General features: G+C 43.6%; 2 protein-coding genes across 12 annotated transcripts in view; both read left to right on the top strand.

Moving 5' to 3' along the window:
• The first annotated feature begins 16924 nt into the window (after positions 1-16924).
• MYH9 (myosin heavy chain 9) lies at positions 16925-91622 on the top strand. 2 transcript variants are annotated; one of them, XM_074902414.1, is made up of 42 exons: positions 16925-17107; positions 32602-32954; positions 39173-39329; positions 49496-49523; positions 53117-53210; positions 58310-58402; positions 59085-59148; positions 59707-59805; positions 60695-60838; positions 63032-63127; positions 64181-64299; positions 65360-65512; positions 67347-67520; positions 68320-68493; positions 69052-69166; positions 69644-69706; positions 71516-71709; positions 72020-72141; positions 72519-72588; positions 73520-73680; positions 74380-74488; positions 75448-75579; positions 76211-76417; positions 76941-77078; positions 77576-77699; positions 78538-78709; positions 79284-79496; positions 79947-80091; positions 80614-80820; positions 81765-81869; positions 83072-83224; positions 83585-83833; positions 84398-84610; positions 85319-85531; positions 85886-86047; positions 86714-86842; positions 87184-87272; positions 87474-87597; positions 88665-88873; positions 89307-89415; positions 89738-89910; positions 90095-91622. In XM_074902414.1, exons 2-42 carry the CDS (start codon positions 32622-32624, stop codon positions 90210-90212), a joined length of 5946 nt encoding a protein of 1981 aa, XP_074758515.1. In that variant the 5' UTR covers positions 16925-17107; positions 32602-32621; the 3' UTR covers positions 90213-91622. The 2 variants fall into 2 exon arrangements, with proteins under 2 accessions (XP_074758515.1, XP_074758516.1); XM_074902415.1 differs by lacking the exon at positions 69644-69706 and having other exon boundaries at positions 16926-17107.
• Positions 91623-109144: 17522 nt separating this feature from the next.
• RBFOX2 (RNA binding fox-1 homolog 2) overlaps positions 109145-130430 on the top strand; it is a 172159-nt gene continuing 150873 nt past the window's right edge. For all 10 annotated transcript variants that reach the window (XR_012633394.1, XM_074902407.1, XM_074902412.1 and 7 more), the window contains exon 1: positions 109145-109610. Coding sequence is in view for 9 of the 10 variants with exons in the window: in XM_074902407.1 (XP_074758508.1) it covers positions 109404-109610 (207 nt within the window). In the remaining variant the exon portion in view is untranslated. The remainder of the gene's footprint in view (positions 109611-130430) is intronic.

The following is a 130430-nucleotide window of genomic DNA, read 5'->3' as shown; positions in this document are numbered from 1 at the left end:
TGTGACACTGTGCCCAGCCCGTGGTGGCCAGCAGCACATGGCTGACCTGAGAGCAGAGTTTCCAGCCTCATCTTCAGCCTGCGGCCAGGTGCACGGCAGCTGAGCTCTGCCAGTGTTAAATCCCAAGCCTTGCTCCCCTGCCTCCTTTTTCCTTCCCTCTGCGGGGTTTTATATCAAGGCCGGGAATGACAGTCACATCCCCTCTGAGAAATCAACAGGCTGTGGCATTTCCGGCGAGGGCAGCCGCGCGTTGGAGGCTGCCGGCAGCAAATCCCCCCGCGACGGGGCTGACGGGGCAGGCAGGTCGGTGTGTCACCGGCTCTGCCAGGGTTTGGCACGGAACGGATGCAGCCGGCGGTGTAATCTCACCTGGAGAACACCTGGCTGCGGTTCAGCCCCCGCCACACTGCCTGCGCCCGTGAGCTCATGGGGTTTTGCAAGCGATGGCTGGGCGCAGGCAGCCCACGGTGGCGGAGCTGCAGGGGCGGTGCAGAGCGCAGGCTGATTCAGCCAGGGAGCCTCTCTCCCAGCTGAGTCAGGCTTTATTCCGGCGTCTCTGTGCCCTGCTGCGGGGGGTGGGGCGATATGGCTACAAATTGCAGGAGCCCTCTCCAACTGGGTCTCCCAGCACTGCTGCCCCTCTGCCGCCCCAACCCAGCATCCCGGCCAAAGCTGGCTCCTGCCATGGCTGCCTCCTCTCCGCAGCGCTGCTGCGCACAGACAGCTGCCTCGTGGCAGCCCAGCGGGCTGCACTGCCCTGGGAAATGACCCAGTTCCCAAGAGCGGGGACAGAGCTGCAATGCACAGCTCCCCAGACTGAGGGGAGGGCAGCAGATGGCCCAGCCATGCTCTGGGGACCTCGCTGTGCATCTCATCTGTGTCTCCCACCAACAGCATGTCTCCGGTGCCTTCTCTTGCCACACATACAGCAGTATGGGTGGTGCCCAGGGTGCTTAAACCTGTAACCCCTGCTTTGCGGAAAGGGTGAATGGGCTCTCCCTGGGCAACAGGCTTGGGGGGTGACTGGAAGTGCCAGAAAGCCATGGCTGATTCCCTGGAAAAAAGAGTCTGCACACACATCTGCAAACGGTGCCCACACAGACAAAGGAGGGGCAGCCTCCAGTTGTTGCCCACGGGCACCTAGCAGCAGCCCCACGAGCTCCATCTGAGGGCACTAGGAAACAAAATGCCACCTAACAGGGTGTTCTCCTGCCCCATTTCTGCCCCAGCCTCTGCTGGTTCTGCCCTCTCCCACACCAGGACAGGGGGATGGGACAGGAAGGCCCTCATTATTCAGGGCTTGCTAATTAGACGGGAATGTTATCTCCAGCCCAGATGTCAGCTCTGACCTCCCTCTAACCTTCTGGAAGTCAAAACAGACGCAACTCTGTTTGTTTTAAAATAATAAAAATAAGCATTTGGGGTGAAGCAGGAAAACTTGCCCCTGGGGGTACAGCTGGGGAGGGAGGAGGGCACGCGACCAGATAAGCCTGGTGAGATATGCCAGGCTGCAGAGCTGGGAGGGACAGGCCACCCTGCTGTGGGCAGAGAACAAAGTCCCATGGTTTACGATGGCTGTGCACGTATTGTGGGGCCTCTAACCTATATCCAGCAATGGTGGTGGTGCAGACACAGCTTCCCATCCCATCCCACCTGGGATCAGTAAGTCCAGAGGTGGAACTGATGGGGAATGTAGCTGAGTTTGTATTTTACCTCCCTGCCTTGCTTTGGGATTTACCAAAGGGTCTCAAAAGGAGATGTTGATCCTTGGAACAAGCTCTACCTTTCAAACCTGACCTGATTGCCTTTTAATCATGCCACCTAAGGCAGTTGCCAAATTGTTTCAGATTAAAGGGAACCGGGTGATATGAACAGTTGGTGATTCTTGTCCTTGGCTTGTACTAAAAACTTGGTTTATTGCATTTCTGTAATAACCTTCTATAGCTGGGGACCAAACTTTGCCTAGCTCTGAACAGGGTCAGTCATTTGAGCACCTCACCCTATGTTAGCCCAGGTTTATATCTCTGTTCCCCATCCAAGACTACATTGCTTCGCTTCCTCTTCTTTGTTAAGCCCACAGCTCCAGACTGGAGCTTAACACCGAGGAAGTCTTTACCCAGCACCCCTTGTCCTTCTGTGTCAGACATCCAGGCACCCTGGGCTGCAGCACCAAAGCTTCTTACTACAGAGGCTTGATAGCAGTTCTTGCTGAAAAATGAGGAGCTGATGTGGCTGGCTGAGAACCAACACTTTTATGCTTTCTCATTCTGCAGCAGCCTCTGTAGCTCAGGGCAGCTGCTGGTCCAGCCTTGGTTCTACCCTGCCCAGTCCATCTACACCGCATGAACAAGAGTGTGGCCTGCACTGAACTGCCCCAAGCCCCCTCTCCAGGGACTACTCCTGATGGGGCTCTCAGCTGTGTAAGGTGGACTGGGGGGACCTGAGCTGCACAATGAGACAGCAGTGCAAAGATGCCCTCTCCCTGCCTCCCTCCCCACTCCCTGCCTGCAGATATGTCCATGACCTATTTGTCAGCCTTGTAGCTGACATCCCATACCCTTGTGGTGCATTTCACAGAATCACAGAATCATCTAGGTTGGAAAGGACCCTGGAGATCATCTAGTCCAACCGTTCGCCTAGCCCAGTTCCCACCTACAGCATATCCTTAAGCTCCAAATCGACCCGACTCTTGAACACCTCCAGGGATGAGGAACTCCACCACCTCCCTGGGCAGCCCATTCCAACGCCTAACAACCCGTTCTGTAAAGAAATACTTCCTAATATCTAGTCTGAACTTTCCCTGGTGCAATTTAAGGCCATTCCCTCTTGTCCTGTCGCTTTCTACTAGGCTAAAGAGGCTCAAACCCAGCTCTCTGCAGCTTCCTTTCAGGTAGCTGTAGAGGGCGATGAGGTCTCCCCTCAGCCTCCTCTTCTCCAGACTAAACAATCCCAGTTCCCTCAGCCACTCCTCAACAATTTCACCCAACCACAGCCTGGAACTCATCTCAGCTTTCCCCATTTCCCATCTTTTATGAACTTCAGAGGGATTGCTCATCATGCCACAATCCTGATATTGCAAAAGGCACGGCTGATTTATAGTTACACGTCATTTTGCCTACTATTATCCCTGAGACAGCAAGCAAGTAAAAGTATTGAGATCTTCCTTCTCTTCTTGCCTCCTTTGAAATCCCTTGCTGGCCCACTGAGTAATGGCTGTTCTTTTTTACGGTCTGAAGGTCGTTCCTCACAGTTATTACATCACAGCAGTGATGCACTGCCCTCCGGCAACACCACCAGAGCAGAACATGATTTCTGTTGTCTTCCAGCTCTAGCTACTGCCTGGTACACCCTGTCTCCCCAGGCTTCAGGGTTACTGAAGCAGAGTAATAGCTGAGAGGTGAGTAATTCAGAAGCTACCTGACCAGATTTAGACCTGACTGTAAACATCTTCTCCGATAACAATGGGAAGGAGGACCTGTGCCTGCTAAGCTGCAGAGCTGCTGAAGGAGAAGGATTGGTGCACAGATGTCCCTGGGTATGCATACAAACAGCATTCACACAGCATACCTGCAGGACAGCTCCTCTCACAGAAACCAGCACAGGTCCCTGGACTTGAGTGAATTTGCACCCATTTTTACGATCTAAACTTCTGAGCCAATATTTACATGATAGGTGGATGCATCGACTTCCTGTGTACACGCACTGACATATGCTGGTACCATGCATACACACCCCAACAAACACATGCTTTTACAAGTAGACAGAGACACCTGCTCTCCTCCAGGAGGTGAGACAGACAATTCCTCAGGCTGCTTCAGGATGGTCCTTTACATTTGCAAGAAGGACATTTGCAAACTGGAGCATGAAGCTGGCCAGGGGGCCGGACCTTTGGATACATAAGCAGGTGCTGAGGGGGCTGGGTAGATTTGCAAAGAGAGGAGAAGGCTTGTGGGGGAGGATATCTAACTGCTGCCTTCTACTACCCCAGTGAGGGTTATGCAGAAGGTAGAGCCAGATTGCCAGAGGTGCTCAGTGAAAGGACAAGAAGGCAAGAACAGAGACTGTGGATTTGCCATCCTCAGAGATTTTCAAAACACAGCTGGATATGGCCCTAAGCACCCTGACCTAACCCGAAGGCTGGTCCCACTCCAAGCAGGTGGTTGGACTGGACACCTCCAAAGTTACCTCTAAATGATACACACAACTAACTCAAAGTTACACTAAATGATACTGTGATTTTGGTAATCCTACATGTTTGGCAACAGACAGTCCTTAATTCAGGTACTGATTACAACCACTTGCATGTGGGATGCTGTAACAATCCCTGTAACCAGCCATGAAGCTGGAGTAAATTCATTCATAGTGTCACTGGAAAGGAGGTTCTCTGGCCTCTCCTGGGCTGCGATTCCCTCATAGTTTCTGACCAGCTCATGTCTGGCTGCCCATGACAGTGCATTTCCAGTGCCCCTCAAGCACCCGGGTAGTCAAATAAACCAAGGAAACGATCGAGCTGTAAACATCTCTCTTTTAGTTCGTTTCCAGCTGGATCAGCTGGCCGTGTCATCTGACACTGGGAGTGTGAAGATCAGAGGAGGGTGGGGAACAGCCTCCCTTTGGGGGGGTTGCTCAGACTTCAGTTGGCTTCCCACAATTGTCAAGCCCCAACCCTGACCCTTGTGAGGTTGAGGAGGAACATGATGTTCCACGCTTGCAGGTTAACTTAACTCATGTCATTCATCCCAGGGGGAAAGGGTGCAAGGTCTTGAGCCACAGCCAGCCTGCAATTAGTTAAGGGGTGGCTGTTTTCGGTAAACTCAGGAGAGGGGAGGATCACTTGAAACCACCCCAGCCTACGAACCACTCCCACAGCTCATGTCCCCCTTGGCTCTTAAAATATATGGCTTGAGAACTATAAAAACCCAGTAAGTGGGAGAGAAGGTCGTTACAGCTGGTAGCTCATGCACCTCTTGCAAGCCTGTCTGAGAGCTGGTAAACCCCTGTGGTAGCATCTAGCCCACTCAACCCTGCATTTCTGCAGCTTGAACACAGGTATGACCACAAGAAGTGTATTATAGAGGAAGCTCTCAGTGCCTGTTTCCTGCCTTATAAAACAGGGATAACTGCCTTCTGGAGTGCTAAATGTGATTGGTTTTGGTAAAGATTGCTGAGAGGTAGAGGTCAGCATGTGCTTTGTTTTCTGGAGCTTGCAAGCAGCATGGCTAATACCTGCCTCCTTCCTGAAACATGCCAATGCTCACAGAAGGAGGTGGGTGCTGTGACATTTTTATTTTTTTATTCTCCAGCGAGAGAAATTGAGTCACACTGTGGTGATGTCCTACAAGCTGGCAGTAGGCCCAAAACCAGAGTTACAGCCTGAATCCCTGCTCACCATACACCCCTCCCCATTTCAGCCACCATATGCATGTGGCTTAACATTTCATGTCCTTGATTTAATGAACTTGTGTCAGGAATGTTATGTGCATAGCAGCCTTATCTGATGACAGTGATATTTTTAGCATGTTTATGTTCAGTTTTATTTGTAACTGGTTGCCAGTGTAGTTCAGCTGGGTGGACTGGACAGGGTTGAAATGTCTAAGAACTCAACGTGCACACTAGCAGCTTAGCCAGAGACACTGGGGGGCTCTGAAGACATCCAGAGGCAAAATGATCTGCAATTGGAGTTTATGCATCAGATTTACCAGCTGCAGCCTTTCACACACTTGTGAGTGTTTGACAAGGAATGCTGGGGGGGGGGGGGGGGGGGCGAGGGGAGGATTGTTTATTTTTCCTTTCTTTTTTGTTTCCGGTTCTCAGTACTATCACAACCAGATGGGAATAGGTTTCCCACATCGGACACGGGGGTCCCTCCAACCCAGTGCTCCCATATACCCACAACGTTACAAATGCAGACATTTCTTCTTCACCACAGATCCAGCTAGTAGGAGGTATGGAGAAGCAGAGGAAGGGAGTCAGTCGTTTTGTAGTTTGAAATTTAAACAGCTGGATTCAGCGAGGGTTCCCAGGGTTTTTCCCGGGCAGGAGGTCAGCGGCTTGTGCAGGCAGCCTGGGAGCGAGCACCAGGAGCGCCCCTGGAGGCTCCACCTCCGCAGCCCGGCCTCCAGCCCAGCGCTCCTGCCCATATAAGGCTCTGGTTGTCCCAACGAAAAAGAGCAATAAATAGTTCCATGATTGTTACCTGCCTCGGCCTGTGGGAGACCGGGCACCTTCCCAAATCAGGCTCTTCCTGCCTATGGCTTCCAGGGCTCCCCACCCCTCCCCCAGATCCAGAAAGGCAGTGTTTCCCATGTCTCTGCTCATGGATGTGCAAGCCCAGGCCACGAGGTCCAATTTCAGAGGACTGTTCAAAGTGCAGAAAGGCTCCTGCCGGAGACTGTTCACTTGCTTTACAAAGCACCGCAGGAAGGGAACTGCAGTTCACATGTCTATCTGCCTTTCTTCAGCAGCTCACAGGCCAAAAGTTTCCTTAGTGTGAAGGGTGGCGCTTTCATTTTTCAATTGAGAGCGTAGGTACAGGGGAAGGCGTAGGAGGAGAAAGAAAAACGGTACAACAGGGCAAAACAAGACACTAGCAGAGACAGTAAGCAGCCCTATGCAAGACATTTCTGTTTGCTTCTCTTCCGGGGTGTGAGATCGCCCAGAAGAGGATGCACCCGAGCAGTGGACTGCATGACAGGGAAAGAGCTGTAGGCAGGGATTGCACCACCTTACTGAGCTTGGCCCTAACCCCATAGCGTGGCTGTGGCACTTCTCATGCAGGGGCCCCTGCATGGGCCCTGAGTCACATGGGGGCACACAGTGGGCCAGGCTGTGCTGTGCAGCCCCTGCTGTGGGTGTCGAGGGAGGAAGCTGTCCTCAGGGCATGTGAGCCTTCAAAATGGCCACCTTCCCCCATCTTTTCTCTCTAGGAAAATGATATTCCAAGGGCATATTGTCCTTTCAGAGATGCAATGCATTCCCCTGGGGAATATCTAAATGCAGAGGAGACCTTGCTGCCTATTAGGATGCTTATTAAGAAGCTTATTACAATGAGGAAGACACTGTGGGCTGAGCAGCAGTAAAGTCCTAGACCAGCAGTCAGGAGACCTGGTGTACATTTGCCAGTTTCCTGATGTGGCTGAGTTTTACTCCTTCCTCCCTTCTCAATTTTTCTTTAAGTAATGAAGCAATTCATTGTCAGTGCATATTTTAAACACTGACTCTCTTGGTTCCTGTTCTTAGACCCAGCACACACTTTGCAAAAGTTTCCTGTGGGCCCCAACTACAGCAATTTAAACATTTTCCATCGTACGTGAAGCAGCTCTGTGCTGCCATGGGGTCCTTGGTTCCCTGACTTGCCTGGTCAGTTAGAGGAGTAACCTGTACCCCACTCCTGCCTGGGACCTGCTGCAGGCACTGGTGCCAGCCTCAGCCTTTCTTTACTTCTGATCGTGCTCTCACACTGAGTTTGTCTGGTCTGTTTGAGCTTGAAAGGTCTTCAGGGAAAGCAACAGGAGCTGATCTTGGCTTGAGAATCACTGCAGGGCAGTGGGAAAGGAGGACTGTGGCTTGATGTGGAGCAATAAAGGGGGGAATGCCTAACTTCACTATATATGTCTTCACTAGAGTATCCTCTGTCTCTTCTAGAGAGGAGAGACAAGGTTGTTCCCAATGAGAACTGCTATGCTTAGGAAGCTGCCACTGAGAATTATGAGTTTTTCCCTAGGCAGTCTTTTCCAGGTCTACTGACAGGCCAGGAGACACAGACCCTGTTGGGACTGTAGCTTGAGCTTTCCCCAGTCTCACACAAACTCTGCTCCCTTGCTTTCTGGGCAGGTCCTTGGACACAAAGGCAACCCTCAGGAAATGCAGATGTAGCTCCTCATCTATGCTTGAATATCTATCTGTATGCCTTCTATGTTGTGTATAGGTCTTGAGCAAACAGCACTATCACAGGCAACAGGAGGAGTGTAACACTGACTGGAGACTGAATCATAATGTGCTCCTCCTGATACTGTGGGCTTAAGTGCCTCGCTTGAACCTTTCTCCAGAAATTCTGCAGAGAACAAGATTAGAGAGCAGCAGTGCAAAAGGTTTCATAACCAATTTAGGGTGTAAGATGTTCAGCATTAAGATGGTAGCTGTCCTTAGAGCACAGTTTTCCATCATTGGGATCGCCTCTTTTTGACGCAGAAGACCTGCCCCAAGCCCCTGGGTTTCTTCCTTGCCTTGCTGGGAGGCAGAGGGAGGAGGAGGGGTACCGGTGCCAGGGTGGCCGGTGCTCTCCTGCAGGACAGCTCGGTGCTAAGAGGTGAGGTCATTGCCAAGAGGACAAAGCCTAGCATCGGCAGGAGGGAGAACAAAGGCCTCTCCCGTCCCAGCTGTTGTGTGTCTCTGGGTCTCGGCACACCGGCAGGCAAAAAGGTGTCATGCAGACCAATCAGGTCCTCCATTTTAAAGCACACTTTGCTTTGCAAATGAAATGAATGTATGGAGAGGCTCTGGAGGAATTACAGCTCGCAGCCCCTTTCACTTTTCTCCTTCTGCGGGGGTGAAGGCAGCACTCATTTCAGGGCACACAAACCCAGAGCAGATTCTTTCCCATTCCCGGGCATTTACACGCAGCACTGCTTCTAGGGTACCATAATCTATATTTTCAGTTTTAAAGGAGGCTTTACAGTGATCTGAAAATACCTTAGGATCCTGCATCCTGAAGAAGCACAAAAAAAGCATCTTTACATGCTTCTAATTGTATCTTTTTTTTTCTTCCTGCTTTACATATTTTCCTGCTTTTTTTTCCTTTTCTTTGCTAATTATAAGACTCATTTTAGAAATTAGTCTTGTCCACTCTGGAAAATAGAAAATTAGTAAAAACATGGTAGCATGAAAATGAAAGTAAGCCTCGGGAAAGGTAATTGTTTATAACTGAGGGGTTTTGTTAACTCCTGTGCCTAATTAACACACTACAAAGGGGAGCCTTTATTGAAACTTCCACACCCTGCTTTCTCAATTAAGGTACAAGAGAGATCATAATAAAAAGGGCATGGAGACAACTGGTATGTCCTCTAGCAAAGCCAAACCTGATTTAGCATTCCTTAAATACATTAAAAAACCCTGAATATACACATACCTTCTCTTCCTGCATATGATTCTTTTTCCTCTATGCAATGCAAAGCTCTTTCTCATGGATTCCTCATAGGAACAAAAAACTTAAATTATGATCCTCATTGCTGATGTGTTTTTAGCCCACAGGAAAAAGGGGCTGGGATGATTATTTTCAGGGTTATGATGGCTGTTAGAAGAAACTTTGCAGGAAAGCTGAATCATCGGGTGAGCATCTTGTTTTCATCTTTTTGTGTTTTGCTATCCCACATCTAAGGGGTGGCTTATGAAAATTCAAAAGGCTTTTATACATGTACATTCCTCTATAAAGAGTCAAAGAATTATAGGCCTCTGTGCTGTCTTGCAATTAGCTGCAAACATATGTACAGGTGTGTGTTTCAAGTTCAGTGTTAGATGCAGCTGTAATCAGAATGGTAGAGTAGCGAGAGCTTTAAGGATGCTTTTACTCCATGTGTAAACAGAAGAGCCAAGGAGGGGGTAGATAGGATTTATGATAGATTGAATACATTGACCCACTAGGCAGAAAACAGCAGGGCTATCTTCTGATTTCATGCCTTAGACTTGTATTATGCTTGGGTCTGTAACTCAAAGTCCAAATATTCCCTTCCACAAAAATACCTTTTAACCTTTCCCCCCCCCCCCCCTTTTTTTTTTTTGTTTGGTTCGTTGGTTGTTTGTTGTTTTTTGGTTTTTTTTTTCCCCTGAGCCAGAGCAGAAGGCAGCAGTGCTTCCAGGATTCCTTACATCCTAGCCTAACACAAGCTGCTACCTCACATAAAGGAATTTCAGAAGAAGCCCCCAAGCACTTTTATCCTGTGTGTTTGACTCCTCTTAACACACTCCTGTCTCTTGGTAGCTGAGATGTATTGCAAAGCAGGTGCCAGCCTGCAGTTGTGCAGCTCAGTATTGCTACTCCTCAGTGAGGTATTGATTTTTGACAGGAGTTGTGTGTTATGCAAACATGCAGGATGCCCCGTGAGTTGCTTTCTTTGTTCCAGAATAACCCCAGGAAATGATGCTTTAGTAAGTGGGAAAGAAGGTGACTGTTAAATGGAGCTTGTCTGTACCTCAGCGAGAAGGTGGTTTCCCACAGTGATGGTACCCCATGTATCTGTTGGTATTTTCTCACATCCTACAAAGCGAATGCCTCAGTAAGTCCTGGCTAATTTTCTGCCTTCTATGCCAGTGCTGTCAGTTCAGTCTTCCGGTCCATCCACCTGACTCAAACACAGGCCTGAGAATCAATGCATGGATCTTCTTTGTGCCCAGCTTCCTGCACGGGCCCATATGTTTCCAAAGGCAGAGCAGATTGGCATAGCTGTACAGAACAGTCCACGTGGACAGTGGGAGGCTGAGGGAGCTGGGCTAATTGAGGAGGCTCTCAAGGGAGCAGGAAAAAAAGTCCCAAACGTGGGAGGGAATCTTGGCAGAAATGAAAAGGGGGGTTGTTGAGCAAAGCATGCGTTGGCTTCAGATGCACAGAGCTTGCAATATGTTACGCTGAGAATCTGTGGGTGTGTTTATAAGACCTGCTGCTGACATGCAAGCACAAAGGATGTAGCCTCCTCTTATCAGAAAAATGTGGGCTTCGGTCTTGCAGAAGAGGGAGAGCGAATGTTTGTGTAACTTCACATTGAGTCTTCTTTCTGGTTGTAGCCCAACATAATGGTCCCAAAGTTTGACTTTGACTGGACTGACCTTGGTTTCTGGCAGTCAAAAGTGATGTCCTTAATTGTGGCAGGCTATAAATGAGTTGGTTCCCCTGCAGTTCCCACAACAAAGCTACAGTGAGAATCTGGATTACTTTCTACAGCACTGGAAAAATCCCTTGTTCCTAGCATCTCTTGGGCATACTAGAATATTTCAAGCTAGTTTCACTTTGTCCTCAGCCAGCTCCCTGGAATGAGAACCACAGAGCCACTTAATTTGAGCAAATATTTGGCCTTGATTACTTTTGCAGGCTGAGCCCAAAAACAAACAGCAAACATGAGGTAAACTGAGAGGCACTATTAGCAGAGCAAAAGCTCACACAGTAACCTCGGGAAAGGCAGCAAGCTGAAAGTAGGGGTGATCTTATTTTTTTGTAAGGAGGGGGAGAAAACAAGGGAGACTAAATTCCTGTTGGGAGAGGAAGAGGGAAGTGAACCTCCAGTTGGATGCCTTTTGTTTAGAGGACCATTAAAGGTGACTGATGCTGAAAAGCAATTAAAACAATGACAAAATTGTGAAGTAGTTAAACACTATCACCTTTATGCATTCTCTGAACTTAGTCCTGTTTTCCAAATAGCACAGTCACCCTGCTACTGAATTCTTGGTTCTGTGAAAACATGGCCCAGCTTGAGACCTATGGAAGGAAAAGAGAAGCAGATGTGGTGTAAAGCTCTCCACAGCCCTACCTTACCTGGATGAATTAAACAACATTTAGATAGATTTGTCAATCTCTTTAAAGTATTTTTTCCTTATCAATATCTGACCCAAGCCTGGCAAATGTGTTTGCTACCTGAGCATCACAAGCATGACAGGTGCAGAGTGACAGAGGGACTGGGGAGGGATGTTATTCTCCTTTCAGCTTATCCTCTGATGAGTAAGAAGAATGCTCCCAAGCCCTTCTAAACTCAGGAATCTGAAGCATTTCTTACCCCCTCTGAGAAAGTGAGAAGGAAGAGGAGGTATTTGGGATGTTAATAAAGGATCCTTAGCAGCTTGTTGAACCAGGGAGCTGTGAGGCCAGGACAGACAAGCCTAAAATTATGTGCATGTACCACTGAAGGAGCTAAGCTGTAAGAGATTGTGTGAAAATGTTTCCTGCAGGAAAGAGCTGCTGTGCTTATTTAAGGCAGGTAGCAAGATGTGTTTTGCTGGCATTTTGGACAAGTCTGGGTCAGCCCAATGCAAAAAACTCAGATTCCAAATATCAGGTTTAGGGTGAAGATACTTTTGCTGGATGGCTTGTATTCCTGTTGGCCCTTTTATATAATGATGTTGGATGCCAGCTTCCTCTGAATTTAAAGCTGAATAGAAAACAGTGAGTGGCAAGAGAACAGGACTAGAGGAAACAAGGTTAGGAAGAGGATATACTGAACTAGAAAATGTCTGTTACTTAGCATTGTGATTGCATTTAGATGGTAGACATGGTAATATTAGAACTCCTTGAAATTCTGTGCCGTTATTCTTAGTATATCAGATCAGGAATGTGGTGTCTCTAACCATGCTGTAATCTCATCTCAGGGGTTGGGGGGACTCACAAGCTCCAAGAAGAGTTATCCTCTGCCCAAGACCAAAGTTTTCATTTAGGCATATTTCTGAGGATACTTCCATGACTTCAGTCAGAGCATAGCCATTTGATAACCTGCTTCCCCAACAAACATCCCTTCTACAAGATGGTGTCACTTCCACTTTATATATGAAAGAAGGGACTCTGGCACACGATAAATATACTTACTGTGCTGCATAACCAATGGGTAGAGATTTATGCCTCTGAATGGTATCCCAAACTAGCAGAGATGCTGTATGTAAATGCTTTATCAGCTGCAACTCTTGTCATTCATGTGTTAAGAAAGTAAAACCATGTTCTTCTTTTACTAAAGCTGAAGCAAGAACCGCAGTGAGGGAGTGGGAGTTCAACAGGCTGTTCACACAGGACTGTGTGGGTGGAGGGTTGGGGAGAGGTGAAAAGTAGAATAACTGTTTTAAATGCTAGAGTATGCCAGGTATGGCTCCTCCCCAGTCTTGGGGTGCAGGTATAGTTCCCTCTTAAATTTTCTCCATCAGTAAAGTCAATTTGAAAGACTTCTGTCACAGTGCCTCAGTTTAATCCCTTCAGTTGTGCTGATGCATCTCTCTGTGGTCCTATAAACTAGATCAGTGAACTGATCTTTCTTCTTAACCTTCTTTTTGAGCTTTATTTCAGTGATCCAGTTTACAATATGGCTTTTGAAACATCTGCATCAGCACCACTGGAGCAGCAGTAAGCTATGACAGCACTAGGTATGAACGGCTAGTGGAAAAATAGACATCTTCAACTAGCTTTGCTGATGAAGCGGGCATGATGGAATCACAACCTGACATACGAAAATAATCCATACCTTTTCCACAGCCATGACAGAAGTTGGGTAGTCATGCTAAGGGTAACATAATTCTGTAAGAAAAGGGCTATTCCCCTCCTAACATCTGCTACTGGCTGCTTCTGAGACAGGCTACCAGGCCACATTTCCCCTACTGTGGTCCAGTAAGGGACCTTTTATCAGCTCTAGTAAAGGCTCTTTTATGTCAGCTGCTTCTAGTAGAATTTGCATGAACAGAGCTAGAACTTGGGCTTAAATGGTTAGTCACTAAATTTGTGAGCTCTGACCCCTGCTGTGGAAACATCACTTGCTTTCACACCTTCCACATCTCAAGTTCATGGTTTTCCACCTTCTGCACTCTCAGTTTGGATTTGGCATTTGTTATGGGAGCAGAACAGTAAATAATTGGTATACAGGGAAGTTATGTGCTAATGGATGGCGCCTAAACTGCAGACAAATTTCAGGTTGTTCAGAGGACACAGGCGTGAAGTCATAAATTGCCTTCTTCTACAGACCCACCTCCAAAGAGCCATTTCCTTTTGTTACAGTATGTGAAAACCCGTCAAGTTTTCATCTGCATTTATAGTTGCTGCTTTGTATAGGTGTACATACTAAAGCCACTCCAGAGATGCGTTTTTTGGAGAAATTCTAATTATGAATCTTCACTGAAACTACTTATGTTTCAGGCTTTTGCAAAAGCAGAGCTCAGGCTTCTTAGCAATACCAGATTGTGACATTCTCCAGATCTGTACACGTGCGGTTTCTGTCTAAAGCCACTGTGGTGAGCATTTAGCAATGTGACTTCTCCGATGAAGCAAACACCTTTTCTCTGCCACTCTTCTTGTTTCATTCTCTCAAGCTTGTCATTCAGAAACTAATTTTGGAAGAGGTTTCTTCTGCCTCACAAAGCACTGGAAATTATTCACCAAAATTAATTTAGCTGCTTTACCTGTTTGTCAGATACAGAAATCAAATGTCCCTGCATTTATTGTTGATCGCAGGAGTGCAGGCTTCCCCAGGGATTGCTGTTTGCCAAGAAACTTAAGCCCAATTGTTTTGGATTAGACCAGTGTAGGGGAAAACACTGTAGTTCAGCAAAGTGGGCATTTGTTTGGTCTGCAGTTAAGGCTGGCAAATTGAAGAGGCATCTCTGGATGCTCAGTGCTTCGCGGATTTTTTTTTTTTTTTTTTCCTCTCTAGAAATACTACATTACCATTAATTTACACACCCCCACCCCCACCCCCCACCCCCCCACCCGGTAAATCTGTCTGCTGTTGAGATGATGTTTTTCCAAATTCAATGACCGTTACAGGTTTGTACTTCCAAAGGATGCTGTCTTGCAAAAACTGATGAAAAACATGAGTGAAGTTCATCAGAAGGATCCAGATAAACATCCTGTGAAATTGTAGAAAGTAACAGATGTATAGAATTCGTATGATAGCTTTTTTAGTCATACTTGTTTCTCTCTGAGGTGTGTCTCATTCCCTGGGTAACTTCCTGCCACCAGATCTATTTTCAAAGTAACCAAGCTACACAAAACATACATTTCAAATCTGACTTGCCTCAGCTACTGCAGATCTACAAATCTGACCATGAGGGAAATAGACAAAGTTTTCAAAAGAGGTGGGATACATATTTTAAGGCAAAGGATGGTGTAAACCTGCAGCAATATTTGTTCTGAACTCAGTTTTGATGCTTTACTGATGAAGTCATCAAGAATGTTTTGATGTTGATTAAACAGGAGTGGGACCAAGTTCTCAAATTAAAAAAAAAAAAGAAAAAAAAAGAAAAAAATGCCAAACCTTAAGAAGACAGTCCAGCCTGGCCTTAGCCTTAAATCTTAGCGTCAGGAAGAGCAGATTACATATGAAAGTTGCAAGAGTCAGAAAATAATAGAAGGATGTAGAATGGCCAGTGTCATATGTTCTTCAAAACCAACTTTGTTGCAACCTTTTTATATCTATATTTCATGCTTGCAGTTATTTTTATTTCCCACATTACTACTGCTGCCAGTTCATTCTGCCTTTTGTATTTACTTTCCCAGCTAAGATCTGCTATGTTTCTCCAGTAAAAACTTCATTTATACTTCATACTGATGACTTTCCTTCACTTACCTTTCCTTTCTCAGTCACTTGGCTGAAGGACCAGCCTCTTGTGTTCTTAAAAAGCTTTTGATATACGAAGTTGCCTCCACCATTTTCATTGTGCTTCATTTTTGTGGGAGAATTTAAAGCCTTGTTGTTCAACCAGTCCTTTGCAGGTGTTGGTATTTTTTTTTTTTTTTTTTTCATGGATACTGCAGCTTGTTTCACCATCTAAAGTATCTGGTTATGTGGGAGTCTGGTTGTCACAATTACAGCTTCCTTTCATTTTCTGCCTTGATGTACTAATGAAGACCTATGCAGTATGTTCCCTTCCCATTGCTGAATTAAATTCTCATCTCTATTTTGTACCTGTATTTACATTTCTCATCTCTGGTCTTAATAATGACATCCCTGTATCCCTGACACTCAGCTGTACAAACCTTTCAGTGATTTCTCCCACTGCCTTTTGTGTTTTAAGATACAAAGGTCTAGCATTGTTTTCAAACTGCTGCAGTGAATCTTTCTACGCCTGAAGTGTTTCACTTGGACAAGAGGTGCTTACTCGAGACACTCCTCTGCTAACCTCCCTCTTTATTCAAGCCTCTTTCAGATCATCTGCCTCTTACACGTGTAACTTTGATACTGCCCATTGGTTAACTCCACCTTCCATTTTTCGTCCTTGGCACCTACATCTGCACACATGCCCTCCTTTGCAGAAAGTAGGAAACCCCCAAGGGAGAGAACCTTGTATTTCTGCATGCTTGTAAAGTGTGCGGTACACCTCATCTGCATAGCTGGACCTGGCACACGGACTTCTGTATGCTGTAGTCTTTGCAGAAGGACTTCTGTCTTGCATCTTGGCTACTGCGTCTTCCTTCTACTTGTCCTGAACTTCAGCCTTAAAGAGCGCTGTAGTAAATGCGAAGAGGCAGAATTACACCGCCTCTATCTTTCCATACCTCTACTGCTCTGCATGCCTTTTTAAATACATTATGAGCCTCCTTTAACATACGCACTGGCGGCTCAATCACTTCAGCAGCATCAGGAGCTGCTCACACCAATGCTTCCGCTCGCCCCAGTGCTGTCCCTTTACTGGATGAAACAAATTCTGACTCACGCCTGCCTATGACGGTTAATCTGCACTATAAGGGCCACCCCTCCGATTTCCGAGGGCTTGTGGCATGACCTGCGGAGGACGGGGTCGCAGCCCGTGGCCCTGCTCGCGGAGGTTGCCCCGAGTTCCCTTCTCCCCGCCCCGGGGGCACGCTGGGGCCGGCAGACCCCTCAGGCCGCCAGCGGGGCCGCGTTCCCGGGGCAGGCGCTGGTACGGGGCATTGTGGGGCCGGCCTGGCGCGGGGGATTGTGGGAGCGGCCCAGAGCGGGCAAAGGAGGGGAGCAGTGGGACCGCGGCCCGGCCCCGCGGCGGGCGGGGGAGCTGGGGGCGGCTGCGCAGCGCGGCGCCGCCCGCCCCTCCCGAGCCCCTCCTCCGTCTGCCGGCCGCCCGCGCGGCCGCGGGGCTGGGTCGGCCGCCGAGGGGCGGGGCCCCCTTCCCGCTTCCTCAGCGGCTCGCCTCCGCTCTGCGGCCGGCTCCTATTAGCGGCGGCGGCCGTCAGCTGGCGGTGCCGCGCAGGGGGCGGGGCGGAGGGGCTGGGCTGGCGGCACTGCTGGGCCGCGGCGGCTCCACCCGGCCGGGCGCCTCGGAGTGCCGGCGAGCGGGAGGCGGCAGCGGTGGTGGTAGTGGTGCCTGCGGGAGGAGCTGGCAGCGTGCGGACGCCACTCTCGCCGCGAGGAGCGCAGCCGCTGTGGCGTTTCCCTTCCTCCGCTGTCTCTGGGCTCAGGTGAAGCTGGTCGGGGGGGGTGGTGGGCGCGGATGGCTCCGGTTTGCACCCCCTGGCACCGCGCTTCGCTCCCGCGCGGGTTTCGCGCCTCTTTGTCGGGCCGGGAGAGAGGGTACCGCGCTCTCCTGCTTTCCCCGCGGAGCCGGGCGGCGGGCAGCTGATCTGCTGTGTCTCGGGTGCCCCCCGCCCCGCCACCTCTCTTTCGGGGGCGTGTGTGCCGCCGCACGGTTACATTATTGCCCAGGGAGTTCCCTCTCCCCTCCCTCCACGCCCTGCTAACTGGGCTTCTCGGAGGTGGGCTTGCGTTATTCGCGCTCTTTCTCCCTGGACCGTGCTCTCTCCCCTTCCTCTGCTGCGTCTTCCCCCGTTCCCCCCCCTCGCGTTTAAGTGTCCGTCCTTTAGAAGTAACGGGCAGGGGGAAATAGGACCGTTTGGCAGCTGTCAGGGCTGCAGCCTGAGTCACAGGCTGACAATCCTCCTGCAGACATTGCAATGGGCTTGGCTTCCGCCCTCGGATCTCCACTTCCTCGTTCGGTTTGGTCTGTGCAGCGAAGCCAGAAGAGAGGGAGGAGGGAGCGACGGGGCAAGATGAAGCTTGCATTAAAAACTCTTGCAGATAGCTTGTGTTTCAGGCATCACCTCCAACCAAGTAGGAAAAGTTATCCGGCTTTTAGTGATATCGGTACCAACCTGTTTCCAGTGGGTGTGGAAAGGAACAAGTTTCATAGCCTGCGAGGGTGATGTGTACCCAGTGGGTTTAATAAGGATTGCTCCTAAATTTGCCTAACACAGGGCGAGATGAATTTTAAAACAGTAGGATGCTTCTGGTAATAAACTGGAATTTTTCAGAAGTAAACTGCATTGGTTGGGAAGCTCTTCATGCAGTGGCTGTTGAATTACTTTTTTTTTTCTTTTCTTTACGGTTCCTTTCCTTCCTCCTTTTTTTTTTTTTTTTTTCCTCTTGAAACACTGTGCTCTTCATCTTTTTTCTCCCATAGGCTGTTCTTCCATATCCTATGTCTGTCATGGTGTCCTGAGCTGCACTCTATCCGAGCAGACTAAGAAGCTAAGCTTTTTTCTAAGTGAGCAGGTCTGTCCTAAACAGAGTAATTTCTTAGGTAATGCATAAGAAATTTATGCTTCAAACTTGAGCTATTGTAGTAATTGGACTTTGGCCCTCAGACTATGATTTCTGTGCTTCTGCCCTACCTTATAAAGAAATATAAATTAATTTGCATGGAGGCTGTTGAACCATGGCTCGAAAGATTAAATTACACATCCTTAACTCTCGTATACATCTCCTGTCCGTAAGGCTAGATATGGTAAAGTTTTAACTCCAGAGTAACAGCGCTCTAATCAGTTACTGCTTGTGTAAAGATGCTTTTGAAATTAGTCACTAGGTAACAGTGTGACTTAAGTTCACTTATCCATGGCATTCCAGTAAAAATGGCAAATCGTGGTGCAGATATGTATTGACTCATAGATGCACTGTCTGCAACTGTAGTGCTCTCTCCCAAAGTTTAAATGAGATAAGCACTTATTTTTATTAACTAGAAAGTTGTAGTGAGGGGGAAGCAATTGATAAACCTAAGTGGAGTTGCCTTTAGCACAAAAGAGTTTTGAAGTGGTTAATCACAATTGCCGAAACGTATAAACACAAGATTGTGCTGCTGATCTGACCTTGTAAAAATAACTAGAGTGAGATCATGCAGCAGTTCTGTGAAGCTCCATGTCAGGTGGAAATGTTTAAATTGATGTGTTCTCCTTCTTGATAGTTTTGTTTGTTGCACTTAGTCATAGTGTTTGCACTGTCTTTCTGGAGGTAGACGGGCAAAATTTTCACTAAGGTAGCTGCAGAATCGCTAGTAGTGAATAGAAACAGGGGTCTGAACTTCTCATATTTACTGATGCAGAACCTCAAAGTGAGTATGACCAGCTCTTTTTGTAATAATGGTATCCTCTCTTGGATGCTTGACTTGTAGAGCCAAGATCTGATTTTCAGAGTTCTCTGGAGAAGAAACTTTGACTTCAAAGTTTGCTCTGCTGGGTAACATTTGGCTATTTCTTTGTAAACAGGAAGACTAATTAGGTTCTGTCTGTCCCAGAAGAATGGTTGTAGAAACTTTTATTGGACTTTGTTTGCATAGATTGTTAGAATATTTCTACCATGGTTCTGGGATTATTTTTTTTCTTTCATGTTGCCAAGGTGATATCTTCAGGTGAAGAGAAAATGAATAAGCTTTTTTTTCATTATTTCCTCTACTTGGATTTTGATATGCTTCAAAATGTTTTAAGACAAATAGGTTGTGAGAGATGCACCATAATATTTTAAGTGAATTGGTAGTGAATGAGAAATAATAATATTAATAAATTACTTGTCCAGTGAAGTTGTAGGAAGAATTTCTCCCTTAGGAGGCTGAAATAACCTGTGTTGTCCAGCACATTATTTTGGCATTATGAAAAATGTTGGAGAGTGTTCAAACTGTGTGGTGGGTGGTAGCTCTAATACTCATCTTTGAGCTGAAAACTGCAGTGGAGTCAGATGCCACAGGTGCTTAAGTCTCTTTGCAACAGTACTTGACACTGCAGATATTTCTACTACAAATGTGGAGACTACATTTACCACTGCAACAAACTATCTTGAAAATGTGAACCACTGATATCTTGGTAAGTCTTTAAAAATAATGCACTAAATGTTTATAATAACTAATAATTCACAGGCTAGCCCTCTGTCAGACTATTCACATGCAGGTACGAGGGAGTGTATGTATATCAGCATAGCTACTAACTACATGAAAATATACTTTGCTTGTACTGGGAGATTACAATAGTCCGTCTGTATCCAAAAAATCAGGTTTTGTTCTGTTAATCTCCAGGGTATTGTGATTTCTGGTCTCATTCTCCTGCATCTTCTGCATCTGCCCCCATCCGTAGGCACATGTCTTGTCCAGATTTATGTCACTTATGAATTTGTGTGACTGTAGTAGGGTGAGATGATAATTGGACCCCCTGGAGATACAGGAACCCATCTAGTTAATGCAAGGTTTACAGAAAGGGGAAGTCAAAAGTTAAGCTTGTCTTATCCCCCACCCGTGTGTAGTACATCTGTTTTCTTGTGTGGTAACTTCAGGTTATTGGGTAATGTGCTGAAGCTAACTGATGACTAAAGAGCATTTTAGAGGCTCAGAGTTAGTGTGCACACCTACTAAAAGGTGTCCCAAACTTTAATCCTGAGTGTTTAATTTAGTACATTGTTGTTTGTTTGACTCAATAATGTACTTGGTGCCCTCTAACATCCATTTTTGTCTTTGATTTCTCATATAAATATCTTATTAGTCTTTGTTTTCTTAATTTATAATTGAGGCACAGCTGTTTGCATGTTAAGTGGAGAAATTTTGTGCCTGACTTTGTCTTCTGTGGGTTGGAACAAAGCTATAATAGCGAAGGTTTGCCTACAGCAGCATTGTTTTTGCTGGCTATTGCTCTAGCTTAGTGGTGGCTTGGTGACCTTGTACCTTAAATTTCTTTTAAGTGTAAGCATATTGTGGTTCTAATTGAGTTTCCTAGTGTAGAAAGAGATGGAAACTAGCAACCTGATTTAAATAGAGTATGATGAGACAAAAGCACAAATGCAACTTCTGCCCTGGAAGCTAATGCAAATGGGTGTTGTCCAACTAAATTAAATGCATCAGTTTACAAGTTCATCTTAATTATGATTTATCCGCTTCACTTTTTTCTTTAGCTGCTGTGAGAACTTGTTCCGAGTACTTGAAGTAATAATCTCAACACTGATTCGTCTTGCAATCCTAGGCTGCTGTAGTGACTTAACATCTTCTGACCCCATTCCAACCCAGTCATGTTCAGCATAATGGACTAGTCCTTATTTTCAGTTAATGGCCCTTTGGCCATTCAGCACAATATGTTGCCTTTCTGAGCATCTTAAAAAGTCTAAAGACATTGTAGTGTCTATAATTTTCCAGGGATGGAACTGTGATTGATTTCATTGTACAGTACTTTTGGAGCTAGTACTGCTAAGTCATGTCCTTTTTAAACATAGCAAAGTGGAAACTGTAAAAATGATCTAGCATACTTGTCTACTGCAAGTTATTTGTTATAGAAGTATTACAAATGTATTGCTGTTGGATACAGAGAAGTATAATGAAATATAACTCAGCATACTATGGTTTGACTTCATGACCTCTATGAAATTTATGCCTATGTTTTGTACACAGAGTTTGGACTCCGCTTGTCTTCATGACTAGAAATTTAAATTTCTCCTAATGCATGTATGCTGACTCTACTGAGTGTAGTAAATAAAAACCACATGGATGAGTGATTTCAGTGAACTTGGGATAATAATTAATATATATCTCCTTAACTGATGAATACTTCTATTCATCAAGAACTACCATTTTAATGAGTCTTGGCAGGAGATCCATTGTGATATATGCCTCAGTGCAGAACCAGAGTTCTGATTTGAATGAAAGCAAAGTAGGTGCTTAGACTTGTAAGAAAAGAGGTTTAGAGAAATTTTACGGCTGGACTTTGACAGTCCTGTGCAGTCAGATTTTTTTTCCTGCTTAAAATCTGAGATTTAAAGCATGCTCTTGTAATAGTTTACTTACCTTTTTATTGTTTGTAGTGATGAGAGTACATTCATCTGAGTGTTTCTTTTAAGGTCAAGACTTCACTGGTTCACTTGAATTTAGGCTCTTTTAATCAACCTTGTAGGTGCAATAGATTTCAATTTGGTTGAAGTTGGTTGTGGCTAACAATCCAGCTAGTTTTACTGACATAGAGTTGATTTAAGTGTTTAGGGAACAAAAAATGGAAACCTACAGTGAAATTTCAGTAAAAAATTAATTGCAGTTACTTCTGTCTTTTTTTCTCTAAATGTGACTGACTTAAAACAGCTGTTGTATCAGTTTGTAGGTAAATTTGTAGTCAGTAAGCTCTTTTTGGCAGGAACATTGTAGATTTGCTTACCATTACTGCAAGAGATTCCCAGTCTTGCTGTGCTCAGAATTGATGAAATAAATGAATACAAATTAATTTTCATTGATAGTTTTTAAAAAAAATGGTAGATTATTTTCAGATTTAGGCATATTTTAACAAATGTAATATTCTTAAATGTAAGAACTTGGCAACAAATATTGAATGTAAATCTGAAGTTGAACCAATGAACTGGAGGAGAAGGTTCCTGACTAAGCACTTGGAACTAGTTGGTTGATGAAATTAATTGACTTTTGACATTTTTTTTGACGTAGGTGAAGAAAAATACTCCCTGGCTTCTGTTTTGGCCATGTCATAGTTTAAAATGTAGAGGAAAATATTGACATTATTCTTTGTTCTTTTTTCTTCCTTTTTTTTTGGGTGATTGGGGAGGTGGATAGCTCTAGGTTTTGTACTTAATGCAACAGATCTGAAGAGGTGGATTTGAGATGAAGGTATCCAGAAACAGGCAGTTTAATTAATATTAATTCAAATTGCTGATTGCAAGTAAGTATCTAGAACAACAATCTTAGTTACTTGTAAATGCATCTGAAATAGTTCAAGAAATAATTATTTTGTATTAATGGAATTTTATTTTTTTTTATCAGAATACCACTAAATATGTTTTATTCTTCATAGGTGTTGTTCAGATGTCTTTGTTTCTGCTGTTTAGAGATAGAAATGTTTTTAGCTCTTTTTCACGTTAAGTAAAATGTATTCAAACTTTACAGAATTGTTTAAAGAAATGGATATGGGAGTATGGATACAAGTATGTGGTAGACTATTTACAATAATTAAGTAACTGGATACTTGAAACTGTCTTGTTTCCAATGGACATGTCTGCTTACTGACAAAGGGTATTTTCTTTCTTAGAGGAGCATAAGTACATAATAAGGTTTCTCCACAGGCACAAAAACTCTAAACTGTGGTTTAAGATTTGTGACTTAAATCAGTTCACTTAGCTTTTATCATGTGTGTTGTACTGCAGTATGAATGTCTATAGCAGATACTAAATAAAGTCTTTGACCTTTTGTTATGCAGTAAATTATTCTGAGTTGTTTTGATGGCCTTTCCCAAGTCAAAGTTTTGTGTGGATGAACTTGAGCTTGCAGTTTAATACAGGATATGATGGGAGATGTAAAATGAGAACACACGAATGTGATGAGGAAGATATATTAGTCATAATTTTTCTTTAAAGAAGGAATTGACAGTTTATTAGACTAACTACTAAGAATTATCTGCATGTTGTATATGGCAGTGCTATGCAGCCACGTGCAGGGTCAGTTCATGTTCTTCCTCCACATAGTGGGAGTTAATCTTTTTGCACAGCAAGTTTTAAGAGTTTTTCTAAGGGGCAGAACTATATAGGTAGATTTTAGTTCTTTAATGCTCTAAAAACTTAATGTAGATTTCAGTGATAAATACTACTGTGCTGTATTATACCAATTCTGTTGGGATAAAGTGCAACTGCAGTAATGGCTCAGCTCTTGCTCATGTAGATAAGGAGAATAATATCATAGAATCACAGATCGGTTTGTGTTGGAACCTTAAAGTTCCAACCCCCTGCCATGGGCAGGGACACCTTCCACTAGACCAGGTTGCTCAAAGCCCTGTCCAACTTGGTCTTGAATCCTTCCAGGGAGGGGGCAGCCACAACTTCTCTGGGCAACCTGTGCCAGGGCCTCACCACCACAGCACTGTAGTGTATATGGTTGTGGAGAATGTTGAGAATGTTGTTAACTATGGTGGAAACATGTGCAATAGTTCTGCTACTCTGTGGTCAGTGTTTCCTTATGTTATTTTTTTTATCCTGTTATGCCAGAAAGAAACTCTGTTGGAAACTTCCAAATTGCCTTCTCTTATTGGGATTGTGGAATGTCATAGTATGTCACTCTCTTGTCAGAAGGGGATAATTTTCTTTTTTTCCAGAAAAATATTTTCCTGTAATGCCAGAATGGAGAAAATTTGATGTGCCATATAGCTATGATTAACAGTTCAGACTAGGCTCCTACTTCAAGTGCCCTTGCTTTTACTTGTTTCAGGTTGAAAGATGAGTCCTTTCTTTTCCTTTAATACAAAAATCAGGAGATCTGGACAGGAGGGCATGGTTGGGTGAATTCTAAAATAAGAGATGCCTGATGCTGTTCTTTCTCAAAGACTGATACATTTGACATTTTGGGGAGAAAGCACAGATCAGGAAAGGAACAAGCTAACCAGAAAGCTAGCATGAGGCTGAGATGTAGAGACCAGGTAAGTGTTCCCTGTGTGCTCTGATGCACCAGGGGCTTTCTCTAGAACATTGGTTATAATAGATAGCTAAGTAAGGAACCGTGAAGCTGTGCAAGACCTTGGATGCAATAGGAATGTTGCAATCGGAATGTTTCAAAGTTTTTCAAGCCATCCTGAACTTGATATTTATGCTCTGTGAGGTTGTTTTCAACCTGGCCTGCTTATACATCCTGGAGCTTAAGGCTATGTAGCTTTTCCTTCAGTGTAGGAGTTGCTGTTGTTCTCATGTCCAAAAAGAGTCACTCTCCTCCTGTCCCCACCTCTAAGATCACCTTCATGAACTGAGGTAGGTCCTCTTAATGAATCTGTATGTATACCTAGAAGAGTTGAGAATCAAACTTGGACCCTGTAAAGGTGGTAGACTTCTCTGCCAGGGTTTTTGCCTACCAGTCCCCATAGCTGCTGTTGATGGTGGAGCAGAACTATTTGAAACAAGAATAAAAATATGAGATATAGCAGAAAGCTGTTAGTACACGGTCATAGTTTGGCACAGTAGGTCGAGCCGTAAATGTCTAGGGAAGCTTGGTTCCATGCTGCAAGGTAAAAATAACCTTTTTTAAAAGGGTTTGCCATACGTATTTGCACTGATTCTTCATTCTTTCCAGTATGAGCTGGAAGAAAATTAGTATTATTGATGTTGAGATCAAAGCAATTTCTCAGTTAACGTAAGCAAGAATAATTGCTCCTGTAAGGTGAATTTATCTTAGCCACATACATGCTAAATATTTGTCTCTAAAAGAGTGAACCAGAACTGTACTTCCCTCTATTTAGGTGTAATTGTTTTATTCCTTGTTCCCTTTTGTGATGAAATAAAACCTGGAGTTGACAGAGATGATAGGGAGTGCTCATGGATACGGAACTGTGTATTGGGAGAGCTACCTTACACTTCAGTGCCCCAGAGAGTTCTTGACAGATATCTTTCTAGCCTTAAATCAGAATATTAGGAAAGGGATGAAGAATAACCCTGAGATAATAAGGACAGGCTGAAACTTTCCAAGCTGCTCTTCTCTCTCTCATGCAATGACTGTAGGGAATTTTGCATACTGGATCAGAACTTTTGCAGTTCATTATGCCTACTGAAAACAAGTCTTCCAGCAAAACAGCTTGAACAGCAGGGATGGGCTGCAGTTCTTTGAACTGCAGCTGTCTCCTTAAGTGGGATTACTTTGCTGAGTGGTCACGAAGAATGTGTTCTCCCCCTGGAATGTTTTCCTTGTGGGCACGCTGTCTCTGGAAGAGGAATTCTCTCCTCTGCTGAGAAGGCATGTACTGTACGAACACTAATGAGAAACAACAGTTGCAGAAAGTGTATTATGCAGGATTGTAAACTTCGAATATTTATTCAAAGTGAATGGGGTTGGGTGACAGCCAGCCTAGCTTTGTCATGCTAAAGACTGGACTTGAAATGAACAGAAGGCTAGTCTCCCCATCCCTAAACCAGTGTTTGGTGTGTTTAAACAATGTGCACAGGCTTTATAGACTGATTAATTTTATTGATGCCATGTACGTGGTAATGTGCCTTTGTGTCTTAATGAACTGAGAAGGTGCAATTAAAGTAGGGGCAAGCATACTTTCCCTAGCATTAACTTAGGGAAGCTATGCCTGGCCATATTTGCCCATAACCTGGTTAATTTCTTTACGGTATGCAGTGTGGTTGCCCAAAATAATTTCTGTGCTTCTATAGCCTGTGGTGAAGCCTGCACTATCCTGTTTTCACTCTTTGGTACCCAAAACTAGCCTCTTCAGGTTGGTGTTAATTTAAGTCTGCATGTGCTGTGCTTTTGTAGCTTCTGTTCTCCTAATCTTGCCATTCATTTGAACCCAGTGGAGAGAAGACTAGTAAGTGGCATGTAAGGACAGTGTCTTTCTTGTATGTGGCTTTGTGGCCTTTCTAATTTTCCATGGAAAATCCCAGCTTTACAGAGCAAACCTTCTGTGTCAGCTGTTACAGTAGAATATGCAAGTGCTGCTTCATACATACCAGGAAGGGGTGCTTGACAGCTGATAAAGAGAGCTGGACACATAGAAACTGAGAAACATTTCTTCCATGTTCATTGTTCTGAGGATGCATGCCAGGTACCTTTAGGCCACCTGATAGATACAGAATACCATTCAACTTTTTTTCTGCCTTGTAGTCTGGTCAGTAGATCACTTTTGTGTAATACAGGTATCATTTATACATTAGATAATTAAATTCCCCCTTGATTCTTGGAGCCCTGTGCATACAGAGAAGGCGCTTTAGTGTTCTACCTTGAGTTTAACTTACAGTAATAAACATGGTAGCTGGCAAGTCTGGGCAGCACTACAGTCAAACTGAATATGCAACAATAATTGCCAGCAATCTGCATTCCAGTTGTGAAATAAATCTTTCAACAATGCATTGTGTGCGTCAGACTGACTAGAGAGGAAAGCAGTGAACTACAGTAAGCCTAATAGCAATCACTGTGAATCCCAAATAAAGCTGAACTAGAAGAAATGAGTCTGTGGCAGCACAGCATTCTGAGCAAAAAGGGTAAGTGTAGCTGAATGCCTTCAGCTTGAGGGGCTATCTGAGAGGGAGTATTAATTGCAAACTCGTGTACTTGCCTGATGTTGTATTCTCTAGTGGGATAACTGAAATTCATGATTCTTGAGTTCAGTCTGAAGCATCAAGCACTGATGTGTCACAATATACTGAACTTGAGAAATGAGCAGATAGAACCAGTATGTCAGTTAAGCCTCCTGCCAGCTCTTCCCCTTCCCTTCCTCTCCTCTTTCCTACTGCGATGCATTTCTTACCCTTAGTGACTCAGACTTTAGTTTTTATATAGGTGTTACTTACAAATTGGAGCAGTTTGTGCTAACAAACTTTGAAGTTTTCTTTCCCATAAACATCCTGGCACATGGAGCTTGGACTGTCAGCCTAGTATGTACTAAACAGATGAGATCTGAACAGTTTATTAGTGAATACAAGGGAATTATAGGGAGGGGTTTTTGGTAGGTTAGTTTTTGTTTTTTAATGGTGTCAGTCTGTGTTGCCAGACTGTAGGCAATCTGGTCACTAAAGTCTGCTTTACTGTGCTTTCTAGCTACACTTAATGCAGCTGTTTCTGTTGATTTGATAAACTGTATTCAGCTGGCTGGGGAAAGTGAAATAGTGGAGTTTGCAAAAATAATGCAAGTATTAGCTGTTCAGTTTGTATGCTTAACAAGGTTCGCCGTTAAATGGATGTTACTGACCAAACTTAGTTTGAACCATTAGCTTCTCTCAAAGTCAGATTATTTTTTAAATCCTGTGTATTAACAATCAAGTTTCTTTACTGAGGACAATTTAGTTGTAAGTGAAAAGGGCCTGTAAGTGACCAGTAGTAGTGTAATTTTCTAGAGTAGAAGTCTTGTCTTGCCTGTAGAAATGCTATATATTACTTTTGCTATGTGAAAGGGCCTTTTGTCTTTTATGCCATTCTCTCACAACATGCTAAAGGTAAGCCAGTTTGGAAAATGACATGAGAATTGTGTTCCTGAAATACTTTTAAAATGTGAACTGTATAAAGAAAGGGAAATTAATTTGTTTTAGTCTAAATGTGTTTGCTATTTATTGTTCATGCTTTTTGTCACCCTGATCTTTAGGGTAGTTCTTCTTGTACTGGTAGTATAAAGGCCACTAGACAAACCATGTGGGGGGATCATTTCATGTGAAATCACAGAAACTTTTTATAGCAGTGCCTTGCTGGTGGATATGAAGCAGAAGAAAACTGGTAATTACCCACATATGTCCCTTTTCATGCAGGCTCAGTCATAGCAAATTTCTGAAACGGTAATCTGAATCAGCAAGTATACAGTACATGTAGCAGGCTATTTTATGTTCTCTATAGCCCAGTATTTCACAAACTCCTCTAATTAATTAAAGTAGGGAAATGGTTTGTGATTAAAGCACTCTATTCCAGTGTAGTAATGCATTTTTACTAATAATGATGCTGAAGCCTAAAATGAACAGTGCAAGGATCCCTACTTTAATGGCAGTTTTGATAACTCAAAACTAGAAGTGCTTTCCTTGCCTAGGTGGTACTCTAATACTTGTTGGTAAGCGTGATGTTTTAACTGTTGCCATTAATGCTCTTCTGAATATATTAATTTTATTTCTACTTCAGGATTACCTCAATAGTTTAGCATAGCCCAAGCTCATCTTATTGAGCAGTAGCTCATTCCCAGAAACAATTCTGTGGCTGATGACAGAATAAACATTGAGGGGTGGGGGGAAATACAAATAGTTCTGGAAAATTGCAAACAGATAATATTCTGTGCTTTTAGCAGTTGCAAAACACTGTAATGGAAAGAAAGGAACCTTATAGCAAAGGCATCTTTTAGACACTTCCAAGCCAGACAAGATGTTTGTTTCCAAGTTTTTGGGAAGCACTTGATGCTTTAAGTAGGGAAAGGAGTGTGTGAAGTGTCTCATCACTCAAGCCTTAAAGCTATGAAATTGTAGGAGGCTAAGACAAACTTATGTCCATATGACTGTATTCAAATGAGCGTTTTGGGTAATTCTGACTAGTTCAAAGGGAATGCATAGCATCTTAACTTAAAGCCAGTGCTTAATTTTTCATCTCAGAAGAATCTGCAGGGAAATATGTATGCAAAGAGTTCTTGAAAATTTTTTTTAAGGTTGGACTACATGTTGTTAATGTCTTGGTCCTATCCTATTCACGACTGTAGAGATCTCTTTGCCTTCATCTGTAACTGAATGGCATCTTTGTAACAATTATGTAGTTAATTAAAGGGCAAAAGAATGTCTTTTGGCACCTGAAATAATGGGCAACAAGCAACGTTTGACTAGCCTGTTCTTCAGACTGCTATGAACCGCAATAAAGGAACAGACTGGGTTAACAGGGAAATGACTGTAGTATTTCATTTTTGGAAACAATACTAGGAAGGAGGCATTTAAACTCAAACCAAGGATGGTCTGTCTGCCTTCCTTCTGTATTCTTTGGTCTTCTTACCTATAGACTGGTGTTCCATCAAAAAGAATACTGTTAATGGTATTCTCACCTGACAGTTGCGTGATAGCCATGTAAACGTAAATGTCCTTGCCCCACAATTATCTACACCCAAAATTCAAACAAATTGCTTCCTAATTTGCTCCTAAAATGGTAATAACTTGCATTTGTTGCGAGTTGCTGTAAGGTTGCAAGAGTTTACTGTGCTTACTTCCTTGACCACGTAAGGGGTTTTTAGAAATGCCCAGTGAAAATCAGCGTAAGCTAGGAATATAAGTTTCAGACCTCATAAGACAGAACTTGCTGAATCTGATTTCTTTAGTACTGTTCTTGTGGAGAAGGCAAATTAATGGTTGGTTTTGTGGTATTGCTAGTTTAGAGGCACTGTGGGTTAGAAGTCAGCCTTGAGAATAGCACTAATACCAAATACCATGTTATCTTAGCATGATCCTCCATTTTTTTTAGTTCTAGTACCTGATGATTCTGTTCTGGAGCATAGGAAAACTAGTTTGAAATGGTGATAGTAAGACTGTTTGCTGCTGCCATGCAATAGGATAATTTTCAAGTCTGTTTAAAGTTTGAGGTACAAACCATCTTGAATCTCCTCACTACTCGGCGTAAGTACTTACTGGCATAAGAAACTTAGTGTTTGGTGAGGTTTTAGAATACCCATGTTAGGCTATTTCTTTTCTTACTGTGAAAGCTGTGGTTTTCAGTCCTGACAATAAAAAGGGATAGATGCTATAGAATGATGCCTTACTGGCTGAAGAATGCAGTCTTGCTGTATGCAAGATAATTCAGGGGTTTCCTCCTGTGGGGAATTTGATGAACTTCTCTCTGTTTTCTTTCCTTCGTTCTCTTCAGAAGAACTAGAACTGGCTGGGGATACCCCTTGAAAGATTTCTTGTGGTCTTATGTATTTCTTATCCAAAAATAATTACCCTTTACCCCAGAATAAATCTCCAAAGTGTATTGAATATTGCATGCATGTACTGTAACAGTAAGGAAGTCAGGAATATGTTTCAGTGTAATGTAGGACAGTTCAGATGGCTGGTTACTTAGGATTCCTGAGGAAATGCTGAAACTGAAATTAGCTGAAGCATACTGCCTCTGTGTCCTGCCTGATTATAGCCAAAAAAGGCAACTGGTTAGATTCTGGGAGTTGCATCAGCAGGAAACTGTGTAATGGAGGGTAGAGCACAGCTGTTGCCTTGCCAAACCTGATACAACTCTGAACACAATTGAATTTTTTTTTTTTTTCCTTTTCCCCTCCTTCCCTCCACTCCCTTTTTTTAACCCTTTGACCACAACTTGCAGGTGATACTCTGCAATGTCATGGAACCTCAATATCTTTTGTTCAATTGTTAGTCTTCTCTATTTCCTGTATACTGTCAGGCTAGCTGTTATAGGATGGTCCTGGAGCTCTCTTGACAGCTCAGGTTTGTCATGGCAGTCTCCTGATTGCTACATCTTATCTCTGCAACAAATCCCTTCATCGTGTACCCACTAAAATACTGGATTTTCAATAAAAATATGGAAAACCGGGGAGGAGGAGTTGCTCTGAGAATTGGCATTAGGGTGATTGTGGTGGAAGTGTCAGTGACCTTGTGGGGAAGGAAGGATGAGGTAAGTGTAGAATAGCAGCTTGGCATATCCTGTAAGGCATAAGACAAACTTTTTAAACTCAAGCTAAAGGAAGCGATTATTTGTAGAGTACATCTATCCATACAGTCTCTGGCACAAAGTTGCATGCCACCTACAGGGATACATTTGTTGAAAGGAATTTCCTCCCTACATGCTTACAAATGACTGGTGTGGGCATCTGTGCCCATCATTATTATCGCTGATGTTTTTCTGGCTTTGTTCACTCCTTGCTAATGCTGGGACTCAACATCTATTGTTGCTCTCATGCAGATTTTGGGAGTTGAGCTGCTTCTGTCCTGTTCTATATACCTTTTTGTCTGCAGTATCTGTAGTCTAGACTTCACCTATTTGATTTGCACACTGGTTTGTAAATACAGGTATGTTCTGTAGAAAAGTTTTTCCTGTAGATATTGACAGCCTTTCATGACATGAAATATATTGGTATTTTCATTTCCTGTTCTTTTGGTGGTAAAGAGCTCTAGCTTCTATGCAAGTTATGAAAAACATATATTGAGGACACTGGTATCTTTGTGAGGAAGGATCCAAGAAGTAATATTCATGGGACTTTGTAAAGAGGCTGCTGTTACATGGTTAATGAGCCTTGACGCATGCAGTCCTTTCTTCTGATTGAAAAGACTTCTGAATGGCACCAATAAAATTGCTGCCTTATAAACTGGAAAAATCCCTGGTGATAGTGTTCTGGTTTTGATGAAACACTAAATCTAGGGTGCCGTTTTCTGAGCATGCTGCCTAAATCTCCCTCTTGTAGGGTTGGTACTCTCTTCTCTACCTGACCACAGCTTTATGGAAGGATCCCAGTAGAGGATTTTTGGCTCTAAAACTTCCTGACCACAGGTTTATTCTGTTACTGACTTGGAGGTATTTTGGTACTGAACATTATCTAGAAAAAAAGATAATAGTGTGCTGGGTGTTTCTACTAAGCTGGTGATGGAAAGTATCTAATGTTGGTCTCGGCTGGCGTCCTCAAATTACTGATGATGTCTTTTAGAAGCAAAGTGTGTCTTATGTATTGTCTAAACTGGTATGTGGCATTTCTAAGAAGTTGTGCTGTTTGACTTGTAGCTTATCAGAACAAGGAGGTAGGAAGTAAGTGTTGATTAAACACTTACGATTGTATTTCTGAGGTAATATCTTTACGAAGTAGAGCAGTGAAGGGCTGATCTTGACCTGAACGTTACTGACATAGTATCTGATGTTATGAGTATTGACATATCTTACGAAGTTTGATGCTTGCTGCTTTAATGTACTTTCTCTTTTCTCCTAAATAATGGCTTCCAAATGCTTAACAGTCAGTGTTTTGTTGTAGTGGGGTTTTTTAACTGCTTGCTAGTTTGGTTTTGTGTGGGGTTTTTTTTGGTTTGGTTTTTTTTTTTTTCATCTTCTTGGCAAGCAAACCTTGACCTTATTGGAAGTTTGACAATTTACCAGTGCTTGCTAACATGAAACTAAAGGAGGGGGAGATATGCTCTGATGACCAGGGCTTCAGAGTACTTAGCATGTGCTTGTCTGTCTCTAGGAATTGCAAGGCAACTTGAAGCTTTAAAAATATCTTCCCCCCCCTTCTTTTCACAGGTCCCCAATTCTAAAGCACAATGTCGCAAAGAGATGCAGATAAGTATCTTTATGTGGACAAAAACATCATTAATAACCCCTTGACTCAGGCTGACTGGGCAGCTAAGAAGCTGGTATGGGTTCCCTCAGAGAAGAATGGGTTTGAGGCAGCTAGCCTGAAGGAAGAAGTAGGAGATGAGGCCATTGTGGAACTGGCAGAGAATGGGAAGAAAGTGAAAGTAAATAAGGATGATATCCAGAAGATGAACCCCCCCAAATTCTCTAAAGTGGAAGATATGGCAGAGCTGACATGCCTGAATGAAGCTTCTGTACTTCACAATTTGAAGGAGAGATACTACTCGGGACTGATCTATGTAAGTAATCTTGTCTGTTGGGGTAAGGCTCCACAATAATTACTGAATTTACTATAACCACTTTGCTTCTAAAATGTGTATGTTAACCTTTCATTGCCCCTATACGCAACTGTCATGTGACAGCTTCTTCCCTCTACTTAAAATTTTTTCACTAAACTATGCCAATCCCCCTCTAGTTAATATTGAAGCTTTCAGGGTATGCTGTGGTAAATCTGTATTTAACATTTTAATGTCTTCATTTGCAGGATGTTTTGAATGCCATTTAATGTTCTTTTATCACTAAGTGAGAGCAATTGAAAACTGGTAAACAGGGAGTCTGATCTGAACTGAACCAAATAACAATAAAAACAGAGTCCTAATATACCTAATATCTGAATTGCACTTTCCCATGTCTGGAGCTTCAGTGGGAAGGAATGAATGTTAATGCCAAGCTTTTTGTATTCTAAAAATTCTGGATCTCAGAGTGTCCTAGAGAAGGCACATGTCTACCTGCATGTGCTTACAGATAGGAAATATTTCCTTTTCTTTCCACCACAAAATGGACAAGAGCAGAGAATCCTGCTTCTTATTGCTGTGGAAGTGACAAAGATAGCATTTATGGGATCAACAGTCATACCCAACAAAGCATGCAGCAATTACTTCACTGAATACCAAAAGCAATAAACAGGGAAAGGTGGGAAGGAGAATTTGGAACCTTGACCTGGTTCTCCAGTTCCTTTCTGATTTTCCTCTTCATGTGGCCTCTGTTTAGCTAGCAGATGTTGGTCATGATAGCCTCTACTTTATTAATACTCTTCAGGCATAGAAGGGATTATTCAACTGACTTGCGGAAAAACTAACTCCACAACTGTTAAGTTGTAAAGTAGGTATGTTTATTCAGCGCCGGGCGCATGGGGGATCGCTCCTCCACAAGCATGCGCACCCCTTGCAGCTCTCGTCCTGCTTATATATTACAAAATAATGCATATTCATAGAATGCTTATACATAAACATAATATTTCCCCGCCTCCCCTCGCTTCTCATGGTAATTAGGTCTCCTCCTCTTGCGTCTGCGCGTTGTGCTCCTTTGGTGGTCGCAAATTCCTGGGAGAGGGTCGTATAGATGAAGTATCTCCTCTTCCTCGCTGATGAACTTTTTACCTTATTCTTCTGCGCAGCCTCAGTTGTTCCCTAACTCCTAGCTAAGCCACAAGGCCAATTAGTGTTAGGATTTGAGGTGATCTATTGCTGTTCTGTACTACTTCAAGGACAATAGGAAGCTTCTGTTTGAGCCAGAAGATAATATCTTAGCAACAGTCAGCCCCTGGTATGTCTTCACGTATAGCCCCCTCATCTTGGCGCAAGCTCTGCACCATCAAACTCAAATTCTTTAAATTCCCTATCTCACAACTCAGCGGTAATGTAAAATTTGGGTGCTGTGACTGGTTAAAACAGGAACTAGTGTTTCTTGGTTTATTTATTCTCAGACTAGCCTCTTCTTACAGAATTAAAATGGGACTGCCTGAGATGGAATCCCAAGGGATGTAGAAATGCAGGATGTTAAATATTTTTAGGCACTATGAAATCATCTTCACAGTAGATTAGAAATCTATTAAATTTATTTAATACATTTTATTTTAAGACATAAACATATATTAATACAGTCCTTGAAGAAAGTCTGTCTAGATTTCCCCTCCCCACACTTTTTGTGCTCCCAAAAGTTGCCTCTCTTGACAAATGGAAAAGACAGTGTAAGTAAAAACTCTCTGCAGTATCTGTCTGTGTTTCAGGTTTTTTTGGAATGCTTACTACTTTGTCATACCCATAGGGATATAGTCTTTTATGTAGTCATCTTATGTGGCAAGCAATAGATGATCTCGTCTGCCCTAACAGGGGCTGGTGGTATCTAAACCACCACATAGCAGGAATTCACCCTAGCTATCCATCTTGAGTAGAAACCTTTGTGAACTGTTGCCTTCTAAGTTAAGCAGCACAACCTAGAAACTCTTGACTCTGTCTAGTGCTGTGACCACTGCTCTTCTGGAGTGGCATGAAAGCATATAGACTTCTGTTCCAGAGATTTATCAGGGAACATATGAAGGATGCAAAGCTGATATAAATTTAGTTTGACTCCCACTGTCTGATGTCAAAATTTTGAGAGCTCATGTGGTTAGAGGTTGATGCAGTTAATTACTCTGTGTAGTCAGTAACTTTACTGACTATTGATCAGAAAGTATTCTCAGAGGGAAGAATCTTGGTATTGAGATGAAATAGGATGTTCAAGATCATGTGTAGCATTTTTAGAACAGGAAGCATTACTAAGTTATGTAATAAGTTTTTGAAAATAATTCAACAGCATCTCAGAGTCTGTTGCACACTATGCATATGCACTGTATCCGCATATATCTTGCAAGATATCATCTGAAACTTCACACATAGTCTGTGGCTCTAATAAATTGAGTTGATGGGATTGTAAGAAGTGTTAAAAAATCCCCATGCCTTCACCCAAGTAAACCTGGCATAGTAATTCTCTGTTAAAGAATCTTAGTCTTGCCAAAACCGTCTTTCTGTGCACTTGTGAAATGGACTGATCTCACCTGTCAGCAGTTCTCAGCAAGTCAGGAGATTAATGGGAAGGCTTAAAATACTTTAATTGGAGTGGCTGTTAGTTGATCATTAATCCTCTTGAAGAAAGAGAATACACGCAATGTATGTCTAGCATAAATGTCTCTGGAAAGATCATAAGCATAATTTAGTTTTGCTTTTGTCGTTTCTCCTTTGCCAGCAGGACTGTGTGTTTTTGTGGCTTTTTTCTTCTTTTTTTTTTTAATTTAAACTTTATTTTTTTGTCTACCCATCCTAAAAAAGGAAGGGGGAAATCTTATGGCTCCTGCAGACAAATTTTAAGCAGGGAATGTCAAACATTTCAAGAACTAAGAGCTTGAGTCTGACACCAATTTGCTGTTTCCATGTGCTGATTGGTTTTGCACTGAGGTGACTAGCTGATAAACTGTCTTTCATATTAACACTTTCTATCCAGAATGCTTTATCAGAAGATAATTTTGCTTACCTGAACTGCATTGTTTTGTATCCAGTGTGAAACTCAAAACTCAACCTTATGTGTTCCAGTTATTTTGCTGAAGTTAACAGTTGCTGGAAAATAAACTTTCTGATGTTGTTGGCTTTGTGCCATGATGCAGACGGTCCTTTCAGCTCTTCATAGCTAGTTTAGTAGTTAGAAAAATAAAGCTAGTTCCAGTTTGGCCCATGTGTCACTTGAAATTGTTAGCGAAAGGTAATGCCAGAATTCTGAGATGGAAATCTGTACTTTGTTTCAGACATTACGAAGCCAGCTATGCTTATAATAGATTAGCCTTTCAATTGGAGCCTTGGGTTCAATTCAGGGATTTATGCATGTAAGTCTTTACTTGTACTTTAATAAGATGAAGATGACTCTTGTCTTCTCTGTGCTAGGGCTGGCAGCTTCTGCTCAGTATATTCAACTTGTTTCTTTTATAAAATTCTGTCAGTGTGCTTGACCAGCAGTTGTTATATAGTGGTTTCATGGGTGCCTATCCGAGCTATGATTAGTTGCCTCTCTTTATTAGACAAAAATATCACCTCACACATCTGTCTGAGATCATTATATTGCAAGGAAACTTCCTTAGGTATTTCTCCTGGCAGCCAGAATGCTGGGAGAAGGTGATAACTTGTTCCTGCATACCTCCTTCATGGCTTCATCACCCTAATTGAAATTAATGTCTTCCGTTTTCTAAACCACTGCTCTCATCTGTAAGACTGCTTTAGCCCAGCTTCAGACCTTTCCACTATTCTTACTTGAAAAGCCACAGTTCTAATTTGTCAGCAAACATGGCCATAAAAAGTCGCACAAATATAGACAAGAAAACTTTACGTTCCTTGTGGAATATTACCACAGTGCTTCCTGCCACTTTTGCTCTCACTTCTTATTCCCCAGAAGCAGCAAACAGGCATTTAGCTTTATTAACATCTTCAAAGGAGAGGTAGGTTTGGTCTGTGGCATGAGTTACAGTTTTGTTGTGAGGGTGAATAGGGACCATATAGGGCATCTTCTTTTGATTACTATGTGCATGTTCCTGCTGCCATGGGATTTTGGGGCAAGATGGTTGCTAATGCAGACAACTGGAACTGGCAGCCTGGAGAGTTTTTCTTTACTTGTTTTCCAGAACTATGATAAAATTAAGCTTTTCTCCTAACAGTTTAGTTGATTCCAATGTTAATTATATCAATGCCACTATAAGGAAAAGGTGTATTACATGTACTGTGGACATACCACTCTTGAGTCCACTCCTTTCTACCTCTTGGTTCTACTTCATCTTCCACTAGCGTAGTCAAAGGTCAGGAAAGCATGACCCAGTCTTTCAGCTGCTATTCTGTGCTAAACAAGTACTGTCTGGCATGATGGAGAGCTAAGGCTGAGGCAAAAGGAACTAGTATTGCCAGGTTGGTTTCTGCAGAGTCCTTAAACTGTTCCTTTCAAGCACTACATCAAACCTAACCTGACTAGAGTGTCTCACTGAAGGTTAGCTTCCTGGAACTTTAGGACTCTTAGTGACAGGGCTTTTATCCAACTTTCATCGTTTCCCACTTTGGAAAGAGATTTAGTATTGTCTGTAAGCTATTAAAATATTCCTCAAGTATTAAATGAAAAATAAAATTTAAAAAAAGTAGGTCTGGAAACATATCCTGACAGTTTATACTGGGGTATGGAAAAGAAACTTTAAATACCTATAAAAATTTTACTTTCTGGGGGACATAGGGTGAAGGTTGTATCTGAAGCTACTGCATATAAGAGTGGGCTAATTACTTAATGGTAATCTAGCATGTAGAAAATTTGGATATAAGACTGTAAATTGTGTAGTAGGTGCTACTTTCACCCTTCTCATCACTGTAGTCTAATTCTTACCTTTAGCTAAAGAGGCTAAATCTGATTAAGTACTCTCTGTCCTCATTGTGGAGAACTCTTTATCACTATGAAGCACTCTTCATTGAGCAAATAGTAGAAGAGATGGTAGCAATGGAAATAAAAAGTGCCAAATTTACTCTCTTCTGGTAGCACTGCAAGCTGCTGTAGAAAGCTACACCTCTCTAGATGTTTCAAACAGCTGCTTCTAAAAATTGATAGGCAATTGGGGTAGCTCTAAACCCCAGGAGAAAGGCTTGGAATGCTATTCTTAAAATATCTAGGAAATACTTAAGAAGTCTCTGTTCCTCCTGATCCCTTTGCAAGTAAAGTGTTTGTTAGGAGGGTTTTTTTTTTTTGTGTTCAGTTCTCAAAGATGAGGTTTTTTCTTTTAAGAAGATTAATATTTTCACTACAAGTATTTTGACAGTTGTATTCCATTAGAGCTGTAGAATTTCAGCCAGTGAAAACCAATTGAGAAATCAAGGTTTGCTGTCACAGATCAATGAATTAACCGTTTGAGATGAATTAGAAATAAACTTTGGCAAATGTTGCTGACTCTTTGAGCATGGAATACTTGAGAACTCCTTTCTATATTGACTAGTTCAGAACTATACTACATTAATGACCTTACAGTTTTGAATCTAGTTCTAGTTATACTTGTTACATTATAAACTATGAAAGTGTTCAGGCTGGAAGGGTCTTTAGGAGGCCATCTAATCCAACTTCCTATTCAGTGCAGGGTCAACACTGAATTCAGCCTAGTCCAGTGTTCTTGAAAACCTCTAGGGATACATTGGTCTTATTTTTCTTTTAGTAACTTGAAGTTTTATTATGTTGTAGTTGATCAGTTCAGCTGGATAAATCCATAGCAAATGTGAGCTAGAACATAATATAATGCATGTTTCTAAGAGCTGAGCACCTACCTTCTGTAATTAAATGAACTGTTAAGAATTCCTATAATGAATACAGGAACTTTGAAAGGAAGAAAAGCCAGTCCTAGTTGACTGTTATAAGCCAGGGAGCAGGCCAGTGTGTTAACAGTGTGACTAATGTGTCAGCTGATGCTCTGTGCATACTTGGAAAAGTTGAGTACTAGTCAAGCTATGATACGACTTTAGCTGTTGCCCAGATTCTAATATTGCTTAGTGGGGAGCATCCCACATGGCATCACTGGAAGATGCATTTTAAAAAATGTCTGCTTAGTTTGTTTTTCCAAGTAATATACTGTTAAAATGTGCAAGTATACAGTATTTTAAATTCCTGTCCTTTATTTCCTGGGGTGTTTTCTTTCCAGACCTACTCAGGCCTGTTCTGTGTGGTAATCAATCCTTACAAGAACCTGCCCATATACTCAGAAGAAATAGTGGAGATGTACAAAGGCAAAAAGAGACATGAGATGCCCCCTCATATCTATGCCATCACAGACACAGCCTACAGGAGTATGATGCAAGGTGAGTGCTGCCTGAGATAATGAATCCTGTTGAAATCACAAATCAAGGTTGCAGTCAAAACGCTGTATGAGACCAAGTCACTGCTGTCAAAAGGTATGGTTTCCTCCTCTGTCCTTGCTTACAGAGGACTGACGCCAATGTGGTACCAGCTTTTGTTGTTCAGGTGAATAGCTTTGTCCTGCTCTAGTGGATTGAAGAACTTTACAAAGAATCTGGTAAGAGCTAAACTTGATGTAAAGAGCAGACTTTGTGAATGCATGGGATTCAGAGAAGCAGGCAGGGACAACTGAGGTGGCAAACTTTCCCTTTCGGGAATGAGCCTATGGAACGACAGCTGTAGGTGGGCAAGTATGCGTATTCGTTGATAGAAGCTTTTAACAAAAGTGTTTAAAAGCCAGTCATACAGTCTGGTTGCGTGCGACAAATTTAGTATAACCTGCATTTTGAAGTGTGAGAGTCAGTGGTAGTTTTACTGATCAGTTGTTGTTGGTTACATTTCTATTCTGTTAAGAATAAAACTTTACTGTCAGGCAATACTGAATACATCTCTTGGCTTTTCCTAGAATAAAAGAAAGCAAGCAGATAGACCTATTTTTTTTTCCTTTATGTATACAAATGAGAAGTAAAGAACCATATATATTACCCGCTGCTTGTCTCTTGAAGACTTCTACATGTGGAGCTCTAGCCTGTGTATACCCCCTTTCTGAGAGGAGATTGTTCACAGAGTCAGGGCTTGTGTTTGGAATACTTGGAGGGTGTTCTGGTATGGAGATGTTTTGTGCTTTTCCTGTTTGTAGCTGGGTTATATGTAGAGGCATGCTTTGTAGGGTTTAAAGGATATAACAGACAGTTTGATTTGGTATGCCTTGTATGAATTGGATTACTCCTTTATTTTCTGATGAGTAGCAATGTTTATCTCTCATAGGTTTTGTCATTAACCTCTCTTTTTATTATATCTGGCCTCTGTTCAAAAAATCATACTTTAAAATCCTAATTGGACTCAGTTTTAGAGTTCTGCTTTTCCCCTGCCCTCACTACCACTTGCACCTCCAAGCATAGGAGGACTACAACAATATGGTTACCCACCAGAGTGGCAAGAGAGCAAGAACAATTCCTTCTGCTTACTTGCATTAGTGACTTTAAACAAATTTTACGTGTGGAGAATGCTGAGAGAGGTTGCTGAAGTGTGGTGCCTTGCAGAGCACAGCACATGGGAGAGCTAACATGATGAATCAATTAAGCTATATTTGTAAAAGCCTTGGGTGGGGAGGGGTGAACCATACAGACATGCTGCAGTGGACTGGTGGCAGCGTACTGAATGTGTTGAAGATGTGGCAGCTCTTGAAGAAATACAGCTATACTACTGATGTGTTACTCTGAAAGGGATGCTATATCCAGAGGAAAGAACCTGTGAACCTGGACCTATACAGGACCTCACTTCCTTCAGACAAAGACTAGATCTGCCATGAAGGACAAGGAGAGATGCACTGCCTACACTATATGTGCCAGCATGGTTGTCCATAAACTTCTTACCACTATTTCACTTCCTTTATTACTTCCTTCTTTCCCTTGCCCACTCATTGTCAGCTCAAATACCAATATATGTTTTTCTTAAACAAGCTATTGACTTAATCCTACCAGAGTTACTGTTACCTAAAAAGAAATCTTTCATATGTAGAATCAGAAACAGTTTCATTGTTATTGTCTTAAGGAGACTGAATAAGTCCTTTTCCTTCTATAGACAACAGTTAAACCATTTGGAACTGCACATGCATGCATCTTGTCCTTCATTCCTTCCAGATACATCAGTATGTGGCAGTGGATATCCAGACAGCTGCAGTGTTGCAATAAGGGACAGGTGACCTTCCCTGGTCTGATGGTGGTTCAGAGCTAGGGATTAATCTACATGAATATTTTCTTTCCTTTTGAAAAGAGAAGGTGTCTGTCAGACCACTGCTTGAGTGATGTGTAAAAATCAGAAATCCCAGACTTGAATTGCTTTGGTGTACAAAGCTGAAGAATGGCAGCCCCACCTCTCTTTTCCTAGCACAGGGAAGTTGCTATGAGTTCTGCTGGAGTGTTTACCTTTCCCACAGTAATTCTAGCTATGCAGTGCTCTCAGCAGTATTGACAGTCTAGGGGTTTATCTAGCTCTTCTTTGCCTGGTTTGAGATACCTTGTCACTGACTTTTTGGAATGCTTGTTGTATGTGAATATCATTCCCAGTTAACTTTTGAAATAGCCTGCTTTGACCTGCTTAACTAGGTGTGGAAAGCTTCTTGTGTGCATGTTGCTTCATGTGTGTGTGTGCTAGGAAGAACCCTTAGAGATCGTTTCAGGGTTATTTACTGCCTTATTTCCTTATTGCAAAGGGTAACAGTCACATTCTGATGTCTGCTACTGGGAGTGAAGGTGAGGACGATGTTGCACTTGTCTCTGGTCCTGGCTAGCCTCTAGGGCAATGGCAAGCAACATTCCTATTCCTCAGTTTTGCTTAGCCGTGGGGGAAGCCTGGTGCAGCAGCTAGTGGTATGGCAGGAATCTGTCCAGAGAATGGAAGATGAAAGGGTCTGGTGCTCCACATGAGCCCGAGGCACTTAGGCTGCCTTCCCTAGGTTGCTTTGAGCCCTGAAGACCCGGAATCCTTTATGGTCTGGAGAAGGATAGCAAGCTGTTGACTCTGACTTGTGTCAGCCTGGGGTGTAGTTATCTCTTAAGCCGCCAAAGTGGAAAAGCTTTGCGTGTTGATTTGGACTTTGATTTTGTTGTTGTTGTTGTTTTCAGTCAATTTACAGTATTCTAATAAACAGGCTATTTAAAGGGGCATTCATCAGGAAAGGAATTGGGAAGGGAGAGGAAGATGAGAGCTCTATTCCAACCTCTGCTAATCCAGAAACTATTTAACCCTTTTTCAGGCATCTGTGCTGATGCACTATGGGTGGACTTGGTCCTCTTTTTGTGTCTATCCTGGTTACTGCATTCACAAGTGTTGTGTGGCATTTGTATATTCCAGGAGGTTAAACTACTTTTTGTTAAATTTCACCCAAAGTACTTCTCTGAAGCAATAACATGAAGAAGAATGTGTTCAAAGTGACTTTTTTTTCACCGTCTTTCTCTGTCCCAGGACATTAAGACTCAGAAATGAGATAAAAATTTTATTTTGCTGTATGGTGCTTGGACAGACTTCCTGTGCTTCAAGAGCAGAACTCTGGAAAAAGTGTAATATTTTTGGTTTTGGAGAAAACAACCATTTGTCTTGATGTTCCTGGGTAATCTGGATGCCAGAAGCCTCAGGTCTGACTGCTTTCAGAAAAATTATTCATGTGGTGCTGATGATTGAAGGACAGTGGCTGCAAGTGGAGTGGTGTCTTGAGCAAACCAATCATTATTCAAATGTAACAGTTGTACACTGAAGAGATACATTCTTCACCTTCAGGGGATCTATTTAGAAAAACGTATTTTAAAGTTTTTAAAGAGCACCTGTTTGTCCATTTGGAACACGTATAGGGAATTTTCTATGTCAAATACTGATAGAAGTTAGAACTTCCATTGGTGTCTGGAGCATGGTGGCTCTTATAATGTTAGTGTCTGAATCTTGTGTAATAGGCTAGATCAGTATGGTTATTCTGGTTTCCAAAGTTCAAACCACTCAACTAAGAGAGCGGTAGGAGAGGGAATAGATGGCACATTGCTAATGAATGTTCTCCATCCCCTTTCTCATCCAGTTTCTCTGCATATTAGTGTAGGGCTCCGAACGGTTCGCTGAACAAAACTCTTAAAATCATCATGCAGTGATTAAACCCTTGTTGACCTTGATGGATTTGTCTGCAAAGAGCCTGTGCAGCCAGCATCTTGCTGGTATTCACCTGTGAGTAGGTAGTCTCTGGGTTTGGTGTGTAAAATAAAAAGTTCTGAAGCGTAATAGCTTTATTATTTTTATTGGCCTTGTTACATTAAGGGAGAAAACAGTGTTAGCTGTTGTAAGACAAATCAGTTGCTGTTGTAGATCTTCACATGCACCTCAGGCCCAGTTGTCATTTTTACAAGAAACAGTCCTCCAGATCTCCTTCTATAGAACATGACCTTGAAGTGGTTTATTTGTAGTTCTTGGATGTTTACATATTTCTTAAGTTTCAGAGCTAGCAGAAAACTTCTGGTTTAACTTCCTTGGTCTCAAATCTTCTTTCTCAGCTTGTTTCCTAGCATTGGTCTTCTATGCTGCAGTGTATATTGCACTGTCCCAAAGTGCATCTTTATTTCTGGCTTACCAATTCAGGGATATATGGTTGACAGCTGTTCAGTTATGTAGTGGCACAGATGTCTCTTTCAAATTGCATGTAAAGGTGAAATTCTGTTTCCACTAAACCCAAAAGAATATAGCCTGTGGATTCACTAGTTTGTTTCCAAGATTTTTCCAAATTTCTGATGCAAAGGACAATGTTACGTTTGGATACTAACTATGGAGGATGTTAATTTTGATCATGTGCATATACAAATGGCAAGAAAAGATGTATATAGGTTCTGATTTTTTTAAGAAATGTTTACATGCTTTGAATTACTTGAGATTTTTAAATGCAGCTCTCAAAATCTGTGTCTCGAAATGTGGTTTTCAATACAACAAGGAGCTAAAAAAAGTCTGTTGCCCACTTGTTTTTTAGTAGTTACCACACCCTTTTTGCTTCATTCCTGTAAACCAGAACAGGAGCTCTCTGGCAGTCACTTATGTAATGGCTCAACCCTTGCTGTCAGTCTTCCTGCAGCTCACTGTTTTAGTATCATGAGCTGCTTGAGCTTTTGCAGGCTGTATACCAGTTTTTCTTTCCTGTCAGAACTTCATAAACATTTGTGTAACCTAAAATTACAGTTTAACTTGTTTTCCTGTTTTGCTATCTTCAGATTCAGTTAAGGAATGTTAGAGAAAGGGGTATGGGTTCAAGTCCATAAACAGCTTGGGGAAATAAATGTTTGCATTTGACCCAGTAGGATAAATTTAATTTTTTTGAATGAAACTTACTTTTTTCCTCATGACCATCCTCAGACTTCAGATAATGCAAAACCAAATCTGAGCATTACAGTGTTCCTGCCAACTCAAGTGATTTTTCTCCTTTTTTACATCTTGAAGTTCTGTTGTTGAGAGCTGTCTTGGATACGCTATGTTTGTCCGTGTTTATATTTTTTTTTCTTGATGATCAGTTATTAGCACTTTGAAACTTCTGTATAATGCATTCCTTAAATGATAATGCAAAAACATGTTCTCAGGCTCTGTTCTGATGTTCCCCTGGAGTTTTTTTGATCCTGCTCAAACCAACATGTAGATTAAAGCACCACAGTGAACATATTTGATTAGATTTTATGCCAGTGGGGTTGTTCGGAGAAGCACAGTGTGTCAAGTGCTTGGGGCTCCTCCTGTGTTAGAGCCCTGAGGGAAGGACATTGGTTGTAAGATTATGTTGAGGTCGGTTCAAGGAGGGACTGAGGCACTGAAACTACTGCATGGTTGAAGCACTTAAATGCATTTAAGACTAATTCTTGCTATTAGATCAAATCTCTAACTTGATCAGCCAGCTAGTTGCTTAGGTCGGGCTCCAGGCATTCACTGCGATGCTAGGGGAGTTGTAGAGTAATGGGGGCCTGGAGGGCCAGGCTGCCAGACGCATGGTGGTTAGGAGGTGGGTGGTACCATCTAGCTATGGTTAAGCTTTTGGCCTTAATGAGTCAGCTATAGGCAGGGGACTGCAAGCCAAGCCTTTGCCTTTCAGCTACACTTCCTCTTAGCTGGAGAGATGATGTCACCATTGTGTGAATGCTATATTACTTCTCCTTTTATGGAGATGAACAGGCTTGAAACTGGAGTCACTCATGCAGAGGAAGTCGGTGATAAAGGCCTCCTAGGATGTTCTGTAACTGAGATGTGGTGCTTAAATTGCATATTCTCTTCTAGCCCTCCAGCTTTTTTCTTTTTCCATCCCAAAACACCTAAAAACAAAATTCAGGAGTTTGGAGCTCTATTAATTTGCCAATTAGGCCAATATATGTGACCACAGCAGTTCAATATTTATTCAGATTGGTTGTTTTGCAGTAGAATATTTGGCTGAGGACATTTTATGTACAAGATGTCTCTCTTGTGAAAAGAAATTCTGGTTTAATTAAGTTTTTAATGTATGTCCCAGGTCCTGGAAGCAGTCTAAAATGCAGTCTTATTTTTGGACTGAAGAAAGTTAAGAAGTTAGATATTATGTTTTCTAGATAGTAAAAGTAATCTACTAATCTTATAGTATACTGCTGCATAGCTTAAATTTGAAGGATGATTTACTTCCTGAATTTCTGGATGCTTGAGGCTGCTGCTTCTTATGATCACTTGAATACTGTGGTGATAAGAGCTAAAGATGAGCCTAGACAAAAAGCTTTCATTTGCCATCTGGTCTGAAATACAGAACTGTTGCTATCATTAACTAATGAGTTGTTATTCTGGATTGTTTTTAGTAAGTGACTCTGTTTAGGATTGAAAAGCAGCTGCAGATTTCTTTTAATCAGGCGTTCCTTGGTTGTGTTATTATAAGCAACTGAGTTTACGGTACCCAGCATGTTCTCTTTTGCTGAGTAGGTTGCTTGCACAACTGACAATGGAGTAAAGGCAAGTGCTGACTGAAGTTGTGAAGTACGCCCATGTTGAATGATTCTTTTATAAAAAAAAAAAAAAAAAATCAGTGGAGGTGGCCTATTGTCTGGGCAACTGAATTCTGATTCTTGATGGCACAGGTCAGTATTGTAAGGAGAATGAATATTGGCATTTAAAGCAATTCTTATTTAGAAGTGTATCTGAGAGTTATGCTTTTGTATGTGTTAGCTCTTTGGCCTTTTGGTCGGCTTCAGTTTCCTGTTGCTCAACACATTATTTGAGTTGTCTGTCTGTACACAATTAGAAGAATTCCAACTATCCCAATGGCTGCTGCTGTGAAGTCCTGGGAAAGAATTTCCCCCGGATTGCAAACAGGAATGTTGCCTTTTATGGCCCTGTCTGTGAGCTGCCCGTGACTTGCCTGCGCTTGCAGGTATGTTCCTGCTGGCTTAAAGCAGAGGTGACTAACGCAGCTGCAGCAGGCCACCAGGAAAGTATGTTGGGGGAGGAAAATGTAGTACCCGAGAGGATTTTGAACACTGCCTGTGACTTTTCCTGCCTGAGCACCTTTCAATACCTTGCTCTGTCTTAGGTGTGGAAAAATCCCTTTGGGACCTCCTTGGGTCACTCCAGGGTGTTGTTGCTACCTTGCCTCATTGGAATGAGGCTCAAATATTGCTTCTTAACTAAGTGTGACAAAACTTGTCACAATCAAGAATTGTTCAGTGCCAAAGAGCTTCTTAGTATTATCTGATGTTGATTGTCTCTTTTTCTATGGAGCAGCTGGTTTATCGGTCTCTTACCAATGTTTTTTTTCTGGGATAAGGATCTTCTGGAGGAGAGGGAATGGGAAGGCATTGCTATTCAGGTGCTTGGGGCTCCATGTTTAAGCTCCAGTTGAGGCTCCAGTTTGCGGAGCCCCAGTGCATAAGTCCAAGACCAGAACTGGCTACCAGGAATAAGGAAGCACCTTCCTTAGGGTTATCTTTTTTATTTTCTTCTTTCTCTCAAATTGGCCTCTTATGAGCCTATGTGATACCTGAATGTGAGCATAACCTTTTCTAGGACAAGTGGGCTGCTGGTTTATAGTCATGCTTTCCAAAGTCAGATGTTATTTGGAGGTACATAGCTGCTTTGTGATAGAGAATTGCACCCAATTGCATCCAGCTACGGAAGAATACATTTCCTTAGGCAGTCTGTAAATGAGTCATTAGTGATTCCCCTGATCCACCCTCAAAATGCCCAGTCATGAAAAGGGCTGGCTGTGCCTGCTGAGCCCTTGACCCACTGGGAACCTTGAATGGGTGGGACCTTCAGAGCTGTCTAACATCTGCTCTTAACCTGTCCCTCAGCAAAAGGGGTGCATATCTTAAAGGCAATCAATAAAACTCAGAATTTTTAAAAAATGAATATGCAATGCTCGTAAATCTGCAGTATCTGTTTTTGAGTGCTTAAGAATTTTCTGGGCCAAAAGCATTTGAGTGATATCCTTCAGTTTGCTTTTTTCCAAGGTTGCTTTCTTCCAGTCCTAGGGCTGATCAGCTCTTTCTGGCGACAGTATTAACAGGGATAAAGCAGATTATTTTCCTCTATTTTTTTGTGCTTATCTGCATACAATTAGTTTCCCATAAAAAAAGTTTAAGAGCAGGAGTTGCCTATCTGTGCACGTGAACCTAATGTTTCCATTATTGGTTTGAGAATAATTTAAGAAAAGGTAGAATCTCACATTTGGTAGGTCTACCTGCTTCACTTATTCCATGAAAACATGTCCAAAGGCTAGATATACTTCTCTGTTTATAAACTGAGTTTATAGTTTTTCTTGATGAATATGGCATTCATGATGTTAGGACTGCAATGCTAAATTCACTTGCAGCAACAGTGTTTAAGGGTATAGATAGTGGTTTCAGGTACTTGAACTCTATCTGACTATAAAGCCTTCCCTAACTACAGATCAGTCCATTTATTGTACACAAAACAACTTGAATGATGACTCAATTATATTGTCTAAGTACCCTCTGGTGGGGAGAATACTGAGTGCACTCGGGTACTGCTGGAGAAAAGAACAGAAAGAACCAGTAGCTAAAATATGGAGAGAGTCACATTCATAAATGTAGTGATGAAGGTTACTAATTGCTGAAATAAATTATTAGAGCAATCCAGTGAATTGTATACTCTCATGGATGTTTGTGGCTTGCTGTATCTCACTTTAGAGATCAGACTTTAGTGCAACACAAAGTTGGGGCTCAGCATGGAAAAAGGAAAGAATTACAATAACTGTATGAAATCTAAATGGTGTGTTACTGGAGTTCTTGGACTGGATGATCTGATAGTCCTCTCGTCTTGATCTTAATCAAAAAAAAAAACCCCAAACAGCTAAAATGAACCCTAGAAAACACATCCAAATAGGTAACATAAAAACTAATGGAGATTTTGAGTTTGGTGACACAGTCTGTTCTGTAAGTGCCACAATAGCTCTTGAGGACTGTCTGTGAATGACCTGTGCCCAAGTCTGTTCTGGGCCTGAACAGGTCTCACTGCCCCAGTGATTGCTACAAGCTACAAAGGCTGTTGTGGTGTAGGCACAGGCACTCTCCAGTCTGCCCAGTGCTCCCAGCTGGTTCCTGGTGGCATGGGGGAGGAATGGGATGCAGGCTGGGGGGCAGGCACAGCGTGGAGAAGTGGATGAAAGGTGAAACCAAGGCAGAATCAGAGGAATGTGCTCATACAGAAGTGGAGGAGGAATAGTGAGATGAAGGCATGGTGGAAGGACTAGTCAGGGCTGTGTATGAGGAAATGAAATCATAGGTGAAAGTTGAAAGGAGGTTAAAGATGTGGAAGAAGATAGTGGTGGATAGGCTGGGTGAAGAAAGTTCTGTACCTGGAAGGATACTATTATCCACAGCTGTGAACTGAATCCAGGAATTAGTGTGTCTGCTGGTATGTCGGCATGAAAAAGGCTTCTACTGTTACCAGCTGCTGTATTAATACAATAAGGGATGGTGCTACAACAAATTAGCTGTGTAGGACTTAGGCTGCTGCTCAGTGTTGTAGTTTTCAAGTCTATTCTGTACAAAACAAGTAACAATTTCTCACTGAGCTTCCAGTGTTTGTTTTGGGGATGGAAGTCTCTCTTTGATGTATTTGGCTCTCGTCCCCCTTCCATTTCCATTGCTCTGCTGGTAACTTTTGTAAGTCAGTATGATCCCAGTATAATAGGGGGGAGAGGGCTGAAGAACAAGTAGATGTACATCAAACTGTAGCTCTGTGATAGATATGTTCAGTGGGAGACTTCTGTATTGTTTGTAGAAAAAATTATAATGTAAACAATATTTTTTCTGGATGAAGAAAACTAAATTGCCATGGTGCTGTTATACTTTGGTATATGGTGGGAGGTTGGAGTCTGTTGCTGGGGAAGGTTTTCCTGACCATATTCCGGAAGATGCTTGTCAGAGTTTACTAGTTCCTGGTTTTGTCTTTGGTGTTGATTTCATTATGTCACAGAAATTTAGAGTCTTAGTCTGACTACTTTTTTAAAATTTTATTCTAGATCGAGAGGATCAGTCCATCCTTTGCACGTGAGTATTTACAGCTGTCAGCTTATCTGGTTGTCAAAGTCTGTGTGTTTAAATTCTTGATTGGAGGACTGTCTTAATTGTAAGTGCTGGGAGTAGACTCAGTAAATAATGAAGAGTCAAGGAAGATCACACTACAATTCCTCCAATATATATTTAATCATAGAATCACAGAATGGTTTGGGTTGGAAGGGACCTTAAAGATCATCTAGTTCTGCCCCTCCTGCTATGGACAGGGACACCTTCCACTAGACCAAGTTGCTCAAAGCCCCATCCAGCCTGGCCTTGAATGCTTTTAAGAACGCATCTACAACCTCTGTGGGCAACTTGTTCCAGTGTCTCACCACCCTCACAGTAAAGAATTTCTTCATAATATCTAATCTAAATCTACCTCTTTCAGTTTAAAATCATTACCTCTCATCCTATCACTACACTCCCTGAGCAAGTGTCCCTCCCCATCTTTCCTGTAGCCCCCTTTAAGTACTGAAAGGCCACTATAAGGTCTCCCTGGAGCCTTCTCTTCTCCAGGCTGAACAACCCCAACTCTCTCAACCTTTTCTCATAAGGGAGGTGCCTCAGCCCCCTCATCTTTGTGGCCTTCTCTGGACCCACTCAAGCAGGTCCATGTCCTTATGTTGGGGGCCCCAGAGCTGAACACAGTACTCCACCTGGGGTCTCATGAGAGCGGAGTAGAGGGGCAGACACCTCCCTTGGCCTGCAGGCCACAATTCTCTTGATGCAGCCCAGGATAGGATTGGCTTTCTGGACTGTGAGCGCATGTTGATGGCTCATTCAGTTTCCATGCACTGCTACCCCAAAGTCCTTGTCCACAGGGCCACTCTCAATCCACTCTTTGCCCGGCCTGTATTTGTGCTTGGGATTGCCTCAACCCATGTGCAGGACCTTGCACTTGACCTTATTGAACTTCATGAGGTTTGCACAGACCCACCTCTCAAGCATGTCCAGGTCCATCTGGGTGGCACATCCTTTCCCTACAGCGTGTCAACCACACCACACAGCTTTGTGTTGTCGACAGACTTGCTGAGAGTGCACTCAATCCCACTGTCCATGTCGTCAACAAAGATGTTAAACAGTGCCAGTCTCGATATTGATCCCTGAGGAGTGCCATGTGTCACTGGTTTCCACTTGGATATCAAGCTGACCGCAACTCTTTGAGTGTGACCATCCAGCCAGTTCCTTACCTGCTGAGTGGTCCATCTGTCAAACCCATGTGTCTCCAACTTAGAGACAGGGATGTTATGTGGGACATGCTTTGTACAAGTCCAGGTTGATGACATCAGTTGCTATTCCCTTATCCACCAACACTGTAACCCCATTGTAGAAGGCCACCAAATTTGTGAGGCATGATTTGTCCTTAGGAAACCATGTTGGTTGTCACTAATCACCTCCTTAATTTCCATGCACCCTTCATAGTTTCCAGGAGGATCTGCTCCATGATCTTGCCAGGTGCAGAAGTGAGACTGACTGGCCTGTAGTTCCATGGGTCTTCCTTTTTCCCTTTTTAAAAATGGGCATTATGTTTCCCCTTTTCCAGTCAGTGGGACTGACTACCATGACTTCTCAGATATGACGGATAGTGGTTTAGCCACTTAATCCCTCGGTTTCCTTGGGACCAGCAGATGCGTCTCATCAGGACCCATGGACTTGTGCACCTTCAAGTTCCTTGGATGGTCTCAAATCTGAGCTTCTCCTACAGTGGGTGGTTCTTCATTCTCCCAGTCCCTGCCTTTCCTTTCTGTGTCTTGGGCAGTGTGGCTGGACCACATGCCAGTGAAGACTTGGGCAAAAAATTTGTTGAGTACCTCAGCCTTCTCCATGCTGCAGGTAACCAGGTCCCCCATTTCCTTCTGGAGTGGGCCCACTTTTTCCCTAGTCTTTCATCACAGACATACCTGTAGAAGACTTTCTTATTGCCCTTGATGTCCCTGACCAGATTTAATTCTGTCAGAACTTTAGCCTTCCTAACCTGATCCCTGGCTGCTTGGACAATTTCTCTGTTTCTCACAGGGCTTCCTTTTTGTGTTTGAGCTTGTGTAGGAGCTCCTTGTTCATCCATGCAGGCCTCCTGTCATTCTTACGTGACTTTCTCTTTGTTGGGATGCATTGCTAATGAGCTTGGAGGAGGTGATCCTTGAATATTAACCAAGTTCCTTGGGCCCCTCTTCCCTCCAGGGCTTTGCCCCACACTACTCTGCCAAGAAGATCCCTGAAGAGGCCTAAGTCTGCTCTCATGAAGTCCAGGGTAGCAAGCTTGCTGTGTTTCCTTTTTGCTGCCCTAAGGATCTTGAACACCGTTTCATGGTCACTGCAGCCAAGGCTGCCCTTGAGCTCTACATTACCCACCAACCCATCCTTGTTGGTGAGAACAAGGTCTAGCATGGCACCTCTTCTTATTGGTTCCTCTGTTACTTGGAGAAGGAAGTTATCATCAGTGCATTCCAGGAACCTCCTGGATTGCTCATGCCCTGCTGTGTTGTCCCTCCAACAGATATCAGGATGGTTGAAGTCCCCCATGAGGTCTAGGGCTTGTGAACATGAGGCTGCTCCTATCTGTCTGTAGAGGGCCTCATCCACTTGCTCGTCCTAGTTGGGTGGCCTGTAGCAGACCCTCACTATAATGTCTTCTGTCCTGTCCTTCCCTTTAGTCCTGGCCCATAAGCTCTGGTTGGCTTGTCATCCATTCCCAGGCGGAGCTCCATGCACTCCAGCTGGTCACGGACATAGAGGGCAACACCCCCTCCTCACCTTCCCTGTTGTTCCCAAAGAGCCTGTATCCTTCCATTCCAACACTCCAGTCATAGGAGCCATTCCACCCCATCTCCATGATGCCAATAAGATCGTAGCCCTGCAGGTGTGTACACATCTCTAGCTCCTTTTGTTTATCCCCCATGTTATGTGTGTTTGCATAGAGACATTTAAGTTGGGCCCCTGATGAAGCTAAATAATCCTTTCTGCAGAATACTTTTCATAAGTGGAGAGGAAGAAGGAAGACTGTTTTGAAACAGTCCCTGTGCTCAAACTCAAAGAAATACAGCTTTGTCAATGCAAAAGGCTTGGAGGAGTCTTCAGATTTGATGCAGCTGTTATGTTTAAGTGCATTCATACTGTTGAGGCTGATACAGTAAGAGTACTCATGATACAGTAGCTTCTCTTCCAGACACAGCAAAATTGGTTGGCCCTCAGTTCTGCTTAAGGAATTGGTATGTTTCTTCTTGCAGTTGGGAAGCTTCCTCTTGAAAGATTCACTTCGTTACCTTTCACCCCTACCTCTACAGCAGCTTCTGAATTATTCCTCAGCCACTTGGCAATCTTTGTACCCAAGTGACTAGAAAGCATAGTTCTTTATTGCCTTCCCTTCTCCGTGCATGCATGTGGAACCTGCACCCAGCAGCAAACTGGCTGAGGGCTAGCCTGCAGTCCAACCACACTGCTACTGCTTGCCAGTGCAACTTATTTTTTCTTGGCTTTGAGGGAAGTGCTGCAGTGGCCAGGATGCAGTTAAAGGAACTGTAGCCCTTTTGGGGTTAGAAATATGCATGTCTAGTTTGGGAATGAATTGCAGATTTTCTTTACAGAGGTGAATCGGGAGCTGGTAAAACAGAGAACACCAAGAAGGTCATTCAGTATCTGGCTCATGTTGCTTCCTCACACAAGTCTAAAAAAGACCAGGTAAGACCGAGGTTTAATGATGCTTTATTGTTGTGCTGAATTTGGATAATAAATACATATTGGCTGATGTTGGTAAAAGCCATACTGCTCAATAAAAGCCTAGATCCTAACGTATGTTAGGAGACTGAGGACAACAGTAAACTATGAAGCAATAAAATTTTGTCAAAAATTGCAAGCCAGGCAACATTGTTCTAAGTCATAATTCCTTTGAATTCAGTGGAGCTACTGTGGGGTAAACTCATCCACAACCTCTTGGATTTGTGGGCAAGTACATAGGCAAAAGACACTATAAATGAAGCATTACTCTTACTGAACTTGTTACACAGATGCATTGTGTATAGCCAGTCTAGGCAGTTTAAAACTGGTCCTTCTGTGGAGGAATTTTCTCCTTTCTCCTGTACCTTTATAGATTAGGTCTGGCTATTATATATACTGTCTCAAAACTGGAGAATACAGTGACAGGCTAGTGGACATCAGCTGAAAACTTTGAAATTGTAGGAAGACATTACAAGGGTGGAAAACAGCCAAGCGTTAACAGCACATGAAAGGAGGGTGGTGGTGATGGTGGGAGGACTTTAAAGATGTCTGACTTATATTTTTTTCCCCCTCCCTCTCCCCCGATGGACTATTGCCGAATTCGTCAGTTGTATCCTCGTAGGTGAGCTGCACGTTTACTGCACGTTCTGCACCAGGAATGCATTTTCTGTCCCATTGTGTGATTTTTTTGAGCAGCTTTTCACTCCACACCAATATCACTTTCTGCAGCTAAACAAATCCATAGACAATTCACAATTTATTTTTTTTTGTGTGTGGTGCACAGTAATCCTTTTGTGAGGATGTTCAATGGGAGACTAAAGTAATATCAACAATACTTGTGTTCTGTACTCAATACTGGTTTGTATTTAAGGTTTTTCTTGCAAGATCTTCCCAGATATACCATTTGAGAAGTATTCCTCCAGGGCAATAGGACTTCCCTAGAACCAAAAGTGTCTTGTGTGTGTGGTGTTCCTAGTAAGATAAATATAGTTAGGTGTTTAGCTTTCTATTCTCTGCAATGAGATGTGGCTGCAGGTTGCAAAGAAAGGTTGGGGGAAAGGCTGCCCTGTGGACAGGGTGTTCCAGGACTGTGAGCTTGTTAGCCAGAGCTGAACACGTTGGAAATGGTGAGCTGTGAAATGAAAGCCAGATGCCAAGTGTTGGCTGTATCTGTACAGAAGAGTTTTCCCATAGTAGCTTAATGTGTAGGTATGTCTTATGTGAGTAGAGGATATGAATAAGAAGGCATCTAGGCATGCAGGCATGCTATGTGTGTGTGCACACATAGTAATAAGTAACTTCTGGAATCCAGTCAAAAAAGAGTATTCTATGTGCCAGAGTTTGACATATGAAGGCTTTTTCCATGGTCTGTCAATAGCTGTATTTAGAAACATTCTCCTTTTTTTTTCTTTTTTTTTTCTTTTTTCTTTTTTCTTTTCTTTTAACATGTGGAAAATAGAATCATGGGGTTGAGTAAGTATTCTTCCACTGCTTATCCATAAGCAAAATTTCAACCACTGAAGAGGACAGACTGTCTGCTTGGGAGTGTAAAACAGTCCTAAATTGGACTGGTTGGTGATTTGCCCAAGTTTGGTATTTACTACCACCCTGCCACCCCCCCCCCAAGTTTTGATTCTTCCCAGAAGTTCTGCAGCTCATATTTTGCTCCAGTTTTGTAACTAAACAGTAGCATTGGGCTTACCAGAGAAGGTTTAGAACTGGAGTCTTTGAATGTTAATTAGTAATGAGTGCTCTGTCCACAATTCTTTATAAACCTTCATCTTGGAACCAGATTATAAGGATTTGTAAAGATGAATACATGAAACTTTTTGAGGATCTTGGGTATACTGGTTATGGCAGGTTTTTTTTTTTTCAAGCTGAATATGATAGCCTGGAACCTTTATGCTGCAAGATTAGGCACAGAACTTAATATAGAAAGCAGTGGTGCTTTATCTACGAGGAAGGTTTCTTGGCTGTCACCTATTAGAAGTTTTGGCTGTAAATCCCCATTTTTCAAAGTATTGGAGCAAAATCAGATTTACAAAGCATATTCTCCAATTCTAGCTCCCTGGTTTTCGAGGTAGTGGCACCTTCCACGAATCCCAGTGCTTCAGTATATTCAGCTAAATAGCTTCTTGTTGCATGGTGTGACTACTAAGCACATTAAGGCTACTTTTTGGGTCTACTGAATCTCATTATATAAATACTTTTTTTCATTTTATGGAAATTGATGTTTTCCCATGTTTAGTCTCTGCTTCTCTACTGACTACTTAATTCACATAATATTTTTTTCGAGATGAGAATGTTTGCAGCTAATCAGAAATTCATGGGTAATAGTTGCTAATGTTTAAATATTTGTAATGAAGGTTAGGTTACTGATGATCCTTCTCCCTTCCCCAGATTGTTGGGATTCAGTTATTTGATAATCTCCCATGACTGCAGAAAATAATACAAAAGCAAATCCCTAAAGTGTAAAAAACAAAATAACAAAAGCCCCCACTAAACCAAACCAAAACCACAAACACTGTCCCCCATCTCTTAGGTTTTCTAAATGCATTCTGTTAAAGCTAGCTGTGATTTCTAGATGCCTTTCACCATACTTCCTGAAGAGTAAATGACTGGCAAAACCATCTACCTTGCATAGATATAATTCCAAAAAGCGTACTCTGAATTTTTTGCATCTCATATAAGATAGATGTTAAGGATTTTAGTTGCTTTGAATTGGTGGTGTGATTTCGGAGCAGTAGGAGAGTGTACTGAAGAATGTGCACTGCCCAACCACAGGCTAACAGTTTTAGTGGCTTCTGTTTTCAGGGGGAGTATTGTACATGCTTCAAATGCATGCCATGTATTAAACAAAATTGTTTCAGGTAAAGGAATGGCAATTACGAGTGTTAGAAAATTGGCAGCATCTTCATGATAGGAATCTTAAAATTTCTAGAAAGCTTGTGATGGACAGCTCTGTGTTGTACTATTCTTGCTTTGCAGGATTATGCATTGTATAATAATATTAAAGTCTTTTCCTTCAATGAAAGGTGACCATCAACATTTAAGCTAAAAAAACTGCAACAAACTCCACCCAAAACCTTATTTTTAAACAAAGACAGCGTACAGTGAGGAATCGATACACTGCAGTAATCTCAGCCACTTAATCCTCTGTGCCATTGCCATGGCATGCTAGAAATTTGATCTGTATCGTGGTGCTGAGGCACGTCATGAGAGCTAACTGACTTTACCAGCTCTTCAGTGTTTTCATTTCCCCACAGCTTTATATTGCTGTGAACCTGAGCTGATGTCCTCTATGTGTATTGCTACCTTGGTGATTGAAGGGACATAATCATCTCTGAACTACAGTTTACCAACACCTACTTGACACTAATGATGCTTTCTTCCTGAGGTACTAAATAGAAGGGTCTATAGTATGGATTTCTATAAATTTGCTCTTTGTGTAGCTAAACATGATCTTAGTTTTATTTTTAGCTAAATAATTAAAATAGATTTGATGTCAAAGCCTGACTTCTGTGTAGAGGAAAAAATGGGCTTTTTAAAATCTCTTTCCTTGTTCTATAGTTGGGTTGAAATGCTATGTTGCTGGCATCTCTATCTTGGCATTGTAACAGATTGCAGCCAAACAAAGGCCTAGGACTTTACTGCAGGATGGGGAGGAGGAATGGGGTGAGGGAAGTGTGTTCCAACTTCAGTACACATGCCCAGAATAGGAGGGAGGGGAAATACGACTGCCACACAGTTTCAAGGACTAAACCCAGTTTCAAGGTTTTCTCCTTACAAAGCCATGTGCTGGCTCTGTTGTGAGAGAGCAGATGTCCCAGCTCAAGTTCCCTTCCCAGGGCTAACCCCCTTGTTATATATACTTGACAGTGAATGAAAGCATTTGCAGCAGCTGCCACTTCTGTATATGTGCAGTTCTACAGGGACTGAGGGTCTTGTTTGGCCTTGCACTTTGCAAGCGTGAAGTGAGGTGATTGTGCAAGTAAGAAAGACTTGTAGTTCTTTGTACAGTTGTAAGGACTAATCTGTTCTATAATGCACTTTGGGAATGAATAGGGACAATTTTCCTTTAGAAATATCCTTAAATAATTTGCCCGTAAATTCCAGTTGTTGTGAATCAAACTTCATTTCCAACCGTTACGCACAGGAAGTCTTGAGTACTTACTATAACTTCTAAAAAGAGAAATGTTAATCTAAACTGTCATTTTCTGTCTCTAGAAGCTTTTTAGGTAATCTTGAAATACATAGAACTCTATGGTTTTAACACAGAGGACAATTAATTTTTAAAAGCAGCCAGGGATCTATCTAGAGCCTGCGGGGAAAGGTGTATATGCTCCAATTGTCTAGTACTTGGCAGGGATAAAGGTTTCGAATTTTTCTTTTTCTACAGCTCCAGCATTTTATGTTCCTTGAGGGGAGGAGTGTGCAAATATGGCAGTGGAACACAAGCAATCATGCAGTTTGTGGGATACCACTAATTCTCTTTTTTTTTGTGTATGTGCTCTCTTACAAAGGAAGTTTTTGCTTGCTTGTTTGTGTTTTGAAAGATGTAGACTCTTAGTGCAAGTTTTTTGGGTCGTTTTTGTTTGTTTTAAAACATTAGACCCTTTCAGACTAACTTCTTAACTTACCACTAGCAGAATTCAGGGCTGTCTTGCAGTAGCAAGACAGAATTTTCCTAATTCTTCCAGCCCAGATGGCAAGACACTTCTGGGATGAGGGCCTGATCTTGGATGGTATGGTGTTTTGCTTCGATCCTGGGAAGTCTGTGGGATGTTATGGCCAAGTGGCTTTGAAGGACTTCTTGTTAACAGAAGGGTAGCACTGGGATGTGCTAATGTTGAAGGGAATAAGGCATATTTGTGGAATGTTTCTGTTTTACCCCGATAACTAATGAGTCTCCTTTGAAGGCTTAAGGGATAATCTCCTAAGGTTTAACATGGCTTCTCTACAACAGATGCCAAGCTAGTGTGAATTGAAACTTCAGCGCTGGTTTGACCCAAGGTTAGTGCAGTGAACTCCTACCACTTTATTGATTTCTGATTTCTCTCCAGGGAGAACTGGAGAGACAGTTGCTCCAGGCTAATCCCATCCTGGAGGCCTTTGGAAATGCCAAGACAGTAAAGAATGACAACTCCTCAAGATTTGTGAGTATTATTATTTGGCATGGGTGCTAGTATTCTACACTTCCCAGAGAGAAGGCTTGGTCTGCTTTTGGGTGAATTGCTATCAGGTATAAGAGAGTTGTCTGAGTGACTTCCTTCAAATTAATCTAGGAAGTGAATTTTGTTCAGTGAATTATCCAAAATAGGCCTGATAAGTCTCTGGAATGAAGGACCCTGACCCTGTGCCAGGATTATCTATGCTGATTTTTATTGTAAGTTTATGACAGTCAATTTTGTCCTGGAGAACAAATACTGGTCCTTATTTTGCTTGCTCTTCAGAGCAATGGACAGCATGTGAGAGGCAGGTGGGAAAGCTGGAACTAAATGAAAATGGTTGAAGCTAACATTGAGGGAGGTGGAACTGCTTAGATCATATAGCACATAAAACTATAAGGGACCCTGGTTGTTGGAAATCTAGGCTGAAACCTACTGAATTTGAATTTTAGGCTGGCTGAATATCAGAAGTGTCTGAAAGTGATTGGTGTCTTGTTAAATCGCTGTTACGATCAGCTTATTGACTGACCTTGACCTTATTTGCCTAAAACCTGCCTGACCTGTTCGGAATTTCCTTTCTTGAATTAAAAAGAGAAGGTTTACCTTTACTGTTTACTGCTGTTACCAGATGGAATGAATACTAATTTTAATGTTATTACATTTGTCTTAGGGCAAGTTCATCAGAATCAACTTTGATGTCAATGGCTACATTGTTGGAGCTAATATCGAGACCTGTATCCTTTCTGTAACAATGTAAAAGGAGACTTTAAGGCTATAGAGGTGGCACTAATGGTACCTAGCAATCTCTTCACAACTGACTTTCCCTTTGTCAGGTTGAGAAAGTGGCAGGAAGCAGTTAAATTTATGCTAGCAAGATTACTGATGGAGTCTCATGTTTTTTCATATAATATTTTGAGACTTTTATGGTGTCTTTTCTGAATGAATGAGTTTTAATCTTAGGAGGCTGAAGTGGAAGCATAAACTGTAATAAGATGAATAGCTTTGGAATTTCATAAGTAATTCTCAGTTATGTCCAAGGTGAATAGAGATGGCTGGCTGGATTTTTTCCAGTTAAGTCTGCTTTTTATCAGTTAAGTCTCTCATCATCATCATCATTCAGAAGCTGGCAGAACTGAGACCAGAAGCTCAGTGGGTTGTTGGCTGATAATGATTGCTAAATCAATATCCCTGATAATTGACACAAAGAGACCATCAGGTAGTATGAGTGTTTTCTCCTGCTATAGAATAGGAAGTGATTTGTATGTCGTCCCATATACCTTGACTCTCTGAAGATCTACTGGAGAAATCACGTGCAATTCGTCAAGCCAAAGAGGAGAGAACCTTCCACATCTTTTACTACCTGCTGTCTGGGGCAGGGGAGCATTTGAAGAGTAAGTATGATTGTGTTGTAGTTATGAGTTTTCCTCCTCACAATGACAGAAGGTCCAAAACAGGCTAGGGCCTGTTCCTTCATAGTTTCTTGGCTCAGCCTTTTAGATGTGGCTGCTTCTCCTCCATTTCTTCCATACACTTATAGAACCCTCTGCCCTCTCCCTGTACTACTTAGTTCCTGAAAACATGCTTCTCTGGTGTCCTTCTGAATTTGTCTCCTTGCCAGCAATGACTCTACACCCTTCCTTATCTAAATCACTGTTCCATGTTTAGTCTTGTCTTGCATGATGTAAACTCTTCTAGTGCAAGAATGGCCCTGTTGTGATGTTCTCAGCATTTAACTGAATGGAGCAAAGCTGCTAGCACCTAAGCAGCTCTAGAAGTCTAGGATCCTAGCACAACTATCTGTGATACCTTAGCCTAGTAATCAGAGCACATACTGTGCGAGAGCTGCAAATTGATCTGGAGGAAGGACAAGAGAAGGGGACTTTTCTCGTAGCTGCTGCTGTTTGAAGAGCTATATATTAACTTTCACCTGACTTGAAACAAATGAGGTGTCTGAAATGAAAGGCAAATTTACTTTCAAGTTAATCCCTGCTTCTTATAGACTTAAGGCATAATAATGATTGACATTGCTTTAGTGGAGTAGTCCAGAGGAGGGAATAGAAAGAAATAAAGCAGAAAACCTCCCCAATTTTATCTAGAATACATTAAATGTTCAGCCTGCAGTAAAACTGGGCTTAATTCCAGATTCATCCAGCACCTGCTAGCATATGCAAGTCAGAAATTTGATCTCAGTGATAGCTTGTTGTCTGTTTAAGAAAGCAAAACAAAACAAAAAAACCAACGGAAAAGCCATAGTAACTTCTTTCTCAATTCCTTCCTAAGCTGACCTGCTGCTGGAGCCTTACAATAAGTATCGCTTCCTTTCCAATGGACATGTTACGATCCCGGGTCAGCAAGACAAAGATATGTTTCAGGAGACCATGGAAGCGATGAAGATCATGGGCATCCCAGATGAGGAGCAGATGGGTATGAATCCTCTGAAGGGCCTGAAATTCAAGGAAATGAAAGAGGAAACAGATCATATCTCTCTGGAGCTTTTTTGTTCTGGGGTGGTTCTTTAGTTTGCTTGTTGTGGGGGGTTTTTTTCATTGATTTTGTTTTGTCTGGTGTCCATTTTCCCCTCTCCCCCAGCTCCCCCAAGTGAACAGTATACAAGTAATAAACTCAGTGGCTTTGGAGTGACACACCTCAGGAGCTACTAGCACAGTTTCAGTTTATACAGTTAGTGTTAGAAGTCAAGCAGTGAATGAAAACATGCTTCTGCTTGCTGGTTTTGTTCCCAATCTGAGGGCTATATATCCAGTTTATGAATAACACATCCAAGATACAAGAATCCCCTCATTCTCTTGGGCAATGCACAGCCCTGTACCTAAGCAGTGGCTTTAAAGTATCTAATCCAACCACTGCTGGATTAGTGCTTTGAGAATGGCCTGGTCATAGTGCCTTTCTTTCTAGCTTAACACTGAACTGCTGATCAGAAATTAATATTGTCTGATTCTGGGAGCACAGTACCATAACAGTGGAGCTAGAATTGCATGCAGCCAGCACAAAGTGCAGTGATACGTATTCACCAGAGCTCTGTGCTGTCTCATTCGGGATCTGCCTCACTGGTTGGGAACCAGTGTTCTGCAAAATCTCAGTTTCTAAATGTATAAGGTCTTCTAAAACTAGGACTGTTTTTCCTCGTTCCTAAAGCAAGCATCTGTGGTGGTTTGATGTCATCACCTCCTCTGCTGGAGTCTGCAGCTCTTGTGGGTGTAGGGAATATGTGCCTGTGCCTTAACTATTGCTTTTCACAGTCCAGTCTGCTATGAATCCATGCTGTCGTTATCCACAGTTTAATACACTTCTCGATATCCTGAATCAACTGAAACTGCTGCATGGAGGTGAAGAGAAATTTGCCTAAACTGAACAAAAGATTTGGCACCCTAATTTACTATTAGGCTGTCCTGCTATACTAATGTTTTTGAGTTGGGTTTTTAACGTATGCTGTAGGGCATGTCTTTGCTGTCACACAGATGAGCTGTTGGTTCCAGCCACTGCAACAAAGATAGCTTTACTGTTTAGCACTTGCTGTTCAAAGTGCATTAATGTGCCTTACAGTCTTAGAAGAATAATGCATGGAGTAGCTTGCTTAGTTAGGATGTATAGTCTAAACACTATCTTCATATATGAGACAACATCAAAATAAGCTGTCTGCCCAAGTGCCAGGACTCCAGACTCAGCTGTCAAACCACTGAATTTCATAACATACATGGAACAACTAGGAATATACATGTTTCTGTTGGTCTTGATATAGCATGTATGGAGCCTTTGTTTGCTCTGCTATAAAAGGATATTGTTTTAAAACAAACGTTTCTGTAACAGGTAGAAATTAGCAGACCAAAAAAATCTTTGGTACAAGATCTCCTTTGCATGTGACTGGCAGTTTACTTTGCTTAAGACCGCTGAAAGCTATGATGCAATGAGCTTTGACTGATACACAGTGAAAACTGAATTGATGCTATGGCATTGAAAAATTTATTTCCTGCCCTGCATCTGGTGATATTTGTGTGACATGCATCATCTGAAGAGTATGAATATATCGTTAGCAACAGGTGGGGTGCTTCAGCATGTAATAAGTAACAGTTATGGTACAGTATTTTTGCCCACATCCTGCTGCCCGTATATTATAATGCATGCTGTATGGACTACAGGCCTTGGTCAGGGAGCTGAAAGTGATACAGGGCTAAACGAACAAAATCTTCCTTCTCTTATTTTGTTTGTACTCTTAAAAACTGTCTCTTTCCTCTGTCTAACAGTGGTCATTGGGGAAATACTGGAATTTTGGCCCTGTAACAGGGAACAAACGTTTTATCAAAACACACAGATGTTATAGTGTGATGCATTACCCTCAGTCCTGTCTCCCACTTTACTTATAGTGGTGTTGGGAATGGGTACATTTCCAGGCTGTATAGTCTTGCATAGGAGGGACAGAGAAAGACAGTCCTGGGTCCTGAATGGGAGTCATATAAAGGAATTATCTGTGATGCTTTTTTCCAGATTCCAGAAGAATCTTCAGGATGTTGAGAAGGGCCTCTTAATCATGTCAGGAAAGCTAACTCGGTCATATCAGTGCTTTTGGTGATGTCTAACACCAAGCTATTATTATTTTAAAAGGTCTGCTGAAGGTTATTTCGGGTGTCCTTCAACTTGGAAACATAGTCTTCAAGAAGGAGCGTAATACAGACCAAGCCTCTATGCCAGACAATACAGGTAACCCTCCTCCCATCCCCCACTCACCTCCCTATCTAAAATGCAGGAAAAGGCCTACAGGAATAATACAGTATGTGGGGAATGTTGGAGTCCTGTTTTTTCCGTAAGGTGAATTATTTGTCAAAGAAGCTGACGTGCTTCTTCATACAAATGCACGCTGTTTTGCTAGGCATGTGTTTACAGCCAACCATGGGCAGGAATGTGGCAGTGTTCTTGTGACAGGGCCAGGCAGAAAATATGCGTGATGACCAGATGAATAGGATTACTCTACTGGAACATGTAGTGTGTTTGTGTGTGTTTTAACCAAGCTAGAAATGATTGCTCCTACAAACCTCTATGATCAGAGTTTAAGGAATGTTCTTTGCTGACTTTGTAGGTAGACTTATAACTAAGAGTAAGGTGGATGGTTTTGTGGAGGGTATAAAGTATGTGTACATATTCTAAGTGCACTGCCCATTGATGCATTTGTACAATGTTTCACATGATAGAAGGCTATCTGTTGAAAGACTTAACTCTGAGACCTTCATTATAGATGTACTGCAGAAATATAAGAGATTGCTAATTTATCTTTAAGTGTTTATGTTTGCCTATTATTATTATTATGGAAAATGTGCTCTAAATGGCATTTTGGGGAGGAGAGTAAGCCATTTGGGTTTTGGATCTTGAATCTGAAATAGTTGCCTCAAAGACTAATCTGTAAATGAAGACAGAACCATTAGCTTGATTTACAAATCCGTTACTTGATGTATCTTTAAATTGAGTACAGACTATGAGCTTTCTAAAATCTCCATGTTGTGACCTAGTGGTATGAGAGTATCACTTCAGATTTACTCTTTGGCTTCCAGAGAAACCCTGTTGCAAGAGATTTTTGGGGGATTTTTTTGTTTTGAAGATACCATTTTTTTGTCTCATCAACCTGTTCTTAATTTAACATTTTCTGTAAGCTGTTTCATGACTCTCTTAGGAAGGCAGTTGCAGGAATGTTTTACTTTTGCATAGTACTGTAAGAAAAAGAACATTAATCTCTTTGTTGTTTCCTCTTACTGTCTTTAGCTGCTCAGAAAGTGTCTCACCTTTTGGGTATCAATGTGACGGATTTCACTAGAGGTATCCTGACTCCTCGCATCAAAGTTGGACGAGATTATGTCCAGAAAGCTCAGACCAAAGAGCAGGTGCGCATTCTCTAAAAATGAACAAGTACTTCAGTCTTTTATCTTGCTGCCACAAAGCTGACATGTATCAGAGGTTTCTGTAGTGTTTAATAACCATCTTTATGACTGCAGTGTATGGCAACCACAATTGAATAATGCAGCATATGTATTCCTCCTAGTATTTGCTCACTTGATCTGTGTAAAGATTGAAATCACTCTGCCCTGTAGCACTTTCTTATCTGAAAGGATAAAAAAAAAGATAACACAAGTCCCGTAATTTTGGTGACTGGCTGTCTCAAGGGAGTAAATTCCTTTAGTGCTGTATGCAAGGATGACATTTTCAAGCTGCTGTAATTTTTGAATAGTTCAGCTACTAGGATGGAAGAATTTGCTGCTGACCCTTGAAACTGATTGTAAATTTTGTAACATTCTTGAATCAGGTTGTCCTCATTAAATGAGACCTGACCTAGGAGCTAGTGCCCTCCTGAATGGAGCAAGGCCCCTGTGCTTATCCGCTGCACGGCTTCTTTATGAACACATCCTTATTCTCAGTGTAAATAAAGAAGCCCCCATAACATGGAAGGGATTAGGAGGAGTAAAATGTAGAAATAGTCACAAGCTACCTTTCTGTGCTACCTTTCCATTCTGATATTTAATTTCTTACTATACATAGTATTTTTGTGTCAATCACAGGTAGGGTAATGGCAGGGGAGGGAGGGATTCGGCTTCACAAATCTTAAATTCTAAAATAATTTAAATGCTTTTCTTTGGGCCTATGAAGCATGCTATGTTACCATAGTCTTTGGAGGTGACTGGGCATCATTTTTCTTTCTTGAATACCAGGCCTTGATTTCTACAACAGGCAGGATCCTGAGATTTGGCTTTGACACACTAATTTAAGACAAATTCTTTCATCTTTTTTATGGAGTACTGCTGTGCCATCTACTTTTCATGGGGAATAACTTCTGCAATGAGCCTTGTTCAGTGAGTTTGAGCCATTAGATGCCGTAACAGTGTAACCTGTGCCTTCCTTTGGATTGTAATGTAACTCCTCTGATTTTTGTCTTTTTTTCCTGTTTAGGCTGACTTTGCCATTGAAGCACTAGCTAAAGCCACTTATGAACGTATGTTCCGGTGGCTGGTTATGCGTATCAACAAAGCATTGGATAAGACCAAGCGACAGGGTGCATCCTTCATTGGAATCCTTGACATTGCTGGCTTTGAGATTTTTGAGGTAAGGAGATGTCAGGTCCTTGTGCTCAGCGCAGTTACCATGAAGCAGAGACTGCTGAAGGAAATCTGCTTAAAACTGGAAAAGAATGCTATAGTTTTGGAAAGGATGTATATTCCACTTCTGTTATTTGAGATCTCTGCTGATGTGAACTGTCAGATAAGTTAGTTAATAACTTCAGTGGTTCATTGCCATAGTATATTATGTATTCTGCAAATGTTTTATCTTATTGCTGTATATTCTGGTGCTTACATACTTTTTTGGTATGTGGGTTAAAGTTATTTTAATTGCACAGTTCCAGGTATTCTTGATTCTTTATAGCTCACACCTTAAGAGTTTGCTAACCTACAAGAGTTTTAAAATGTCATGTAGAATTATGGATCATCATTGCACTTAAAATTTTATGTCCCATTAATCTGTCCCAAAACATTTAAGGGATGACCCACTGAAATCTATTAGTGTCATTAAAAATTGTTAGATGTGGTTTCTTCCTGCTGATGAGTTTTGGAAAAGACAAAAACAGGATAGACCAAATCAGATCCAATGTAAATTCTGGCCTTTGTATGCTCCTTTTTGTAAAAAGCTTGAAAATTTGGGATCAGAGTGGGGTTTCGCATACAGCTAAACGGATTTAATAGTGGCTCCATGATGTGGACAAGGAGTGGACTTGCTCCTTTTCCCCTTTGCTGCTCCTGGCTGCAACTGCTTGTAATGTTCACCTCATTAACCCTGTGGAAAATATTTTCTTAGGGTGTTTTATAATTGAATCAGTCTGCAAAGGGGAATCTGAGCATAAAAACTGATGCAAGATAAATGTAGACAAGGAAGAGCTGAAGGAATGTTGAGAGAGAGATGGAAAAGAGAGGAAGTGGGAACTCCCTCTACAGGTGGCAGTGAACTGTTAGGCCAAACCATTATGTCTATGAATTAATGATTTTAGAATGTGACTTTGCATTATACTTAGTCTGAAGCAACCACAAGCTGCCATCAGAAAAGACTCTGCCAAAGTATCCTGCCATTATCTCAGCCAGGCACCTCCTATCAAACTGTGTTATGTTGGGTCTAGTTCATGTGCAGGTGCAAAGTGAAATGGAACAATTTATCCATGAAATGGAGAACGAAGACACAGAAAAGTGTTGGTTTGTTTTTTTTTCTTCTCCTTCCCCATCTCTGATCAGTCTGTCTTTGGTTTCATGGTTGTTGGATCTCATGTAAAGGAGAGGAATGGAAATACATGGTTAGGAGTTACTGAAACATGGAGGAAGAACAGGACCATTCTCTTTAGCAGCTATATTATATTTAATGTGATCTAACATGAAAATGCACTGTGGGTTACTTACCTTGTCCTTACAACTTGAAGAAATTTGGAGATGTTAAAGAAATTTCCCTCATTTTTTCTTGCTCTGATTTTATATATGAGGATTTAAATAGGGACTTCTCAGTCCACATGCTTTTAGGAATTTGTCTTCAGGCTTCTGTTGCTTCATCTTCCTATGAAAATGACTTGCCAGCTTTGAGTTTGTGAGAAAACCGGAGTCTTTTCTGTTCCTGGGTTAAGTAGCTGCAGTAATTCTGCTGTTCACAACTAAGCATTCTTTTGCGAAGTCTGAGGAGCAGTGTGTATGAACTTCCCTACGGATTGCAGCACTGATGCAGTGTCACGTGATATGAAAGGCAGTCCATAAGCAAATGGAGCTATTCATGAAGGGCTGTCCAGCCCATACAGAACACTAGCTTAAATTCCTGGACTATAGATGTGATCTTTTGTGCTAAGAGGATAGTAGGTGTGTCTTCAAAAGCAACTGTTTGAACATCTTTCTACCTCTTTCTTCATTAGCTGAACTCCTTTGAGCAGTTGTGTATTAACTACACAAATGAAAAGTTGCAGCAGCTCTTTAACCACACCATGTTCATTCTGGAGCAAGAGGAATACCAGAGGGAGGGCATAGAGTGGAATTTCATTGACTTTGGCCTGGATCTGCAACCCTGCATTGATCTCATAGAGAAGCCGGTAAGCTGCTTGTTCTACCATAGAGCAGCAAGAAAGAGATGGCTGCACTGATTTTGTCATTGAGCACATAACCCCTACCTGTAGGCTGGAACTAGCTTTCTAGGTTTTTGTAATCCTGTACTGACACTGTGGTATGCTTAGAAGCAGAAGTGAATCATTTCCTCTTTGTCTGAAAGTATATCACCAATACATCTGTTAGTATCAGTTCTGTAGGAAATACTGCATGAGAACAGACCTGGTCAGCCACTTTTTCCTCTCACAAACTGTCTTCATTTGTGTAGATCTGCATGGTGCTAGATGTATGTGAGGCTTGCTATAAGTAGTGTGAACTTCCTTATTTAACTGTGTGATGAGCTGTGAATCTCTGTTGCTTTCATTCCACTCTAATGAAACTTGGAAATTTGTAAATTTAATAGTAGATTTTCCAATAGTAAGGACTAGTTTGTGAAATATTCTGCTATGATCTTCTGTGTTTAGACACCTGGATATTTGGAGAACAGTGTGATAGTGTTCTTTCTATTAAAAAGATTTTTTTTTTTCCACATAAAACAACCTAGACAAATGTCATGGGAGAGACTTTCTCATAAAAATGTTCAGAATTCAGATGAGAATTTTGAAGAATTATTAGTGATTTCTATTAGTATCGAAGTAGTTGTACTGATACCACACAACAGGTGAATGTGATGGGGATCAGGCCTTGGCGTCCTGGTTATTTGGTTTTCTTTTTTAGCCATCTAAAGGTGTTAATTTTTGGTGTAGTCATGTATTTAATGATGTTTTGATGTTTTCCTTCCTTAAGGCGGGGCCTCCTGGTATACTGGCCCTGCTGGATGAAGAGTGCTGGTTCCCAAAAGCAACAGACAAAAGCTTTGTGGAAAAAGTTGTACAAGAGCAAGGCACCCACCCCAAATTTCAGAAGCCAAAACAGCTGAAAGACAAAGCTGACTTCTGTATCATACATTATGCTGGCAAGGTAAGGAATTAGTAGCTAAAATGTGAACATTGGAATATCTGCTGTATTTTCAAATGCATAACCACTGCTGCTTAGAAATGGCTACTTATCAAAATGTCTGCCTATGGGAATCCAGTGGAAGATTTCACGAAGTTGTTCTATTGCTGTGGACCTTACAGGGCCTAAAGGAGTCTGACTGCAAGTAATACATGTATGGTTGAAGACATGTCAAAACTGACACCAAGTTAAATTCGTTCTCAGTAACTTTGTGAGATTGGAGATACTTCTCAGAAACTTGCATCAAGACTTCATCACCAAAAATGATGATGCAGTTGTTTTTCGTGTCACACTCTGGGTGGTGCAAACTAGTATTGCGGATCCATTCCCTTTACTGACAGCACATGCAGCTGTTTGTTAGGGTTTGAAATTTGTAGGTATGCTTGCTTAGATGGCAAATCCAAGAATGATTAGGTAACCTGTTGTTGATTGTGTAAACCTCAGTGCTACTTTTAGAGACTTTACAGGATCTTGTGCTGCAGAAAATCCCCCCAAGTTTCTTGATGTGCTTATCTTCTCCAGGTGGATTATAAAGCAGATGAATGGCTGATGAAGAACATGGATCCACTGAATGATAACATTGCAACTCTTCTCCACCAGTCATCGGATAAGTTTGTCTCTGAGCTGTGGAAAGATGGTATGTAATTAATCTAATTTGTTTTCTCATGTTTTATGTGAAAGAATTTGATCATCAAAAGTCTGTGAGCTGTGTTGCTTTTTCCCCTGAAGACTAAGCCACCAAGATGAGGATTATCTGGAACATCTTTTGCTTAGATCATGATATTTCATTAAAAGTTCACTGTAACTCTAGAGAAAATTTCACTTGCATCAGCATATGTTAAGTGTGCTACAAAGATGGCAATTCTTTCTCGAAACCAGGAATGCCAGGGTAAAATATGAATGAACCGTTATGTCCCAGCAGTTTGCACAGCTGCAATACTCAAATACAAGACCTGAGGTTGAATCTGTGTTTTCAGTCCTGCAACTAGTCTGTTCTTTCTGCAGTGTTGCTCAATATTTTACTCTTATCTTCTCTGGGTTTATTTGCTTTTGAGTCTTACTGTTGCTGTCACTTTCTGTGGTGGGTTTTCTTTGATGTCTCTGTCTGTTGCAGAGATGCAGAACGTTCAGAGAGCCTATTTCTATCAACACTTTCCTATTCTTCATCTAGAACCAGGTGACTGAGAAACCCAGCTGTTGTCATGTGTAATGCATCCTAGAACCATGCAAGAAATGCTTCTATTAACTTCTCTTTATCCTTTTGTCATACCTGCTTGTCTGTCTCGTTCATTTCCTCTGCTTTGTGCTAGTAGCTCCTCACAGACTTTAAAACAAAAGCAAAACTCACCTTGCAAGTGGATGCAAGAAAAATACGGACATATTCAGGTGCTAAAGGTTGCTCTTGCAAGACTTGCATAGGAACAGCTAAAAGTAAATCCCTGTCAACTGTTTGAACATAGAGCTGTCAAGGCTGTATTTCTTTCAAGATTTGGAAGGAAGATTTCTGAGACTGCGTTTAAACTGAAATCCAGTTTAACATTGATTCTGGTATTGAGATTTGACTTCAGCTACTGATCATTTAAAAGAAAGTTAGTTTGGCAAAGGAACTTGTGCTGCATGAAAAATGGCTGTCAGCAACTTGTGCCTTATGGGGTCTTTGTTGTGTGAGACTCCTTTTGGACTTGAAATGCCAATTGAACAACATGTCATCAGTTCTCATTTGTTATTCTTAGCTGGATCTTCTGTTGCAAATGACTGTCCTTTTTGCTATCTTGATGTAGATTGCAGGGCTCAAGATTTGTAAGAGGATTGTTCCATCTGCAATCTGGGACACTCTTCTGTGGATTTCCCTGTGATGTCATATAGTAACATAACCTTCTTTTCTTTCTGATAAGACAACCTTGACCCTGTTCTAACAGCTGCTCTAGAAGTGAGCAGTTCTAAACAAATATTAGCTGTAAATCAGAGTATCCTTTATTGTTTCTTCTTTGGTAAATGTTTCTCTTCGCAGTTTTTTTAATCAGAAGCCAGTTGAGCACAAATTGATGTATTTTCTGAAGACTGGGAGCCTGAGTGTAGTCATCAGACAACCACTAAAGATAAAGTGAAGTAGTAGCTTGAAGCCCTTAATAAAAATGTACTGAGGGTGTGGAAATTTACAGCAATACAGTTGGTTTTGGTTGGGTGGGTGAATTTTTTATCTCCATGTAGAAGAGCAGTGGGAAAAAGTAATGCTGTAGTTTTTTCTTGCCCCTGCTACTCTCAGATCTCGCTGACTTCTGTTGGAAAAAAGGGATCTGTGGAGTGCACCCATGAGGGTGATAGCTTCAGTGCTTGCATGTCACTTGTCACTGTGGCATAATGGAGAAACTGTTGGGACAGGAAGTTTTGACTTTCTCCTAGTGGAATTGTTCATATCTCTGTCATAGAATACTTATACTTGAAAAATAACTCACTGGTATCTTGAGGTTTGGTTTCCATCATGCCTTTTACCATGTTTGCTGATTTTACAAGTAGATACAGCTTTTCTGATCACTGGTCATGGCAATTCTGCCTGTAATACAAGAGTGAAGCTGGGCTTTTTCTCTAACTGTAGCCCCTTTTGGGTCAGAGTTAACCAATAGTTGATTCTGCTGGGCTAGCAGCTAGAACTCTTGGGTTTTTGTTTTTCATGGTAACCTAAGCAAGCAGAAGCATCTGAAACTCACTTCTAGATTGCACTTCCAGAGCATCAGTAGAATATGTTTGGGTGTAAGTTTGACTCCATCACTCAAACTTCCTGTAGTGAGCTGTTGCTTTTTTCTTTCATTCCTGCTCCTATCCCTGCACAAATTCTGTACAGGAATCAACATCTATGTAAAGATGACGCAAAAAGGATCCTGCAGCTCCTCTCATTTATCCTGTTCTACCCAGATGTTCTTTGTATGTTCCAGTGCTTCCTTTATTTGTGGCAGAATTTTAACACTCTTTCTTGTGCTCTCTCTAGTTGACCGTATTGTTGGACTGGATCAGGTAGCTGGTATGTCAGATACAGCATTGCCAGGGGCCTTTAAAACCAGGAAGGGTATGTTCCGAACAGTGGGACAACTCTATAAAGAACAGCTGGCTAAACTGATGGCTACTTTGAGGAACACCAACCCCAATTTTGTCCGTTGCATTATCCCCAACCATGAGAAAAAGGTAATGACAGTTCTAACAGTGCAGCCCATGCAGTCTTACCTGGGCTTCCTGGGGCATGAGGCTTGGTTGCTACCTTTTGTCAGGTTTTGGAAGAGATCATATAGACATCCTGTTTTCTCAGGATATCTTTTTAAGGTCATCCTAAATAACTGTGTACTTAACCAAAATTTTGGAGACTGGTCCTTGCAGTTCTTGTTGTTTCTAACTGGAAAAGAGAGAACTGGCTGCTTTACGAAAAAGAGGTGGCAAAGGGGTAAGCCCCTCTTATAAAACCTTTGTGGTATTTATGAAATATACTTTTCCTCACTAGGCTGGAAAACTAGATCCCCACTTGGTCCTCGACCAGCTTCGCTGTAATGGAGTGCTGGAAGGAATCCGTATTTGTCGTCAGGGATTCCCCAACAGAGTTGTATTCCAGGAATTCAGGCAAAGGTAAGGCCTAGAAAAGAATCTGAAGCAGTCTTTATCCTGGCAAAGTTAAGACGTAAGCACAAAAAAGGAAGTATTTTATTGCAACTAGATTGTCACTGTTTTCAAAGGCAGCGCATCTGTCCCTCGGTGTTCTCTAGCACAAAGCCTCCCAAAAGCATCTTTGAATTCTCTAGTAAGCATGTAGTTAAGGTGAGGCATAGAGGACCCCATCTAAGACTGCTGCTTCATAATCTGTCTAGAAATGCAATTTTTTTTCTTCTAACAAGACCATAAACTGTCAAAATCATCATGGCATAGGAGCGTATTAGTGATTTTTTTGTTCGTTTGTTGTTTTCAAATATACTTGTGTAACTAGTCTAATGCTTTCTCCTTTTCAGATATGAAATCTTAACTCCAAATGCAATTCCCAAAGGATTTATGGATGGAAAGCAGGCTTGTGTGCTGATGGTAAGACATCCCATAAACTCTACATGAATAGAAAAAACTTTATGGGTGTGGTTTGGAAATTGGAATTGTGCATGTTAAATATATCTTATACTCACAGAAAAAAATACCAAAGTCAGTGTTTTATCTGAGAGAAGGAGGGTGCAAAAAGCTTTGTCTTGGCTTCGGAGATGGAGGCTTTTGACTAGCATGAAGTTTGATAATCCTAGGCAGAAGATCTTTCTGTTACCACTTTGAGATGCCAGCAGTATTCATATAAACAAAATGCTTATGTTACCTTCAGCACATGCTTAAAGTATGAGCTTCAACAAACTTTTTGTAATGGCTTGCTGATGAAAAATGCAAGTGAAGGCTCCAGTTAATTTCTGCAGAATTGCTTGCTTCAAAGGGAAATATGTGGCTCTGTAGCTTGAAGGCTAGGGGAGACTGAACCAAATTCAGCTGTGAAGGCAGCTGTGAAGGATTCCCTTTTTTTCTGTCTTTCTACTTTATTCCTCTTAACTACTATAAGTGTTGGCAGCCAATCCTTTAAAAGACAGGAAAGTTGGTTGGAGTGCCTTTTTCTGACAAAAGTTAGGCCTGGGAAAAAATAAATAGGAGGGATCAACAGATGTGATTCCTTTAGGAAAGGAAGGGGGCTATTGGGACTAGGCATATGTTCCTCACAGTATCCTTGTAGTTCTGGGTACTTGATGTGGTGGTGTATTAAGCAATGCTTTCTGTCATATTTTCTGTCTCTGTTTACCTCTGTTTTATGCTGCTTGGCTGAGCTCCAACTTTTCTAATTGGGACAGGACTTTATTGGGAACTAGCAACTTTGGTCTGAGTGGCTCATTGTAGGGAAGGAGTATCTTAAAGGCATGACACACAAATATGTTTTGTGATTTTTCACATGAAGTGGTCTTTGCAGATGAATTCTTCTCTCTCATTTTAGATCAAAGCATTGGAGCTGGATTCCAACCTTTACCGAATTGGACAGAGTAAAGTGTTTTTCAGAGCTGGAGTCCTTGCTCATCTTGAAGAAGAGAGAGACCTGAAGATCACAGATGTCATTATTGGCTTCCAAGCATGCTGCAGAGGCTACCTGGCTAGAAAGTAAGGACCATATTTTGTAAAGGACATTATAAACATGTATTTCTCCCACTCAGGTAAAAGTTTCTCTTCAGAAAAAGCTGACTAGAAAATATTTTTTGTCAGGAAGGCCACAATTTCTTTGTTGTAGATAGTGTTGATGGTGTTCTAGGTTTTTCTGATCTCTGTAATGATGGACTTCTGGCACCTGTGAGAAACTCTGTTTGCTTCTATCCTATGTACTACCAGAACAGTAAAGCCTGTTCCTCTCTATAGGAATACTATGCGCCCAGCAAAGATTTTGACAGAAGTGCTGCAAACTGCAAATGTGAAATGGAAAGGTCTTAGTACAATACTGATCCAAGAGGTGTAGGATTTCTCTCAAGGTGTTGGGTACAGTTCTAAAAATAAAAAAAGCATCAGTCACATTGTCAGGAAAACACACCTCTGTTTCATATCTCCTTTTTTTGAAGTTAAAATGATGAGGCTTTTCATTAGAAGACATTAGGGGAAAACTTAAATAGAAAATTGAATAAAGGAAAGGATAACCACTCCTACCTGAGCAGAGAAGACTCAAAAAGATAGAGAAAGTTTACTAGCAATGTTGCTGGTTTTCTAGGAGGAAGCCTTCTAAAGTAAAAATTTAGAGGTATCTAAGAAAGGGCTTGGAGAGGATTGGGTGCTGCTGTGGGTTCCTTTGTCTGACCTCCACTTACCTTGCAGAGCCTTTGCCAAGCGCCAACAGCAATTGACAGCCATGAAAGTGCTTCAGAGGAACTGTGCTGCTTATTTGAAACTGCGGAACTGGCAGTGGTGGAGGTTGTTCACCAAGGTAATATTTTTTCCCTTTGCAATTTTGACAGTTCAGTTGCAATTTCAACTTCTCAGGTTGAACCAGACCACAAAAACCACTTCCTCTACAATTGGGCTGGCTTACAACTACACCTTGACCTTGATTCATTTAGGCAGAGGATATCATAGCATATTTTATAGCTACATAGTATGCCTGCATAAACCAAGTGCAAGACTATATCCAAGTAACGTTATAGGAAAGCAGAAGTCATCTTTTAATGCTTTACACCTGAGAGGAGCAAGAGGATCACTTGCTTTGGTGGTATAACACTCCAAAGAGTGTCTTAAAACATGGCTAGTCAATTTAACTAGCCAAAAATTGTTGATATGGGGATGGCTTGTAATCTCTTTCTCCACGGTTGCAAAAGCAAGGGAAAAGCACTGAGGTCTGATCTTGATGTTAGACTTGTAGGTATTTTACCTTTATAAAAATGAGCACATGAAGAAATGGTTTTCCTTGTGAATGTATGGGTTTTCTTACTTTTAGCCATGAGACTGCAGCTAAATGAGAGTTGAGAACAGAGTTTAAACTTTTTACTATGAAATTGCTTCTAAGGATTTTTGATGGGAGAGCACAGAGACAGGTGTTGTTTTTTGTTTATTTTGACCTACCTGTGAATTTCCCTACTGTATCACAACTTTTTTATTCTTCTGTTATTACTACTTAGCCCTCGAGGGTCTGGAATTTACCCACCCCTTTTCTGATGCATCCCATTCTAGAGGAAAAGTTGTGCAGGCATAAAGTGTGTTATTGGCTGAGTAGGTGATGTCTAGTCCTCTATGATCCTCCCAGTGTTCACAACAAAAGAACTGGTCAGTCCTTCAGATATGACACTTACCTAAAATGTTATTTTATTCAATGGTTATCAAGTACAGAGCATTTCTTTGTGTTTTTATTTGTTCCTTATGCACATCTCATTCCCTTGGTTTTCCTTTCAGGTGAAGCCCCTTCTGCAAGTAAGCAGACAGGAAGAGGAGATGATGGCCAAGGAAGAAGAACTAATAAAGGTCAAGGAGAAGCAGCTAGCTGCAGAAAATAGACTGAGTGAGATGGAGACCTTCCAGGCCCAGGTGATTTTGCAAATCTTCTGTGTAAAAGTTATTTTCTCTGACCTGGCCAACTGCTTGGGAGCATCTCCTTTGCTTTATTGGTCTAATGGACAAGCTGCAGGATTCCAACTTCTTGAAAAATGTGACTTGGCTGCCATCTTGTTCAATTTCCTTTGCCCTTCCTCCCACCTCAGTTACTCCAGCATTTTGTACGGTGACTGCCTATTGCCCTTCTATATAGCTGTTAGCAGATTGGCTGAGTATTATAGCGAGCTGGTTGAATTCAGCCTCATCATTGATGGAACCTTTCTTGCCACACAGAAGGTGGCAGCAGCATTGTTTTTCTGTAGGGCTGACAATTATTTGTGTTACTTTTGCAGGGGAAAACTAGGCCTTATTTCAAATGGACATGATCTTGAGAAATCAGTTAAGGCTAACATAATATGTGGCTGCAGTGCGTGGTTTGTGAAGGAGAACAAACACTTAAAAGCTATGTTTTGATACTTAGGTTTTGATTAGCAGCAGGAGACTGCTGCAATGTTTTAAGACTGTAACTGTGGAACACTGGAGCACATAGCAGTCCGTGTTAAGTGAAGTTAAGTGCTTTTGTAAATTGAAGCTTGTCTTATTTCTGCCTTTGTGTCCAATGTAGCTAATGGCAGAGAAGATGCAGCTGCAGGAACAGTTGCAAGCAGAAACTGAACTCTGTGCTGAAGCTGAGGAGATAAGAGCCCGCCTGACAGCCAAGAAACAAGAACTGGAGGAGATATGTCATGACCTGGAAGCAAGGGTGGAGGAAGAGGAAGAACGGTGTCAACATCTGCAGGCTGAAAAGAAGAAAATGCAGCAGAACATCCAGGTAATGCCTTAAGAACATTGCCTCTTGTCAGTAAAGAAGATAGTAAGGGTTAGAGTGGTTCTTTTGTCTCAGCTTGGAGGGAAACAGGAAAAAGAGAACAATTAAAAAAAGGCACAGAAAAATCGATCTGTGGAAATAGCAATAGAACACAGCGATCACAGTGATTCTGGTGCTGAGCCTGAGGGGTTCAGTCAGTCATCTGGCATGAGCTGTTTCATTCTTGAAGATGAAGATGATGGCCACTTGTTAAGTAATTAGACAAGTCTTTGCTTAAACCAGGTGTTTTAGGAATGGCAGCATTCTTCTTTGCAAAATAGCATTGTTTATTCTGCTAGAAAAATTGTCTGTTAGAATGTAGTGTGTTGCACTAAGTCATGATAGAGATGTCACTTCTGGAAAGTACTAATAATGTCTTGAAAGAAGGGTAAAGAAACCTTCCAAGTTCTAGTATTGTTACTGTGCTGTTACATTTATTAGTGAGCAGCACTGACAAATGCCTTGCTTTTCTGTGGGTGTTTTGAAGGAACTAGAAGAGCAGCTTGAAGAAGAGGAAAGTGCAAGGCAGAAGTTGCAACTAGAAAAAGTAACTACAGAGGCCAAATTGAAGAAACTGGAAGAAGATGTGATAGTTCTGGAAGATCAGAATCTCAAACTGGCTAAGGTAAGACTCCTGCAGCTTCTTATACAAGCTAAATACGCACAGGTGTTTCTTCTGGAGCCACTCACCAAAGGCTGACCTTTTCCATATTATGGGGAAACTTATGAATTAATTCAGTCTCGTCTTTGACAAGTCTGACCTGAATGTTTGAAATTAGCTGCCTGCCTGTATTCTTTACAAGTCAGTATTTTATGATACTTAAATAGCCTCAACTAAATAACAATCTATGAGCAAATATTTTCTGATGACTTGATACTGTTTGGCATAGCAATATATTCCATAAACAGACTTCTCTTTCACCTTTGGAAGGGCCATCAAATACAGATCTTTAACTATTTAATTGAACACTACCTGTAATCATGAAAGGATACTTTTCATTCCAAGTTTCCTTGTAGCAGGAGTAGGCACTCATGACATTGACATCTTTAAGCACAGTCAGCTCTGGAAACATCTCCTGTAATTCCAGTAACTGCTTTCACACTGCCTTCTCAATTCTGCAGGAGAAAAAACTGTTGGAAGACAGAATGTCTGAATTTACAACAAACCTGACAGAGGAAGAGGAAAAATCTAAGAGTTTAGCCAAACTCAAGAATAAGCATGAGGCCATGATCACAGACCTTGAAGGTGGGTTTGGTTTTGTTTGTGGGGTTTTGGTGGGGTTTTTTTGTAAAGGCAGATCCTGCAGAGGACTTACCTGTTTAGCGTTAGGTAGTTTCTTGTAAAAATTTGTTGAACTTCAGTTTCATTTCTAGTCTGCTGCAGTTTCTGAGGGGTTAAAAACTAGTCTATAATGTGTATGCTATTGATCAATTTGACAGAGCTGTTCAGTGTCTGGTTGAAGGTTATGTGCCTTAAGGTTATGTGCCCTGTCAGCTGAGCCCTTGATCTAAATAAAATCCTCTCCAAAGTAGCAGGCCAATGGAGAAGAGAGGCTGGTTTTCTTTCTTTTCCTCCTGTGGAAGTGTCTCCACTTCTCTACTTCCAGCAGCATCAGTCTGTCAGGGTTAGTGCTGTTTCTGGTATACTGATTGCACAAGTTCTTCAGAGTTCAAGCTAGAGGTTCTTCATCTGGAGACTGCCCAGGTTAACACAGCAGGAGCCAGCCAATTTAGTTTCAGTAAAGGGAGAGCAGACCTTGTGTTAAGCACTCATTAAGTGATGCTGATGCCTGGGCGGTGTGGGTGTTGGGAGAGACTGGCATTGTGCTGGCATAATTTACTGCAGTGAAAGGAGGGAAGGAGGTTTGGCTGTAAGATGAAAGGAAAATTGTCGTCATGTTTTGAGGGCAAAATGCAGGGGCAGTTGCACGTATAGGTCCTGACGGAATAATGCACTCCAGCTCCAGTTTGGACAATTGTATTATTAGGAAAGAAACTATTATTTAGCTTTATTTTCTCTGCTCATACAATGTTCTTTGAGCACGTGTCCTTCGTGTAACTTAATGCGTCCCAATCTCCATCAGAACGTCTGCGACGTGAAGAAAAGCAGAGACAAGAATTGGAAAAGACTCGTCGAAAGCTTGAAGGGGACTCCAGTGATCTGCATGACCAGATTGCTGAGCTGCAGGCTCAGATTGCAGAACTCAAAATGCAGCTGGCCAAGAAGGAAGAGGAGCTGCAGGCAGCCTTAGCTAGGTGAGAATCTGACCTGTGGGATTTGGAGACCACAGGCTAGGGGAAATATTCTTGTCTTGTGTCACTTTGGAATAGGGACTAAATGGAATCTGTGGCCATGTGTTGTATTTCAGCCTGCAGATTGTTAAGATCCATGTCCTTGGCATCAGAGTTCTTTGACTGCTGCTCATTGCCATTCTCTGTACAGAGCTAGACTATGAATGTACTGTGCACAGCACATTTTTCACTGGAGCAGTGTGATTTCAGAAGGGGTTAAAAAGTAGTAGCAACATGTTGTCTAGTAGCTGCTATGTTCATCTATTCAGTAGTGTCCAATTTCCAATGTAAAATGGTGCTTTCTCTTCTGCTTTATTTTGTTGTCAGTCTCTCGCTGTCCTCTTCTTTAATCGTCCTCTCTCAAGTACTAGGACATAGAACTTAGAATTTGTACATGATATATGGATCAAACTTTAAATATAATATTGTAGAGCTGACCAATACCAGCTTTTTTCTTGATTATTCTTGATAGGACAGGTGGTTTCAATTTACATGTGGTTTAAATCTGGCTCTGACCAAAACCCTATGTTGAACACAGGGTGGAAGAAGAGGCAGCTCAGAAGAACATGGCCCTGAAAAAGATCAGGGAACTCGAATCCCAGATCACTGAGCTGCAGGAAGACCTGGAGTCAGAGAGATCATTCAGGAATAAAGCTGAAAAACAGAAGCGGGATCTGGGAGAAGAGCTGGAAGCATTGAAAACAGAGCTAGAAGATACTCTAGATTCTACAGCTGCTCAGCAAGAGCTCAGGTAACTCCAGCTTGTCTTACTTGGTTTTAGTTTTGACTCCTTTAATATATGTTGCTTTGGTAAGAGACTGCTTGTGGCAAGTCTTTGCCTTTATCAGGGTAGGCTGGTTAGCAGCTTCAGTGACTACAGAAGCAGGTAGTATACATGCAGTAGTCAAGACTGCATTACCTCACCTGATGTAGGAAAGTTAATTTGCTCCCTAACCATAGTGTTAGTGATACCCCTGAAACATTCATACTTTTGGACGATTACTACTTAGCCTGAAAGTAATGCTACTAGTTTGCACCTAAGAAGGGTGCAATGCTAAGTTCTAACTTGGAAAGGTGTCTTTATAGCTTGTAGGGCTAAACAGACCTTGGCATTTTTCTGCATTAGTGATTGTGTTGGTGGATATACACACCTGTTTGATTTCTTTTCTTGGCATCTAAATGGAATTTGTGAATTTTGCAGGTCAAAGAGAGAACAAGAAGTAACGGTTTTGAAGAAGACCCTTGAAGATGAAGCAAAGACTCATGAGGCTCAAATCCAAGAGATGAGGCAAAAACATTCACAAGCTATTGAAGAGCTGGCAGAGCAGTTAGAACAAACCAAACGGGTATGTGGAACAGAAAACACAAGGTCAAAGCAGTCAATCTCCCTGAAATGGTGGCTTCTTTATGACTGTCTTAAAGCTGCAGAAAAACATGAAGTGTTCATAATACAAGGCTTCTGATACATGTGCTCTTCTTCCCTTGGTAGATCAGTTTTCATTAGGAAGCATGTATGAAGTTGTTTTAAATAGTCTTGCACCATCAGATTTCCAAATTAAAGATTGTACAAGTTAACAAGTGCTAGAAGTGGAAAGAATGTCTTGGCTATGCAGTCTAATGTGCCTGATGTGAAAAAAAGAATGAATGCAACTATCTCCTGTATTGTTTTCTTCTCTGTTCAGTTGTCTCCTGCTTATCAGTAACAGGCTGTTCAAATTTTGTTTTTTTTTCTGAGTAAACAGTCTACCACTTAACTGCTAAACATGCAACATTAGCTTGCTTGTTGGAAAAAAAATGTACTCAGTGGAAGGATCCTGCTATATCTAAAGTCTAAGGGGTTTTGCTGTGTTTTTTTTTCCCCTCTTCAGGTGAAAGCAAATCTTGAAAAAGCAAAACAAGCTCTGGAAAGTGAGAGGGCTGAACTGTCCAATGAGGTGAAGGTTCTTCTGCAGGGCAAAGGGGATGCAGAGCACAAGCGGAAAAAGGTAGATGCTCAGCTCCAAGAACTGCAGGTGAAATTTACAGAAGGCGAAAGAGTAAAGACAGAACTGGCTGAGAGGGTTAACAAATTGCAGGTGAGTGGCATGGGTTTTCTTTAGCTTCTGATGCAGCCCAGGGCTAAAGAGAAAAGGTTATAGGATGGTACCTCCACATAATTAGTTCAAAAATCTTCTTCCTCCTGAGGATAAAGTTCCTACAAAAAGCAAATCTCTAGTTTGCTTCCCAATGAGTATGCAAACTCCTTAACTCTTTGTCAGGGCAGGACATTTGGACTGATGTCAGTTATCATGAGGAGCCCTGAGAAAGTGAAGTTGCCATGTGAATTTTGTAAGCCTTAAAGTATTAGCGTGTCTGCTCCCCTTCAGCATGCAGCAGTTTGTACAGTACCGTTGTGTAAACATGCAGCTGCTTGTGGACCTAGAGTGGCACTGACAGGCTGATGATTGTGTAACTAATTTGGAAGACAGTATCTTGAAGCTTTTTAGTCTGGTTGATGGCGATGAGGGGTAACTTAAGGGTGATGTTGAAATTTTGGCTTTTCTCCTCCTTTCTTCAAGGAGACAACAGAGCATTGTCTTCTGCCTTCTCCTTTATGGAGGGTTGTCATTAAAAGTTGAGCACTGCCAGTATGTGCACTATCTTTTGGAGTGTGAAAATGTAATTTTGAGACTCTGGATGTAGTCCTGAAGCAGATAGTATAAAATTGAAGAGAGTTAGTTTAATAGAAGTTTTAAAAATTCTTGCCAGCTGTCTAAAATCTCATATATGCCTTAAAAAAACCCAAACAACCAAAATCAGAAGACTGTTGCAACAGAGGTGATCCCAGGTAAAAATCTCTTTTTGACTTCTCATATTTCATCCCCTGGACTTTGGAAATTATGCATATATTCCCCTGAGAGACTACACACATGCCTTACTGTTGAGAGGTGCCTCAGTTTTCACTTTTGGGTTGCTCACCTGTTCCTGGCTTTGTTTTTGCTGATGCATTTAGTAACTGGTACTTTGATCTCTCCTTCAGGTTGAGCTGGACAATGTCACAGGTCTTTTGAACCAGTCTGACAGCAAATCAATCAAATTAGCAAAGGACTTCTCTGCTCTGGAATCACAGCTTCAGGATACACAGGTGAGAGCTTTGGAAGCCAAGGCATCTGTGTGTGGTGCAGCCAGTGTCAGTTACAAATTCTTAAAGTGAGAAATCACTCTGGACATCATTAAATACTGGATATACAACACTTCAAAGGATTGAGTCTGTCTGTTTTTTGCTAAGGGGTTATATTGCATGGTATTGAGAGCACTTCTGCAGAAACAAGCTGTTTATCTTCCTTCTGCTTCCTCAGTATGTGGAACATACGTAACTTGCCCTGTGTTACATTTAGAATCTTCCTCCGTCACCTTTCTGCTTGAGAGCTCTTTAATCCTAGAACTGCACTGGAATGCTAGGTCCTTGCTAGGTCTTCATAGTCAGTATTTGACAGAGTTTTTGTGTCTGATATCTGGTGAGTTTGTAAAGTTAAACAAAAAATTTTATTTCCCAGTGGATGTTGGGAAAGTGATAGATTCAAATAATTTGGTATTTTTTTAGGAAAAAATCATGCTTAGTCTTATACTTTGGGATAAAACAACCATTTACAGTTGATAGAATATGACTCTTTCGATAAAATATGGAGTACCAAGCAAAAGGTTGGAAGGGAAAGGAAGAGCATGCCAAACCTCAGATACTAAGTAACCTTGAACAGTCCATGATGTTCTGTCTACTTATTAGTTTTTTAAAAAGATAGTGAACAATAAAATAAACCCTATGCACTATTTGAACACTGATCTTACTAATCTCTACAGATCCTTCAGCTCAAGCACTGGCAGCATAAGTCAATAAATTTTGTTGGTAAATAACCAGTGTTTTACAATTCTGTTAAGACCAATGTTGTTTTTAACCATAGTAAGTCCTTTTAGCCTGTTGTCTGTTTCTTCGATACCTGAATATGAGAAAGTCACATAGCAGAGTACAGTCATGTTGTTGTTGGGAAAGGTTTTAATGTGTGCTACTCGGAGAACTCCAGAAAAGACTGTGGATGGCTTGTGTAGTGAAGTAGCATACTTTAGTCATTAGAGTGTATGAGAGAATAGGTTCCTTCTGAATATTTTGTTCTATACTGACTCACTGGAAGACAATTATTTAGATTCTGTCTTTGCTTGTCTTATCTGTGAAATAAGTTGCATACTTAAACTCAACTTCTAAAGTACTCATTCTGGAGAGAGTGGGTGAGGATTGTGAGCCTTTAAAGCCAAGGAACAGTGCTGAATTCCACTGAGGTGTTTGCTTTATAGGAGCTGCTGCAGGAGGAGACTCGCCTAAAACTAAGCCTCAGCACTAAGCTGAAGCAAATGGAGGATGAGAAGAACAGTTTCAAAGAGCAACTGGAAGAAGAAGAGGAGACAAAGAGAAACCTGGAGAAACAGATCTCTATTCTTCAGCAACAGGTACAGAGTCTGCATCCTATAAACCAGTTACTTTTGATAGGAAGCATAAGTGCAGGTCTGTTTTGAGGAGAATAAAATCTAAATGCAGAACTGACTTCTAATAACAGAACGTTTCTGGGAAAGGGTGATCCTGCTGATTTGGTGAGAGACAAAATGAGGAGGTATCTGATGATAATCATATGAATTGCTTGTAGATTTCTATCCAGGAATTCCTTTGGGAATTCAGTCATATATTATTAATTGAGGGGGCAGTATATCTTCAGAAATGAGCAGACTTATTTCCTCAACTTCTGGTGCTGGTAAACTATGTATAGAATTATCTGTGGCTTGGCTTCACATGCAATCTTTTCCCTCCTTAAGGCAACAGATGCAAAGAAGAAGATGGATGATGGTCTGGGCTGCCTTGAGTCAGCAGAGGAAGCCAGGAAGAAGCTGCAGAAGGACTTGGAGGGCTTGAACCAGCGTTTTGAAGAGAAGACAGCTGCGTATGACAAACTGGAAAAAACAAAGACCCGCCTGCAGCAAGAGCTGGATGACCTCACTGTGGACCTGGATCATCAGCGGCAGATTGTTTCCAACCTAGAGAAGAAACAGAAGAAGTTTGATCAGGTGTGACTTCAGTCTCTGGGCATTCAGTAGGGGCATTTTATTATAGAATCACAGAATGGTTTGGGTTGGAAGGGACCTTAAAGTTCCAACCCTCCTGCCATGGGCAGGGACACCTTCCACTAGACCAGGTTGCTCAAAGCCCCGTCCTACCTGGCCTTGTTAATAGGTCTGCTTTAAGAATACCAAGCAATGCTGCTTGGAGAAGGTATATTTATTTCTAAGGTATAGCATATAGAGTGGAGAAATAAGCTTTCAGAGAAATAAATTAATTCTGTTCCATGCATAAGAAGTTTAGTGATGCTCTTTTTCCCAAAAAGAACATTTATATCAAAACCATGATCAAGTTCAAAGCATTGTTTGCAGACCATCTTTGAGAGAAAGTTAGAAGTAATAGGCTGGAGGTCTAGGGAATTAGACATTTGTTCATTTGACATCAGTGGTTATTAAAGGTGGGATGTCATGCTTCATTTTTTGAAGCTGCATTTTCTTGGTTCCTTCTATCAATGGCAGAACACTATTAAGAAGACAGTAATTTCTCAGAATACTCTTGCTGTGCTCTTGTAGCTTTTGGCCGAGGAGAAGAACATCTCTGCCAAGTATGCAGAAGAACGGGACCGTGCTGAGGCAGAAGCCCGTGAGAAGGAGACTAAGGCCCTCTCCCTGGCCAGAGCCCTGGAAGAAGCCATAGAGCAGAAAGCTGAGCTGGAACGAATCAACAAGCAGTTCCGTGCAGAGATGGAAGACCTGATGAGTTCCAAGGATGATGTTGGGAAAAGTGTAAGCATGAAGTTAAAATACCTAGGCAAGAAATGTCACTCAGGTGATACTGGTTTTTTAATACTGCAAAAAGCTTATGCTACTGTGAACACAGAAATGTAGTAGAGGATACTGGACACATTGTGAGTTTGTGAATGTTATGTTTGTATTACATTAGTAAACAGGAAAGATGGGTTGGAAAAGCCTGGAAATGACCTAAACAAAGTATGGGCAAACTGAAAATTAACTGGTGTCATTGTGACAGAGATGAAGGTATGATGTGAGCTTGATATGTAAAATACAGGCATTAGCCAGGCAATGGAAGACAGTAAACCCAATATTTCAAGACAAAGAATTTTAGGATAAGCAGGAAGGAAATGAAAAAATTCAGAGGCTAAATGTATTTTCTTGAATTCTGTCAGAACCAGAGGTGTCCAGCTCTGGTAAGTCTGCAGTAGGCCAGGACTGGGCTAACAAATGCTTTTCTCTTTCTCTTCACCACCACACACAGATGATCAGAACTAATAGGTAATTGTGATTCATAGTGGCAGCTTTCAGGTATGTGAGCAGCTGCCCTTGAAGGGTATCTCTGCCCTAATACAGGGGACAGATGCAGTGTTCTTGTACTCCATCTTACGTGAGTGGCTGTTCTTAGATGTTTTTGTTCTTAGGTTAGGTGAAATTGTCTGCAGTCTTTGAGGAAACTTCATGTGTGGTATTGTGCTGTAGGTCCATGAGCTGGAGAAGGCTAAGCGAGCCCTGGAGCAGCAGGTGGAGGAGATGAAGACACAGCTAGAAGAATTGGAGGATGAACTGCAGGCCACAGAGGATGCCAAACTGCGGCTAGAAGTGAACCAACAGGCCATGAAGGCACAGTTTGACCGGGACCTCCAGGGACGTGATGAACAGAATGAAGAGAAGAAGAAACAGCTGATTAGACAAGTAAGAACTGCTCTGTAAATCCTGAAAGTGTTCTGGCACAAAGGCACTTGTGTCCAAAGATGGTTAGACAGGTAGTGCCAATCCACAGATTCTTGTTAATGGTAACTCTCCAGGCAGCGCTGCAAAGCTGTGAGAGACTTCCCCCCCTTGTGTGCATGATAGACAAAGACTGTTTGAACAATCAAAGGAACCTGTGTAGCCTTATTAGTGAGGAATGTTAGCCCTGTCCCCCACCAGGAAGAATGAAAACAAGTCACATGCTTGCATTTATGTATAGTTTGAAAGAAGGATGTGAAAACTGGCTGTTGGGAAACCAAAGAGCTGAAATGCGGATGTCTGTATTTCTCCATACAGGTGCGGGAGATGGAAGTGGAATTGGAAGATGAACGAAAACAGCGCTCTATGGCTGTGGCTGCCAAGAAGAAGCTAGAGATGGACCTGAAGGATTTGGAAAGCCATATAGATACTGCTAACAAGAATCGTGACGAAGCCATCAAGCAGCTCCGCAAACTGCAGGTGAGATGCTGCAACTGTTTTAGCTGTCAGTGTAGAGCATTTATCCAGCAAAATGGGATACAAGATTTCACCTCATGAGAACCATGTATCAGTGTCACAGGAGCAGGAGAACCTTGAAGCATTTCACTGTGAAAGATTTCTTGGCATTTCAAATACCTTTCTAACCCCATCTGCCTATAACTCCCTGGGAGATAAGCTGTAGGGAACTCTAGTGCTTGCCTCGGGTTGGTGGTTTTGGAAAGGATTATGGAGCTGTAAAGCTAGAGGGACTTAAATATCACTTAGGCCTTCTCCTGCCCCAAGACAGGTCTGTTATGCCTTTTGTAATTCCTACCGATATTTTGTCTGATCTTAAGTAAAACTCCAGATTCTCCCTAGGTTGTCCATTCCACTACTTCACTGGAAAGCTTCCTGGACCTTCCCTTCTCCCTGACAAGATTTTCTTTTTGCCTGCAATTTAAGTGTTCCTGTTTGCTTCCATTACTCTTTATCTTTGTTACTTGTGAAATGGGAAAAGGATGGTTCCTTTTCTTTCTACAGCAACCTTTTTGATAGCTGAAGATTAATGAATCCCTGTTGCATTTTCCCTCTCCATACTTCCTGTAAGATAAACAAAACCCAGTTTGGATGCTCTGAAATTAATCCTTTTTTGTTCTCCCTTTTCAGGCACAAATGAAGGATTACATGCGGGAACTGGAAGACACACGTACTTCCAGAGAAGAGATCTTGGCACAGGCCAAAGAAAATGAGAAGAAGTTGAAGAGCATGGAGGCAGAGATGATCCAGTTGCAGGAGGTAATGGAATATGCTTGCAAGTCAAGGGCTTGTTCATTTTCTTTGGCCAAGAACCAAGTGTTGCAGTGTAAGCTGGAGTGGTTATTTCCTTTCCTTTGTACTTTTTGCTCTGCTCAAATACAAAGTCCACTCGAAATGCAGAATTTAGCCCTTTCTTGACAGCTGTGACAGGACTGTGTAAAACAAAGGAAACTGGGGTGAGAGGGGAACAGACCATGACTTACAATTAAGTCTGTATCTAGCTAGAGACCATACCACCCATTACCAGTAACTACTTTTTTCTATGCTGCATTAATTGGTAGCTTCTCACTGGATCACTGACTGTCTCATTTTCATTCCAGGAACTTGCAGCCGCTGAACGTGCCAAGCGCCAGGCCCAGCAAGAAAGAGATGAGCTGGCTGATGAGATTGCCAACAACAGTGGTAAAGGGTGAGCAATGTTCCCTGTTTAAGGGTGGAGGAGCTGGTTTGAGAAAATACTTTGCAGGCTGTTGTTCTTAGTAAACTGCAGCATGTGCTGTATCCTCTCTGCTCTTGAAAAACTGAGCTTATTTTGTAAAATTAGAAGTATTGAGCTTTCCCCAAAGCATTAATGGTACCAACGTTACTTTAATACTTCTGTGTCCTATAGGGCATTGGCCATGGAGGAAAAGAGACGCCTGGAGGCCCGGATAGCTCAGCTGGAGGAGGAGTTAGAAGAAGAACAGGGCAACACAGAGATAATCAATGATCGGCTCAAGAAGGCAAATCTTCAGGTACTTATTCAGGCTGCATGTACCTGTAGGGGCTCTCTAGTCTGTAAATTGTTGAACTGTGCTCTGAGTAATGCCAGCTGCTGCTTTGTGTACAGTACAGTCCCTCAAAAGTCCATAGATGTGAGCAAGATGAAACACCTGAATACCACACTAGAGGAAAATAGGGTGGGCAGTCACGTGGACTCATGTTAACTCACTAGTTTTGATCATTTAAATCATTGGGTACGTGGAACAGTCTCTGAAATTTATAAAAAAGGGACTGAGAGGGGTTTTTTTTCCTGTTTTAAGGGATTATGAGAAAGATGATCTTTAGCATGCTGCTCCAACTTGGCATGGTGAACAGTGCCACAATATGTTTGGAAAATTATGTTTCTGCTGGTTCTATGCTTCTTCAAATGGACTAACCATATGGAATTTGTTAGGCTGCTATAGAAACCATGGTCTTAATCTGCCTGTTTTCTGCCATATTTTATCTGCCTGACTTTGAGAGGCAGGCTTGTTGTTTTTTTAGCTCTCCAAAGCCAAGGAGCTAGGCTGGTGCTTTTCCAAATGGCTTGTTCACTCTGATGGCTGAGAGCATAGTCTCTACTTGGTTGACTGTCCCTGGCTTGGAAGTGGACTGAGTTCTTGCCCTTTCATCTTTGAAAGTCAGTATTTTTAGGCTGCTTCTTTGTAGTGGAAGTAGACAGCAAATAAGCAATAAATCAGTAAAGCACACATATTGGATCCACTTGCCTCAGGATTTTTGTAATTCATGAAGACTGATAATTACTGAGTAAAGTGCCAAACCGTGGCCTTCACCCCAGAGAGCATTGTACATGATTGGCAAATTTAGCCCTAAGAGGCAGTTGATAAACCTGTTATTCAAGGAATTACTTTGAAAATCTGGGTAAACTAAGATACTTTGAGAAGTGCCCTGCCTATATCCAGCTCTCTCTGCATCAGAGTTATTCCAGGTATTCAGCTCACCCTGAGGGTCCTTCCCCTTTTCGTGTCAGCATGCCTCTGAGGAATAAATAGGCCTTTCAGCCTGGAGCACTCAATATGCTGAGTACTTCTCTCTGCAGATTGATCAGATGAATGCCGACCTGAATGCTGAGCGCAGCAACGCACAGAAGAATGAGAACGCTCGCCAGCAGATGGAGCGCCAGAACAAGGAGCTGAAGCTGAAACTGCAGGAGATGGAGAGTGCAGTAAAGTCCAAGTACAAGGCTACCATCACGGCCTTGGAAGCAAAGATAGCACAGCTGGAAGAGCAGTTGGACATGGAGACAAAGTATGTCCTAGGAGAAGCTCCTTCTGTTTTACAAGCCTCCACCCACTCTGGCATTTTAAGCTCTTCTGAACAAATTCTGATTTGTCCAAGTGAGGGCTTCATGCTATGTGTACTGGGTAGTACAGAAGTAAGATCTTGGCAAACCTTTCTTGTTTTCTACTGCAGCAACTTCTAGCTTCTTCCAGACATAACCGTTCCTAAAACTGCAGCTGTGATACACTTGGTGCCACTCTGTAGCTTCAAGATGGGTCATATCTGTGTGATATCAGTGCCTTTTGGTCATTTCTGGGAAACAGTGCCTCCCATCCCCTTTTTTTCTGAGTTAGGAGGACTTTTGCTCTCTTCCTTGTTTCTAACTTGCCCAAGTCATATCATCTTGTTGGGGACAATGGGAGATAAATTCTTGTCTGAGCTTCATTGTATTTCTGTGTAGGGAGCGCCAGGCTGCTAGCAAGCAGGTGCGCCGCGCTGAGAAGAAGCTGAAGGACATCTTGCTGCAGGTGGATGATGAGAGGCGTAATGCTGAGCAGTTCAAAGATCAGGTGTGTATCGTTACCTGGAGCATTGGTGAGCTTTCTGGTGGGAGGATTTTCTTTCTATGGATCAAGGCATCATTTCCATGTAAGAGGGCTCTAGCATTGCCTTCCTATGGATATCTCTTCTTTTCCTTCACTGTAATAATCATAAGATGACACAGGTGAAAATGTAATGCTTTTAAGGAAAAGCCTGGAGCTGTTAAGCTCTAGACATCTCCCTTCAAAAAGGGAAGAGGGGGCTTCAGAAACTCTGCTTTTTTCTATGCTAACTACTGTGCTGTATTTCTGGGGCAATGTCGACCTCTTCTTCACTCCCTTCCATGCTCAGGCGGACAAGGCAAACATGCGCTTGAAGCAGCTGAAACGCCAGCTTGAAGAAGCAGAAGAGGAGGCCCAGCGAGCCAATGCGTGCCGTAGGAAGCTCCAGCGTGAGCTGGAGGATGCCACTGAGACAGCTGATGCAATGAATAGAGAAGTCAGCTCTCTGAAGAGCAAACTCAGGTAAGGGAGCATTTTGTGAAATACCTTGGCAGCCAGTCTAGCATAGTCTTGCTGTAACTGCCCTCAGCAGCAGCTTCCCACAGCAAGCAGTGTGGCCAGGTACTTCCCTACTTCTTTCCAGAGCCTGCCCTGTCTGAGTTCAGTGAAACCTTGTGTTGCTGACATACTGTCTGTCCTTCCCTAGGCGCGGGGACCTGCCGTTTGTTGTGACACGTCGAATGGTCAGGAAGGGTACAGGAGAGTGCTCTGATGAGGAAGTGGACGGCAAGGCAGATGCTGGTGATGCCAAAGCTACTGAATAAGTCCTCCCATTTGGCCCAGGTTACATGTGATGGAGTGACCCATCCACCCTCCCCTCTTCCACTGGACTTTCAGCAAACCCTCTCCTCCTAAATTGGCTGGGGATCAGCAGCGCAAGCCCAGCTCTGTGTATCTGGAGCCATCGGGCATCTGTGTTCCTAGTTTCCTCCTCTTTCCAGTTTCCTAACCCTCTTTGTATTTAATGCCAAAGAGTCGGGGCTCTGAAATCTGACCAGCAGTTTGGCCACTACAAAGGCCTGTAGAACTGTCTGTGCCATGTCTGCTGGTGAATCCTTACACAGTTTGGAGGGAGTGGGGTTAGGGAAAGATTATTTTCTCTGTAAATCTCCTTTTGTCTTCAATTCTAGCTGCAGGGAAGCTCCTTCCTGTATCCTTTCCCCTCTCTCTTTGTTTGCTTTTGGCAATCATGTTCAGTGACCTCAGACTTCTGCCTCTTTCAATCTGCCCACCCACAAGGTTTGGGAGCAGTTTCAGGAAAAACGGTGTGCTTTGGCCCTGGCAATTGCCCTTTCTTCTTTTGCGTGTTTCCAGGGAGGGGTGAAGTGGGAAGCTCCTCTTGGGACCAGTTACCTGGAGGACTTGCCAAAGTTGTCTTTTTTTCTTTTTTTTTTTTTCCCTCTTAATTCTTACTGTCTGGACAGATCTCTGAAGTGCAATGATGTCCTGTTCGGTCTCTGCCTCTGAGTGGTTTCATCTAAGGTAGTGTGGACCAGTAGTTAATGACAGGCTGGGGAAGCAGAGCAATGTCCTTGTGCTTGTCTGAGAATCTCTGGGGGACCAAATATATTTAATGGTAATAGACAGAATTTAGGGGAATTTAATAGGGTAATGGGCAGGGGGTGGGAGGGATAACGGAAGGGAAATCCCTCTTTTATTGACATGTCCAAGCCTCTTGCACCTGCTCTGTAACCAGGGGTTGGGATTAGTTATTGTGCACCATTGACTAAGAGTATATCAAAAACCCTTTAATCTGCACAGATATATGTAAGGCCTTTGTATCTCTCGTAATAAGTAATTAAGAAAAAAATAAAGGTCTTTATCACTGCCTTTCTATTGGGACCATGGTTATATATAGATAGTCTTTACTTTTCTACACCATACACTGGTTGCTGGATTTACCTGTATTCTTAACCATATTGTATATGCTGCATTTAGACCTACTTATGAGCAAAGTAAAAATAATTAAATATGAAGCACCATACTGTATGCCTGAAGCACTCTAAATGCAGGAGCCTCGTGTCCCAATTGCTGTCACAAAAAAATTTAATTTTTTTTATATAATAAAAGTGCCTTAGCATATGCCTCAGCTGTGTGTCACCACTACAGTCAGTAATGGTTTACTGGTGCTCCACTGATGTTACCAATAAAGGTTATCCATGTGCTGCAGTCCATGTGCGTGTGTTGCCATTCCCTCCTTCTCTCGGTGCACTCTAGAGGTAGCTCCTGTGGTGTCAGAGCATCAGCCGTCCCTGTCAGCAGCGCTGCAGACCCCCCGCTGTGGGGTGGCTCTCTGGAGTGGTGGTGCAGTACCCTTGGTGCATCACCATGTTGGCTGGCCATGGCCAACACTGGGGATGGTGGAGGAAGATAATGTACCTTGTTTGTGTGCTTTCAGAGAGTTACCTGGTCAAAACGTCAGGCTGGAAATTTGAGCCAAGCTAGTTCTGTTGTTGGCCTGAAGATGGTATTTTTAAGTTTGTAACTAACAACTGTGCAAACAAACTCTCTTTGCTTTTATTTCCAGTCTCTGGAGTCACTGGAAGGTAAGGTTAGTGGAGGAGGTGATAGATATGTTCCATCTTCCATCTTGTTCCCAGGAAACCTACTTTTCGTTACATTTTTGCTAGAAATTGAGTAAGGAAGTTGTGGCTGTCTTACTCTCTTGGTCTGTGGCCACTTAAGCTGTCCCAAGGTACTCCTGTGTTCTGGTGCTACAGCCATGGCATAAAAAGCTAGAGTGTGACACCAACACCTGCTAACTGTACCCTCATCCCTGGCATCCCGGGTTGGCAGAGTATAAACCTGCTTCTGATTTAGAAGTTGCGGTTGGGGCTGGGTCAGACCAGGAATTGCTGGTGTTCACCCTGAGGGCTATGTGCAGCCCACAAGTGCTGCTGCCAAGGCCAGTGCTGGCAAACAAGGATCAGGGAGGGTGCTGCTTGCCATTAAATCCCTTCTCAGGAGAGCACATGTGTCTACCCTAAGGATGGGATTTCTGTCTAAGCAAATGTTGAAAGCGGAACAAGTCTTCTCATTAAGAAACTTAAGTGTAGGTAGAAGTTTAAAAAAAAAGGGGGGGGGGGTGTGCAGGGATGTGCAGAAGGAGGAAGTATGAAGAATTGCCATACACTGCTGTGCGAGTGACTGTGAACACGTTAAGGGGTCAGTGAGAGCATGAACAACTTTTGAGGCTATGTTACACAGGCTACAGCTTTTGAAAGCCTGGACAGGGATTAATGCATGAAGGGATGGAGGCGTGTCTGTGGTTCCTGGAATACGGGTACTGCTGTGCTGATGTCAGACAGGACTGGGGGTTGCTCTTGTCTGGGAGTTCACTGGTTTGGATATTTTGATACTTTTCCAGAGCATTTTGCAGAAACACATAGGGTATCTTTGTGAACAGCATGCACTTTAAATTACATTGAAATTGCTTTCCTATCATAGGATCATCCTGAAACGTGACCGGCTGGCCAGGCACTGCTGTGATACAGAACAGCACTGCTGTGATACAGAACAGCACTGCCGTGGCACTAGTGTGCTGACCCTTTTTAGCTCGGGCTGCTCTCTGTGCCCTTTGCATTGCTGTGTGTGAGCTGACGCGCAGCTTGGATACAGCTCTGTCCTGTGCAAGATGGAAAGAGTCTTGTGTCTTTTTTTTCCACTGGCACAGTACTTTCCTGCAATTTTCCACCTCTTTGTGCATCCCCATGGAAGGGCCAAAATTAGTTTCCTACAGCTTTTTCCACTTTGCAGAGTGTAACACTGAGCTAGCAAGTTCTCGTGGCTCCAGGCTAGTTGCTCTTCTGTCGATCTCCAGAGCTCCTAAATGCTTCACATAGGTTTCCCTGTGATGTCAGGGATGGTCTGAGTAGGTGAGTGGTTACAAATGCTGTAATAATCAAGAGTGGCTGGGAGATAACCCTGCGAGAGAGTTGTTCCTGGAAGTTGGTGCTGGAGCTCTGTCGGTTCCCTGCAAGATCCAGCCTTGGAGCTGATTCCATCAGAAGCGCTTGAATGAGAGGGGGCATATAGATATATTTTCAAAAGATGCAAGAGCCAACGGTAAAATTGATTTCAGACATTCCTGTCCCTGCACTGGACCATTGTACTGGCACAAAGGATCTGTAAAATAGATCATTAAATATAATCACCCTGGTTAAAAAAAAAAAACAAAAAACAAAACAAAACCAATCATAGTGATGAGTGATGCAGATTATGGCATGACACTCACAGGCTGTTTTAAGATCAGAGTTGAGGCGCAGAGCAATCAGCCCTCACAACCCCAAGGAGGTGAATGCAAATTGCTAAACCCACAGCATCTGTCCTGCTGTGGAGGAGAGCCTTCCTCAATGGAGAGCAGCTGAGATCTCTGCTTGTTCTTGCTACAGGACGGAGTGAAGACAGGGGCCATTAGAGCCAATTCCAGCTGGGTTCCTGGCTGCAGCAGCACTGACCTGTCATGTTTAGGAGAGGGATTTAGACCTCTTCCATTTCTTCCCCAAACTGTCTCGAGTACCACTTAATGTAAATCGAGAACCACTTTGTCAAAGCCAAGGGTGCAGATCAAATGGCTGTGGAGCTGGGATGCCTCAGTGACAGGGACTGGACTGAGGGAGCTATGGTGGGTGGGAAACTGCAACCTTCCCTGCCTGGAGGCTGAGGGAGGCCTCAGAGCAGCTTTGAGTGATCTGAAACTAAAATGCAGGCTGCTGCCACCCAACTGGAGACCAGCAAGCAACAGGCCCCAGGGGCATTTAAAACATTGCTTTTTGGCTTGTTGCTGTCCAGGAGTATCCCTCTGTGCAGATACACAGCCTGCTTCGTGGTGCTTGGTGAGGGCAGGAAGCACTGGAGGTGGTGTGGGTCACCCATCCTGGCTGGCTACAAGGCTTGTCTGGAAGCCCAGCCCAGTTCTGAAAGCTGCTCAGACTGGTCTGGAGAGGCTTTGTCCCAACCCTGCTGGTGGGATCCCAGCTGTGTTGCTTTCCCTGAAGAGCCCACATGCAAACTTTGCTGGGGGCATGTCCTTTTAAACCTTGTCTCCGAGCACAGCCAGAGATATTCCAAGTTGCAGGACAGATAGCTAATACTAGTAGATAGCTGCTGACTGGACCTAGTTTTTCCTTCGCCTGATGCTCCAGCAGTGGGAGCAAAAGCAGAAGAAAAAGGAGTTAAAAAAACCCCAAACTGCTCCAATCCTAGATTTGTGACTCTCCCATCCTCACTACCATTTTGAGCCAACGTGGCCGAGCAAAACAAACAGCTGAGCAGCAGTGCAGCAAGAGGAGAAGAAAAATGTGAAATGCCTCAAGCGATGATGGTCTGGCATGTGAGAGGAGAAGTGCTGGAGTCCCTGCTCAAGCCAGCTCCCTGCAGTGGGGCAGCTGCCTTCACCAAGATTGGTGAGGGCTAGGCTATGGCACTTCCAATTCAGATAAAATGTGCAGACAAGGGCATTTTAAAAGTCCGTTAGGTAAAAGTATGGTCACTCTTTGGACTGGGCAATCACGTAGCTGTGCATGAGGAGCATTTAAGGCAGGCTGCCTTCTCCACTCGCCTGTGGCAGCTGAGGATGTGTGCAGGCGGCAGAAGTCTATGGGATGCGGTGCTGCCCGGATGCACATGTGCCCTGCCAAGAGCTCTGCCTCGGAGGTTTCTCTATTGCTCAGATCTCCCAGCCCTAAGGAAGAATGAAGGAGGAAATGGAGAACTGATGATGATGGAGTGGCTGGCCTCACAGTGCTGCGTTACTCATAATGTGGCTGTATGCTGCTAATTAATCTGGAATTATACTGTGAATGCCTTCATTCACAGCCTTAACTGACTTTTGATGGAAATTGTACAGAACCTCATGGAAGAGGGTGTATCACTCAGGATAAAGGGATTGCTTCCTTAGGTTCCTTTTTAGGAGAGGAACCATCATTCAAATCCCTGACCTTGTGTAAGGCTGAGGGTAAAGTGGGGCTCTGTAGCCAGAGGAGGTCTCACTGGAGACAAAGTACCAGTGGAGGTGACTGGTGGTGATCAGCTGAGAGATTTGCCTAGACGCAGCGAGATGCTGAATTGTGTAGCCAAGAGATGTGCTGACCAGCTGGCCCTGTGGGGCAGCCTACGCCATCCTTGTGGGTGAAGTGATGACTTGATGGAGGAAAAAAAAGGAGGGGTAAAAAAAAAAAACCAACCCTTCTTTGAGATGTGATCAAAGAATTTTGCTTCCTTCTCTTCATTCCCACTGTATCCAGGGAAACTTGTCCCTGTGTTGCCTTATAAAGGCATTGCACCAGAGCTGAGCCCACCTTTCACTTTTCCTCCCCCAAACTCCTGTCACTGAGCGCTCCTGGTGTGACAGCAAGGGAAACATCCTTCCTCCTAGCCCAGACTGTTCACTCCCAGAACTCTTCTCTCAATCCTGGGCTGTCCCTGGGCCTTGAGAGGACCCTGGGAAAACTTCACAGCCCTGCAGGCTGCTGAATGGATGCAGCCTCCCCAGGCTGCCCTGTGGCCAGCGGGCACATATCAAAAGCTTGTTTCGTTTCCTCCTCAGCACTTCCCCCTGGGAGCTGAGAGGGGCTTGGGGGCTGCGTGCATTTTGCCCACACTGCAAAATTCATCCTGCATTGGAGCCGGCTCTTTCAGACCCTGTTTCTGCCTCCCAAAGCCTCCCCTGCAGCTGGTGTAGGTGTGAGGAGCTCATCTCTGGAGGAGAGATCAGTTCCAGTCTCAGGAAAGGTTCTCGGCTTGCATAAGAAGTGCTAATGTCGTCGCTAGGAACTGCAGCAGGTTTTGCAGCAGAGGTTTTAATGAGGTAACACACAGCCCAATTTGCTGTGCGGGCTCTTGATCTTTTCTGCTGTCGATGTGATTGTGTTGCACAGCTTGCAGTGAGCTGGCTCATCGTTTTTGGAAGGACAAGGCACCCAGCTGTCTTGCCCTGATGTGTCCTTGTGGGTAAAGCATGGATAAAGCTCTTGATCAGCTTTTGCTTGAGGCCCAGCTCACACTCTCCTTCTCACCTGGGAAGTTTCTGGGAGGCGACTTCAAGGACATGGCTTATGCACCAGCAAGGATCTGCAGTTGTGGAACTGCAGTGGGACCCCACATAAGGAAAGGTGCCAGGTTTACACTGTCCATGTTTACTTTGGCCCTTGCTGTGAAGCTGAATGGAGTTTATCTGCTCCACAACCCCTCTCCTTTGCTAAGGGAAGTGCTTACCTCTCTGCTTGCAGCCAGGGAGTTTGGTTCAGAGGAGAGATGGCCAGGGCAGCTGGCAGTCCTGTTCCACTGAAGGGTAACATACAGCATATCTACAGCGTAGGAAGAAATCTACACTGAGAGTAAAACCTCACCTACCCTAGAGGTCATTTGCCTGCACTGCTTCCCCAGGCAGAAGGTGAGAAAACCAGAGCTGTTTGAATAGAAAAGCTGGTGCAGCGGCGGGGACAAGCGCCTGAATTTGTGGGGCTGGCTGGTGCAGGGCACCCGGCCCTGCTGCCACTGGTGGAAGGATCAGGGCACGGATGGGACCAGCACAGGTGCTCCAGCAGCTGGGGCTAAGGTGCCATGTGCAGCGTGGCCTCCAGGGTGGGTCCTCTCCTCCCAGGGCATAGCACGGCTCTGGTGTAGCTTTGGGGGGACCCTGAGGATGAGCAAAGCCTGGCACCGTGTCCCCATGAAGGGACCCGACTTGTTTGTTTTGAGCAGCAGATGAATGAGGGTTAGGGTGAAAATCATGGAGGCTGGATTGCAGTTTATCTGTGGCTCCTCTCTCATAGCCTGGGAGCAAAGAGGGATGTGATGGAGAGAGAAGGGGAGCACCCACTTCATAGACATGGAGCACAGCATGAGCAAAGTTGCATACAGGATTATCATGCAGCATCATCTGTAAATAGACTCTTTCCAAAGCAAGATTTCAAGGTCATGGTCCCTGCTCTGCTGTCCAGGATTTGACAGAGCAGTGCCCCGAAAATACTCCCTCGGCATCACCCCAGCACCTCTGCGAGCTGTGCCACAGGACAACCGCTCTCCATAGGGCCATGGTACCTACAGCTCACTCAGCGGGAAAGGCTGACTCATGACACTGCCGTGACCTATTAAAAGTAGCAAAATGATTAAACTGTCATGAGACACTCATACCAAACAAAAAGCGTGAGCTGGACTCCGTTCCTAGGAAAGTTAATCTGTATTTGCAGGCAAGAGAGATGCTCTGAAGTTGCAAGGTGGTTGGGCAATGCTGGTGGGAGGCTCCCCAGACTCACTTCTCCACCAGCAAGCTGTGTGTGGGCAGCAGCAAGGCTGGGGGCAGCTGACTCCAGTTTCCCCTGTCGAACAAAGCCTGTCCTGACCGCTGGGGTGGAGGAAGGAAACAGGCTGCATCAGGCACTGTGGCGGGAAGAGCTGGGGCTGGAAAAGCCAGTGCTCTCCTCCCAGCCATAGCAGAGCCATGGCTGTGCTGCAGGAGGGTGAGAGGTGCCTGGGTGGGAGCCTGCAGGACACCTCCTGGCTGCAGTCCAGCTTGCTGGGGCATGGGCTTGAGCTCTGTGCTGGTGTCTCTGGGGTGGGTATACTCCAGAGGCAGGAAACCCCCCTGCCTGGCTCTTGCAGGGTCAGGTATATATGACACAAAGGGTGCAATATGACTTTGGCTACGCTTCCCAGTATTGCCTACAGAAGGCAAAGTATGTGGCTGAGGTCTGCCATATGACCTACAGCCCCAGGGGCCATGCTTGCACCCTGGTCATGCACTTTCTCTGGCCTTAAATTGAATTTTGAACAGCCCTGCCACACCAAGGCAGATGGAGAGTGCTCCTTGTGAACTGTAGCAGGCTGGTAGGGCTTTCACCCACCGTGGGCCAACCAGAAGAGCCCACAGCTCCCTTCTGCACTCAGTTTCCTCCAGTACAGGTTAGAGACTCCCTGATATCCCTCCAGCTGATCCTGGCAACCCTCCTGCCTGCTAAAGGGGGCCCCTGACTCTACATGGGCAGGTAATTCCCCTACCGTGACTAAAAAGGAGGCCCTTAGACTGGGGGTAAAGGCTTGATTGCAGCCATCTGAGTACCTTCACCAGAGATGATCCCAGCCACCCTGTTCCCAGGTCTACCAGTCCTGCGTCGCTCCTTGCATGACTGAAACCCATCTGCACATGGAGCCGGGTGAACTCATCATTTTTAAGTCACTGGGTGACAGCAAAGCAAGCAGCAGTGATGGGTTGCAAAGACAGGAAAATTTTGCTTTGACAGAATTTGTTGCCTTTACTTGCTTAGCTTTCAAGGGCTGCCTTTTCTTCTCCCTGGCTGCAACCGGCACAGCCCTTCTCACTAACTTGGGCAGCTGCTGCACCAGGATAGTGACTGCTCTCATGTGCTTTTGATGCTACTGCTTTTTGGTTTTGTTGAGCAGTGAAGAGATAAAATATGTCTTTTTTTCTTTTTTTCTTTTTTTCTTTTTTTCTTTTTTTCTTTTTTCTTTTTTCTTTTTTCTTTTTTCTTTTTTCTTTTTTCTTTTTTCTTTTTTCTTTTTTCTTTTTTCTTTTTTCTTTTTTCTTTTTTCTTTTTTCTTTTTTCTTTTTTTCTTTTTTTCTTTTTTCTTTTTTCTTTTTTCTTTTTTCTTTTTTCTTTTTTCTTTTTTCTTTTTTCTTTTTTTCTTTTTTCTTTTTTTCTTTTTTTCTTTTTTCTTTTTTTCTTTTTTTCTTTTTTTCTTTTTTCTTTTTTTCTTTTTTTCTTTTTTTCTTTTTTTCTTTTTTTCCTTTCCTTTCCTTTCCTTTCCTTTCCTTTCCTTTCCTTTCCTTTCCTTTCCTTTCCTTTCCTTTCCTCTTTCCTTTCCTCTTTCCTTTCCTCTTTCCTTTCCCCTTTCCTTTCCCCTTTCCTTTCCTCTTTCCTTTCCTTTCCTTTTTCCTTTCCTTTCCTTTTTCCTTTCCTTTCCTTTTTCCTTTCCTTTCCTTTTTCCTTTCCTTTCCTTTTTCCTTTCCTTTCCTTTTTCCTTTCCTTTCCTTTTTCCTTTCCTTTCCTTTCCTTTTTCCTTTCCTTTCCTTTTTCCTTTCCTTTTTCCTTTCCTTTTTCCTTTCCTTTTTCCTTTCCTTTTTCCTTTCCTTTTTCCTTTCCTTTTTCCTTTCCTTTTTCCTTTCCTCTTTCCTTTCCTCTTTCCTTTCCTCTTTCCTTTCCTCTTTCCTTTCCCCTTTCCTTTCCCCTTTCCTTTCCCCTTTCCTTTCCCCTTTCCTTTCCCCTTTCCTTTCCCCTTTCCTTTCCCCTTTCCTTTCCCCTTTCCTTTCCCCTTTCCTTTCCCCTTTCCTTTCCCCTTTCCTTTCCCCTTTCCTTTCCCCTTTCCTTTCCCCTTTCCTTTCCCCTTTCCTTTCCCCTTTCCTTTCCCCTTTCCTTTCCCCTTTCCTTTCCCCTTTCCTTTCCTTTCCTTTCCTTTCCTTTCCTTTCCTTTCCTTTCCTTTCCTTTCCTTTCCTTTCCTTTCCTTTCCTTTCCTTTCCTTTCCTTTCCTTTCCTTTCCTTTCCTTTCCTTTCCTTTCCTTTCCTTTCCTTTTTTCTTTTCCCCTCTCCAAACTACTCAGCAAATGCTTTGATGCCAGAGCCAGCCACAGCATATTTCACAGAAAATAAGAAGTGCTCGTGGCAATTCCTGCTCTGCAATTTAAACTTCTGTCCTCTTTTGTTTTTTAAAGAGACAAACATTGGGGGGAGAAAGACCAGTGGTGAAAATATAAGACATGCCTTTAGCAAATCCTCACACCTCTGTCTACAGCTGGGCCTAGGCTTATGCAGAAGCTGTTGGGTAAAATTTGGGTGTGTGGAGCTGGTAAGAGTCCTATTGCTAAATTACAGCCTTAGAGGATGACACGGAAATTGTGGATGGAGAATACCAACTGGGATGTGTTTAAAAATTAAGTATTTCAGAAAACTAATAAAGAATGATTTCAGCTGAGGAAATTTCTTGTGGGTCAAAAACTGGTGAAAGGGGATGAATTATCAGTGATACAGCAGGTGAAAAGGTGTTGCCTTATTTATTTCCGAAGCACAGCGAGACATGATGTATACTTACCTGTGTTGATTATGAGCCCTGCTGAGCTTGATTATAATCTGCTCTCCCAGGCGGGCGTGCTGTGCTCAGCGTCATGGAGGAAGTGCAAAAGGAATTTGTCTGTGCCGGGATGAAATGTGATTACCAGCTGTACACTGCAGCAGGGGCTTGATTCTGAGGGCTGGGCATCCCATGTCTCTCAGCTAGTCTGGGAGTGCTAAAACACACAGAGGAAGTTTATTTCAGCTAGTAATTTTTTTTGGCCTGTTTCTGATTGGTTTGGTGCCATGACACCTAAACTGGCGTTTCGTCACAGCACAGAGCTGATAGCATAAGGTGATCTGTTTCAAAACCAAGCAACAGCTTGGTAATAGTTTTATATTAAATGGAAAGCTTTGATGTTATCTAATTCTAAAGCAGCTGCCCCACAGAAGTAGAGGAGCTGAAAAATGCTTTAAGAGTGGTTTTAGTTGGAGCTTGAGCATTTTTTGAAAAGGATTACCTGGTGTGATGTCTGTGCTAGCAGGGCTCAGGCTCAGTGACACAGGATGGTCATAGGCAGCACAAGCAGCGATTTTGGGTATGCTTTGGAGGGATTTTGGGTATGCTGCGGAGACCTCAGTGGGTGCTGGGGAAGAAGAGGGCTAAGTAGAGACAGGGCAGTGAGCCCTTGGCCTGTAGGCTTATGCTCCTTGTAGCTCTGGAGCCTTCAATGAGGTTTTGGCAGTGGAGGGTTGAGTTCGCGCCTGTTCACAATCTGAACCCCTGGCTCTCGTTTTTTCTTGTTTCCCTTCCCCTACTAATGGCTCCCGAGGGAAAGTTCCTGCTGTAGACAATAAGAGAAAAAGAAAAACCACAAAAGCAGAGGGTGAGGGATGCAGGGAGGGAACAAACCCCTAAGGGGCCAGCCACCCTCCCCCCCGCCCCCCCCCCCTCCAGGCTTGGGTTTCCATTGTTCCAGGCCAGCGGGGAGCCACACAGGAGGGTGCAAGTTGGGGACGTGCCCCCAGATCCCCAGCGACCTTCTAACAGGAGGAGCCCAGGGGCTCCCTTGGGACCCAGTGTCTGGTGCCGTGCATGGAGGGGGGGCAGAGCATCCCCCTCCGGGTGGGATGAGCAGCTGGAGGAGTCAGAGGCCCAAGGAGAGGCACCAGTGAGGGGTGAGCAGCCTGTGTGCATGAAGCAGGCCCCTGAAGGAGTAGAAAAGAGCAGTGCTGAGGCTTTCTTAAACCCTCACATGTATGTGTGTGCCTGTGGATGTTTGTGTGTATGCATACATGTACATACAAGCTTATACACAGGTGTAAACAGACGTATTTATGTAAATTTGCATCAAGTAGAATGTGGATGTTATCCAGGGTAAAGCCCATTGCATGAATATTGTAATTAACCTCTAAATACATATTGCAAACTGAGGAAACTCAGTGTTGAGGTCAAATACAAAGTGTATTTGGTAAGTGTATTACAGTAAGAGATGTATAGCTGAGGCACCCAAACAGGTTGATGGCTGAAGAATAGAAATCAAGGGGAGAAAAAGATACTGTGTCTTTAAAAATCGGGGTAAACGAGTCCAGGAGATAAAACTAAAGTGACTTCTCCAGAATGACATGGCTATAGTCTGGTAGCACAAGAACATTTATTTAGGTGCCCTACCTGTGCCTTTCCACTTCTGAAGAATATGCTCAGATTGCTTCCAACTCTCCCCTCCAACCTAAATTGCCTGAATTTATAGCACATACTCGGGACGCTATGGTAATTTCCCTGTTCTATATTTAACCCCTGTTACCTAAACCATCTTAACTCCATGAGAGTGCAACTTGTGTGAAGAAAAGTGGTATTAATAAAGTTGGAGGCAAGCCTCTGGAGGGAGTGGGGGCAGCACGATGGTGGTAATCCTGAGTCGTATGGTTGATTTCTGGGCCAGCCAGACCCTGTGGCGCAGGTCTGGTGTCCTGGCCAACTCCAGTGTCACTCAGGAAGGGGTTTTTCACCACGGTTTTATCATTGGCTTCGCAGGGCTGTGGATATCCCCTTCTGAATTTTGCATGGGCTGGTAACATTTTATTTTGGTTTGAATTTGTAGCCCTGCTTGCCTTCCAAATGGCTGTTCAGCAGGCAGGCAGAGAAGGGGCTGGAAAACATGACTAAATATGGCTGTATTTCTGATTGCTGCAGGGATTAGCAGCCCCTTCTTGCCAGCAGCCACAGCTGAAGTTCCCAAGATTTGAGGAGCACCAAGAAGATCTGCAGTCCAGCACTTCACCCCCCTCCCCCCCCCCCTTTTTTTATTTTTTTCTTTTTCCCCCCACAGAAAAAATCTGCAACCTATTGTGTGGGCTAGCAAACTTGGCACCCTTCAGCCACCTATAAAACTGCATTAGGCGTTTACATTTCCTGTAGGGGATTATGCGTTGTCTGGATTTTGGATGATTCAGGGAGAGAGGGTTAGCCTTTTTTTCAGTGGGGGTCACAAATTGCATTTGAAATAATTTAATTTTCTTGGAGATAAGAGAGCACTGGCAATTGGTAGGGCAGATGGACATGTTCCGAGACAGATGTAGGCAGCTTCACCTGCCTGCAACTTGCACAGCTGCTCTGGCTGTGCAGGCAAGGCACAGCCCTGACTCAGCCCGGCACCAGAGTACTTGCCTTGTCCAGAAGCGTGTCAATAACCTCATTGATTGCAATGATATTTCTCATGCTTAAAGTTAAGCAAGTGTTTAAATGTCACGCTGAATCACAAGAAAAGGATTTCTTCGCACTCTTGCAGAGTCAGTTCTCCTGACCTAGCTGCCTCTGTGTTTGCGCACTCATTGGGTTTTTATGTGAGTGTTTAGTATTTATGCAGATGTAGCACATACAGGGAATTTTCTTTAAAAACTGGGGTTTGCCTAACTTTAAAAATATCCTCTTGGCTCGTATGTATTTATTGTGCTTTATCGCTGTTTTCTAATCTGGATCTGAAGCCAAAGAGGCAGTAACTATTTCTAGAGTGGAGAAATCACACTGAAAAAAAGAAGTATTTTTTCAAATCTTACTTGAAACATGTATCAGCAACAAATAGCCTTGTGAAAGGGTAAAATGAGATTACAAGTAATTATTGGTATAATGTTATCATAAATTCACATAATGCTTTTCTGTGCAAAGGAAAACTGATGATCTTTTGCAGCAAACATACAATCTAAGGGCATGATTTTGTGATCATATTTATATAAGTAGTAAGCATCTCATAGTTCCTCTGATAGGAATGCTGGATTACTGAATAGCCAGCAGGTGGAGTCATCTATAATGGATGCGTTGTGATCTGGAAAGTTGAGTAAGTATGACTGGACACGTGGAAATTTTAGTTGAAAGTTGAGACCAAGGAAAATATGAGGAATGGAACTGGAAAACTCTGTGAGCGCAGAGGACACGAAGAGCTAAAACTTTAGCAGCAGAAGAGGAGGGGCCTGCAAAATGTTTGGAATAGCAAAAAGCTGGAGCAATCCTGGAAACACTCTTGTGGCTTGGATCCCGAGGTGTAATTCATGCTGTTGTAATTCGCACAGATGGCGGCTGTCTCAAGGGAAGGCTTGAACAGCTGGGAGACATCAGGGTGTGGGCCTGCTTCAACCGCACACCCTTTCTTTATCCCTGCATCAGTCACAGAAGTGAAAGGTGATACAGGGATCACTGTAGAAAATATCTGCAAGCTATTCTCTGCCCTGGGAGATGGCTCCTCTTGCTAGTTGAGTTGTGGTAAGGACCACCTTAGTTTGGCGTTTTGTGTATAACAATGCGCTTTCAGATGCTTTTCAATAAACCAATTAGGGAGAAAGAAACAGTTTTAACTCCAGAGATCAGCCATATAGTAAGTTGAGCTGTAGCTAAGGGGTCCTAATAAACAGGAAAATGAACAGAAGTTATGTGATAACACCTGTTCTGTTTGCGTGGTGTGCCCAGCCACCATGGTGGGTGTTTTGCTTTGTCCTTCACTCTGCCTGTTACAAGAATGAACACTGCCTCTACTGGAGCATTTGGCCTTCTTGGGCTGCGCAACCGCCAGTCTATTTGGAAATGAGCAGTTGCAAATAATGGTTTGTACCCTCTGTTTGTCTGTGTGCCATGTAGGCTGAATAATAATGTCATGGCCACTTGGCTGCTACAGACTCGTGTCTGAGACAGGAGAGGGTGGCACAGCCCTGAGGTACTTCAGAGACACAGATGTGTTTATGCAGGGGCTGTGGCTCCAGCAAGGCTACCAATGGGCTGCATCAACAGCCATCATTGCTGGACCGTTGAGGTACACTCCAGCCTCCAACAATCTCTGGCTCACGCACGACAGGCAGTTGAGGGGAATAAATGCCAGGTATTTTCCCATTTCTTGATATCTGGCTCTCAGAGGGTGGTGAAGAGCTGATATTTTTTTTTCTTCTGGTCTGTGTCCCCATGCACTCCCTGTGGTAGCTCTGTGGCTCATGCTATTTAACTTTAACTGGTCAAACCCGCTCTCTCAACAGGAAAGAAAAAGACCTTTTGTTTCCTAGACATGCTCTTCACACAGTTTTATTATTTATTTTTTCACACAGTTTTATTATTTATTATTTTACATTTTGGGGATATAGTCAGAGGATCCTTCATATTAGAAGAGCTGGAGAACCTACTTTATTCCCCATCCTTCCAGGCATAAGCAGTGCAGGTAGATGGCATTTTTATGCTAACTGGATATATGCAGATAAGTGCATATGCACTGCAGGTGTCGTACTGCTTTAGCAGCATTGGTATACCTGAAACAGCACAACTTTCATACACGACAATACCTCACAGAACTACAGAGCAATTAGCAGTGATAAATGTGCTGCAGTGATGTTCAAAGCCAGCAAGAAAACGTCATGAAAGTTTTGCTCTGAGCTCTCTGGTTGATTCCCAGCTGTTGACATTGCTGCTTTGCCAAAGCACTGAGGTGCTTGGTGGCATTTGATGAAGCCAGGTGTCTTCACTGCAAGAGGTGGCACTGGGAAAAGATCAGGTGCATTGTGGGTGTTGACCCACTGACTGACAGCTGCCAGCACCTGTGCGTCAGAGTGACCTATTGATATTGGCCTCCTGCCACTGCTTGGGGACTGGCATCCTTCTGGCAGATGGTTTAAGTCACGTGACAAGGTCTTTGAATTTTGTTGACTTAGGTTATGTATTTTTGACTGTGTGCTAATTGGTGACAAGGCAGCTTCTGTTAATAAAATTTTGTAGCAAAGAGCCGGCCCGAAATAAGCAAGGAGAAACATTTACCCACACTGGTTGCTACAGAGAGCTCCATCACTGCTTCCTGCAAAACCAGGACCAAAGTTTAGGCTAAAACTTTACCTTGGTGGCACTTCATTACCTGCGGGAGTAATGCTGTCAGGAGGAACAGCATTTGGCTTCAGGATCTTGGCTGGCAGGATAGAAACATCAGGAATGAGCAGGGTTGGGCAAGCCACTAAACCTCTCCCAACCTGCTTAGCAGAGAGACCAAATCTACAGGGAAGGAGTGGGGCAAAGCTGCAGGAGTCTGTGAGGGCAGGAGGGAGCTGGTCAGCAGGATGAGACATCATGTGTAGATGATAGAAGCAGCATGAAACTGTTCTCAGCTGTGGTGGTGGAGAGATTTGCTTTGAACTGTCTCCTAATGATGACTGTGCCTTTGGATCAAACGCGATTGCTGAGTTTTGCTTCACTTCATGTCTGTGCCCTAGAACCCACATGAGTCATTGCATCTGTTCCATCCGAGCACCCTGTGGGATCCATTCCATAGATGTTTTCCACCTGGCATCCTGATGCCACCTGATCTCCTGCCCAGTGAGAGCACCAGCACAAGTTCCTTCAAGGAATCCCTTCAGAGGGTATCTTTCTAGATGGGGGAACACGCCCAACTTTATAATTATACAAAGCTGTTCAGAAAGATATATTCTTCATACCAGCTTCTGAGAGATCTCTGGAAGGATAACATTTCTTATAGTTGCCTCTCATTGATCTGTCAAAGACAAAGCACTAGTGAGCACTCTGCAAGCTTGTCCATAAAACCATGGCACATCGGAGTCTTTGGCAAGAGTGCTGTGCAGCAGTGGAAGGGTTACCAGAGGAGTCAGCTGTCTGTTTAGTATCTCTCAGATGTCACACACAAATACCTAAAAGGCAGTAGGGTTTTGTGAAAGGAAATCAATGGATCAAGATTATAGTCCCAGCTCAAAAGCTTTTTGTGACTTGAGGAATGCCTCATATTCCATCTGTTAAATGGTGATAATACTATCCCACAAGCACACTGTGAAGATTAATTCATTAATCTTTTTTAAGAGGAAATGGAAAGAGCTAGAGAAATAATAATATGAAATACCATGGCAGTAATGACAGAAAGCAAACGATAGCATATAGCATGGCACTGGCAACTGCAGGTCAGTTTGGCAGGGAGGAGGTAGGACTCTGCCTCAGCTCTTTTCACCACACAGTAACTGAGGGTGCTCTGTGGTGGCCCCAACACTTTGCTGGCGGGCTGCAGACCACAGCCAGCCAAAAATACCTTGTCAAGGGAACTGCCAACGGCACTGCCAGCTCTCCTGGGCGCCGCTCTGTGGTGCGGACCATGTGAATGCAGGATGCGAGGGTGAACTGACAGCAGCTTTGGAATCTGCACGTCAGGAGATGGTGGAAATGGGGTTGAGGAAGAGAAAAATGGACTACGGGCACTGTAGAGCCGCTCCTTTTTTCAGTATCCCTCAAGGGGAGTATCAGGAAGATGCCTAGGTCACAGCAAGAGAGTGCTCCCAAGTGCACACACAGATTTGTCTCCAAACTGCTTACTCCTAACTCGTCTTCAGGTTGAAGCCTTCTGCAACACCTCACGGGCAGTATCTTAACCTGTGCTCTTCATCCAGAACCCCTCATTAAAATTAGGAGGAAGACAAATGCAGAAATGCTGCTTTTCTCTGAATGAGTAGCATCCAGGTCATGAGAATCTCACCTTTTCAAGCCAGGAGTGGACTGAACACATTCCTTCAGTGTTTTTGACAGTCTGGTTCATTTTATCAAACTCAGTCAAGATGAGTAAGACACGTATCTACACTTGGTGGGTGAGTGGACAAAAGCTGCATGGAACTGTCCTCTTGGTGCCTGCCACTCCATGGGGATATGTAATCATTTTGAAAAAAGAAATTTTCCCCGTCACTGGAGGAGACAAGCTGGCACCTCAGCACAAAACATACCACTTAAAATAGCTTTTAACGTGGCCTTGAAAACTATTTTTGGATCAGGAAAAAATGTGGTGTAAGGGAAGACTGAAGTCATGTATTGTAACTGTCACTCAAAACCAAAGGCTCTATCATTTCATGAAGATCAGCAGATGTGTAAAAACACACCAGAATAACCTAACTGGTCCATGGACATTGTTACGCAGTCAAGAAGGGCTTCCTTCCATGTCCATTGACTCACAGTGACCATTCCTGGTTTTCTGCTTTTCTTCCAAACTGCTGGCAGGCAGAGGTATGCCATTCCCATCCCATAATAAAGCCAACTGCAGGTTTGTGTTATGATCTGCAGATTAGTTCTCCATCTGAAGTTGTCATGGCTTCCAGACTACTTTCAGGACAGTGCAGGCTGCCTGTGCATTCCTCATTCTAGAGCAGATGTCATCCTTGGTGCTGCCAGATAGCAGCTGCATAATAAAGTCAACTTCACGTTTCTGTTGAGGATCTCAAATTTGTTTCTCAAGATCAAAAATGTGGAGACATACAAAAGTGCTGATGAACAGCCTTCAGGTTTTTGAAGTCTGCTATCTCCATCTGGTCGGAAGTCATCTGTGGCAAAACAAATGAAGAGTTATATATAAAAATGCAGGAGAACCCCCTGGAGCCCATTAGGGACAGGGAAGCAGAACTGCCCTTAGCTCAAGAAATCTGATGCAGTCTGGGGCTGTGAGATGAGCCCTGGGGCAACTGCCCAGAGCAGCACAGAGGAAGCCTGGTAAAGGCCAGAAAAGACACACGCCATGAGGGGTGGGAGGCTGAGCTGAGCGGGGCAGCATCACGTACTGAGCTGCGCAGCACAGCCCCAGAACCTGGAAGCTCCCGAGGCAGGCGGCCAAGGCCGCGCCCCTCTCCCCCGATCACCTCGGTCCAGCACCGCTCCTTGCGGGCAGAGCCACGGAAACCTCACCCCAACAGGCGGCCCTGCGCGAGCGAGCGGGGCCAGGGCCAGGCCGTGCCCGTGGCTGGGGGTACGCGGCCCTGCCCGAGGGGCGGGCGCTCCGACCCCTGCGGCAGCCTGACCGCCCCGGCCTGCCCGAGCCTGGCCCGGCACCTACCGCGCTCCGTTCCAGAGACACACCGAGCTCTGGCCCAGCCCCGCCGCAGAGAGCCGCGGCCAGGAGCCGGCAGGGGCCAGGCCGCCTTCGCACCTTCACCCTGCGGCCACCTTCCCCCACCCGACGCGGCCGCTCGCTGAGACGCGCTCCCGGCTCAGCCCGGGCCGCGGCAGCGCGGGCGCAGAGCGGGGATGGGCGGACGCTGCCTTAAGCGACCTCCGGATGCGGCGGCAGAGCCACAGCTGCAAGCGGCCATTTCCCGCCGCCCAGCGCGGCTCGGCGGCGAGCCGCCTGCGGGCTGCCCCGCCCCGCCCTTCGCCCCGCCCCGCCCGCCGCCGGAGGTTGCCGAGCGGGGGTCGCGCGGCGCTGGCGGCTCGGCCGGCGCTTCCGGAGACTGCCGAGGGGCTCCGGCCCCTCCCCAGCTGCAGCTCGGCCCCCGGCCAAGGCGCTTCGGCGGGTCGGAGTGTGCCGCGCCCGCTGCTCTGACCGCGGTGCGGAGCTCGCCGCCCGCCCTCCTCCTCATCTTCCTCCTCCTCCTCCTCCGGCAGCGCCGGGCGTCGCGGTGACAGAGCGGGACGATCGCGGCGGGGGGCGGCCGGGGCTCCGGCGGCGCGGATGGCGGAGGGCGGTCAGCCCCCGCAGCAGCAGCAGCCTCAGCCGCAGCTCCTGGCCGGCGGCGGCGGCGGCGGCGGCGGGGGGGCCGCCCGCGGCGTGAAGCGGGAGTCGGAGCTGGAGCAGCCCATGCCCGGCGGGGACGGCGCTGAGGGCGGCCACAGCAAACGGCTGCGGACGGAGGCGGAGGCCGACGGCGGCGGCATGCAGGTAGCGGGCAGGGCCGGGCCGGCCGGGCCTTCGCCGGCTCTCCCGCACCGGGGCTCGGCGGTAGCGGGTCGACGGGGTCGCGCCGCGTTTAATTTCGGTTTGTGGGATTCGGCGCGCTGCTTAGGGGCGAGCGGCCCTCTCCCCCGTCCGGAGCAGCGCCGGAGGGGGCGTGGGGGGGGACGGGTCTCCTGCCCGGGGCTCCCTGGGCCGAGGCGGGCGGCTCCCGGGGCGCAGCCCAGCACGTGGGGCCGCGGCCTTCGGGGAGCCGCCGCTGGGTCCGGCGCTCCGGGCACCGCCGCCGAGCCGGGGACCCTTGGGAGGCCGCGGACGGCGGGGCTGGGCGGGGGGCACTGGTAGGGCTTCGGGGGCCGGCGGTGGTTTGCCCGCGCTGTCTTTGGGTCTCGTAACCCGTCGGGAGAAATCCCAGGTGCCGCCTGGGAAGGGTGTGAAAGGGGTCGTCGGGCGGGCGTCCTCCGCCTTGGCACCGAGGCTGCCAACAGGGTCTTACGCTTCTGTTGTCTTCTGCCAGCACGTTTTGATCGTCCCCAGAACACTGGTCTTTCCGAGTGCATTCACTTTGGTGTTTGTGGGGTGATGCCGCCCAGGTATTTCTGCTTTCCTTTGTCTGGGTGTTGTACAGGGTTGTTTTATTACGGCAATTGCGCTGGCCTTTTTTTTTCTTCCCTTTCTTGTGACGGGCCTGTCGGAGCTCTTAGGAAGCAGTGTGATTTCTGAACTTGTTTCTCTTCTCACCTTTTCTTGGCTTGGTAAGTGCTGCTGATAGTTTCCAAGGGGAGTATCCTGTCCTCTCCAGCGTGCTCCTCCTCTAGATGCTAAATGGTGTCCAACGATTTTCCCTTTTTGTTTCCCAGGCTGTCCCCGGTTTGTACAAGATTTTTTGTTTTAAAAAAAAAAACTGCTTGCAGCAGGAGGGTTTTGTTTGTGGTTCTGTTTGATGTTCAGCTTTTCTGGTGGTCTCTCCACCTCACGACATGACTTTTTCCTCAGTGGAACGGTGTAGGCTAGGGCTTCACGCCCAAGTGCTGCTGCTTGTGCTCCTGCAGGGGCCAGTGAAAACTGTGCCATGCAGTTTTTATTCCTTGAAGTAGTATCTTCTCCCACATGTAGGTGTCAAGTATGACTCAGACAATGTGTATAATTACAAGGACAAAGATGTTCAGCATTGAAGGAGTGCTTATATGTTGCGCCTTGCTAGGAGTTATGAATGAGTGTGTGAACATGGTGACATGAAACTCTTCAGCTCTTCAGAGTCAAACTGACACGCAAGTCCTGTGTAGCTACGGGAGAGGCAACAGTTTGCCTGCAGTTAGTGGTTAAACCAGTTGGTGTTGATGTAAACCAATGGCAAATCAACTGAAAATTGCCTAGATCGGGACATGAACAAAACAGTCTTCAAATTTTATTTTTTTATTGCAAACGAGTACAATATACCTAAAAAGCTTCCCTCTATATTTACATTGAGAAAAGCGTTTTGTTATCTGTTTAATGACTAGTACAAGATAATGAAATTGCAGCATTTAGCCATGGGGATACGACAATGTGCGTGCACAGTGGTGTGTAATACTGGTGTAGGGATTAATAGTGGATCTTAGCAGAAAGTTGGGTTTTGTTTCCATATCAAATGCTGGCACACAGTGTAGAAATTAGGTGGACAAGTAGAACTAGTAGAGTCCAATTTTGAAGTTAAGTGTGTTCATAACTATTCTTCAGACTGGGACCCCCATGTTGTAAGTACTTGGTATTCTTAGCGTAACTTTAACCTTTCCATATGTCTATATATGGAAAAGATCTTTACAGTAAAAAATATGAAAACAAACATACATATCTGTGTACACACACACACTATTACATCCAGAACTTTCACTTGACTTTTTTTACTGCTAAGGAGTGTGGTTTATTTTTTCCACTGTGCAAGTGGTGAGGCACTGGAACAGGCTCCCCCCCCGGAAGTGTTCAGGTCCAGGTTGGATGGAAGTTTGAGCAACCTGATTTAGTGGAAGGTGCCCCTGCCTGTGGGGGGGATTGGAACTAGAGGATCTTTAAGGGCCCTTCCAACCCGAACCATTCTGTGATTATTTATTTGGAGAATCTTGTCATGGTTGCAAGCTAGAAACACCAAATTTGAAGCCAAACTTGCAAGTAATATCAGAGCTAGGAAAAACAGTTCTTTAATGTTTGGGAAATTCAGTATCTTTTTTACTTAAAAGTCAAAACACAAGATTGTCTTTCATAGAATTTTTGTTCAGATAATGTATGCTTTTGAAGTAGTACCTCATTTTAGAATAACAGGTTCTCTTTAGTAAATTCTCTATGTTTAACTGTATGTAATGCTTATAAGAGGAGTAAAGAGCTGTGTTTTGGTGGTTTGTTTTGTTTTTTTTTTTTTCCTTCTCCTCTTATATGTACAAGAGGCTTTCTGGGAGCTGGTAATAATACCAGCGACTGTTGTACCTTGTTTTTCCTGCAAATCCTGTCAATTTTCTACTTCCTGTTCCAGAGCCACAGGCTGTTGCTGTGTAAACTTGGTGACCTTGTGTCTCTGGGCTGATAGTGAGGAATCCTGGGGTGCCGTGCTTGCTATGGCTGCTTCTTTGCACAACCCTTACCTACCAATGGTTCAAGATATGAATATGGCTTGTAATGCTGGAATAAGTCATGTAGCTACAGAAATTACTAATGCAACTGTAAAGCTAATAGCTTTTCTTGGCTCTGTTACATGAAATACAAAAACTAGCCTATAGCAAGATAAGATAGTAGCTAGTTATTAAGAAGGTGGAGCAAAATGTGCATTAAAGCTTAAAATAGCCCTTAAATTTACTGGGCTTTTTGTTTCCTGCTGTCTCAGGCCAGCATGCTCAGACAGCTTATGCAGTTAGGGTTTCATTATCTAATCCATCTTTGATCAGGCTGGATAAATGGTGTTTGGCCAGTGCTGATCTTGTTAGGAGGGTGGTGTAAAGCTGCTTGAGTTGGGATTGGGACAAATCGGATCATGGCTGCTATCTGCTTCTGGGACATATTACAGTTAATCGTGGTGTGGGAGGAAAAGGTATAGCACAAACTGCTGCTTTTTAGCTCCCTCTGGTCTGTAAGTGGCAAAAATCAAATGCTACCAGCCAGGAATGTCTCCAGGAAGTATTTGGATATGTTTGTAAGCTTTGGAAGTGAAGGGACCCAAAGGTACTGCTGCTTTTTAACTGTATAAATACTAGCTAGGAATTAGCTTGCTCTCTGTTGGCTTGGATGCGTTGTTGAATCATTTGGATCAGCTTGCTGATCTGGGTAAAAATAGTCCCTAACAGAGGGGAGGGAAAAAAGTTATATTGGCTTAAGTTACTTGTGAAGCTGCACAGAAATGCAGTTGTTGATGCAGCTGTATTTGCTGCTTGTCAGAAGAGGTTGACTGCTGCACAGATGGAAGATAAAGTACCATTGCAATAATCTCTCTTCTCTGTTCCTCGCATAATGAGAGATGAGAAGTGTTGTGGCTAGCTAGGAGGTGTCCCTTCTTTCTCTTTGGAGCTGCAGACAAGGGTGTAATTCTAGGGTGCTGTGTTTGTCTTCCCCATTGAGGTGCTAGAGGTGTACCAGCCAGCTTAAACCACTGAAGAAAGTTATTAAAATACTTTCCAGTTGCTTTGAATGGGGTTGAATGAGTTAATCAACTCCTCATTTGGTCCCCAAGCTGAATTTTGATTTAACTTTTTTTATGGGGTCTAGGCTGGTTAGTGAATTAAAATTATACCTAGGGGTAATTGTGGTTGGAATTCGATGCAAGGTGTGAACAGACCTGATCCTTGTTCTTCTTTCACGAATGACTTGTGTGCTCAGTATCCCAGAGTATTTGGGGGAATCACTCTTCTGCAACCATGAGCATGGCTGACTGGTCAGGGAAGACAGTTAGTGCAGCTGTGCTGTCTGTATGCCTTATTCAGTCTACATAAATTTTTAGTGGCAGCAATGAGTGGTGACTTTGTGTTGTCATTCAGGCATGTCTGCCTAGGGTTCATAAAGATGACTAGCAGTGTTGAGATCAGTCCCTTGTCACTAAATAATGACATAATAGACGATAAGTCTTCGCTCCGCAAGAAAGTCCATGATTTTTCTTCCTGCTGCGAGCCATAAGATGGTCTGCAACACCCACTACCAGCTTGACTCCTTCCAGCACGATGACTGGAAACCTTAAACAGCAGCGTGACACAGAAAGGGGAAAATGGGGACATTGCAGGTGCTTCATGACAACCAGTGTCCTCATTCAAACTATGGCCTGTTTGTGGTGCTCCAGAGGAGGACAAGAAATCAATCTGCTGATAATTTACAAAGACAGGTTTGGGTTTTGCAAGTAAGAGGGCTCGCTGGGAGTAACTGAGATAGGGCCAGTGAATAACTGCTTTTGTGCTGTGGGGCACCCTATGGAAATCCATATTTTTAAATATTACAGATGATAACATCTAGTTCCAGTAAATCATGGAAAAGCTTAGTAATCCAGTTGGCTTTTTCTCCCTCTTATTATTCATGGCATGGCCATCTTAATAAAGAGATGCAGAGCAATGCAGGTATAAAACCAAGATATTCTAGAAAAGAAATGAAGTTCTAATTTTTAGAAGTTGACCCCTGCCTTAGATCCAGGATGAGGTTTTCTGGGATGCTGTTTGGATGGACTGTTGCTGATGTGATGAGACATAATTAGTTGCCTATAAGTTTGTTGTTATTTCTCTGTTTGCTTTTGTCTTTTATTTATTTTTTTTTTAATATTTGAGTGTTATGAGTTAGACCTGACACAGTCTGGAAAGATTTAGGTAATCTCCAGTTCAAAAGAAAATGTTTGGCAAACAGACTGAAAGTTGGAATTTTAGAGATGTTGAGAGCACTTTAATGTTGGCTCTTTTCTTGCCATATTCAGGAAAATGGAAAGCCCAAGTAAAGTATTCTGGATTCTTTAGTACCCCTCCAGGCTCTGTCGGTATTTCTCTTTGGATTTCAGAGGTTTGTGTTTAAAAGTGGTGCTGTGGTTGTGAGATTGGAAGCTGAACAGAGGTCTGGCTCTACTGGAGATGGTTTCCTTCTGTGTATGTGTACCAGCTGTAGACATATGCTTTTTATGTTTCTTTTTCAGAATGCCCATTTAGAAACATGAATATGCTGGAGTTTTGCAGAAAGCCTGGGCTCTCCCTTACATTTTGAAAAGGTTGCCCATCTAGCCGAGTTCAGAGCAGCGTGCCTCTATCCCAGGCATGTCCTGTAAAATAGTCTCTGTTGGCTTTTCGTAACAGTGACCTAGCAAGCAGGGCTCCTGCCTTGCCCTTCAGCATTGGGGATTCACACCTCTGTTTTCAAGACTGTCTTGAAGTGCTGGTCACTGAAGGTTGCTGTGCTAGCTTTGTGCTTTATCATGGCTGCAGGGAGAGCTTTCAGCAAGCTCTGCTGCAGTGAGGCTGGTGGCAGCAGAAATACCAGAAAGCAGAAGATGCCAAAGAGGCAGCAGTAAAATGAAATAAAATTTTGCACTCATTTGCACTAGTGTTAGGGAGGCCAAACTGAAGCCGAGGCAGACCTGAACTGGATTCTGTGTGTGGTCTACAGCTCTCTGGAGACTGCTGATGAAGGACATACCCCTCTTAGCTTGGAAAAATTAAGCCTGTCACTAGTAGCCTTTGATTTGCTGCACAGGAACCTCTACCCCTTTGGAAAGTGTTAGGGGTCATATCAGTTGAAGAGGTTTTAAAACCTAGCACTCTGTGCTTGCTGACTTGTCTCGTGGTGTGGGGCAAGCCTTAGTTTTCATATGAAGCAAAAGAAGAGGGCAAGTTTTTTGATTGGCTGGAAACCTTTTATTTAATTTACCTATCTCTGGTATTACTTGGCCTTCTGTGTGTGTGCTTTTGAAATGTGGTGGCTGGGGGATCAGAGGAACATCCAGAAGCAAAGTGAGAGAAGCAATTAGAGGTAACAAGTTCCAGTTCATTGAAGCATTCTGTTGATCTACATTTTACAGTGGTATTGAGTGGATGCTGGAGTGTAGCTGTCATGAGATAATCCTGATGTTCAGAGATTAGAGCTGCTTGACTGCATTTTGGGCCTTAACTCCCTTTGCCCTCCAGTAAATTTAATTTTGCCAGAAATCTTTTGTACAGTCAGGATAATGCTAGTTTGAAATACTGTGTGTATTTTCCCCAGCGTGCTTCCCCCTCCCTCTGTTTCACTTTCCTGAGCACACCTTCTTTTTTCCAGGTTGCACTTGAGGTGTTTGTAGGGGCCAAGCCCAACGATGGCAGGAGCTGTACGAAACATTCCTCACCAGGCTTGGATCATGCCACCATCCTGACCCACAGTGCTCTTTGTCAGGGCTCTGACAAGCTGTCCTCCTGTGCCATGCCAGGGCACCTCTCCTGCAGGAAAGCTTTGCTGTCTGATGGGCTTTGCTGAGAAGGGCCCGTCATAGCTTGAAGTTTCTAACCTGCCTTCTCAGTTCTGGAGGATTTCCAGGGTGTTTGGGAAGAGGCTTGTGACCTATTCCAGTCTCTCTCTCGTTTGGCTGGTCACACGTACATATGGCATTGATCGAAACCACCCCTAGCAGCTCTCTTGCTGGACTGAAGGAGATGGGACACCAACTCCTTAGCAATGACGTGACATATTTAAGCAGCCACAAAGTGGGAAAGGTTGTATACAAAAGTCCCCTTGTTTAATGAGGGGCAACAGCTGAACTTGACCTGGATCCAGTATCTGTTTAGGCAGAGCAGGAAACTTTGGCAGTTTCTGCCAACTCCATTGGTGCAACATGGTGTTCAATCAGCTATACCATTCCCACCTCCTAACCTTTGAAGTGTGGGCAGAGTGTACTTGTGATTCATACTGATTAGGAAAGAGGTCATGAGATCTTTTACTTTCCTGTCTTGGGTTAGGACAGTGGGATTTGGTCTGGCATGTTTTTGAAGTGTCTGAGTTCCCTGGGCTGTTGCCTCTGTTTGTCTAGGAGAGTTGGTTGTGCAGGAAGATTGGATGCTTGGTTCAAAGAGCATGGGCTAGAAGCAATTGGTGCTATTTCTGTATGACTTTCTTGGGCTTTTTTTGCTCATAATTGCCTCAACAATAAAGCAAGTATTAGCATAGAGTTGGGGAAGAACCTGCACCATTTAAGGGGAGGGGGGACCCCCCCCCCAGCATTTCAGCACTTTACTTTCTGGCTGTATATTGCTAAATTTCCCTTAATAGGCTAAAGAAGCAACCTTATGTGGCATTTCTGTGTGTTGCAAATATCAAAATATTCTCCCCAGAGGCCATTGAGGCCCTGGGATCTGGATCCAGCACAGGTTTATTCAAGGAACTGGTGTATTCTTTTAGCTGAGGCTTTCTGCACAGCTTTTCCCCTGTTATTTCTGTAGGAGATTCTTGCAGACATTTGGGGTGGTTGTCATTGTTGGGGGTGATGCATGGGAAGAAAATCCTACCAAGACATCACTTAAATGCCTTGATTTAGTGCTGCGTGGGCTGAGGAGAGGCTGTAGCTGGGATCCTAGGCTTATAATTTGCTGCTTGTGGTTGCTGTACCCTTACCCGGAGAGGCGTGGGAAGGTTGCCTTTCCTCCAGCCTGCCTGCCCGCCTCGAGCAAGCAAGTTGGATAGAAATGCTGGGCTCTGCCCTGCTGCAGGCCTGGGTGCCTTCTCCCTGGGGCCCCAGTTCTGCAAGCAGTGTAGCCAGGCATGACTTGGAGCAGCTGCTGGGAGATGGCGCTTCTGAGCCATCTCTGCACAGCTTTTTGGTTTTATTCTATTCCGTGGTTTTGCTTCCTTTTAGTGGGAAGAAGAAATGAGGGGAAGTGCGTGCATTAAAAGGCTTCTCCATTACCCTTTGTACTCTCCTGTCCTGGAGAGAAGGTCCATCAGAGGCCTCTTTTCTATCCTTGTTTCATGTTAAAAGCCCTGTGTAGCCTTGGAGAGAAGGTGGACTAGGGTGGCGTATGCTTTGTAGGTGCTTCTCCTTGCCTGTAGGCACCAGTTCTACTCAGAGCTCAGCTGAGAAGTGACCTGGAGTGGTTACTGGGATTAAAGACCAGTCTCTTTAAGTGATGCTGCTTCTACTCCCATGAGTGAGATCGGCCACACAACCTGGGGAGATCCAAAATGTTCAGGGAAGGAAACTTAGGCTGTGGTGTTGCCGCAGCAGATTGAACTGTGGGGCATACTGAAGAAGAGGGAAGCTGGCAGCATGTATGGGCAGATGTCCTGGGCTGGTGGAATGTACGAGAGTGAGAAGCAGGAGTTTGTGTGATCTTCGCCTTAGGAATGATCATGGATCATGGAGGAAACTGAGGCAGTAAAGTGTGTGCATCACTTCTGCTGGTTTGTCGAGATCCGAATGTCTCTTGGGCAGCTTGCAGGAGCAGTCTGCTGACTTCTGAAGCTCCTGCCCATCCTGTTATTTCTTTTGTCCAGGAATGGAAGCTGAAGTGTGTGAAAACACAGAATACCCTCAATGCTCCAGTTTTAGGAAGAGGTGTGTTACCACAGTGGTGCTGTGGGAGTTGATGTTTGTCCTGAGTGGTCTGAAGCTGCTGGGTGCTTGTCTCCTCAATGTGAAGGAGTGAGAGGACAAAGAACATGCTAGAGTGAAAACCAGTGCTGCAGTGGGCTGTGACTGGGGGAGATTTAATGCATGGTTCATCCTGCATGGTAAGGGCCAAAGTTTGTATCTGGCAAGTGCCCAGTAAGAGGATGTGACAAGAAGGCAGTATGTGAGGTCTTAATTATGTGGTTGTACATTTTATGTTTTTAGAAATTACTTCATCTCTGTAAGTGCATCAAATGGATGATGCTCAGTGAGGCTCTATTAACTCTAGCGGGAGTTTTATCAGTTAAAACGAGTGTGAGGTCAGGCTTTGGACTGAGAGATATTGAATATTTCATTTCTTCCTTTTCATCTCATGTGTGACCCCAAACTGAATTTACTGCAGATAATCTAAACCTTGTACTGAATGCAGAACTATTAATTTTTAATGGTCTCTTCTATGGTATTCACCACTGTAGTGTGGGTGCTTCATAGATACTAATGACCTTGTTTTTGCAGTTTTCCTGAGAGGTAGAAAAGGTATATTATCTCTTACTGTAGAAATGGGGAATTGAGGTACTGGTAATAGTTTTGCGAAAGTCCCATTGACACTTGCAACCTGATTTATTTTTTATTTGTCGTTTTTTTTTGTTTTTTTTTTTTAGTTAGTGGGGTTTTGGTAACGTTTAAATCCTTGATCTACAGCTCTCTGCAACTTCCATTGTATGTATAAATTTCTATCACTTCCACAGGCTGATCCTTAAGTGTTTCATGTTGGACAAATGTAAAGTGATGTCTTCATCTTAAAAAACAGTGGAAAAGCTTGAATTGTCTTGCTATGACAATAACCAAGTTTTTACTTGGAAGATGAGGCTTGAAATCTAGCTTTTTAAGTAGAAGGAATATAACTTGTCTTTAGCTACAAAACCATATACCTTTTGGCTTCTGCTGCTGCTTTTCCTGCTCAGAATGCAGCGCCTCCCAGGCTTCAATGAAGCAGGAGTCAGGAAAAAATAGCACGTAAGCCTGACTTGCAACATCCTTGCATGTGAAGAAACAGAGTGGAAGTTACATGAATAGCTGTAGCTGGTGTTTTTTAATCCACAGCCCTTGACTTTTGCAATTGAAATGCTATTTCAGGAGAGAATGTAGCTACCTTGCCTTTTGAGTTAAAAGCATGTTTCAGTCTGTTAGCAAGTAGAAAGCTGCTGTGTGGGTAGGAAAGGCAGGAACCAACTCCTGACCTGCTCTGTGTGCTGTCTTTGTGGGGGACTGGCAGCTCTCACCCCTCCTGGGAGCACAGGTCAGTGTGGGTGCATGTGAGGTTAGTGAGGAGAAGGAGGAGGCAAGGTAAGGCACGTTTTACTGGGGAGGCTTTGTGACACATTTTGGCTGCAAAACAATTCTGCTCCTTGGGATTCCGTTGTCTTGGTGAAAAGTACTTGGGTGATCGTGGACTTGGTTATCTTCTTCCTTTTGTATGTTGAATAACATGTCCCTGATGCATTTCATCACTGCCTGATTTTTATTGCTTCTGAATGGGTGTTTGGTTATGTTCTCTTCTTAGCCGAGTACAGCTCTGAGAAAAGGTGGAGACCAGATATGTGCTGTATGGCTGGGGCTCTGTCATATGCAGACAGCCCTGGAGAGCAAGATCAGGATTTTGGACTGGATGCCCTATTGTGTTGCCAGGACTGTCAGACTTCAGCACTGGAAGTAGCAGGAAGCCGTAGTGGAAGAGAAAACATCCTATCCCACTGCTTTTTCCCAAGAGGAGATAAAGACCAACCTGGCAATGCCTTCTTTGTACCTTGGCATGTGTTCTAGGAACATTTGTTACCTTGAAGTGAGGGGAGGAGACGAGGCTGGAGGCCTCTCCAGCACTGACATGAATCCAGTGGAGACCTGACATCTGCTAATGTCACCAGCCTGGATCTAACAGCTTTTTCTCCATATCACCTTTATACCTAAGCACTTCTTGGAAACTTCTGAATTTCTGGGCTAGATAGATTTCCCTAAGAGTGGTGTTTTGCATACCAAATGCTTCATGTTGTGAGAGCTGGGCTGAGAGGTCACCGTCACAAATAGTGGAGGCAAGGCCATTGTTTTCCAGGGTGGGATGGGTTCAGCAGGAGGTGATAGCGGCATTTGTGAACAGTGCTGTCTGTGTAATGGTTAAACGTCAGCCATGGGCCAGGGAAGGCGTGTTGTACCTCAAAGGGTGTGGCCATGGATAAGCCTACAGACAGAGCAGGTACACCCCCCGGAGCGACTGCAGCCATGCGTAAGGCGGTGTTGGAGCAGGTTACTTTTGAAGGGACTGTGACTGTGGGTAAGGCCACACTGCAGCAGGTATATCTCTGAAGGCACTGTGGCCTGTGGATATGCTCCCTCCAAGCTTCTTCTGCACCTACTTGCTGGCAGAGCATGGGAAACCAAAAAATTCTTCATTTAGGATAAGTGCTACTTAGCAACAGCCGGCTGTGTGATCAGTGCAACCCAATAACTCTGCATAGCATCAGTTACATGATGTGTAGATGGGACCTTCTCTTTAAACATCCAGCCCAGCACCAGCAGCTGGAGTGCTAATGGGAACTGTGTTTCAGAGAAGAGGAGAAGGGGAAAAAAAGAAGGAAACGGCTCAACTGGGGATTTTGATTTTCAAATAAAGAAGATTACAGTAGGATTTAACTTTTTGTAGTGTTGCTATCTGTTGTGGCTTAATCCCAGACAGCAACTAAGCACAACACGCTTGCTCACTACCCTCCCCCCTGACCCCCAGTGAGGAGGAGACACTCAGAAGAGTAAAAGTGAGAAAACAGGTGGATTGAGATAAAGACAGTTTAATAAGGAAGCAAAAGCCATACAAGCAAAGCAAAACAAGGAATTCATTCACCACTTCCCATTGTCAGGCAGGTGTTCAGCCATTTCCAGGAAAGCAGAGCTCCATCATGTGTAATGGTTACTTGAGAAGACAAACACCATCATTCTGAATGTCCTCCCCTTCTGCCTTCTTCCCCCAGCTTTATATGCTTAGCATGACATCACATGGTATGGAATATCCCTTTGGTTGGTTGGGGTCAGCTGTCCAGCTGTGTCCCCTCCCAGCTTCTTGTGCACCCCTAGCCTACTCGCTGGTGGGGTGGGGTGAGAAGCAGAAAAGGCCTTGTGACTGTGTCAGCACTGCTCAGCAGTAACTAAAACATCCCTGTGTTACCAACACTGTTTTCAGCACAAATCCAAAGCATAGCCCAGTACCAGCTACTATGGAAGAAAATTAACAGTATCTCAGACAAAACCAGCACACTATCTGTCCATCCCTTCTTCCTGTGCCCCCTTCTGACCTCTGAGTTAGTCTTGTCCAAGAACTGGACTGTTGTGATCGACTTGGATGTGGTGAATGAGATGGAGACTGGCGTTTGAGTCTGAACAGTTATCTGATGTATGTGTCTATGTATATGTCTGTGTGTGGCTATGCCAGGAAATTGAAATGATGCTTATAATTAGGTCTGTGTTTTTGTGTGTGCTTCTGTCCACTGATTGCATCCTTCTAGAAACGACTTGCTGCTTTTCACCATCTTGCCTGATCTCTTCTGTCGTCTTTCAACAGGGGCATCGTGTGGTCAGTGCCAAATATGACAGATTCAGAAAAATAGGTTTTCTCTGTTGATAAATCACAAATTAGCACCACTAAGAATTCTTGATGGTTCATATTCTGTCCTGAAACCTGTCTGTCTGTGGGGTTGAGAACGTATCTGAGCATATCTGTTTCAGCCAGACTGTGACCAATGTATAGGTTGTCCTGGGGATGGGTGTTTCCCATGGGGAAGGTGTTGACTAGAATAGATGGAGGTGCTGTGACACTTTTTGTGTGTGTGCTTTCCTCTTATTATTCAGTGCTTAAAGGGATGAATAAGGATTCCTCCTCTGCTGATCAATGAGTTGATGTTTTTGTCTTGAGTGGTATCAGGTATTCATGACTCTTTTGCATGCCAGGAGGAGCATGGGTTGAATTTGTAGCTTGGACCATGACTCCTTTAAGGACTGAGAATTTTTTGGTGGATGATTACACTTAACTCTGGGCTGTTAGTTGATGGGTGTAGATGGAGCATGTCCATGTTGCTTGGGAAGTTTTCCTTAAATAGGCATGACCTTTCCAGTGAAAACAGGAAGATAGTTTTTGCGTTGGGTGGTTTTTGTTTTTTTTTTAACTTGGCATTTGTTTCATTTTTGGAACACATGATTACTGCAGGCATTTACCATAGAAGTAGTTCACAGTCTTGGTAGCTTTGTGGGACAGGGTTTGTCAGCTCTGTTGGACTTTGATGGGGAGATTGGCTTGCTTTGCAGTGCAGCATTCAATACAGCATTTGTTCATCCTTTCTGTATTTGTTCCATCCTTTCTGTACCAGCCACTATTTTTCACCTTTGGTGCTCTGGTTCTCCTTTCTTATCATTCTGGCATCTGAAAATCTGAGGCATCTCTATGTATAGTGAAATGACTAGCCAGTCTGCATATTTTAACATGTAGATGGAGTACAGATAGTGCTTCTATAGGTCTGGTTCATCCTGTGGTAAACACGTTTCTGTTGGGCTTTAGTATTTGTTGGTGTGGGGGTTGCAGGCAAAATGAGGAGAGTGCTCCTGTCCCCTTGGAACAAGGAATCCTCTGGCTACGATGTGAACATGGTGATGGTCTGTCTGAGGGTAGTGCCTGTCCCTGACCATCCTGGGGAGGTGTAGCAGGAGATGAGTGTGTTTGACTTCTGTGTGCACTGAAAATTTCTAAGACACTTGTTCTCAGCTATTCTGTTACTGACAAGGTGTTAGCAAGCTCCTCTATGAACTTTGTAGTCTTGTGTTTGTTTCTAAACAAGTCTCTATGCTTGGACTCCCATATCTATTGTAGGGTATTTGCTTCTCTTGGATTTGGTGCTTGATAAAGAGTTGATGGAAATACTCTGGAAAAGGTGTAAGTGCAGTGGACAAAGTGACCAGCTGTCATGGCACAGTAGTATCAAGTGTTTTGTTTGGCTTGTGTGGTTTAATTGATTGTCAGGGTTAGTCTGAAATACAATTTGTATTGTATTCCGTTATGTATTTGTATTGTATTCCGAATATGTCCATTCTTCTGAGTAGGTTCTTATTCTAGGTCACCAGTTCCTTTATGCCTGAAGTTTTGCGAATTTGCAGTTAAGCTTCAGAGGTTTGTAGATCTGTTTGGTTGGTTCTGGGATTAGCAATTTTTACTTTTGTTTCCAGAATAGAATTTTAAAGACAGTCCCTAAATCTCTGGGATCTTTGGGCAGGAGTAAACATGTGGCATTGTACCCCTTCCATGGGTGAATTTCTCCCTTTGTAAGGCTTTTTCTGCCTCTTGACTTTCTGGGCAGGATTTTAATGATGAATACAGTCACACTGAGAAGTGGAGAACTTCTTAATAGGTCACTTCTCAACTCTTAATTGCTAGGTAAGTATTTTTCTGTCTTGTATGGATTTTTCTGGGCTGTGGTTAGCTTCACTCTCTGGATGATCTGCTTATCTACAGATGGTTGCTGCATAGTGCTTGTCATGGAGGCAACTATCTCCATGAAGTTGCTAGAAAAAATTATAATGACTTTTGTACAGGTTGCATTTGAACAGATGCACTGTGGAAATAAGATTGCAGTGGGAGGGGAGGATGGGATGTGGTACCACTCATCTCCCAAAGGCTGCTCTTTTTCAGCAGAGCCAGGGCAGGTGGTGCTGCCTTCACTGGTGCTGCTGTGAAATTAGCCCTGGGTTGGAGTTGCTGGAAGTGTGCCTTGTCAAATGCTAATTCGGCATGTTATGTGTGAAGCTAATTGACAGGGTAGAAAAAAGATGGGTCTACAAGGAAACTTTCTTCTTACCTGGGTGAGCTTAAACAGTAAAAATGTAAAATGTCTGGTAGGAAAATTTCTTCCTTGCATGGTTAGCAGTGATAACCAAAAGCAAATTATACAGTGCTGTGTTCAGAGCCCTCTGATAGTATCGTCATGGCTGCTGCTTCTGTTTATAGATTTCCCATGTAGCTGAATTAAATTAAGACGACTGGTCAATTCATTGCTGCTGTATTTAACCCCCTGGGTGGCAATGAATCTGGCAGTGATGGAGCATTGTTTTCACATGCTGCTTGGAAAGGGAGGATGTACAGCAAAATGTAGTGTTATTGCTTGGGAGAGAGGTTCACAGTCACAGTTCAGATGTCAGACGAAGGGAATAGAGAAGGTTCCCAGAAGACCTTTATCTCCACCACTTCCAGTGTGGCTTAGTCACTCGAGTGAGTTAGTGTGAGGTTTTTTGTCATGTATGGGCTAGACAGAGACTCATGTATCCACAGAATTTGTTCAAGACAGATAGCATTACAGGAGTCACAACAGATCTCTTGGTTCCTGCTTATAGATTTAATCCTTTGTTTTTAGCAGTTAAATATCCCTGTATTCTTTAGCCTAGCCTCCATTATCATGGATTTGAAGCCTTCTTAAATCCCAATGCATGTGAATGCATAGCATTTGTGTTAGGAAGAAAAGTGTGGTGCGAGGTAATGCACAGAGGAATGAAACTCCACCAGGTGCCCTACGGAGGAGCCGGAATCTGAGCACTGGGTTCAGTGGGCTGCTTCTCCTCCCCTAGTTTGAACTAGGTGGATTCCTCACTTAATTGGTGCCCACTCCATCTAAGGATGGTCTTTGGAGGGTGTTGGGAATGCATGGTGAGCTGCACACTGCTACCATCTTGTGCTGCATCAGCTTGCTGTGTTAACAGAAGGTACACTGCAGCATTTTCTTTACCAGCATCTTTCCTCAGCACCAAAATTCACATAAAATTAAATGCATATATGGATCTGCATCCTGTTGTTAGAGATGTTTCATATTTTCTTTAGGCTTGTGCAAAATATGTGGTATGGTGGAAAATGTTGTACAGATTTTTTTTTTTTTAATGCCATTTCCCATGAGTCTGTGTAGCTTGTGAGGCAGGGATGATACCGTGCGCTTAGCCTTGCAACCATTTTGGAAATCTGGGCTTCACTGTGCCATGCTTACTTTTCTTGCCTTCTTGCTTCAAGTTTTTTATGTGGAGTTTACAGATATTGGTGCAGTTTTCTTAGCAGACTGTGTCCCTTTGTAGCTACTGCTGAGTGTATGACAAACAGCTGATCAAGCCAAACCTTCAAAAGTCTTTTGGAAAATACTAGTACTACTAAATTTATGCTTTGCAAATGTTGTATCGGTTCTACTGGGTTAAGCAGCGTTAGGCTGCCTGATATAGGTTAGTCTGATTGCTAACACCCCTTTGCTCTGGGCCACCAAGGGCTTGTGTCTGTGGGGTGTCTACAGTAGACACAGCACCAGTGTAGTGATTCCCTGTGTTGGGGTGCATGATGTGAAACCTTATAAGCTGACCTGATGGTAAACAGCTGCTGAAAGAAGTGATCCCTTCCCTCTGCTCACCATTTGGCTCTGAGTTTGTTTTTCATGATCTCATAGAAAATGAGTAATGCCAAAGAGAAGTTTATCACTAAATCCATCTGACTTCACTGTGGTAGGTGTTGTGGCTGTCTGCCTGCTAGGTCATATTTAAAAAGGGGGGATAGCTTGTGAACTCACTGTTTGGGGAAATGTGTGGGACTGTGCCTTTTAGATCCCGTCAGGTGTTGGAGTAGTTTACCCATATGTGCAGCAACTGCATTGTCCATGGCAGTTAAAACTGATCTGCAGATTAGCCTAAGGTACTGTAGGCCTGACCTCTGTGCAGTGGTGCTGGGAGCAAGGGACACAGGGCAGCAGCAGCAGCTGCTTGGGGACTCGGGGTGTTCTGGGGGTCTGTGGTATGCTGGAAGGCTGCAACTGCCAGGAAGGTCCTGCCTGTGGCTGCAATTGGTAAGAGGGGAGATGCTTGTAGCTGAGACCATGATGGGTAACCCCAGATGTTGAGGGGCTAAAGTAAAGCAGTAGATCAGTAGGATCTTACTCTGTGTGTGTGCATCAATGATGGCAAAACTTTTCTCCTTAATACTGACTTTTTTTTTTTTCTTTAACTAATAATGTTGACTTTCATGTTGACTTTCTGGAGCCCAGGAGATTCAGGAGATTACCTGAGACTGGTAGCGTTGTAGAAAGAAAAGCTGTTGAAGAGCTTGTTGAAGAGTTGCCTCTGCTGCCCCTTCGAGGGGGAAGGTGGTGTTGAGTGCTTGCTGTGCCTGTCCCTCCAGTGCCAAGAGCCGCAGCGCCTATGTTGACATGGCATGCTGTATCCACAGTATAGCTGCATGTCACTTCTGTCACCTGGACAGCATCTGTAGTCCTTGCAGGGAGAGCCCTTTGCATGTTTATTACTACCATACCACCGTCAACCTCTCACACACTGCTTTAGGAGTGAGCAGTTGTCCTCTACTCTCGGAGAGGAGGTGGATAAACATTTGGTTATCTGTGTTTTCAACTCTGCCTTTGTAGCTGACGGCAGGCCCTCCTTCCCCTCAGCCTGCATCCGCAACGCACTCATGTGCTGGCACGTGCATGCTGCCCTTGAAAACAGACCAAACTTATTAAAATCATTGCTAGTTGCCATAGCAACTGTTGTTGCTGTAGGCTAATAGGAAAGGCAATTACCTCTGCATGCTGGGGAGTGTACAGGGAGGGTGTGGGCAGGAGGGGACAGGTGACTGCATGCTGATGAGCTGTGTGACTGATAGATCTGCTGTCATAGTGGACAAAGCAGCAGAGGAGAGAAGGGCCAGAGATGCCCTGTAATGAGTTTGGCCAAATAAGCTGTATTTCCACCTCCTGGGTAGGCTCATTGAGAGATTCCCACCCTTCCTTTGATTGTCAAGTGGAGTCTCAGGGTTGAGATTCACATTTGCAGCTGGGCGCAGCGCAGTGCTGCTAGGTGACTCTCAGCTGGCTCAGAAACTGAAGCAGGGAGCTGGAAAACTTCATACACATTGGAGATACTCATCTGGCCCCTTTCCAGCTGTTTCCTCTCTGTAAATACTCCTCCTTGGCTCTTACTTTGCCACTTCCTGTAGGTTGAAGGTCATGATATAAAATAATTCAAATTTTCTTGGAGTGGGAAGGATTGGTAATGAAAACTGAGGTCAGTTATGTTTCAGGATGCATCACTGGTTCTTGTGCATGCTACTGTGTCAGTAGAAGGCCAAAACATTCTGATTGTGAACCTGTGTACACTCCTGTATATCTGCAGGTGTTGTGTGGTCATATGGCAGATGCTGTGTTTTCATCCTTTTCGCAGTGAATTTAGAGCGAAAGGGAAATTGCACCCTTCATCTTTTTTCAATGAATTTGTGAAATTCACACTTGGGCCCAAGCAGTGTCAGCACTGTGCCCAATGCGAACATGAGAGAAACAGGAAACATTTATAGAGAGGAGCTTGTAGGAAATCAATAAATTCCTTGAAAGATTTGAGTTGCAGAAATAGGTGAGAGCTGCAAGTCTGCAGCTTCTGTAAAAACTCGGGGATACTAAAAACTGCTTTGGGAGTGTTTGGCAGAGCCCTGCACCCCAAATTGCAGCCCTTTGTCCCCTCCAATTTGTGCTCCTTTCCATTTTCCTTGTGGTAGGAAATGGCTTGAGATGTTGCTGCACAGGAGCTCTTCCACGTGGCCGTACATGGCCAGTAAGAGGCATGTCATAGAAGTTTCTTTTGGCTTCTGGAGTCCATCATGGTGTTAATGAAGCTAAAATGATGGTTGTGATGCCCTTCAATGGGAATACAGTCTGAGGAGGCATGGGGGGGGGAGGCCTGTGGTCCAGACAAAGTGAAAAGGCTAAAACAATCATCCTGGAGCAGGCAAAATTGGGATCTTGACTGTATTTCTCTCCCTGTTTTGACTGGTCTCCCAGCAGCTGTTTCCAGCTGCCCTCCAGATTGTGCCCCACTGGGATAGCAGTGGTGACTCACTCAGCTGTGATGGTTTCCGTAGCATGCAAGAGCCCAGCTTCCCAGGGAGCCATGGCACCAGGAAGAGGAAGGTTTCTGGTGCATTTGATCTCTCGGAAAAGATTGTGCTGCGTCTGTTTAATTAAAGACTGCTGCTTTCTTTACTGGTGTACTAAATATAAATGGAGAGCTGGTGTAATATACTCTAAGTTGCAAATGTCAGGAGTCAATAGCTTTATTTTCCTCTCACCAAATCTGATTTGTTTTTAAGTACTGCCACTAAATCTAATGATGCAGTAATTCCTGTTTGTTAAAAGGAATGAGAGATTTAGATTGAGAGGGACTACATGCTCTCCCCCCCCCCCCCCCGTCCCACCTCTGTTTACAAAGGAAGAGTTACTGGTTTGCAGGTTTTTGTAAAGTATGATCAGAGGTGTCAAAAGGCTTGATCTAACTATGCTGTGTACTAAGTTTGTGTTCAGCTAAAATACAGTTGTTAAAAGTTTTCCCTCTGCACAGTTTTTGGTGCAGATTTGTACATTCCAAACATTAACCTTTGTGATAGTCAGCAGAGTGATAAAAAAATATTTAAAAATATAAAAAATACAGTGAGGATAAGGAAGCTGCTGCTGGAGCCCAGGCTTGTGATGATCTAGTTGGGCCTTCATGTTTGGTTTGGGATTATTTGTGCGCTGAACTACAGTATAAGTCCTGGCAGGCCCTTGGGAGATCTGTAACAGGACAGACATCTGTGCTTAAGATAGCAATGCCCTGTCCATCTGCCTGTGCAGGAGAAGAAGCAGGTAGCAAAATGAGGGGTTTTTTGCTTTGTTTTTTTGTTTGTTTGTTTTTCCCCCCTGAGGCTCCTACTGAGCACAGTGGACCTAGTCTACCTCCAATTGCTTAGCCTTGTACAGTGCCTTAGCACACAGTTTGCTGGAGCATGTCCGTGAGGTGTAGCGTGATGCCTGGGAAGTACATCTCTCTGGGACAGTGCTGGTGCTGCTGCCGTGTGAAGTGCTCAGCCGAGAATCAGTTGCTTGGAAAGTCCTTGAGAGCAGAAACAATGGGGACAATTCCTCATGGTGAAGACTGACTCAGTGCTGTTATCAGCTGCCCGGTATGCGGTGAGACTCTGCATCTTGCCATTGGCTGCTGTAACTGCTGTTTGTTCATCCCCTGGCCAATTCAACATGCATTTGTTCTGGCTGGCGGGATAATGTGGGGTACCTGGTCTCAGGGCAAAGCTAGCTGCTGAGCTGGAGGCGGAGGGAGCATGCTCATTATGTGCTGGAAGCATTTTTGCTGTGTTGCAGCATGTGCTGGGGGAGGCATGCCTTGAAAATGGGAGCACCCAGAATATTGGGTTCATCTGCCAGGTCTCTTCTGGCCTCGAGACTCAAGGTCTGGCAGAACAGTTTTAGCATTACATGTGTTTTTATGGAAAGAGGAGGAGAGAAATCCAGAGATACTTCCTGTTCATCGTGAAATTTTCCCATTCCTAGAGGTGTCAGGAAGAAACTGTTTCTGGAGTGTGTTGAGTTGTAATCAGTGTCTGTTCTCAGTCTGGATGGAGGACACGCAGACTCTCTCAGTGTTCCTGTGTGCTCCTGGTCATCAGTAGACATTACTGACTGGCACAGAGGGTTTTTCCTGAAAGCTTTTTCCTCTGCTGCGTGATGCAATGTTGAGTCAGTAACCCTGCTGCTTTGAAAGTTAAAATTTTTCATATCCCCAACACATTTTCATTGTCTTCCCTTATCCATTTTTTACACCTCAGCTTTTCCTATTTTTAATAGACTAGTCTAATGCTAGCCTGTCCTAGGGCATAGTGGTGGCTGTGAGGGATTAGCCTCTCTCCTCTTCTGCTATAAACTTTGGGAGCTGGGCTGATGGAGAGCACATGACCTGGTGGCTTTTTCTTCCTGGCAGGACACAGGGAGCTGTGTGTGAGGGGAACAAGTGGTGCTGTGTAGTGTCGATGCTCTTCTCCCACTGGTGGCAAGGGCAGGCAGGGCTTGCTAGCTTCTGCTGGTATGGCACAGTTCAGCAACCCGGCAGCTTTCCCAGGCAGCATGGGGCTTGCCCACCCATGTGCTACTCGCCCACTGGCTTCCCATTTTGACCCTGAACGTAAGCGCGTGGGGTGGCTGAAGGTGATGTGAGCTGGCTTCATCTTTCCTCGATGTGGTGTAAGCGAGCGGAGTGCCTGAATTATTCACTCCTCCTTGGCCTGCTGTTCCTATTGAATTCCCCGTGTCGGGGCACCCTGCCAGCAGTCGGTGATGAATTCATTGCTGTGCCTGCCAGGGGCACCCTGTGCTGTGTGCGTT

The sequence above is a fragment of the Athene noctua genome, chromosome 3 (genome assembly GCF_965140245.1).
Source record: "Athene noctua chromosome 3, bAthNoc1.hap1.1, whole genome shotgun sequence".
Classification (NCBI taxonomy): domain Eukaryota; kingdom Metazoa; phylum Chordata; class Aves; order Strigiformes; family Strigidae; genus Athene; species Athene noctua.
The sequence above is the reverse complement of the archived record's forward strand: the minus strand, read 5'-3'. Positions and strand labels throughout refer to the sequence as shown.

Bases quoted from the DNA above. Each gene is read 5' to 3' on its own strand.
- MYH9 (XM_074902414.1), top strand. From the start codon at position 32,622: ATGTCGCAAAGAGATGCAGATAAGTATCTTTATGTGGACAAAAACATC. The intron at 67,521-68,319 runs GTAAGCTGCTTG...TCCTTCCTTAAG, and splicing joins TTGATCTCATAGAGAAGCCG to GCGGGGCCTCCTGGTATACT. The intron at 89,416-89,737 runs GTGTGTATCGTT...TTCCATGCTCAG, and splicing joins CTGAGCAGTTCAAAGATCAG to GCGGACAAGGCAAACATGCG.